General features: G+C 42.9%; 4 protein-coding genes and 1 pseudogene across 6 annotated transcripts; 1 reads left to right on the top strand and 4 right to left on the bottom strand.

The window, feature by feature from the left end:
• Positions 1-27,220: 27,220 nt before the first annotated feature.
• LOC119824630 (T-kininogen 2-like) lies at positions 27,221-51,046 on the bottom strand. The gene is made up of 10 exons (XM_038344923.2): positions 50,612-51,046; positions 48,445-48,555; positions 46,303-46,387; positions 43,424-43,596; positions 41,980-42,087; positions 39,617-39,701; positions 37,976-38,148; positions 29,022-29,129; positions 28,840-28,926; positions 27,221-27,429 (listed from the first exon to the last, which is right to left on the bottom strand). Exons 1-9 carry the CDS (start codon positions 50,804-50,806, stop codon positions 28,870-28,872), a joined length of 1,095 nt encoding a protein of 364 aa, XP_038200851.1. The 5' UTR covers positions 50,807-51,046; the 3' UTR covers positions 27,221-27,429; positions 28,840-28,869.
• Positions 51,047-53,475: 2,429 nt separating this feature from the next.
• Positions 53,476-121,991, bottom strand: LOC119824902 (histidine-rich glycoprotein-like). 2 transcript variants are annotated; one of them, XM_042055896.1, is made up of 6 exons: positions 121,908-121,991; positions 116,226-116,336; positions 58,720-58,810; positions 56,985-57,151; positions 55,541-55,621; positions 53,476-53,680 (listed from the first exon to the last, which is right to left on the bottom strand). In XM_042055896.1, exons 1-6 carry the CDS (start codon positions 121,974-121,976, stop codon positions 53,513-53,515), a joined length of 687 nt encoding a protein of 228 aa, XP_041911830.1. In that variant the 5' UTR covers positions 121,977-121,991; the 3' UTR covers positions 53,476-53,512. The 2 variants fall into 2 exon arrangements, with proteins under 2 accessions (XP_041911830.1, XP_038201408.2); XM_038345480.2 differs by lacking the exons at positions 116,226-116,336; positions 121,908-121,991 and adding an exon at positions 59,581-59,658.
• LOC119824901 (traB domain-containing protein-like) lies at positions 81,002-82,597 on the top strand. The gene is given in 3 exon segments (XM_042055895.1): positions 81,002-81,190; positions 81,239-82,066; positions 82,069-82,597. Coding segments are annotated over 2 exon segments (1,119 nt in total). The 5' UTR covers positions 81,002-81,190; positions 81,239-81,273; the 3' UTR covers positions 82,395-82,597.
• LOC119824900 (T-kininogen 2-like) lies at positions 85,130-111,921 on the bottom strand. Of its 2 annotated transcripts, none has more exons than XM_038345476.2 (11): positions 111,555-111,921; positions 108,874-108,984; positions 107,438-107,522; positions 101,759-101,931; positions 100,204-100,311; positions 97,854-97,953; positions 96,226-96,386; positions 88,680-88,787; positions 88,499-88,585; positions 86,886-86,957; positions 85,130-85,341 (listed from the first exon to the last, which is right to left on the bottom strand). In XM_038345476.2, exons 1-11 carry the CDS (start codon positions 111,747-111,749, stop codon positions 85,243-85,245), a joined length of 1,299 nt encoding a protein of 432 aa, XP_038201404.1. In that variant the 5' UTR covers positions 111,750-111,921; the 3' UTR covers positions 85,130-85,242. The 2 variants fall into 2 exon arrangements, with proteins under 2 accessions (XP_038201404.1, XP_038201406.1); XM_038345478.2 differs by having other exon boundaries at positions 97,854-97,938; positions 111,555-111,920.
• A 4,111-nt stretch (positions 121,992-126,102) lies between the features above and the next one.
• On the bottom strand, positions 126,103-127,776 carry LOC119825194 (annotated as a pseudogene).
• Positions 127,777-136,729: the final 8,953 nt, after the last annotated feature.

Raw genomic sequence — 136,729 nt, 5'->3', positions numbered from 1 at the left:
GGGTGTTACCCAGCTAGAAAATAATCTATGTCAATTCGGTATCTACTAGCTTCTCATAATCATAAAATATCCAGTGACCATGATGGCATATACTTATAATACCAGCACTGGGGAGACTGGAAAGGGAGGATTGCTGAGAATTTGAGTTCAGCCTGTATTACATAGTGAGTTCAAGGTCAGCCTGGGATACATAGAGGAACATAGTCCTAACCCCCCCCCACACACACACACGTCCAAAGGGGAAAAAAAAAAACCTAAGCCCAGCTCTGTTTCTTGCCCATAATCCCAGAAACTGGGAGAGAGAGACAGGTGGATATCTGAGTTAAAAACTAGCCTGATCTACAGAGCTCTAGGACAGTCAAAGCTACACTAGAAACCCTACCTGTCATCTGAGGACCTACTTGAAGAAATCACTCTCTCCACAAATAGAGCACCCCACTTTCCCCATGCACCTGAACCCCACCCTTGCAGGACCTACCTGAAATACCTGTTCCTTCCACAGATAAAGCCCACACCACAGCTCCCTCTGATGCTTTAATCCAAGACCAGCACAGCAATAGCAAATGTCCCTTAAAACAAAAACCCTGTAGAGAGACAGACATGATAGTATATGCCTTTAATCTAGCACTCGGGGGCTCTCTCTGAGTTGAAGCCATCCTGGAAATTTGCAAAGCAAGTTCCAGGCCAGCCACATAGTGATCATAGTGAGATCCTGTCTCAAAAATCAAACAAAGAAAAGACAGCTCTGGAAAGAATATACCTCAATGCAATAAAGGTCACATATGACAAACCCAGGGCCAGGATCAAATTAAATGGAGATAAACTTGAAGCAATAATTCTTGCTTGGTAACTGTCCTGTATGTGTGATTTTACTATGTTAAAAGTTAAAATCTTTCTTTTTATGTAGTGAGGAGCAGCAGGCTATGTTCCTGCCGCTCTGCTCCCAGCTGCCTGGCTAGCTTATGCCCCAAAATAACAACACACAAATTGTATTCTTTTAAACACTGCCTGACCCATTAGTTTCAACCTCTTACTCACATCTTGATTAACCCATATCTAATCATCTCTGTAGCACCACGAAGTGGTGCCTTACCGGAAAGATTCTAGCGTACGTCCATCTTGGGCACAAGTTTCATCGCATCTCTCTCCCTGAGGAGAGGCAGGGCAGTCTGACCTGGTGGATGGCTTCATGGCGACTATCCCAGAGAGGAGAGGCAGGGCAATTTGACTGAGCCATCTACCTCACTTCCTTCTTCCTGTCCTGTCTACTCCGCCCACCTAAGGGCAGGCCCATTAAATGAGCCAGGCAGTTTCTTTATTAATTAACCAATGAAATAATAAGATAGATAGAAGACACACAAACATCATTTTTATTTAGGTAGACAAGGGGAGGTGATGTAGGTTGCCCTCTGTAAATGCTGTAAATATGTTTTGTTATCATTGGTTAATAAAGAATCTGATTTAGGCCTATTGTAATGCAGAATAGAAGAAGGCAGGAACTCCAAGTAGAGATAGACGAAAAAATAAGGTGGAGTCAAATGGACGCCATGTAGCTGCCAAAGGGAACAGAAGCACCCCAGAACCATGCCAGTTAACCATGAGCCTCATGGTAATACACAGAATACTAGAAATAGGTTAACTTAAGATATAAGAGCTATGTAGAAATACTCCTAAGCTACTGGCCAAACACTATTATAATTAATATAGTTCCTATGTGATTATTTTGGGTCTGGGAAGCCAGGAACAAATGAGCAGCCCTGCCTACATACAGCCATTTGATTTTTATTTTTAAAGATGCCAAAGTTACACACTGGAGAAAAGATATTGTTGTCAACAAATGGTGTGGAGAAACTGAACATCTACACACACACACACACACACACACACAAAAGACTAAAGTAATATTTCTACCTTTCACTCTACACAAAAGTCAGCTCCAGATGCCTCAAGAGTCTCAGTATAAATCCTGAAACTTCAAGAAGAACAAGAAGGACATACACAACAAGACACAGGCATGTGGAAGGGCTCTCTGAGTAGGACCCATGGTGCTCAGAAAAGAAGGCAAATGGGACAAAGGGGACTTCAGCTTCTGTAAACAAAGGAAACAGTCAAGTGAAGAAGCGGCCTTCAGGATGAGAAGTTACACTTCTAACAGAGGGTAAACATGGTGGCATCCAGGCAGACATGATGTTGGAGAGATAGCTGACAGTTCTATGCATTACACAGGCAACAGGAAGTAAACTGTATATTGGACATGGCTTGTGCTTATATGAGACTTCAAAGCCAGCCTCCACAGTGACACACACAAGGTCACACCTACTGCAAAAAAGAACCTCCTAATAATGACAATTCCTTCGGGAGCCATTTGCTTTCAAACCTTCACATACCCTATCACCCAGGTATATCTATCACTTCCGGCATACCGTCAAAGGACCTTGTATCCTAGATAGATATCTGCATAACCAACCAAGTTCATCACCGCCCTGTTGACAATACCTAGGAAAAGGAACCGGCCTTGATGTCATCCAACAGATGAATGGATGATGAAAATATGGCATAATTACACAAGGGAATTCTATTCAGCACTAAAAAAAGAAATTTGCAGGAAAGTGAGTGACACTGGAAAATACTCTACCAAGTACAGTAACCAAGGCCTGGAAAGACATGCTGTAGGACTTTTCTCGTATGTGAGTCCTAGATTCAAAGTTTCAACTTCTGTGTTTAAATTGGAGTGAATATTATAGAGGCCAGGAGTCAAGAAAGCAACCATTAGGTAGCGGTAGTAGTAGTGTAGGAAGAAAACTAAAATACGGGAAGAGTAAAATGTGTGTCACAAAGAAATAGAGGGGAAACAATGTGGTGGCCCTTGGGAAGCAGAGGCAAGATAATCTCTGTGAGTTCAAGGCCAGCCTGGTCTGCAGGGCAAGTTTCGGGACAGCCAGGGTTGCTGCACAGAGAAACTTTCTCTCAAAAAACAAAGAGGAAGAGAGAGAGACAGAGACAGAGACAGAGACAGAGACAGAGGAGAATGCTGAGGTGGTGATTAGAAAAGAAACTCTTAAGTGAGCTCCATCAGGTTGGCCTGTGGCCATATCTGTAGGCATTGTATTGATTCAAGATTGATGTGGAAGGAACCAGGCCCCTCTGGGTGGGGCCAGTCCTGAGCTGGTGGTTCTAGGTTATAGAACAAAGCAGATTGGCAAGCTATGGAATGCAAGCCAGTATAGAACATCCCTGCATTGTCTCTGATTCAGTTTCTCCCTCCAGGTTCTTGCCTTGATTTCTTGTCCTGGCTTCTCTCAATGACAGACCATAACCTGTAAGCTAAAATGAACCTTTTTCTCACCAAACTGCTTTCCATCAATGTGTTATCACAGCAACAAAAACCTAACTCATGTATATAATAAGACAGACTGTTGAAGAGAGCACACTTTGTATCAGAACACAGAGAAATTCAGTTAGAAGTGGGCTGGACGCTTCCTCCCTGGTGGCCAGTGTTCATGGTGCTCATAAATGCTATGCAAGATAATTGGAAGAGAAGTCATCAACCATATAACACAGATATGGACCACTGACTTGCCAGCCAAAATATGCTCATGGGTACAATAGTGTCATGTATGTTCCAGGGGTAACCAAATGCTTCCTGATGGAATCTGAGTCATGCTTCATGGGAGGGAATACATGCCTCATACTAGAAACATGGTCAAAATCTATGACTAGGGGTAAAGTCCTAAGGTGGAATATAGTACTGATGTTTTGCTAAATGGACCATTAGTCAGGTCTGGAAGCATATACCTTTAATCCCAGCACTTAGGAAGAAGAAGCTGTTGATTGCTATGATTTTGAGGCTAGCCTGGTCTATATAGTGAGTTCCAGGACAGCCAGTGCTATATAGAGAGACCCTGTAACAAAACTCAAACACTAAATGGGCAATTTAACTATCTTTTAAATGCTTACATTCATAGCTAGAGACTGGCACAACTATTAGAAAAGCCCCATGGGGATGTGAGCAACAGCTAAAGCAGGGACTCACAACTCACCAGAGTTCTAAGACTCTTGGGGCCTACACAATAACAGGGAAATCTCTAAAACTCCAAGACCCAGAGAGCATTGTGAATGAGGGAGGTGTAAAGACCATGAGGGCTGGAGTGTTGTGGAATACTATTTTAAGATGTGTGACATTTGTTTATGCTGTGGAGTATTTGTTTAATGATACAAATATGTGTTGCATTCTTTTATGTTGCATTTGTTTAACTCTATGAAGCTGTGTTACTTTGCCTGTCTAAAACACATGATTGGTCTAATAAAGAGTTGAATGTCCAATAATGAGGCAGAAGAACGATAGGTATGGCTGGCAAGCAGAAGGAATAAAGAGGAGGAGAAATCTAGGAAAGGAAGATCAATGAGTCAGAGAAGGAGAAGGACTCCAGGGACTAGCCATCCAGCTACACAACAAGCCACAGAGTAAGAATAAAAGACATACAGAAATAGAGAAAGATAAAAGCTGAGAGGCAAATGGCAGATAGGATAATTTAAATTAAGAAAGGCTGACTAGAAACAAGTCAAGCTAAAGTTGAGGCATTCATAAGAATAAGAATCTGTATGTATTTATTTGGGAACTGGGTGGCAGGCCCCTAAAAGAATCAAACGTAAAACAAACAAACAATCAGAAAAGTAAAAACAACTAACACTACTGGAGGATCGGCAGGGAGACTGTGAAGTGGTCATGCCGTCATGAACATACAGCAGGCGTGACCTGACCACCTGTGCCAAACAGCATACACAGAAAGACGTTGCAGCAAAATGGTGATCGGTATGGAAAAAGAAGGAGTCACCCGGAATGGGAGAAACATTAGATAAGGCAACGGGGATGTGACCAGGATACAATTTATGCAAGTAAGAAACTGAAAGTTCAAAACTATTAAAACCTTCCCACAGTTTAAGGAAAATCTGAACTCATCTTTTTGATCCAGGTGATGGAGAAAACAGAAAGTGAATGAAGTGAAATATGGTAGGAAATTTAAATTTTTAAAATTTTTAAAATTTTTTATTTATTATTTTTTATTAAAAATTTCCACCTCCTCCCCTCCTCCCACTTCCACCCCCTCCCTCCCACCCCTCCCCCTTCCTCTAGAGTCCAAAACCCAGTCAGGGTTCCCTGCCCTGTGGGATGTCCAAGGTCCTCCTCCCTCCATCCAGGTCTAGGAAGGTGAGCATCCAAACAGACTAGGCTCCCACAAAGCCAGTACATGCAGTAGGATCAAAACCCAGTGCCATTGTCCTTGGCTTCTCAGTCAGCCCTCATTGTCAGCCACGTTCAGATAGTCCGGTTTGATCACATGCTCCATCAGTCCCAGTCCAGCTGGTCTTGGTGAGCTCCCATTAGATCAGCTCCACCGTCTCAGTGGGTGGACGTGCCCCTCGCAGTCCTGACTTCCTTACTCATGTTCTTCCTCCTTCTGCTCCTCATTTGGACCTTGGGAGCTCAGTCCAGTGCTCCAATGTGGGTCTCTGTCTCTATCTCCATCCATTGCCAGATGAAGGTTCTATGGTGATAAGCAAGATATTCATCAGTATGGGTATAAGATAGGGCCAGTTCAGGCGCCCTCTCCTCAGCTGCCCAAGGAACAAGCTGGGGACATCTCCTTGGACACCTGGGAACCCCTCTAGAGTCAAATCTCTTGCCAACCCTCAAATGGCTCCCTTAATTAAGATATATGCTTCCCTGCTCCCATATCCACCCTTCCTCCATCCCAACTGTCCCATTCCCCCAAGCTATCCCCATCCTCCCCTTCTCACTTTTCTCTCCCCATCTCCCCTTACCCCCATCCTACCCCCACCCCCAAGCTCTTTCCAGTATCCAGGAGGATGACTATGTGTTTTTCTTTGGGTTCACCTTCTTATTTAGCTTCTCTAGGATCACAAATTATAGGCTCAATGTCATTTATTTATGGCTAGAATCCACTTATGAGTGAGTACATGCCATATTCATCTTTTAGGGTCTGGGTTACCTCACTCAGGATAGTGTTTTCTGTGGCGAACCCCCCTGGCCAGCAGGGAAGAGCGACCACTGAGTCGAGGATTTTTTCAAATCACGCTTTATTGGAGCCTCTTGGTTGAAGGGAGAGCGGACACGGGTCATGCCTAGATTGGCTACTCACTCGTCTTTCGATGCCCCCGGCCACAGGATTGGCCAAGATTACTGCGCACTACTGTGCATGTGAGAGGTTTCGTCTACAGCCTTGTCTAATATGGAGTTGTTTACTCGGTGGTGCAGGGGCTCGGCGCCATCTTGTAATGGCGGCCAGCAAATCGGCTCTCTGCAGTTCCCCCTTTTTTGTTTTATAGGCAACAAGGGGTCTTATTCCCGTTCTGGCTCCCACCTCATGATGTGGGGGCCGATCAAGGGAGGCCCAGGCTCGTGGTACTCCTTCTCCTGTGCAATGGGACAAACCCCTAGGAGGTGCAAAGGCAGTACCTCAAATGTTGTCTCAGCATACCTTCCCTGGTGCAATGGGAACAAGCCCTACAGGGGTGCAAAGGCTATGCAGGACAAATGCCTACTGGTTCTTAAGAACCGATACCCATATTTGGGGAGAGTCACCACACTCCAAAGCGGCTAGGGCCTGTAGGACAGCAACCTTATCTCTATTTGTTTGGGCTCGAATATGGCAAATCAGCCACAAGCAGACCATGCATCCTCCCAGACAGCATGCCAGAAATATCCCAACCCCCACCCATTCCTTAAAAAAGGAGAAAGCAGAATATAGCCAGTCAGAAAACTGTTCAAGGGTGATGGGCTGGACACGAGTGTTATTCAGGGTAGTGATCTGGAACAATTGATTTTGGAGAAACAGCTCCGCTTCCCGCGACCAGTTCCCCGCCAGATACTCCCCAATTCTTTGTGACTCATTCCTTCAGCTGTTGGTCTCAGGCTCCTTGTCAGCAGTGTTGGTACCCAATGAGGGACTTCTTGACTCTGTGGGAAAACACAAACAGCTCCCCTGGATCTCGCAATGACTGGATCCGGTCCATACCATTTGTTATCCAACACATCTTTTCACATAACAGATATTCCCTTATCTTCGGGGGTCATGTTAGCATGTCTATCAGCCGCTGTTTGGCCTTGACCATCAAAAATTAAGAAATTAAATGTAAAAAGTGCCAAGGGGGACGCTGTTTCTGCTATTCCCCCTTTTTGTTTTGTTAGAATATCTTTGAGGCTTTTGTTAGCCCTTTTAATGATCCCCTGGCCTTGGGGATTATATGGTAGGCCAAAAGTATGTTTAACTTGAAGCTGTGTGTAAAAGGAGCGAAAGCCGTGGGAGGAATATTTTGGGCCGTTGTCTGTTTTTAAACGCAGCGGTTTGTCCCAAGCTGTCCAAGCTTCCAGGCAATGAGTCTTTATATGGGTGACCTTTTTTCCCGCCAAAGGGGTGGCATGGATAATGTCTGAACAGGTATCAACAGACATGTGTAAATATTTCAGCCTCCCAATTTAGGGACGTGAGTCACGTCCATCTGTCATAAATCAGTCGGGCGCAGGCCCCGAGGGTTAACCCCTGTGTGGGGAGGGTGAAGAAAAGTCACACAAGAGGAACAGGCCTTTACAATATCTCTTGTATTGTTTTTGGACAGGGCAAATTTTTTACGAAGAGTATCAGCGGGTACATGATAGAGCCTGTGGAACGCTCGAGCAAGCTCCATTGGGTCCGCAGCAACCAAGGCCATAGCTCTGGTTGTCTGATCAGCCCTTGTATTAGCCTCAGATATAGAACCAGGCAGTAGGGTATGGGCTCTAATATGGCCAATATAGAATGGATTACTCCTTTGAAGTATATGTTGTTGAATCTGTATTAGAACATTGGAAACCAGACTTGACTGGCAAATGGAAGCGGCCACCTCGAGAGAGGACACCGCATTAACTACATATTGTGAGTCCGAAAACAAATTAAAGGGCTCAGGAAATTTTTTAAAAACTTTTAATACCATCAAGCATTCGGTAGTCTGAGGGGCATCGGGTTGAAAATTAAATACCACCGGTGGCTAATTATCCACCACCATAGCCCCTACTCCTATTTTTGAGTCATCAGTAAATATGGTTACAGCTTCCAATAAGGGCTTAGGGGAGGTAACTCGTGGAAAGTACACTAAATTTTTTTTTTTACAAAACTCAAAATTGGATGTTTAGGAAGATGATTATCAATAGTATTAGAAAAGGTGTAAAGCAAAATAGCCCAATTGTCCACAGTGGCGGCCAAGACCTCCATTTGTTCCTTAGTATAGGGTATAATCAGCTTATCAGGCATCTTTGTAAAACAAGTCAAGCAAAATTTTATTTCCATTAAGGCTTGATTAGCCACCAAGTCAGGATACTATCTAAGCGTTTTTGCCCCAACTGAATTACCATGTAGCCACCATAAAGGTCCCTCTTGCCATAAAACTCCTGTTGGAATATTTTTTGTTTTTAATATACAAAGAGAAATTAGCAAAATCGGGTCATGGCGGCATAGCTGTGCCTTGGATATAGCCCCCTCAATCTTGTGTAAAGATTGTATAGCGGCAGGTGTCAACGTCCGTAGGGAGGTAACATCAGGATCACCCTCTAAGATAGAAAATAGGGGCAGTAGCTCCGACCTTGGTACATGTAGATACCCTCGGATCCAATTAATATCTTCTAGTAACTGTTGGAAATCATTAAGGGTCCCTAAGTTTTGGGTACGAATAAGGACCTTTTGTGGTCTAATTGTATCTGGGGAGATAATAGAACCCAGAAACCGTGTGGGTGTAGAGCACTGTATCTTTTTAGGGGCTACAATTAGCCCTTGCTTTTTTAAGGTCTGAACAGTATTTTGAAAAGCTTCCCTAAGTACCTGTTGGGATGAAGCTGTCAACAGAATGTCATCCATGTAATGAATGACCTTTACAGTGGGAAACTGTCTCCTTACAGCCATCAGGGCAGAGTCTACAAATAGCTGGCACACAGTAGGACTGTTTGACATCCCCTGGGGGAGGGTTCTCCACTGATAATGGGCATCAGGCTGTTTATGATTTACAGAAGGCAAAGTGAAAGCGAACCTTTTCCTATCCTGGGAACACAGCGGAATGGAAAAGAAGCAATCTTTGATATCTAGTACTATAATTGGCCAATCCTTTGGCAGAGCAGAGAGTAATGGGAGACCCTTTTGGGCTGTCCCCATGACTTGTATCTGACTGTTTACAGCCCGCAAGTCATGTAATAACCTCCATTTTTTGATGCCTTTTTGATAACAAAGATCGGGGTATTCCATAGTGATACAGAAGGCTCAATGTGACCTAATTGTAATTGTTCCTCAATTAGTTGTTTAGCGGCTTCCAATTTCTCCTGGGAAAGGGGCCACTGGGGTATCCATACAGCCTTATTTGTTGTCCATGGTATGGGTATGGAGCCCATTGTGGAAGCCGATATGTCAGTGGCCCCTAAGAAAAACCCCAATCCTTTGCAGTCTGTCTTACTGACCGGTATTATCGGGTCGGGTATGTCTTGGAGATTTTTTTCAAGGCCTCGAGAAGGAACAAATCCTTGCAACCTCATCATATCTTTGTTTTTATCTGAAAATTTATTAGTCAATTTGAGCTGTAATTGCTGTTGAACATCCCTTCCCCAGAGGTTAATGGGGAGGTCTACTACAAAAGGTTGTATTTTTTCATGTTGATCTTCTATTTTCCAAGTCAATTTTTTAGAACTGATGCAAGGTGTACGTGCGTACCCTAGCCCCTGTAGGGACTGGCAGGATTGCTGTAAAGGCCATTGCTTAGGCCAGGATTGGGTTCTGATAATGCTTTGATCCGCGCCAGTGTCCACCAAGCCTGAAAAAAACTTTTTCTTTAATAGTCAATTCTAAGATCGGTCTATCATTAAGGGTCACGGACAAACAGGCAAGGTCAACTCCTGTGGACCCCAAGCCCTCATTCCCTCTTACTCTGTCTGTAGAGGGGAATGATTCATGCTTGGAGGGCAAAACTAACAATTGAGCAACCCGGTCACCGGGAGCAACAGAAATTACGCCATGAAAAGCGTGACAAAGAATCTTAATCTGCCCCGTATAATCAGGGTCAATAACACCTGGGTGAACTATCAGTCCTTTCATAGTAGATGAGGAGCGCCCCAAAACAATCCCCACATGTCCCTCCTGCAAGGGGCTAGACATGTCAGTCTCCATAATCTGAACTCCCATGTCTGGTGTTAATACCATTCCGGAGGTGGCACAGAGGTCCAACCCTGTGCAACCGATGGTGGCTCTCCGTACTGGTGGGTCTGCCTCTGGTGACTCAGAGGTGGGGCTGAAGCCTGAAGCACCCCGAATATTTTTGGGCCCTGGGGACTGGGGCCCCTCATCCCGTTTTTTGTCTCAGAACTAGAGACTTGTGGGATAGGCTGACCATTAATGTCCTTCACTGAGCGGCATTCATTGGCCCAATGCTTTCCCTTCTTACAGCGAGGGCAAGTGCCTGGCATACATGGACCAAGCCTTGTAGGCAGTTTGGATGGTCCGGTGCCATTAGGACAATTTTTTTAAGTGTCCCATCTGACCGCACCAAAAGCATCCTTTGTTTTTTGTATCCCGAGCCAATCTAGTGGCCGAAAGCACCGCCGTTGCTAAGCCTGCATTTGTTAAAGGACCTCCAATTTCCCTACAAGCCTTCAACCAAGCATCCAGTCCTTTATGCCTGACTGGTCCTATGGCTCGCTGACATTCTTTAGTGCTTTGTTCAAAAATTATCTGTTGCACAAATGGCAGGGTCATATCTGAATTTTTAAAGATCTTTTTAGAGACCTCAGTCATCCTGGCCACAAAGTCTGTGAATGGCTCTGTGGGTCCTTGGACGATCTTAGTCAAATTGCCTGCCACTTCCCCTTTATTGGGTAGGACCTTCCAAGCACGGAAGTAAATATCACTAATTTGTTGGTACACCTCAAGAGGATGATCAACTTGGTTTCCAGCAAACTCCCCTTGTCCCAAAAGCATCTTGGCAGTCCAATCTGGGTGGCCATTTTGTGCATTAAGCCGAGCCTGAACCTGTGCCTTGTCAGCAGCCAGGGATTTGAATTCCAGGAATTGTCCTCGGGACAGGCATGCCCTAGCAACCTCTATTCAGTCTGTGGGTGTTAAAACCTGGGTACAGAGTCTGCGCAACAATGCAATGGTATAGTCTGTGGTGGGCCCAAAGTCCCTAGCCGCAGTCACTATGTCTTTCAGCTGTTTATAGGGCACTGGCTCATACCACCTATGATGTGTATCAGCATCCTCAAACACTGGGAAGGCTGAGGCCAAATGAGCCCAAGTATTATTGCTGATGAAATGATAACCTCTGTCAGGCTTTGCTGCCTGTGCATAAGATGGCGGAGGCGCTGTGGGTGGAGACTCACCCAGCAGCTGCCTAGGCCCTCCTCTGGCCCCGCCTCCAACTGCAGAAACCTGCGGCAGGCGTCTCCGCCCACGCCGCTCCTCCTCACATCTAGCAACTTCCTCCTCTAAGTCCTCCTCTTCCTGAGGACTCAGCTCATCGTCTGACAAGTCTAGGTCAGCGAACTCCTCAAGAACCGGATAAAGCCGGTTCCTCTCCTCCATTTTTGTGCCCAAGGGCTCTCTTTGGCCCTTTTTTCTGGGCTTAACTTTTGGATCCTTTTCTTTTTCCTTTTCCTTTTTTCTTTTAGGCCTATCCAAGTCTCCCCCTTTTGATTCCGATTCTGATAAGCTGTCCTGGTGTGCTATTAATGCCTCTCTACCTTTCCTAACAAGATCTGCATTATCATCCCCTCGTAAGCAGTTCCTCACTAGTCGCCATAGCGGCATAGTGCCATGGCCTATTTGGTCTTCATGTTTAGCCTTTTCCAAGTCCCGTCCTAATTTTTCCCATGAAGGTAAGGTAAAATCCCCAGAGACCGCGAACCATGGTGCGTTCTGGGCAATGTCCTTCACGACCTTATCGATCGTGCTCCGAGAAACCTTCAGGCCACGCTGTTTAAGCAGCGCCTGCAGGGGATTAACCAGGTCGATGGTACCAGGACCAGCGCCATGAGTGTTGTCCATAATGCGGTCTTATGCACGGGCACCCTACTGGAGAGCCGCTTAAGCTACAGCGGTCTTACTTCCCCCTCAGAGAAAAGCCGTTTTATCTACAACGAACTTACTTTCGATTCTGACTAGGCGTGGTCACAACAGCAAAGGCACTCTTGACCAGGCTTATGGCAATGCAACCAAAAGCAACACAGGAGCACACATATCACCATCACCACAAAAACGAGGCAGTACACTCCAGGCCCAATTCCAGCAATCATCATATTTGGGAGACTTGCTTACCAACGTCGCCGCCCCGCGTGTCGAGTTCTGAATCCTCCTTGGCCCCTCGCCCGGTGACCGAAGGGTGTCCCGGAGTCCCGGGTTTTGGCACCAGTTGTGGCGAACCCCCTGGCCAGCAGGGAAGAGCAACCACAGAGTCGAGGATTTTTTTTCAAATCACGCTTTATTGGAGCCTCTTGGTTAAAGGGAGAGCAGAAAGCAAAGGGCCCAGAACACTAAACGACAGCCGCTTATATAGGGAGAGCAGACACAGGTCGTGCCTAGATTGGCTACTCGCTCATCTTTCGATGCCCCTGGCCATGGAATTGGCCAAGATTACTGCGCTCTACTGCGCATGCGAGAGGTTTCGTCTACAGCCTTGTCTAATATGGAGTTGTTTACTCGGTGGTGCAGGGGCTCGGCACCATCTTGTAATGGCGGCCAACAAATCGGCTCCCTACAGTTTTCTATTTCCATCCATTTGCATGCAAAATTCAAGATGTCATTGTTTTTTACTGCTAAGTAGTACTCTAATGTGTACATATTCCACACTTTCTTTATCCATTCGTCCATTGAGGAGCATCTAGGTTGTTTCCAGGTTCTGGCTATTACAAATAATGCTGATATGAACATAGTTGAACAAATGCTTTTGTAGCATGATAGGACATCTCTTAAGTATATTCCCAAGAGTGGTATTGCTGGATCCTGGGGTAGGTTGATCCCGAATTTCCTGAGAAACCACCACACTGATTTCCAAAGTGGTTGCACAAGTTTGCATTCCCACCAGCAATGGATGAGTGTTCCCCTTACTCCACATCCTCTCCAGCAAATGTGGGAGGGGCCTGAAATGTTTTCCAGGTTGGCTCTGTACACAATGCTCATAGCACCTACCAGGCCATTCTCTGCTTGGGCCATTGTGATGGTTGGATTTTGTTTGTTTGTTACTGTATTTGGTTGAGACAGTTTTTCTCTATGTAGTCCTGGTTGTCCTGTAACTCACTCTATAGACCAGGCTGGCTTTAAACTCACAGAGATTGACCTGCCTCAGCTTCCCAAGTGTTGAGATTAAAAGAATGAGCCACCACTGCCTAGCTTGACTTTTGTTTTTCAATTAGAATCAAGGCAGGAGCACCTGGGAAGAGGGAAGCTAGATTGTGTATGTGCATCATGTGTGTACAGTGCCTGATGAGGTCAGAAGAGACATCAAGTTCCCAGAGATCTGATTTACAGAAAGTTGTGAGGCACCATGTGGGTCCTGGGAATACAACGCAGGTTCTCTGGAAGTGCAGTTCCTGCTCTTTCCACCCCCACAGTGTGTCTTTTGTAATAGTAACCTTGAAGAAAGTCTCAAAGTGGATCAGTATTTTGAAATTTAAAGGTCTGAATTGGAGTACCAGCTCTGCCATTTATTAGCCTTTGGCATTGGATCCTTAACCTCTTCAACATCGTCTTTTATCCCATTGGTCAATGTACTGAGAATAAAAGTTTCCTCAATGTGAAAGAAACTGGAGCACAAGAACTCAGGGCATTTGTAAGAATTAAGTGACCAAATACGTGGTCGGGTACCCTAACTGGCTGTTACAGGAATTGGATGAAGATTTTGTTAAAGAAAATTTAAATTATCTGCTATGTTTGACTTTCCTCTATCACCTGAATCAAAAAAGATGAGTTCAGATTTTCCTTAAACTGTTGAAAAGTTACATTTTTGTCTTTTTCTTTTTAACTTCCAGCTTCTTACTTGCATACATTGTATCCTGGTCACATCCCCATTGCCTTATCTAATGTGTCGCCCATTCCTGGTGACTCCTTTTTCCATAATGATTACTGTTTTACTGCAACGTCTTTCTGTGTGTGCTGTTTGGCACAGGTGGTCACACCTGCTGTATGTTCATGACAGCGTGACCATTTCACACTCTTCCTCCAAATCCTCTAGTAGTGTTAGCTGTTTTTGCTTTTCTGCTTGGTTGTTTGTTTTACTTTTTACTCTTTTAGGTGCCTCCCACTGAGCTCCCAAAAAAATACACACAGATTCTTATTCTTACTTATGAATGCCTCGACTTAGCTTGACTTGTTTCTAGTCAGCTTTTCATAATTTAAATTATTCTATCTACCATTTTCCTCTCAGCATTTATCTTTCTCTATTTCTGTATTTCTTTTATTCTTACTCTGTGGCTTGTTGTGTAGCTGGATGGCTAGTCCCTAAAGTCCTCTCCTTCTCTGGCTCATTGATCTTCCCTTCCTAGATTTTTCCTCCTCTTTATTCTTTCTGCTTGCCAACCTTACCTATCATTTCTCCTGCATCACTATTGACCATTCAACTCTTTATTAGACCAATCAGGTGTCTTAGACAGTCAAAGAATCACAGCTTCACAGAGTTAAAGAACTGTAACATAAAAGAATGCAACACATCTTCGTATCATTAAACAAATATTCCACAGCATAAGAAAATGTAACGCATCTTAAAATAATATTCAACAACACTCCAGCCCTCATTGTCTTTACACCTCCCTCTTCAAAAATGCTCCCTGAGTCCTGGAGTTCTAGAGGTGCCACTGATAGTGTGTAGTTCACAAGAGTACTATAGTCTTAGAACTCTGGTGAGTTGTGAGTCCCCGCTTCAGCTATTGCTCACATCCCCACAGAGCTTTTCTGATAGTTGTGCCAGTCTTTAGCTATGAATGTAAGTATTTAGAAGATAATTTAATTGCCCATTTAGTGTTTGAGTTTTGTTACAGGGTCTCTCTATATAGCACTGGCTGTCCTGGAACTCACTATGTAGACGAGACTAGCCTCAAAATCATAGTGATCAACAGCTTCTTCTTTCCAAGTGCTGGGATTAAAGGTATATGCTTCCAGACCTGACTAATTGTCCATTTAGCAAAACATCATTACTATATTCCACATTAGGACTTTACCCATAATCAGAGATTTTGACCATGTTTCTAGTATGAGGCATGTATTCCCTCCCATGAAGCATGACTCAGATTCCATCAGGAAGCATTTGGTTACCCCTGGAACATACATGACACTATTGTACCCATGAGCATATTTTGGCTGGCAAGTCAATGGTCCATATCTGTGTTATATGGTTGATGACTTCTCTTCCAATTATCTTGCATAGCATTTATGAGCACCATGAACACTGGCCACCAGGGAGGAAGCGTCCAGCCCACTTCTAACTGAATTTCTCTGTGTTCTGATACAAAGTGTGCTCTCTTCAACAGTCTGTCTTATTATATACATGAGTTAGGTTTTTGTTGCTGTGATAACACATTGATGTAAGCAGCTTGATGAGAAAAAAGGTTCATTTTAGCTTACAGGTTATAGTCTGTCATTGAGAGAAACCAGGACAAGAAATCAAGGCAAGAACCTGGAGGGAGAAACTGAATCAGAAACAATGCAGGGATGTTCTATACTGGCTTGCGTTCCATGGCTTGCCAATCTGCTCTCTTCTATAACCTAGAACCACCAGCTCAGGACTGGCCCCACCCAGAGGGGCCTGGTCCCTCCCACATCAATCATGAATCAATACAATGCCCACAGACATGGCCACAGGCCATTCTAATGGAGCTCACTTAAGAGTTTCTTTTCTAATCACCACCTCAGTATTCCCCCCTCTCTCTTCCTTTTTGGTTTCTGAGACAAAGTTTCTCTGTGTAGCAACCCTGGCTGTCCTGAAACTTGCCTTGCAGACCAGGCTGGCCTTGAACTCACAGAGATTATCTTGCCTCTGCCTCCCAATTCCCACCACATCATTTGCCCTCTATTTCTTTGTGACACACATTTTACTCTTCCCGTATTTTAGTTTTCTTCCTACACTGCCATCACCTCTACCTTATGGTTGCTTCCTTGACTCCTGACCTCTATAATATTCACTCCAATTTAAACACAGAAGTTGAAACTTTGAATCTAGGACTCACATACGAGAAAAGTCCTACAGCATGTCTTTCCAGGCCTTGGTTACTGTACTTGGTAGAATATTTTCCAGTGTCACTCATTTTCCTGCAAATTTCTTTTTTTAGAGCTGAATAGAATTCCATTGTGTAATTATGCCATATTTTCATCATCCATTCATCTGTTGGATGACATCAAGGCCGGTTCCTTTTCCTAGGTATTGTCAACAGGGCAGTGATGAACTTGGTTGGTTATGCAGATATCTATCTAGGATACAAGGTCCTTTGACGGTATGCCGGAAGTGATAGATATACCTGGGTGATAGGGTATGTGAAGGTTTGAAAGCAAATGGCTCCCGAAGGAATTGTCACTATTAGGAGGTTCTTTTTTGCAGTAGGTGTGACCTTGTGTGTGTCACTGTGGAGGCTGGCTTTAAAGTCTGATATATGCACAAGCCATGTCCAATGATACAGTTTTCTTCCTGTTGCCTGTGTAATGCATAGAACTGTCAGCTATCTCTCCAAAATCATGTCTGCCTGTATGCCACCATGTTCACCCTCTGTTAGATGTGTAACTTCTCATCCTGAAGGCCGCTTCTTCACTTGACTGTTTCCTTTGTTTACAGAAGCTGAAGCCCCCTTTGTTCTGTTTGCCTTCTTTCATGAGCACCATGGGTCCTACTCAGAGAGCCCTTCCACATGCCTGTGTCTTGTTGTGTATGCCCTTCTTGTTCTTCTTTTTTTTTCTTTCTCATGGTTTATTATTTTTTATATTTAAAAATTTCCATCTCCTTCCCCCCTCCTCCCCCCTCCCTCCCCTCCTCCTCCCCCTTCCCTCCCCTCCTTCTCCCCCTTCCATCCCCTTCCCTCCACCCATACCTCCCCTCCCTCCCTCTCAAGGCCATGGAGCCATCAGGGTTCCCCACTCTATGCTAAGACCAAGGTCCTCCCAACTCCCCCCAGGTCCAGGAAGGTGATTGACCAAGCTGAGAAGGCTCCCACAGAGCCCGTCCATGCAGAAGAATCAGAGCCCAGCGCCATTGTCCTTTGCTTCTCAGTCAGCCCCCGCTGTTGGCCACATTCAGAGAGACGGGTTTGGTCGCATGATCCATCAGTCCCATTCCAACTGGAGTTGGTGATCTCCCTTTAGTTCTGTCCCACCGTCTCCATGAGTGAACGCACCCCTCACGTTCCTGACTTTCTCCCTCATGTTCTCGCTCCTTCTGCTCCTCATCAGGACCTTGGGAGCTCAGTCCAGTGCTCCAATGTGGGGCTCAGTCACCTTCCCCATCTGTCGCCAGCTGGAGGTTCCCTCACGGTCCTGACTTTCTTTCTCATGTTCTCTCTCCTTCTGCTCCTCATCAGGACCTTGGGAGCTCAGTCCGGTGCTCCAATGTGGGGCTCTGTCATTTTCTTCATCTATTGTCAGGTGAAGGATCTATGGTGATATGCAAGAAATTCATCAGTATGGCTATAGGAACTGGCCTTTTCAGGCTCCCTCTCCTCAGCTGCCCAAGGAACTAACTGGGGGCGTCTCCCTGGAAACCTGGGAACCCCTCTAGGGTCAGGTCTCTTGACAACCCTCAGGTAGCTCCTTAAATTAAGATATATGCTTCCCTGCTCCCATATCCACCCTTCCTGTATCCCAAGCACCCCATTCCTCCGAGCTCCCCCCATTCTCCCCTTCACATTTTTCTCTCCCCATCTTCCCTTGGCCCAGTCTCGCCCAACCCTCAAGTTCCCAATTTTGCCTGGCGATCGTGTCTACTTCCAATATCCAGGAGGATTACTATATCTTTTTTTGGGAGTTCACCTTCTTATTATCTTCTCAAGGATCCCAAATTTATAGGCTCCATGTCCTTTAATTATGGCTAGAAACCGATTATGAGTGAGTACATCCCATGTTCATCTTTTTGGGTCTGGGTTACCTCACTCAGAATAGTGTTTTCTATTTCCATCCATTTGCCTGCAAAATTCAAGATGTCATTGTTTTTTACCGCTGAGTAGTATTCTAGCATGTATATATTCCACAGTTTCTTCATCCATTCTTCCACTGAAGGGCATCTAGGTTGTTTCCAGGATCTGGCTATTACAAATAATGCTGCTATGAACATAGATGAGCATATGCTTTTGTTGTATGATTGGGCATCTCTTGGGTAGATTCCCAATAGTGGAATTGCTGGGTCCTGGGGTAGGTTGATCCCGAATTTCCTGAGAAACCGCCACACTGCTTTCCAAAGTGGTTGCACAAGTGTGCATTCCCACCAGCAATGGATGAGTGTACCCCTTACCCCACAACCTCTCCAGCAAAGGTTATTATTGGTGTTTTGGATTTTAGCCCATCTGACAGGTGTAAGATGATATCTCAAAGTTGTTTTGATTTGCATTTCCCTGATAGCTAGGGAGGTGGAGCATGACCTTAAGTGTCTTTTGGCCATTCAAACTTCTTCTGTTGAGAATTCTCTGTTCAGTTCAGCACCCCATTTTTTAATTGGGTTAATTGGCATTTTACCATCTAGTCTCTTTAGTTCCTTATATATTTTAGAGATCAGACCTTTGTCAGTTGCAGGGTTGGTGAAGATCTTTTCCCAGTCAGTAGGCTGCGTTTGTGTCTTAGTGACAATGTCCTTTGCTTTACAGAAGCTGCTCAACTTCAGGAGGTCCCATTTATTCAATGTTGCCCTTAATGTCTGTGCAGCTGGGGTTATGCGCAAGAAACGGTTCCCTGTGCCCATTTGTTGTAGAGTACTTCCCACTTTCTCCTCTATCAAGCTCAATGTGTTCAGATTAATATTGAGGTCTTTAATCCATTTGGACTTGAGTTTTGTGCATGGTGATAGATATGGATCTACTTTCATTCTTCTACAGGTTGACATCCAGTTATGCCAGCACCATTTGTTGAAGATGCCCTCTTTCTTCCATTGTGTACTTTTGGCTCCTTTATCAAAAATCAGGTGTTCGTAGGTTTGTGGTTTAAGATCCGGGTCTTCTATACGATTCCATTGGTCAACTTCTCTGTTTTTATGCCAATACCAAGCTGTTTTCAATACTGTAGCTTTGTAATAGAGTTTGAAGTCAGGGATGGTAATGCCTCCAGAAGTACCTTTATTGTATAAGATTTTTTTGGCTATCCTGGGTTTCTTGTTTTTCCATATAAAGTTGATTATTGTCCTCTCAATCTCTGTGAGGAATTTTAATGGGACCTTGATTGGGATTGCATTGAATCTATAGATTGCTTTTGGTAGAATTGCCATTTTTACTATGTTGATCCTCCCAATCCACGAGCATGGGAGATCCTTCCATTTTCTGGTATCCTCTTCAATTTCTTTCTTCAAAGACTTAAAGTTCTTGTCAAATAAATCCTTCACTTCCTTGGTTAGAGATACTCCCAGATATCTTATGCTATTTGTGGCTATTGTGAAAGGTGATACTTCTCTGATTTCCCTCTCTGCTTCCTTATCCTTTGTGTATAGGAGGGCGACTGATTTTTGGAGTTGATCTTGTAACCTGCCACGTTACTGAAGGAGTTTATCAGCTGTAGGAGTTCTTTGGTAGAGTTTTTGGGGTCGCTTATGTATACTATCATATCATCTGCAAATAATGAAAGTTTAACTTCTTCCTTTCCAAATTGAATCCCCTTGATTCCCTTATGTTGTCTTATTGCTATTGCTAGAACTTCAAGCACTATATTGAAGAGATAAGGAGAGAGTGGACAGCCTTGTCGTGTTCCTGAATTTAGTGGGATAGCCTTGAGTTTCTCTCCGTTTAATTTGATGTTAGCTGTCGGCTTGCTGTAAATAGCCTTTATTATATTTAGGAATGACCCTTGTATCCCTAATCTCTCCAAAACTTTTATCATAAAAGGGTGCTGAATTTTGTCAAATGCTTTTTCAGCATCTAATGAGATGACCATATGGTTTTTTTCCTTCAGTTTATTTATATGATGGATTACATTGATAGATTTTCGTATGTTGAACCAGCCCTGCATCTCTGGGATGAAGCCTACTTGATCGTAGTGGATAATTTTTCTAATGTGTTCTTGGATTCGGTTTGCCAGTATTTTATTGAGAATTTTTGCGTCAATGTTCATGAGTGAGATTGGCCTGTAATTCTCTTTCTTGGTTGAGTCTTTGTGTGGTTTAGGTATCAGGGTAACTGTAGCTTCATAGAAGGAATTTGGCAGTGACTCTTGTGTTTCTATATTATGAAATACCTTAAGGAGTATAGGTATTAGGTCTTCTTGGAAGTTCTGGTAGAATTCTCATTGAAACCATCTGGTCCTGGGCTCTTTTTGGTAGGGAGATTTCTGATAACAGTTTCTAATTCTTCGCGACTAACAGGATGATTTAGAGCATTTACCTGGTCCTGGTTTAACTTTGGTATATGGTATTTATCTAAAAAACTGTCCATTTCTTTTACATTTTCCAATTTTGTGGCATACAGGCTTTTGTAGTAAGATCTAATGATTCTCTGAATTTCCTCTGTGTCTGTGGTTATGTCCCCCTTTTCATTTCTGATCTTAATAATTTGCGTGTTCTCCCTCTGCCGTTTGATTAGTTTGGCTAAGGGTTTGTCAATCTTGTTGATTTTCTCCAAGAACCAGCTTCTTGTTTCAGTGATTCTTTGGATCGTTTTCTGTGTTTCTATTTTGTTGATTTCTGCCCTCAGTTTGATTATTTCCAGTCTTCTACTTCTCCTAGGTGAGTCTGCTTCTTTTTTTCCAGAGCTTTCAGGTGTGCTGTTAAGTCACCAATGAGTGCTTTCTCCGTTTTCTTTAAGTGGGCACTTAGTGCTATGAACTTTCCTCTTAGCACTGCTTTCATTGTGTCCCATAGGTTTGAGTATGTTGTGTCTTTGTTTTCATTAAATTCAAGAAAGACTTTAATTTCTTTCTTTATTTCTTCCTTGACCCAGGTGTGGGTCAGTAGTTGACTGTTCAGTTTCCATGAGTTTGTGGGCTTTCTGGGGGTAGCATTGTTGTTGAATTCTAATTTTGATCCATGGTGATCTGATAAGACACAGGTGGTTACTAATATTTTTTTGTAACTGTGGAAGTTTGCTTTGTTACCAAGTATATGGTCAATTTTCGAAAAGGTTCCATGAGCCGCAGAGAAGAAGGTATATTCTTTCCTATTTGGGTGGAATGTTCTATAGATGTCTGTTAAGTCCATTTGGTTCATTACCTCCATTAAGTCTTTCAATTCTCTGTTAGGTTTCTGTCTGATTGACCTGTCCATTGGTGAGAGAGGAGTGTTGAAGTCTCCAACTATTAGTGTGTGTGGTTTGATGGCTGCCTTGAGTTCTAGAAGTGTTTCTTTTATATAAGTGGGAGCTTTTATATTAGGGGCACAGATATTCAGGATTGAGACTTCATTCTGATGGATTTTTCCTGTTATGAGTATAAAGTGTCCCTTTCCATCTCTTCTGATTGATTTTAGTTTGAAGTCAACTTTGTTGGAAATTAGTATGGCCACACCCGCTTGTTTCTTAGGGCCATTTGCTTGATAAACCTTTTCCCAACCCTTTACTCTGAGTAGGTGTCTGTCTTTGTGGTTGAGGTGTGTTTCTTGTAAACAGCAAAATGTTGGATTCTGTTTTCATATCCAGTCTCTTAGCCTGTGCCTTTTTATAGGTGAATTGAGTCCATTGATATTAAGTGATATTAATGACCAGTGGTTGTTAACTTCAGTCATTTTTAGTAGTAGAGTTTGTGTGTTTCCCTTCTTCTAGTTGTGCTGGTGAAGGGTCGCTAGATGCCTGAGTTATTGTGGGCGTTGTTGGACTCCTTGGTTTGTGATTTTCCTTCTATTACTTTCTGCAAGGCTGGATTTGTGGCTGCATATTGTTTAAATCTGTTTTTGTCCTGGAATATCTTGTTTTCTCCATCAATGGTGAATGCAAGCTTTGCTGAGTATAGTAGTCTAGGCTTGCATCCATGTTCCCTTAGTGTCTGTAGCACATCTATCCAAGCTCTTCTGGCTTTCATGGTTTCCATTGAGAAATCAGGTGTAATTCTGATAGGTTTCCCTTTATATGTTATTTGACCTTTTTCCTTTGCAGCTCTTAATATCTGTTCTTTATTCTGTATGTTTTGTGTTTTGATTATTATATGGAGTGGGGATGCTTTCTTTTGATCCAGTCTATTTGGTGTTCTGTAGGCTTCTTGTACCTTCATAGGAACCTCCTTCTTTAGGTTGGGGAAGTTTTCTTCTATAATTTTGTTGAATATGTTTTCTGGGCCTTTGAGTTGTAATTCTTCTCCTTCTTCTACCCCAATTATTCTTAGGTTTGGTCTTTTCATGGTGTCCCAGATTTCCTGAATGGTTTGTGTTAAGAATTTGTTAGATCTGTTTAGTTCTTTAATCTGTGAGTTTATTTCCTCTATAGTATCTTCAGAGTCTGAGATTCTTTCTTCCATCTCTTGTATTCGGTTGGAAATACTTGTCTCTGAAGTTTCTGTTCATTTACTCAGAGTTTCCATTTCCAGTCGTCCCTCAGATTGTGTTTTCTTCAATACCTCCATTTCATTTATCAGGTCTTGTACTGTTTCCCTTACCTGTTTGATTGCTTTTTCTTGTTTTTCTTGGGTATCTTTGAGAGATTTATTTATTTCGTCTACCTTTTTGTTTGTCATCTCCATTTCTTTATGGCAGTTTTATACCTCCTGTTTAAGGTCCTCTATTATTTTCATAAAGTACTGTTTAAGGTCGGATTCTTCTATATCTTCTGGGGTAGGGTGTTCAATTCTTGTTGTTTCGGGATGTCTGGATTGTGGTGATGTCATGTTGCCTTTCATGTTGTTGGAGGAGCTCCTGCATTGGCGCCTGCCCATCTCTTCCTTCAAAAGGAGCCCGGAGGCGTTTGGTGTCCTAGACCAATCTTTGCTGTGACTGAAACTGGTTGGATCTCCCTAGTGCCAGAAGAGGACCTATTCCTTGGGTCACAATCTGAAGAAGCCTGCACTCCCTTGCAGGAATCCTCAGACCTGCCTGGAGGCCAGAGTCTGACTCCTCTGGGTGGATGGCCTTAGAACAGGAGCAGGACACCAGTTCAGGTGGAATTGAACTGGTGAAATACCACACAGCGAACCTGGCAGCACAATCTGAAGGAGCCCGCACCCCTCCGCAGGAATCCTCAGACCTGCCTGGAGGCCAGAGTCTGACCCCTTTGGGTGGATGGCCTTAGAACAGGAACAGGACACCTGAGAACACGAGGGAAAGCTTTGGGGACACAGGGATGGGAGAAACAGACACAAGCCTGCAGAGGGAAGTAGGGGTAGGGGGTCTGTGCTCTCTTCCAGGGCAGGTTGCCCCAGGGTCCGCATTCACTCACCAGTTCAGATGGAATGTCAGTGCACAGGATCAGGGATTCCAGGCAGCCCAGGGTCGCAGCCCAGACTAAAGGGCCAAGGTGGGGGCAGGGCGGGATGGAATACCACACATCGAACCTGGCAGCACAATCTGAAGGAGCCCGCACCCCTCCGCGGGAATCCTCAGACCTGCCTGGAGGCCAGAGTCTGACCCCTTTCCCTTCTTGTTCTTCTTGAAGTTTCAGGATTTACACTGAGGTCTTTGAGGCATTTGGAGCTGATTTTTTTTGTAGAGTGAGAGATAAGAATATCATTTTAGGTTTTTGGTGTGGAAATTCACTTTCTCCACACCATTTGTTGACGACAATATCTTTTCTCCAGTGTGTAACCTTGGCATCTTTAAAAATAAAAATCAAATGGCTGTATGTAGGCAGGGCTGCTCATTTGTTCCCAGCTGCCCAAACCCGAAATAATCACACAGAAACTATATTAATTATAATACTGTTTGGACAATAATTTAGGAATATTTCTAGCTAGCTCTTATATCTTAAGTTAACCCATTTCTAGTATTCTGTGTATCACCATGAGGCTCATGGTTTACTGACACGGTTCCGGGTACTTCTGTTCCCTTTGGCAGCTACATCGCGTCCATTTGACTCTGCCTTTTTTCTCCTTTATATCTGCTTGGAATTCCTGCCTTACTCTATTCTGCACTGCAATAGGCCCAAATCAGGTTCCTTATTAACCAATGGCAACAAAACATATTTATAGCATACAAAGGGGAATTCCACATTACCTCCCCTTGTCTGCCTAATAAAAAGGAAAATTTTAACTTTAACATAGTAGAATTACACATATAAGACAGTTACCAAGCAAGAATTACTGCTTCAAGTTTATCTCCATTTAATATGATCTTGGCCCAGGGTTTGTCATATGTGGCTTTTATTGCATTGAGATATATTCTTTCCAGAACTGATTTTTGTTGTTTGATTTTTGAGACAGGATCTCACTATGCAGCTGTGGCTGGCCTGGAACTTGCTTTGCAGACTTCCAGGATGGCTTCAACTCAGAGAGAGCCCCCGAGTGCTAGATTAAAGGCATGTACTATCATGTCTGTCTCTCTACAGGGAATTTTTTATTAAAAATTTCCATCTCCTCCCCTCCTTCTCCCCCTTCCCTCCCCTCCCTTCCACCCATACCCCCACTCTGCCCCTCTCCAAGCCAAAGAGCCATCGGGGTTCCCTTCACTATGTTAAGTCCAAGGTCCTCCCAGCTCCCCCTAAGTCCAGGAAGGTGAGCAACCAAACTGACAAGGCTCACAGTGAGCCCGTTCATGCTGTAGAGTTCATGCTCATAGCCATTGTCCTTGGTTTCTCAGTCCCCCTCCACCGTCAGCCACATTCAGAGAGTCCGGTTTGTTCCCCTGTTCCATCAGTCTCATTCCAACTGGACTTGGTGGTCTCCCGTTAGATCTGTCCCACCGTCTCAATGGGTAAACACACTCCTCACAGTCCTGACTTCCTTGCTCATGATCTCCCTCCTTTTGCTCCTCATCAGGACCTTGGGAGCTCAATCCAGTGCTTCTATGTGGGGCTCTGTCATTTTCTCCATCCAATGCCAGGTGAAGGTTCTATGGTGATATGCAAGAAATTCATGAGTATGGCAATAGGATCTGGACATTTCTGGCACCCTCTCCTCACCTGCCCAAGGAACTAGCTGGGGGCGTCTTCCTGGACACCTGGGAACCCCTCTAGAGTCAAGTCTCTGCCAACCCTAGAATGGCTCCCTTAATTAAGATATATAATTCCTTGTTCCCATATCCACCCTTCCTATATCCCAACCATCCTATTCCCCCAAGCTCTTCCCATCCTCCACTTCACACTTTTCTCTCCCCACCCCCCATCCCCCATCCCACCCCCCCCCCAAGTTCCCATTTTTTGTCCGGCAATCTTGTCTACTTCCAATATCCAGGAGGATAACTATATGTTTTTCTTTGGATTCACCTTCTTATATATCTTCTCTAGGATTTTTTTACGAATTATAGGCTCGATGTCCTTTATTTATGGCTAGAAACCAATTATGAGTGAGTACATCCCATGTTCATCTTTTTGGGCCTGGGTTACCTCACTCAGGATGGTGTTTTCTATTTCCATCCATTTGCATGCAAAATTCAAGATGTCATTGTTTTTTACCGCCGAGTAGTATTCTAATATGTATATATTCCACACTTTCTTCATCCATTCTTCCACTGAAGGGCATCTAGGTTGTTTCCAGGTTCTGGCTATTACAAATAATGCTGCTATAAACATAGTTGAACAAATGCTTTTGTAATATGATTGGGCATCTCTTGGGTAAATTCCCAACAGTGGGATTGCTGGGTCCTGGGGTAGGTTGATCCCAAATTTCCTGAGAAACCTCCAAAGGACAGTGTCACTAAGACAAAAAGGCAGCCTACTGACTGGGAAAAGATCTTCACCAACCCCACAACAGACAAAGGTCTGATCTCCAAAATATATAAGGAACTCAAGAGACTAGACTTTAAAATGCTAATTGACCCAATTAAAAAATGGGGCACTGAACTGAACAGAGAATTCTCAACAGAAGAAGTTCGAATGGCCAAAAGACACTTAAGGGCATGCTCAACCTCCTTAGCAATCAGGGAAATGCAAATCAAAACAACATTGAGATACCATCTTACACCTGTCAGATTGGCTAAAATCAAAAACACCAATGATAGCCTTTGCTGGAGAGGATGTGGAGTAAGGGGTACACTCATCCATTGCTGGTGGGAATGCAAACTTGTGCAACCGCTTTGGAATGCAGTGTGGAGGTTTCTCAGGGCTTTTGTTTTAAGGGACATTTGCTATTGCTGTGCTGGTCTCGGATTAAAGCATCAGATGGAGCTGTGGTGAGGGCTTTATCTGTGGAAGGAACAGGTATTTCAGGTAGGTCATGCAAGGGTGAGGTTCACGTGCAAAGGGAAAGTGGGGTGCTCTATTTGTGGAGAGAGTGATTTCTTCAAGTAGGTCCTCATATGGCAGGTAGGGTTTCTAGTGTAGCCCCACCTTTCCTCAAACTCTCTGTAGATCAGGCTAGCCTTGAACTCAGAGATCCACCTGCCTCTCTCTCACAGTTTCTGGGATTATGAGAAAGTCACACAACTGGGCTTAGGTTTTCTTCTTTGGGTGGAGGAGTGGCAGGACAATGTTCCTCTACATATCCCAGGCTGGTTTACACAATGTAACCCAGGCTTACCTCAAATTTTCAACAATTCTCTCCCAGTCTCCCCAGTGCTGGGATATTACAAGTATATGCCATCATGGTCACTGGATATTTTATGATTATGAGAAGCTAGTAGATACTGAATTGACATAGATTATTTTCTAGCTGGGTAACACCCAGATTTAGAAATATTACTGAGCAAGTCTAATCATCTCTAGCATGGGCTTGGTGAGCAGGAGCAGGGTGAAGAACAAAAAGCTACGCTTTGGATACTGGCAGAATGGCACTCCCTAACCCTTCCCTTAGCACGCATGGCGTCTCAGTGAGAAAGAAGTCCATCTAAGGATTGCTGTCTAATTTAGAGGGAATGTTCCGGAGTGGGGTTGTAAGCTTCTGTGGCCGGACTCAAGCTTTGGTGATGGCTTCAGTTTGCTACAGTACAGGTGTGGTTCAAAGGAGACCACTGTGAACTTATCAAGTCTGAATTTTATTTCACGCAGAGGCAGAGTGATGAAGGGACATTCTTCCATGTTACATGTATCCCATGAATCTTCTGTTCTGTCCACTTGGGGTCGTGCTGGGGCTATTGTGCCAAGTGTGAAGATTCTGCCTCACTCCCAGGCGCTGACTCTGCCCCTGCCCCTGAGCGTCTGCCCTTGTACTCGCAGGTGTTTGTAAGCCTCTGTAAGTATAGCAAAACTCTGTTAATTTGATGTTCATGATCAATATTTGCAAAACAATCAGCTGCTTGACAAGGTGAGAATGTTTCCTGGAGTCCCTGGTTCTTTATTTTAAAATGTAGACAATATTAAAATGAAAGAATCACTCGGAGCTCAATGCTTCCAGGAAACACCAGCAACAGCAATGAGTGCATTTGCAGCATGGCGTGGTTGTGAAAGCCACATCTTTACTTTCCGTCCCTACTCTTGACTCTATTCCTGTCTGTAGAAATTTTCATTTTCTTTTCTTTTTTTTTTTTTTTTTTTTTTTTTTTTGTTTTTCGAGATAGGGGTTCCCTATAGTTTCTAGAGCCTGGCCTGGAACTAGCTCTTGTAGACCAGGCTGGTCTCGAACTCACAGAGATCCGCCTGCCTCTGCCTCCCAAGTGCTGGCATTAAAGGCGTGTGCCACCACCGCCCAGCTGATATTTTGCATATTCTAAACCCAAGGTTTACAGCAGCTCTGCAGTACGGGAATCCCTTGATACCATTTGTTCAGTGGTGTGGGAATCCCTTCCTGTCTCTTTCACATTTCAGTGATTCCTTCTTTTAAAGAAGAGAGGTGGCAACTTGCACGAAAGCATGGTTTCGTGAATAAGATCCACACCCATTTTCACCACCTGTGAGAAGTGACAGATGAAGTCAGTGTTCAAGCCAAATCTTTTAGCTGTGAGGATCAGGATGGAAAGGGTTAGCTCTGATTTGACTTGCTCTCCATGCTGTAGAAACTACCTTCACTTTTCTGTAAAATCAAAATAGCAGCACTGCCTCCCAGGGCCCTAAGGACTGGTGAGAATGTGCTAGACATTTGCTTTGCAGAGCTTGGGACAAGGGATATAGTGATGTAATCACTTTGGAGCCTCACAGCTTTTCCAATCTTTTTCTTTGTCCTGTTTTTATTGTTGCTGTTGTTTTTGTTTTTTAGAGACAGGGTTTCTCTGTGTAACAGCTCTAGCTCTCCTGGAACTCACTTTGGAGACCAGGCTGGCCTCAAATTCACAGATATGTCTGCCTGTGCCTCTTGAGTGCTGGGATTTAAGGCATGAGCCACCATGGCCTGGCTGGCATTTCAAATCTTAGTGTCCCATCTTTGACAACTCACAAAGCAGTATTTGCATGGGGCACTCTGTAAAGACTTGAAAGAATGATGTAGAGTCATGCCTTACAGACATGAATCATGTGTGTGAGCCCCTCGAAGATCTATTAAAACACAGGGTAGATCAGCATAGATATGTATAACTTCTTACTATTTAAAAAAAGATACCCCCTCCCCCCAGTTTATTTTCAGTAATGATTCATTTTGAATTCCCAGATATGACTTTTTGGAATCATAGGCAGAATTGACCCCATGCTGACCGCAATTGAGCTCCTACCACTTGTATATTTTGGCACTTGACAGTCAGTTAGACTTTGTTCTCCCATGGTCTCATGTATACGTCAGCATTACAGCTGAGACTGTTCTGATAAGAAAAGCAGAAGTCAAGAGGAAAATCGTTAGTCATGAGGCCCGTGAGCAATGAATTTTAAAGCATCACCCAGGCCCCCTTCTACTCACACCAGGGGACTTGACAACACAATCTGGTCCCAGTTCCATGTTATTCGCCTTTGAACAGTTGGTTTCTCTGGCTATGAACTCAATAAAATACCTCATTCCAGCTACAACCTGTAAAGTTAATTAAAACAATGTTGACAGAGGTTTCTGTCCCACCCAGTCCCCCAGCCATTCAGTCCCAAAGAAATACACAGAGGTCTACATTAATCATAAACCAGTTGTCCTATTAGCTCAGGTTTCTTATTGCTTAATTCTTACATCTTAACCCACAATTCTTGTCTATGTTAGCCACGTGGCTTGGTACCTTTCATCAGCAAGGCATTCTCACCTGTGTCCTCTACGTCTGAGTGACGGCTACACTGAGCTGATTTCTTCTCAAATTTCTCCTGTTCCTGTTGCCCCGCCTCCTCTTCCTCCTGATCATTCTGCCTATACTTCCTTCTGCCTGGCTACTGGCCAATCAGCATTTTATTAAACGGGTACAAGAAACAAATCTTTGGAGGGTAAACCAAGATAAGTTTTCAGTAAGGATTAGTGTAACAAATTATACTTTTTAACTCTGATGAGTTAAAAGTTAGAACCTTGACATTTGTACTGACCATTTTAATAGTCATACTCCCCAAGCTACCAATATCTAATACAAACTTTAGGTTTGTATGCATATCTAGGATTTCTAGAATTTTGTTGGGTAGAGTCATTTACTATGTACTAGAAAGGCTGGCTATAGTGTTTACTTTCTTCCACACATATCAATTTTAAGGCTCAAGAGCTGCAAACTGCATTCACCAGGGATTCAGGACTTAATTTACAATACAATTCGAGGTATGAGAGAGCAACCTCAAAATATTTTCTTTGTTGTCTTGCTGCCAAATACTGAATCAGTAAATTCTTTTTTTTTCTTTTTTCTTTTTTTTTTTTTTGGTTTTTTGAGACAGGGTTTCTCTGTAGCTTTTTTAGAGCCTGTCCTGGAACTAGCTCTTGTAGATCAGGCTGGCCTCAAACTCACAGAGATCCGCCTGCCTCTGCCTCCCGAGTGCTGGGATTAAAGGCGTGCGCCACCACCGCCCAGCTGAATCAGTAAATTCTTATCTAGATTAATGTGCAATTAGGAAAATATTTAGATTATCTATTACTTCTCATTATTATTATTATTATTATTATTATTATTATTATTATTATTAATTTGTTTTTTTGAGTCGGGGTTTCTCCATGAAACTGTCCTGACTGTTCTGGAACTCGCTTTGTAGACCAGATTGGCCTCAAACTCACAGATATCCAACTGCCTTTGCCTCCACTAAGTGCTGGCATTAAAGGCATGTACTACTACCACTTGGCTGTATGGGTGTTCTTGCATGTACATCTGTGCAACACACAGGTGCAATTGTGTCCTCAGAGCTCAGAAGAGGACATCTGGAGCTACAGAAGGTAGAGGGACACCATGTTGATCTTGAGAATTGATCTTCAGTCCTCCGTAAGAGCAGCCAGTGCTCTAAACCACTGAGCCATCTCAGCAGCCTTTCCAGTTAAGTATTAAGTAACAGTTTTTTAAATTTTTTTATTGAGCTAAACATTTTCTCTGCTCCCCTCATTTCCTCCTTTGTCCCTTTCTAAGCTGTCCTGTGATCCCCACGCTCTTCATTTACTCAGGAGATCTTGTCTTTTCTCCTCCTGTGTAGATCCATGTTTGTCCCTCTTAGGATCCTCCTCATTGTCTTGGGTAACAGTTTTAAAGACTACACAATCTTGTCTATAATCAGTAGCCCAATTTTGTGATCCAATTATATATTAAAGGATTAAACCGTATATGTGCATGTTTGGAGTATTACATAGCTATTGCAAAGAATGCATCTGTACATATTGACCTGGAAGAACAGTTCTTACTGAAAAAAAGGAGAATTACACACTTACACCACAATCCCATTTTGGAAAAACCTTAGAAACGTTTTATAATTTTTTATGTTTTTTTATTTTCTACCTTTGTTGTACTAGGGATGGGTGCTAGTAGTCACCAGGTACCTACTATTGACCTATATTCTCAATGTTTTAAATTTTTATTTTTTTATTTGGGAAATAATCTCATTATAAACACAGAGTGGTCTGTAGCTAGTGGCTGTCAAATTCACAAACCTCCTGCCTCAACCTTCCAAGTACTAGAATTACAGGTGTGAGTTGCCATCGTGGCTTCCAGGTGCTGACAGCTCAACTTAATTCAGAGCTTGTGGGGGGGGAATGCAACACAGCTAGTAGGGGTTCAAGACTGCATCCACACTGCCACCACCCCTGGTGTTCTGATCAAGGTTTGCAGTTCATGAAGCCACTGTGCCAACTTTTGTTTATCTATCTATCTGTCTGTCTGTCTATCTATCTATCTATCTATCCATCCATCTATTATCTATCTATCTATCTATCATCTATCTATCTATCTATCTATCTATCTATCTATCTATCTATCATCTATTTTGTTTTCCTTGTAGAGAATGCTGTATGTCAATATGAATTCCAACTATACTTGAAAGTCAAAAAATGGAGGGGCATTTCTAGGAGAAACATAGTGGGGGCAAACCTAAAGTAAAAGGAAATTTTTACAGTGTTAGACAATGATGAAAATCATTTCTAAAACATCAGAGTGAGTTAGGGCAGTGGTGGCACATGCCTTTAATCCCAGCACTTGTGAGGCAGAGGCAGAGGCAGGAGGATATCTGTGAGTTTGAGGCTAGCCTGGCCTACAGAGCCAGCTCCAGGACAGCCAGGGCTGTTACACAGAGAAACCCTGTCTGGGGAAAACAGGAAATAAACAGATTTCTAAGGAATAAAAAGAAATAAAATATAATAAGATAAAACAAAACATAACACATTACAATGGGACAAAAATAAGAGTAAGTGACATAGCACAGCGGGCCATGCTTTAATCCCAGCACTTGGGAAGAGAACCTAGTAGATCTCTTTGAGTTTGAGGCCAATATGGTCTACACAGAAAGTTCCAGGACAGCCTGGACTATATAATGAGATCCTGTCTCAAAAATAAAATAAATATAAAAGTATTTAGGAAGATATCTATCCAAAGAAGTCAAAGACCTCCACAATGAAATTCTTAAGATATTGGAAAAGGAAATTGCAGAAGGTACTAGACAATGAAAAAATGTGCATATTCTTTGATAGGCACAATTAATATTGTGAAAATGTCTGCACTACCAAAATTAATATACAGAAGTGATACAATACATATAAAATATCATGTCATATTTCACAGGGTTAGAAAAAATAATACAAGAATTCATATGTAACCACAAAAGAGAGAACAGCCAAAGCAATCCTAAGGGGTAAGAACAATGCTGAAGATATTGTAATACTTGACCTCAAATCTGTAGAGTATATACCCATAGTGTTAGCGGCAGCCTACAACTGGCACAGAAGCAGACAGGGAGACCAACAGCTCAGGAACCAGCCCCAAGTCTCAACAGAAGAGAGTGGATGAGAATGGCCTGCACGGCTACAGAAACAACCAGCAGAGGACACACAGCCCACAGCATGGGGTGCTTTCCACCAGCTACACGTCAGACAAGGAGCTAATATCCAGAATTTACAAAGAACTGCAGACATTCAATGCCAAGGGAATAAAACTGTCACTCAACAAACAGGCTAATGCTTTTTAAAAAAAGAAACACAAATGACCAATAACTATTCTCTATAAAGTGTTCAGTATCCATATGCACTAAGGGAAATATAAGTTATAGCTACTTGGAGATAACGCCTCCTTCCACTCAGAATGGCTACCTTCATCCAATAAAAAGCTGGAGAGGATATGGAGAGAAATGAACGCTTATTCACTGGTGGTAGGGATGCAAATTAATACAGCCATTAAAAAATCATTTTGAATGTTCCTTTAAAAAAGTAGAACTATTATGTGACCTATGTATTTCACTCTGTGCATATGTCCAGAGAGCTCCACACCCTACCATAGATATTTATACCCCGTGTTTCTGTTTATTAATTATAGTAAAGAATTGACATCAGTCTAGTTGTCATTGAGAGATCAATGGATAATGAAAATTTAGTACATATATATGTACATTGGAATATTACTCAGCTCAGAAAAAAAGATGAAATTAAAAATTTCAGGAAAACACAACTTAGACTGTGTAATAAATATTAACTCGGTTCACATAATCTGAGAAAGAAATATGTCACGTGTTTTCAGATGAGAAACCTGGCCAATAATATACATAAATCAGTGTATACGTGGGTATAATATAAGATGAGGAAAAGAGAACAAGAAGATATAAAGCTAATTTTTAAATGCTAAATCTGTCATGGACTTTTTGATATGGAGGATGAGTAAGTACATAAAATACATTTGATACTGAAAATATAAAACAACACGAAGCTTCACAGCCTCTCTTTCTATGCTAATTATATTAGCATAAGTTCATTAAGGACTTTGGGTGTAGTTAATTATGTTGTATGATGTTTTATTGTTTATTCAAGTTTATTAAAAATGATAAGTAAGATAGCACAATAAGCAAAGTGAAAAGTCAAAGGGCTAAAACTGAGATGCAGGATAAAGTTTGTCATGAGCATAAAGCCTGATGTTGAAAATTGGACATTGGGCTGAGTATCTGAGAAAAGAAATTATGATGTGTACCAGTCATTAAAAAGGTTAAATGTTGCTAATATGCAAAGATGGATGCTTTGCGAAAGGAGAGCAACATCATTCTCAGTTTTCCAGACCAGCAAGGATTGAGGACATGCAGACACCTGATGTTGAGCAAGTGCACACTTGGTCCATGCTGGAGCTTTTTAGTGGTCTCCTGCCTCAAGGGCTAGATCCTAGGTCCCTTGTCATGAGGTCCTCTTTCCAAGCACATAGTTCATTCCTAAATAGCAATTTTTAAAAAACCTCTTCTCTCTCTCTCTCTCTCTCTCTCTCTCTCTCTCTCTCTCTCTCTCCCTCTCTCCTTTCCTTCTTCCCTCCCTCCTTCCCTCTTTCTACATCTCTCTCTCCCTTCCTCTCTCTTTCTCTCTGTCACTCTCCTTTTTTATTTCTCACTTCCTCTCTCTCTTCCTTTTTTCCTTTCTTCCTTGATTTTTTGAGACAGAGTTCCTCTTGATAGGCTTGACGGTCCTGGAACTCCTGCTGTAGACCAGGCCGGCCTCAAACTCCCAGAGATCCACCTGCATCTTGAGTGCTGGGATTGAGGATGTGTGCCACCACCACTCACCTCAGTTCTTTTCTTGAACATACCTACCTCACCATTTTGTTTCCATAACACTATGACGACAGTTTGCATCAAAAGTCACAGGTATATGCAAACTGAATTGAGGGTTTGGTTCAGTGCAGCAAGCCCTAGGCCTTGGGTTTGGTCTCTAGCACCACAAGTGAACACATAAACAAATCCCTCAAAATCAGATATCTATAATTTTTTTACGTTTCTTCTTAGGACTTCTGTTAAAAGAACATTCTCAAAACTCTGCACATAGATTTTCAGCATTTGTTCATCTGTGCAGAGATAGAGACAATATCCACAGCCCCAGGGGACACCATCCACAGCCCTAGAGAATCATCATCCACAGCCCCAGGGCCATCTGCAGTGGGGCAGGAACAATAGACAAGAAGCAACAGAAACCTCACTCATGGAAGATTTGGATTCAGAGCTTGGTGTCCCAACTATCAATCCAGTTTGGAGTGTATCCACAGTCTAATAAGACTAAACAGATAAAGCCAAGGCAAGGTTAAAATTATATAAAATATCTTTAGCAACTTAGCAAGATCTTGGTCAAGAGTCTGCATCAAAACAAGTTCCTGCCGGGCGGTGGTGGCGCACGCCTTTAATCCCAGCACTCGGGAGGCAGAGGCAGGTGGATCTCTGTGAGTTTGAGACCAGCCTGGTCTACAAGAGTTAGTTCCAGGACAGGCTCCAAAGCCACAGAGAAACCCTGTCTCGAAAAACCAAAAAAAAAAAAAAAAAAAAAAAAAAAAAAAAAACAAGTTCCTAACAGCTAATTGAGTCCCTGTAAGTTGCTACTTCAAAGGCTTCTTTGAGTGACCAATTTAAGGAGTCATACAGAGGCTTTCAAATGAAATTCATACTATATTCTAGTAGATTTGGCAGCTAACTAAAGGTTTGTCAGTAACACAAACTGCTTTTTTGGTTTCCAGCTGCATAATCACACAAAACTGTATTAATTACAACACTGTTTGGCCATGACTCAGGCATATTCCTAGCTAGCTCTTATATCTTAAATTAACCCATTCCTATTAATCTATGTATCACCATGAGGCTGTGGCTTACTGGTAAGTTTCCATTGTCTTTCTCCTTTGGCAGGTACACGGCATATGCTTGGCTCTGCCTTCTTTCTTTCAGCACTGAGTTTCGTTTTCCTGCCTAGCTCTATTCTGCACAGCCATAGGCCAGAGTTGCTTCTTTATTAACCAATGGTAATAAAACATATTTTACAGCATACAGAGGGGAATCAGTTGTCTGCTTCCTGCTCGCAGTAATATCTCATAGTGTTCTCTTGGCATTCTTAACACACATGCACACACACTCATACACACATGCACATACATACACGCATGCACATATGAATGTGAGGTAGAATAAGAGGGATGAATGAAGGGCTCCTAGACCCAAGCTTTGGATGTGCAGTACATGACACATAATTCTGACATTGCTAAGAATAAAGAAATTTCATCTGACAGCAGGACCATCAAACAAGAAGTAAAGAAAGCAGAAAGAAAAACAGTATAAAGCAGCAGCCCCTTTGAGGGAGCTGGCCTGTGACATCAGTGAGTCTCAGTGCTGTGAGCATCACACAGAGGTCAAATGTCAGTTGAGTTTTTTTTAATAAAGTTTGTCTACTTTTTTGGTGAAAAAAACTGAGGAAACTAGAAAGATGAGAATAAGTAGACCCTTGTGCCACATTCTAAACCCACCACTGTGGACAGTGGAGGCACCCAGCACCCCACCCACTCATCTCTTTTCAGTGTTGCTTTCTGTAGGCGCAGCTGTGGCATCAGTGCATTCTTTTCCTTCCTTCCTTCCTTCCTTCCTTCCTTCCTTCCTTCCTTCCTTTCTCCTTCCCTCCCTCCCTCCCTTCCTTTGTTTGTTTCATTCTTTCTTTTTTGCTTTCTTTCTTTCTTTTTAAGATGCAGGGTTTCTCTGTGTAACTGCCCTGGCTGTCCTGGAGCTCACTTTGTAGACCAGACTGGCCATGAACTCACAGAGATCCACCTGCTGCTGCCTTCTGAGTGCTGGGATTAAAGGCGAGCACCACTACTCCCCAACTCATGGATTTCTTTTTACAGTCTGCTTTTTGTTGGCTACTAATCACAAGACACTCCCCCACTGAACACTCCTTCCAGAGATGCCTTTAAGTCTCTGCCTAAGGTGGGCTTCATTTAATCATTCCCATATTGTTGGTCCTGTTATTATTATCAGTGCGGATGTGGTGGGGTGGAGTGGGTGTGTGTGTGTGCCATGGCATGTGTGTGGAAGTCAGAGGACAACTCCGTGAAATCGATTCTCTCCTTGCACCCATGTGAGTTCCAGAGATGGGATTAAGGCTGTCTGTCGGGCAGGGATAGAAAGTGCCTTTGTCATCTGAGCAACCACATTCACCCGGACAGTTTGACATTTTACCACATCTTTTCTCTTATAATGGAAATGAAAATGACTCTGGCTATGTATGAAGCCTCTTGTTTCAGATGCCTAGAAATCCAACTACTAAGCCAAACGGTAGGCATTTCCTTACTAGATTACAAAGGTCTCGTCAACCTAACAATTTGGCTCTACCTTGTATATAGGGAAGAAGGCTCAAGTCTCTAGAGTAGGAATCTGTTCTTGCACAGTATGATTATAGACTACCAGCGCTGTTAGAGGGTCTGACTTTTTTAATCCAGCTACTCATTTTAAGATGGTGCCACAAAGCCTGAGATATTCATAACCACACAGAGTCACCAAGGATAGACGCTGTTTTATAGCTGATCCCAAATATTAGGGTGTGAAATTGGAGCTGAGGCCCTAGAGATATAGACATGAGAGCATCCATGGCAAAGGGAGAGGAGGGAGAAAGAACAAGGCCATGTGAGAGTTATGGACTTTTAATGACTGACTATCGATGTGGCTGAGTCCAAGGGGTTTAGCATTTCTTCACCCACCTCATGCCTCCATCTCCCCTCTGTGTATGTGTATGTTCATGTGTACATGTGTGCATGTGTGTGGACATGTGTGCATGTGTGTGTGTATGTGTGTGTGTATTAAATCAGATCTTGCTATGTAGTCCAAGCTGACCTAGAACTTGTGAAAATCCTCCTGCTTCAGCTTCTGAGAGCTTGGATTATGGGTGTGCATCACAACACCTTACACAATTGTTCTTATGAGAGATGAGCCTGCAAAGGCTGAAAGCAAAAGCCTTGCTCTTCCTCCCCAGGACCTTGCTAACTGTACAGTGGTTTCCAGGGTTTGTACAGTAAAAGCCTTGCTCTTCCTCCCCAAGTCCTTGGTAACTCTACAGTAGTTTCTAGGCTTTGTACCATTTTCTGGAGTCTGAAAGTCATTTGTCACACTTTGCCTAATTTGAGCTTCACCCCAGATATTTTCAGGTAGAAAACAGAGCTTTTGCTTTGTTTTGTTTTGCTTTTTGTTTTTCAACACAACCCTCGCTGTCCTGGAATTAGCTCTGTAGACCAGGCTGGCCTCAAACTCAGAGATATTCCTACCTCTACCTCCTGAGTGCTGGGATTAAAGGCTTGTGATATCACCTTCTGGCAAACAGAGAACTTTAAAGATACTTGTCTGAAGACACTCAGCCACACAGCAGAGTTGGGAGTTGAAATTTAAACCACAAAATCCTATTACCAAGTACAGTTTCCCCAACCACAGTGAAGACCGGGAATCAAATTAGCAACCAATCTGCACACAGACTACACCCTCCCATCTTTGTGTCTGTTTACACACCTGGGATGTGGCTTTTGTCACTCTGTCGACCTTGAAATAGGAAATATGGTTAATCTCTGAGTTAAGCCTTTTGATGGCATGACCAAGAGGCTCTGTCAACTTTGGGCTATCTACAGGTATGGTACTGGGGCATCCAGGGCAGGTTGCAGGAAGTGGGTGTGTCAAAAACTTTCCTGAAAAAAACAAACAGATTTAAAGTCAGTAGGTATACCCAAAGAGTAGTCTACCCTGGCTCCCGTCACACAGAGGCCCAGCACCCTCATTTTCACAAGGTGAGAAGTGAGCAGAGCAGAATTAAGGGATGGTGGGCCATGAGACACTCACTTTCTTCCTCTCTTCTTAGTCCTCCTTGCAGTTCAGAAGATTAGGGAAGCATGCCTTTGACCATGTTGAGCCGTATGTTCTACTTGCTTTGATCCCCTCCCCAAGGCAGATTCTGATGTCTCCCAATGTTGTGAAATATTAATTTAAGCTGTGTTACATTTGTTTATGCTGTGACACAAAGATGTGTTGCAGTCCTTTACGTTGCATGTGTGTAACTCTATGAAGCTCTGATTCTTTGATCCTTTGCCTGTCTAAAACACGTGATGGCCAGTTGCAAGGCAGGAGGAAGCATAGGCAGGACTGGCAGGCAGATGAATAAAAGGGAAGAAAAATCTGGGAGGAGAGAAGACGGAGCAGGAGAGATCAAGAAGTGAGAAAAGAAAGGACCAGTCACCCAGCCAAACATGGAGGAAGAGTGAAAGTAAGATACAGAAGTAAGAAAAGAAAAAAAAAACCTAGCAGCAAAAGAGAGACGGGATACTTTAAGTTAAGGAAACCTGGCTAGAAACAAGCCAAGCTAAGGCCATGCATTTATAAGGAAGAATAAGACTCTGTGTATGATTTATTTGGGAGCTGGGTGGTAAGCCCTGCAAAGAGCCAAAAGAATCAAAGAGTAAGAAACAACCAGCTACCTTTGGTGCCCAACGTGAGGTTAGAGCGAAAGAAATTCATCATCCCAAACCAGCCTTGAAGTCTATATGGAACAAAAATGGGCCTAGAACTTCTGCTCCCCTGCTTCAGTTTCCCGAGTGATGTGATTACAGGGGTGTGCCGGGCATCCAGCTTAAAATTTTGCATCTTCAGTGTAAACTTGGGAGAAATGTGTAACTTAGAGGAAGGCAGTAGTGAATGTAAAAGAATGAATGCATGAGCCTCCAACGTGGCTGCAGTGGACAGCCATGTCTTGGTGCTTCTCGTCATGACCTGTGCACAGCGGTGCCTCCGGCATTGACATGTGCAGAACTGTTTGTAACTGTGAGAGAAGTCAGCTCTCTTTTGAGAAATGCCAATTTAGCCATAAGCTTTTCCCATACAACCCTCCATCCTAACATGCTGGGAAATCCATCTTTATCTGGAGGGATTCCATTATGTATGGCTTAAAATGAGTCCTCTCTAACTCAAAGACCCACATTTAAGAACAATTTGTAGAAAAGGAAAGGAAAGCCAGCTGGCATTGCCCCTGCAGATGGCTTTGGCCCAGAGAGCACACACTGTTCCTTCTGTCACTGGGTTGCCTTGGCCCTTTACAGACACGGTGCAGCTGGGTAAGAAGGCAGGCCCCATTGTTTCCCCATGGTCCCCTATGTGCTTTCTCACCTGAATAGATGTTACAGTTCTGGGAGAAGTCAGCAATTTTTTGATCGATATCCACAAAGGCGTTATCTCTACACTTCCAAACATCCTGGTGGTTCAAAGTCGGAAATTAAAATCAATTTTGAAAACAAACAACTAATAAAAATCAAAGACAGTATGCTTGCTTAAGAAATTTTGCATAGAGAAAAGGAGAGAAAAAGGAATAGAAGCTGAAAGCAGAAGAAAACCAGAAGCACATGAGAGTATCTATGGCTACAAATAAACACAGAGGGGCATGAAATAAGAATGTTCACTACATGGTGAATGTATAAGTGAGTGGGTTTCTCTCTCTCTGTCTCTCTCTCTCTCTGTTTGTGTGTGTGTGTATGTGTCTGTGTTTCTGTGTGTCTGTTTGTGTGTGTGTGTGTGTGTGTGTGTGTGTGTTCACAAGTGCGGGATGAAGAGTCTCTTGACACTGGAGTCAAAGAAGTTTGTAATCTTCCTGACGTGGGATGGGGGTGCTGGAAATCAAACTCAGGTCCTCTATAAGAGCAGGGCTTCCTTTTAATCATTGAGCCACCTCTCCAGACTCTGTACCTTAGCTTATGAGAAGGGTCTCTCGCTGAGCCCAGGGTAATAAATTGTGTGAATATGAAATAAGATATAAAGATGGAGAGGATGGCTAGATATAAAATGTAAATTTTTCCATTTAAAACATTGAAAGTTGTAGAATTAGCTGTTGTTAATTAAAATTCACCATGCTATACAACCTTCACTGCTGCATTGAAAAATAATTTTACCCCAACAGAAATTCTAAATCCAGTAAGCAATAGACAAGCATCCTACCCTTTTTTGGCCCCTCTGAATATTCATCTACTTCCTGTCTTTGTGAATTTGCTTACCTTATATATTACACATAAATGGCTTCATACAATATTATACTTTCGTGTCTGACTTAATTCATTCATCCCATGCTTCAGAGTTCACACATGTTGCAGGTGCATCATCCTTTGGTGTATGTATACAGTGTGCTATTCATCCATTCACCTGCTGTCCTGGTTAGTCTTTTATTAGCTAGATGCAAATGAGAATCACATGGGAAGAGAGAGCCTCAACTGGGAAATGCCTCCATCAGATTGTCTTGTTGTCAAGTCTGTGGAACATTTTCTTCTTTCTTTTTTTAAATTTTATTTTATATGTGCAAGTGTTTTGCCTACATGCATGTGTCCACCATGTGCCTGGTGCCAGTTGAGGCCTTGAGAGGGAATCAGAAACCCTGGAACTGAAGTTACAGAAGGCTTTGGCTCAGCCGAGAATGCAAACTGTGTCCTCTGGAAAACAATAAGCGCTCTTCAGTGCTGAGCCATTTTTCCAGCCCCAGCATTTTCTTGATTAATGATTGACATGACTGGTCCCAGCCCACTGTGGATGGTCCTACCCCCTGGGAAGGCGCTCCTCAGAGGAACAAGAATCAGCCTGCTCAACAAACCAGTAAGCAGCTCTGTGCTTCAGTTAATTCCTCCGGGCTACTGTTTGATTCTTGTCTTGGCTTCCTTCAGTGAGAGTCTGTGACTTGTGATAAAATAAAGCCTTCTCTTCCCAAGTTGTTTTGGGTCATTATTTTATCACAGCAACAGAACTGATTAGGACCCCTGTTGATGGACATGTGAGTCATTTATACTTTGGGTGCTCTGAGTGCTGCTTTGAACACAACTTTTTCTGTTTGAGCTTTCTTTTGAGTTTCTTTGGGGAGACATCTAGAAGTGTAGTGGCAAGAACATCTACTAATTTTCTGCCTAGTGTAGCTTGATTTGTTTGTATATTAGGTGTGCGTACCTTCATATGTGTGCATGCACGTGCACATGTTTACACACAAATTCAGATTCCAAAGGTTGATGTCAGAGGCCTTTCTTAGTTTCTCTCTACCTTATTGGTTGAGATGGAGTCTCTCACTGACCCTGGAGCTCTCCCATTCAGCTAGGGCCAGTGAGTGCCAGGATGTCGTCCCCAGAGGGCTAGAACCCCAGAATGCGTTAACTAACATGAAAGTAGAATTGAGAAGATGAAGAAACAGGAAGGGAAGAGCTGAAGTAAGGAGCCGGGGTCTAGAGCAGCCTGCTGGAACACTGAGCACACATGACATCAGAGGAGACAAGGAATGTATGGCAGCCCAAGCCCCAGGCCTCATCCCTGGCGAAGGTAAATACTCAGTGTGACGTGTGCAGAGTCTCTGCCCAGCAGCATGGTACCCAGAGATCTTCCGTGACCATGGATGCGAACTACCAAACCATATCTCAGTTTTAGGGACAGTCTTCCCACAGGGTTGGCAGTCCCGTCATGCTCTTAACAAAATGTTAAAGACGATCATTCAACTTTTGCCTACTTACTCCATCCAGAAGGGATTTGCACTCTGGAGATAAGAATAGAAATTGCCTCTTTGAACAATTAGTTTGCACAATTGAGTAGGTGATTTCATATTTCAGTCCAGCCACCACCTGAAATGATTTTAGGTTCAGTGAGAACTTGAAGTTTAGTATGAACATTAATCACAGTGAGCAAAAGTTATAAACATGTCTAAACATTGAATTAGATTGAGTAAGTGCTCAGGGAATACACACCATTATTGCTACCAGGTAAAGGGATCACTGAGTAAAAATTATGTATCTTTGCACACGTGTGCACACACACAACACACACACACTCCCATGTAACTGCAAATTACACACAAACACTCCATATATATGCACATACATATACATATATATATATATACATTATATTTCTTGAAATAAAATCCCCACAATTTTTCCTTTTCCAGGTTGCTAAGAGGGCATGTTTCCCCTGGATTTGTGAAATAATAGGATTGTCTGTCTATACAGGAGGAGTGAGAAATGAGAATGACCTTTCCTGGTGAGTCTACTGGTCTAAGGCCACCAGGGAGTGAAATTCTCCTGCCTTGTTCTTGACAGGCCCCACAATGACCACCAACTCCATGCTGAATACACACGATCCCCATGGTGAGCACCATCCCCATGCTGACCACCAACCCTCCCTATGCTGACCACAAACTCCATGCTGACCACCTTCTCAATACTGACCACCTACTGCCCTCATGCTGATCTCTGTCCATGGACACAGATGTGTAAACTACAAATCCCATGCAGTGGCAAGTTAAACTGAAGGTAGAGAATGATACATAGGCAGAGGTAGGCAGATCTCTGTGAGTTTGAGGCCAGCCCTGTTTTCATTGTGAGCTCCATGACAATCAGGACCTTACAGAGACACCCTGCCTCAAACAAACAAACAAACAAACAAAAACCCAAATACATACATAGATAGATAATCAGATGGCTATGGAATAGAGAGCTATTTCCACCTCACCACCATGAGCGAGTGTGAAGTCTAATCTAGGGTGTGCCCAGGAAGTCATGTCCACCTTTTTAGGACCAATATAATATCTTGAGACAGTATTTGATTAATGATAACAAGATAGTAGTAATACAGATTTTTAAAACCCTAAAACCAGAATGACAATTTCATGAAATAAAAATAAACTATTTGTTACAAACAAACCCAAGGGAAGAAGATGTGTGTCACCCTTCCCTCTGTATGGGTCACTCTGCTCACTTGGGCCCTAGAGAAAGCCCCTTGCTATAAGAACTATTCTCGTGAAAACACAGAGGGTCACTCCAGTACCATAAAGCATGAGGCCAAGCAGGTTCCTCCTGGCAGGGGGAACAGCAGGAAGCACACAGGTTTATTTTATGTGACAGGATGCTAATGTAACAAAATTTTAACCGTATCAAGTTGTGAAATAATGAAAAAACAAACCTGTCTCTGGGCTGCTTTTACTTCTTTAAGAGCGAAGAGGTGTGAGTGCTTGGGGTCAATGTTGAAATACCTCACTGCGTGTTTTAGGACAGGCTCCAGTTCAGGGCTATCAGGTGGTATGGGGTGTACACAACCCGGACAGGTGTATTGGGCTGTCAAGACAGGTCCATTTCCTTGATAAAGAGCATACAAAGAGACAGCATTAGCATGTGAAAACACCTCTCATATACCCTGTCCCCAACCCAAACCATTTAGAAACTCCTGATAACTGACTTTCCAGTGACTCCCATAGGAGTTAAACATGATGAGAGGCTAGGATTCCTGTGTAGTCAGAGGGAAATTGGAGACCAGAAAGAATAGTTCTTTATGTTATATTTTTTTATGTAACTTCTTAGACATGGGTCTCATATACCCCAGTCTTGGTCTGGAACTATCTGTGTAGCTAAGGATGGCCTGGGAAGTCTGATCCTCCTTCCTCTACTTTTCTCTGCAGGCCTCTGTGCCTGATTTATAAGGTGATGGGGATTGTACCCAGGCATTCAGGCATACATACTGGCTTATCAGAAAAAGGCTCAGGAATGGAGTCATGTGAGGAGAGTTCTGAGTGTCAATGAGAACACTGCAAGAAACAAGACAAGGGTCTTGTGACCTCAGTTGCTTCAAAACACACAATTGTTCTTGGAATGTGTTTTGGGCCCCTCCCAGGGGTAGCAAATATGATCAAATTTACTGCTTGTTCTTGTTAGCCAATTAAATATTGAAACTCTCCTTGGTAAGCCTCTATGGAGAAACACATGAGTGCCACAGTGCTTGTCCTTGTGACTGTAGACAGCACGTGCTCATGGGAACTTTACTGATGCGGCCTTTCTCTTTTCTATGGATTTTTTTTAAAAAAAAAATATTTACTTATTTTGCATGCAGTGTTCTGGCTGCATGTACGCCTGCATGCCAGAAGAGGGCACCAGATCTCATTTCAGATGACTGTGAGCTGAGGGTTGAACATAGGACCTCTGCAAGAACAGCCAGGGCTCTGAACATCTGAGCCATGTCTCAAGGCCCTCATGGTATAAGTGACCTTTCTTAACCCTCAGGGTATAAGTCGTCTGAGGCTCTGAATGAAGTTGGTTATTGCAGGAGACTTTAGTTGGCCTCACTTATCAACTCCATGCTCACAGGTCCAACTGCCCCCAGGAGGGTGACACTAGCTGAGCTACATCATTAGGCCTTTATTTTAATGATCACAATTATATATTAACTCACCATTTTATTAAAGGGAAAGGTTACAGATATATCATAATCTTTTGTGATAATTAAAATTCCTTTATGCCTCCTTCCATTTATTTCCTGTCATTAATCCTGACAAAGTCAACCTGATCTTTAACTCTTGGAGAAAAACCCTCCCCAAAAGATTTTTATTTCCATTTTTTTATGTCATACATCATCTAAAACAAATCATTGGCAGGTAGAAAGCATATGGCTGTGAGCTGGCAGGAAGGCACTCTTCTCTGTGTTCCTATGATTAGTGTGGTAGTTTGGATGTAAATGGTCCCCACAATCTCAGAGTGTGACAATAAGGAGTTTTGGCTCTGTAGGAGTAGGTGTGGCCTTGTTGGAGGAAGTGTATCACAGGCTTTGAGGTTTCCTAAGCTCATGAGCCCCTCCAGGCTCACAGTCCTTTTTCTGCTGCCTTCTGCTCAAGATGTAGCCGGCACCATGTCTGTCTGCACACTGCCATGCTCCGGCCATGATGATAATGGACTGAGCCTCTGACCTGTAAGTGAACCTGCACAGACTACATGCTTTCCTTTATAAGAATTGTCATGGTCATCCTGTCTCATCACAGCAACAGAAACTCTAACTAAGACAACCAGCATAAAAGACAAGAGGTTTTCTTGTTAGTCAACCCAAGAGGAGCCTTTCCCTGAAGTCCATCTGCCCCTGCTGTCACACGCCAGGTGCTGAACTAGGGTGTAGGGACACGTTAAGTGTCACTTCCATGAAAGAATGACAACCAGGTAGAACAGAAAGAGTGTAGACAGCATTTCATGGAGGTTGGCAGGAGCTAGAAAAACCAGGAGGCTAAAATGAGATTGGGGAGGATGTCTATGAAAATGTTGAAGATGCCTGAGCTGGAAGAAAGAAGCTGGCAAGAGGTGTCGGCATGCTGTGTGGGGGCGGGGAGCTGTACTGGTCGAATGAGGTAACACATGATCCATGTGAGGAAATTAATACATGTAAAGTGCCTAGATCCACAGCAGCACCTAAGTGCTTGGTGAGCGTGAGCTCTCGCTGGCATCTGGTGTCTACGTCTGATGATGCACAGGCACTGCGTCTTTCATCGTCTCAAATTCTAGCACACCAGTCCTGTGAAGTGTGCAGTCCTGCTCTCTCCCTTCCGAGACAAGGAAAACAGGAAGTGAAGACGATAAAAACCTGCACTGATTTCAGGTCAGAGACAACCTCAAAGCCCACTGTCTCTTCTCTGTAGGGGGCGCTGTGGGACTGGAGGGAAGTCCAAGTCTCCTTCCTGTAGGGGGCGCTGTGGGACTGGAGGTAAGTCCAAGTCTCCTCATCTTGTGCCAGCCTCCACCCACACCCTCCCTGCTGACACAACACAGGAGGAGTCAGAATAGGTCTGAGGGGATGATTGACACTGCCTGACCCAATCCAAAAACCTGGGTAGGGCTACTCTGGCCACACATCTGCCACAGTCCTAACACTGCAGATGGCATTGCCATTGTCACAGTCTGCAAAGGTAAAGTAGTCTGGTCTGGGTTGTGTTCCTCGTACATACGAATGATTAATGCCAGTTGCCTACCCTCCCTCCAGGCTCCTACCCACTGCCACCACTAGGGAAATCCCCCTGATGTATCACCCACCTGGAGTAATCTCGCAAGTCTGGGTAGCTACAGAGAATTTCTTAGTTTCACTCTTCCCCACTGTTGCTGTACATTCTCCAGTGGCCTGAAAGAAAAGAAAGAGGCCAATTGCTCAAATCTTTCTTTCTCATGGGTGCATCTAGCTAGTACTCTTTGTTGCTAATTGTGATTTAAAGGCTTTTTCTAATAGTTTTTTTCTTAAGGATTTGTTTGATTTTATGTACGTGAATGTTTTGCCTGTATGTATCCTGGTGCCTGTAGAGGCCAGAGGACAGCTCAGATCCCATGGAACTAGATTCTCAGACACTTATGGAATCCGTCTGAGCACTAGGATCCCAACCCAGGTCTTCTGCAAGAGCTCTTAACCACTGACCCACCTCTCCAGTCCTCTACCAAAGTTTAGAGACTGAGAATGAATATTCAGTGATTGCTCTCACAGGCCACTGATCTTCAAGGGTCAGGGAGAGGCAGAGTAAGGCTTCTGAACTTGAGCCTCGATGTGGAGTCCTAGAGAGGCTTCTCTGTCACCAAGACGGACGCTGTGCCTCAGGAAAACAGCCTAAGCCTCCTCCTTGATGTCCCTTTCAGTGTCAGTGGGTTCATGCTCTCTACATAATCTTCGGTTTAACCTCTCAGAATATCCCCCTTTGTTCTGCTGCATGCCAGCTCCCTCTGCCCTGGTGCCTCTCAATGACTCCGTTTTCCCACCTTGTAGAGATACACCACATGCACATAACAGGTCATTGCAAGGAGTAAACATGCTAACATGCAGAAAGAGCCCAGTGAAGCACCACACAGTCGGTCTTCCATGGTGGCTGTCATTGCATGGTGCTGAACTGTGCTTTTTGTCTTCTTCTTCAGCCTTATCCACTGTACTGAGTGTCAGGAACTATCATGCGGGGCTAGAACTCACCCTGATGCCTCCCTGCAGCTCTGAGAGATTCTGCAGGGCATAGCTGCCAGATAGGCTCAGTGAGGGGCAGAGCCAGCACGGCAATCCTGGTCTCCTAATCTGGAGTGCAGTGTGCTCTTTTACAACCGTGGAGGACCACAGTGTGAGGACACTCAGGAGGATGCTGACATCCCATCTAGGAGAGGAGTCTAAGCTTATGAGAATAATCTGCCTCTCAGGCAGATGACTGCCCGCCATCCCTTCTCACCCGTGCAAGGCATCCATCCGCTGCTAGATCTGGAGTTTCTTTAAGATGCCTACTGTCAACAGGATCCTTGGTTTAGTTTATCTCCTTTCAGCCTCCTCCAGCCAGGGAGACCAAGGTGTCTCATTTTAATAGGTTAGAGCACCTACTGAGGAAGGCCAAGTGGCTTCCTACCACTAGGAGGCAAAGTCAAGATTTGTACTTCGGCCCAGTATAGTTGGAGTACCCATATTTTTCTTCACTAGACATTGGACTCAGCCCAAATGCCTATCTATTGTCTCTGTGGGGTCTGACACACAAGCTTTGGTTGGTTATTAGGGCCATTTTCTTGTGAGAGGACAACAAGGCTGTTTAATGATTGGCATATTCCTGGTTTTTCTGTCCTCTCAAGAATTCAGACAGAATGAGGCTAAATTTTCTATATAGTAGGAGGTTTATGTGCATCCTTCATAAACAAACTCAATAATAGAAAGCATGCCCTTGTAATTAAGAAAATCTGTCGCTGTTGAATGGGCAGGGAAGTTGGTGTGTATACACAATGGAAGAATTCTAAAGAATTAAATCTTGTCACTTGCAACACAGAAGGCACTGGAAACAAGCAGGTTAGTGAAGGCATCAGGCACAGGCCAGCAAGGCCAGCGAAGGTGATGTCACAGAAGCTAGGAGCAGAACACTGGAGGCTGCGGACAGGACAGGGCTGGCAAGAATACTGAGTGAATACAGACAAGGACAAGGGTTTTATATTGTTCTTGCAGAACGGCTGGAAGGAGTTTGAATTTTGTCACCGTAAAGGACTGTAGGCTGCCTGAGGAGACAGGTACCCCGGCTTTAAACAAGCCCATGGGGGTCAAATCCTCAGACGTACCCCACCATGTGTACGAGTTTTATGTTTGATCTATCAGTTTGACACTCTCATTTAAATGTTACAGAGCCCCGAGGGTTCCACGCAGCAGGCTGGGGACTTTGGAATGAAGAGCAGACTCACGGCTTCCTCGGCGTCCTTGTAGTCACAGTCCTGCCAGGTGAGGCCACTCTGAACAGGGCAGTTGCCCTCCTTGATCTGGTACTTGAAGGAGTAAAATGTGTCAGAACCAACCTGAGGAAAGCAAAGGTAACACTTGGTGTTATTTATTGGACCCAGCAGCAAATATGTGGGAGTTGATGCATTAGGAATACCTGTCCTTCTTAGACTCAAGGAGCGGTGCATTTCTTAAAATCTAAACATTTACATTTGCATAAATACTTCTTGGATGAATGCTCATAATATACTTCTATTCTTAACGATTCCAAAGCAGCATCCATAATATTAGCCCAGCCTCTTCTTGTGAAACCTAGTTTACATGTACATATCTGGGTCTTTAAACATCTGGTTGAAGGTGGGCATAGTGCAAAGCCTGTAATCCGGGTACCACACTTGGGGAGCTGAGACAGGAGGGCCTTGGCTTCAAGGCCAGCAGAGCTACCTAAGGAGGCTCTGCCTCAAAAAAACCAAAGGCCAAGGTCCATCTTAGAGCTTGGGTGACATGTGCCCCGGGCTGGATCCCCAGTGTTCGTGAGGGGAAGGGGACTACAGGGACATGGTAGAACAGAACTCCCGTGTACCCATCCATCACCCAATGGAGACAGCAGTGCACAGTGGCCCAGAGCATCTGGGGGAAGGATGTGAGCTGTGCTGTAGTGAGAAACAAAAGGCTTCGTTTTACCTTTGGAAAACAAACAAGTCTACATCTATTAGGGTTTTTGTTTTATTCTCATGTCAAATCATTGGATTTTTCTCCTGCTGTAGTAACTTGACCAATCCAAAGAAAGTCATTAAAGGTAAAATTTATTATATTATATATTTTTAAAAACGTCTACATTTTAAAAAAGTTTTAAATGTGTGTGAGTATTTCCCTGAATATGTGTACATATACCACATGTGTTCCTGGTACCTATCGTGACCAAAAGAGGTACCAGATCCTGAGTTATAGATGGTTCTGAATGACCATGGGTGCTGGGAACTGAACCTAGGTCTTCTACTACAGTAGTCAGTGCCCTGAATCCCCGACCACCTCTCTAGTCTGTGAACTCTCTCTCTCTCTCTCTCTCTCTCTCTCTCTCTCTCTCTCTCTCTCTCTCTCTCTCTCTCTCTCTGTCTCCATCCTTCATCTATCATCTATCTACCTATTTATTTATCTATCCATCCATCTAGCATCTAGCATCTATTTTATATGTCTATCTATATTTATCAATTTCGATCTACCTACCTATCATCTATCTATCTATCTATCTATCTATCTATCATCTATGTATCCATCTATCATCTACATATCTATCTATCTATCTTGCTTTTTTTCTATTTGTAACAGCCCTAACTGTCCTGAAACTTGCTCTATATACTAGGCTGTCCTCAAACTCACAGAGATCTACCTGCCTCTGCCTCCTGAGTGCTGGGATTAAAAACGTGCACACCCCTGCCCAGCTTTCACCCAGCTATCTTTAAAACTCTTAATGATTTTGTTTTTCTCTGATTTATGAAACCTGCCTGCATTTGCCTCCTGCCTGAGTGGACTAAGGCAGAAATGAAAGCATAGTCAAATCCAGTTCAACGGACTGCGGGAGGGGAATAGCTGGTGAAGCCCTTGCTTTCCGAGCATGTCCTGGGTTTGAATCTCTGGCACCACATAAACCTCGCACGGAGGCACACTCCTGTCATTAAAGCACTAGGGAGATGCAGGTGGGAAGATGAAAAGTTTGCATTTATCATCAGCACCATAGCAAGCTTGTGGTCAGACTAAGGCTGCCTCATACCCTGCTTCAATCTCCCTGCATCCACCAAACTGAAGAAAACTAATAAACACATTGTTTTCAACCGCGAAGAACAAGCTACACACACTTGGTGGTATTCACTTGGTCCAAGGCAAGGATGAAGACTAGAAGTTCACAGACACAGCACATTCTCCTGCTGCAAGCTAATTAAGTTGCTGGATTGTCCTGTGCCTTGTCCCTTTCAAACATCTCCACCTGCTGCTGTTCTGTCTTCCCGGGACACGGCTTTTAGGGTTACCCAGGAAGCCGTTCTTGCTTACCCAAGCACTGGCCGCCTCCTGTCCTCTACTCCCATGCCAGAGAGCACAAATTATAAGTGATCTCAGAGTTAAGCAGTAACTCACCATTTTAGTGCCCTCCGTCACTCGGTACAACACAAACTGGTTGCCAGTTTGGTTCCTAACATTGTACTTCTTCAGAGCAGCGTCCACAGCATGAAACACATCCTCATCATTGCAGTCGATTTCCTGGGTGGTTTCTTCCTGTGCTAAACTTGGGAGCAGCCTGGAGCAGAGGAACAGTATAGTAATTAGCTTCATGATTCAAGTTTCCCTCTAGAATTGGCGGGATGGTTTTGAAGCGAACTGGAAGCCAACTCAGCAGGTGTTTTTAGCAGCCTCTCTGTTCTGTCCAGTCCTCCTTTCTCCCTGCCTGACCACTGGGACCCTATTTGGATTCCTTCCGTCGTAGCTGTTTGCTCTCTTCCCAGAGAACAAATAGGACTCGGCTAGCTGTCCAAGCAGGTTTCAGGCTGGAACATTGCAACACAGGGGTTGTTGCCCTGCGTCTTTGGAAAGAATGTAGGAAGTCAGAGCCCATTTCCAAAACATTGCGCAACGTTGTGCAGTGAATTAGAGCAGAAACCAATAAAAGAGGAGCTAAAAGCAACATACAATTCCGTTAGACTTTTGCAATGTTTCTGGACCAATTACAAAGGTTTCTGCATGTGTGAACATGAGGACAATGTGTAAACCTCCCACACATCATTACTTATGGAATGCCAGTGTGTTCAGAAGCAGGTTAACGGGATGTCAGTGTGTACAGAAGATGGCTAACGGGAATTGATGTGTACAGAAGCATACTAACAGGATGTTGGCATGTTCAGAAGCAGGCTAAGCTGAGCGTGAAAGGAAAAAAGATTCTACAGTTAGAAGGTTTACGTGAATTATATGTATTGTGATTTTTGTGGACGTCAGAATGAGATGTTCTGCATAGAGCAGATAAGCCTAGTGTCATGTCATAATTGTACAAGGCCAGCAAAAGTCATGAATATTAATAACCAAAAGAAAAGTTCAGTTTTTTAGCTGTATGAGTAAAGAGTCCAGCATGGACCCTAATTAGTTCAAAAGTGTGAACTATTCTACAAAAGCAGCAGTTATGGGCAGATTGTGTAGGAAGACATGTGCTCCTGGTAGGTATGTTATCGACTTTCTAATATGGGAAAATTAATACAGGTATTGTAAAAGGTTACACAAATCCACTGCATGTCTACAAAAGCACAAAGGTGAACACAGTAGCCAGTGTGCATGTCCACCCATTCCTGTCTCCAACAAAGAGGACTGTCCTATGACTGCACACCTGAGGAAGAGCTAGCTTCAGCAAGGGCTGGGAAACACTGGAGTCGCAGAAGTCACAGTGGAGCCGGAAGATATCTCCTAGGTAAGAGGATCTTGTTAAAGCTAGAAAAGCAGGTTTAAGGCCATCAAATCTAAGCAGTTATTCAAATCTTTTGCAGCCTGTCTGCTCGTGTCTCAATCATGTGACTTGTCTTCCAACCTGTTGCCGAATCATCTGGCTTACAAAACCCTGAAGGAAAACACAGACATAATTAATTCATCAGAGGTCCTATTAAATAAGACTAGCATACAAAGCTGTGATTATGGTGAAGCAAAAAGTCTGAGCATTAGAGACGTAACACTTGCTTGTTCCTTGTTGGAGCCAGCCCTTCACCTGCTATGCAATAGGTACAATTACTGTTACATTAATTACATTGCTATTTCACGTCCTCTGTATCAGTGCATGGTTAAACTAGTCAAACCCTCTGCATGTGTAGGTTTCCCTACCACAGTAGCACACACTACCACCTCAATTATGGCACAAAATTTTCTTTAGTGTTTCTAACAAGTCTGGTCAGTACACTAACCTTGAGGTCGTATCAGAGGCAGCGCTCCTTCAACTCAATTCTACTTCCTGAAACTTAATATTTCCTGAAGAATGTTTATTCGTAAATGCTTTGTAGCATCAATCCTTCAAGCTTCTCCTACATCAAAATGACCCAGATAACTAACAACACATGCTATCAAGCAATATCCCTGTTACCTTCAACATTTATGCTTCAGACTCATTTTATTAAGCCCCCTTCAGCCTATTCGCTGTTTTCAGCAAATGATTATCATAACACACGTGCACACACACACATGTATTACATTGTATCAGGGGCATGGAAAAGTACATAATTAAGAATACAGTTTTGTGTTAGTTTAGGCTGTAAAATCTGACATGGGAAATCTAAGACAAGTAAGGTTGGTTGCTGACTGATCTCAAGAAGGCAAATCGAACAAACACACTGAGTGCACAGGAGGGCAACAGTCTTAGGTCTTAAGAGACTTCAAGGTGTATCATTAACTCTGGCTGTAAGGCCCCGCGAATGTTCCAGGTTCTTAGAGCATAAAGACGCCTTCGTATTTTTCACCATAGCTAAGTTTCCAGGTTGAGCGGAAGGAAAAGAGGAGCCAGCAGATGGGAGGGTGAGGAAGTGAGTAAGGTGCACTGTCGTGAAGGACTCGGATCACTGTGGACGTTTTCAGTGGAGACTCACAACCAGAACAGCCAGCAGGTAAAGGATATGGCTTTGGAGAAGGCCGCTCAGAGCTCCAACCTGAGTTTTAGAAGTTATTGACGTTGTGGTTTGAAAGAAAATTGCCTCCATAGGCCCACAGTAAGTAGCACTATTAGGAGGTGTGGCCTTTTTGAAGTAGATGTGGCCTTGTTGGAGTAGGTATGACCCTTTTGGAGAGGGTGTGGCCTTGTTGGAGTGGTGAGGTCCTGTTGGAGTAGGTGTGGCCTTGTTGGAGTGGTTGTGGCCCTTTTGGAGTGGGTGTGGCCTTGTTGGAGTAGGTGAGGCCCTATTGGAGTAGGTGTGGAACTTTTGGAGTAGGTGTGGCCTTATTGGAGAGGGTGTGGCCCTGTTGGAGTAGGTGTAGCCATGTTGGAGTGGGTGTGGCCCTGTTAGAGTGGGTGTGGTCTTATTGGAGTGGGTGTGGCCTTGTTGGAGTGGGTGTGGCCTTGTTGGAGTAGGTGTGGCCCTGTTGAGTGTAAAGACACTCCTTACATATTATGTCAATGTTTTCTGGGGTTTCCAAGTCGGTGGCATCTACGTTGTAGGACAAAACTGCTCTGCAGAATCCAAAGACCTGTGAAAGAAGATGCCTGTTAGTCTATGTCAGTGCCTGTACCATGAATGTGTACATATGTATGTGAGCGTGTCTGAGTACAGGGGAGTGAAGATTTATAATCGAGGAAAGGGGCCAGGTCTGTGACTTCCTTTTGGAGTCACTGCCTTGCACACAGGACACTTAAACCAACAAGGGAAACTGAGGTCAATACCACCACACACCCCATGAGTTATTTATCGGTGTTATCTAGTCAACACTTCCGTACAAGGCCCCCAGGTTTTTGTTCAGGTTTCCGTGGTTTTCTGCCCTGAGTAGGCATGCGGACTGTAATTCCCTCGGCAGTGTTAGGAAGGACCCCACTTCTGCTCTTAGGGCACTGTTTCTGCACTAAAGATCCGGGTTGTGTGTACCTGGAAGAATGAGGAAGGCTTAGAAGATAGGTTTGTGTAACTTGAAAGTGGTAGAGAGGGCAGGGCCACTGCAAAGTTGGGTTTGCTCGGGCCTTGTGAACTTGTCCTCTGTCCCTAATGGTTGGCATTCCTGTGCTCTGAAAGTCCCTAAACCGATTTGGCAAAGGACAAGAAGACAAATCGTTTCTAGTAAAAGCTATGAATTGAATATGCCTATTCAGTTTTGAAGTCAAACAAATCTATATGAACGTGGCTTTAAGGTTTACCAGCAGTGGGAGACAAAATGTATAAAACTTCTGAAATTCAATGTCTGTTAAATGAGTTTAATACTATCTGCCCACAGGTTACAAGCAGCTTTGGTTAAGGAAGGAGAGGCTATTAGTGCCCCCTTCTCCAGCCCTCAGCATTCTGACCTGGGTTTTTAACACCACACAGATACGGTAAGGAGTTTGTTAGGTATGTGTTTAGGAGAGAAAATGTCTTGTCTTTTGTGGCTTCTGAGTAGGAATCTAGAATTGGTCAACCTGGGAAATTTGAGCAGTTGGAACATGAAACAGTGGATGCTTCCTCCCATCTGGCCAGAGAAAGTGAACATGCTATTAAACCCCAGACAAGCCCTGGAGTTGAGGTCGGAACAGAGTTCTTATTTCCTGACACTTCCTGGCTAAGAGTGCACAGGCAAATGGTTCAGATTCCAGGCCTCTCTAGGTGGGTGGTGGAGCACCCCTTCAATCCCGGCACTTCACTCTCTGAGTTCGAGGCCACACTGAACTAGAAAGTAAATTCCAGGACAGCCAGGGATACACAAGGAAACCTGTCTAGAAAACAAACAAACAAACCACCAAAACAAAAAGAGATTTCAGGCCTCCTTATTCTGGGGTAGCGGACCCAGACACTTTCCTGGCTTCGTGGAATTGTGCGAAGCTCAGTAGACAGTAGGTGGGAGGCGCTTGCTGTGAATGTGTCAGCTACTTCTCATCACTGGAACCGAATACCCGCTAAGCAATGCCTAAAGGGCAGGGACACCCAGTGCTTCTGGTAAGGTATTCCGGCAGATAATGGGTCAGTTTGACCAGGGATGAGGTTCTGCTGGACAGACCTGGATTCTAACCCAAGCTCGGCTGTGAACCGGGGCAGGAACCAGGGTCCCTTCTTCTCTTGTCATTTGCCATCCCGATGGGGGTTGATTCATGGTTGTTGATGGCCTTAGTACCTGCTGGTTATTAGTTCACTAAGCCTTTGGTCTTGATGAATTGAAAACGCAATTTCAGGTGGATGTATATATCATGTATATGCTAAAACTATTTTCCCATCTGCAAACCAGAGAAAACACGAGCGCTTACTTTCTGTGGTGGCGGTGCGAGTGTTGGCAAGGGAACTCGTGTGTGGAACATTTGACAGGAAAGAGCCCCTTCGAGTAGTGCGCACTGTCTAAACGACATGTTTCTCAGGTGTGTGCCATACTTACTGGAGGCCTTCTGTGGAAATGCTGTGTAGAGCAGTTCCGCATAGAGAAGTCCACATAGTAATTGGTTCTTTCCCCTCCTCTCTAGAACAGAGGAATCAGCAGTTTCAGGAGCAGAAAAGGTTAAGAGGAAAAGCAATAGATGCCTATTATGCAATATCTCGCAAAGCACTATGGGAATTAAAATGACAACTGCATGCTATTTTTCTATGGTTTCTGCTTTCAAAAAATATATGACGTCGGTGATAAGAGATCGCCATTTTGCAGAAACTCTAATATACAAGTGGAAGTACAGCAGGGAAAAAACACCCTCCCTGCGCCCAGACTCCCATTCTTGGGGGATGCCACTGCTACTGTTTTCTTTTCCATTTTATTTATGTTCTTATGTGTGGGGTGTTTTTCCTGCATGTGTGACTGTGCTCCGTGTACATGTAGTGTCCAAAGAATTCAAAAGAGGGCATCAGATCCTATGGAACAAGAGTTACAGATGGCGGTGAGCCACCATGTGGATTCTGGGAATCCAACCTAGGTCCTCTAGAAGAGCGGTCAATGCTCTCAACATGTGAACGATCTCCTCAACCCCATTGCCACTGCTTTGATGTGTTTCTTCTAGGCTTTTCCACATGTGTGGATATTTAGATATTTAAATATTTCATTTGCATGGGCTCGTATGCTCAGTAGCGGTCTGCAACCTGCTTTTTCTCTCTTGCCAATATACGTGAGTCCAGAACACTCTTCATAGCAAACCACATTATATGTATTCTGTTGCATAAACCACCATGACCTATTAAGTTTCCCTTTCCAAAACAGTTGGCAGGGCTAGAGAAATACTGTGGTTGTTAAGAGTACCTGCTGTTCTTTTAAAGGACATGAGTTCAATTCCCAGTACCCACAGCAGGAGATTCAGTGCTCTCTGCTGGCCTCTGGGGGCAGAGCACACGCAAAGTGCCCATACATATCCACAAGCAAACACTCACACATGCAAATAAAAAATTTTTTAAAAATGAAAAGCAAAGGCCAACCATCAGTTGGCTGTTCTACCACACAGTTCGGTGTGGGAGGCACTAGAATTCGTGGTCTGTGAGGCAGCATCAACGACAATGGTCATGGTGAGGATTTTGTTTTTGTTTTTGTTTTTGTTTTTTGAGCCTCAGTATTCTAACCATAATACAAGAAGGCTAAAATTAGATGGTTTTTTAATGCTCAAATAACCCCATCATGCTCTTGCCTTTCCTTTGGATTCTTTTCTTTTTCCTTTCAGATGTTCAGTATATACTTGTTCTACTCTCTCTCAAGCAAAAGAAGCTGTACAAAAGCTGTGCATTGGCCTTGCTGTTGGCCGAGCATCGAAGACTATGACTGTCAGAAAGGCGGCTGGCCAGGTGAGGCAGGTAGACTGTGTGTGCCCCTCAGCTCCCCCCACCAGGTCGGAGCAGGGAAAACTCACCGCTTTTATAACCCTCTCTACTTGGTCCACTCGGAAAGAGGCGAAGCCATCGTTCTCCTCTTTGTACTTGTCCAGGGCATTATGGGCTTGTTGTCTGTGAATCTCGGACTCTCCAAGGTAATCCAGGAGCACGGGGCTGTCTTTGGTGTTGCTCAGGGCTGAGGAGACTGAGGAAGAAGAAAGAGGGCGAGGCTGCAGGGTCAGAGGACCAGGTCTGAATACAGCACATGTAAGTGTGCTGTGCAGGGGACACTAGGTTCTGTATTACAGACAGAAGAACTGATGCTTAAAGTAACTTGTCAGGATCAGTCAGTCAAGCTGCACAGACACCAGGCCGTCCTTACCTGCTGGTACCTGTTGTGACCTCTACCCATGATGCCTCGCCCACTCCAGACTTCACAGCTTGTTATCTTTGTCAAGGAGCGAGCTTTAAGTTAAAGGTACAGAAAATGATTTAGCAGTCTAGCAGTCTCTCTCTCTCTCTCTCTCTATATATATATATATATATATATATATATATATATATGTGTGTGTGTGTGTGTGTGTGTGTGTGTGTGTGTGTGTATGTATACGTATATATACGTATATATATATATATATATATCCTCTTCTTTCTTTTTTTGATTTTGAGATAGGATTTCTCTGTGTAGCCCTGGCTGTCCTGGAACTCACTCTGTAGACCAGGCTGGCCTCAAACTCACTGCGATCCACCTGCCTCTGCCTCCCAAGTGCTAGAATTAAAGGTGTGCGCCACTACTGCCCAGCTCTCTCCTGTTTTTCCAACCGCAAGGAATCACTCTGTATCTGTCCTCAATCTCACACCTTGGCCTTCTGACTGCTGGGAGGGCAGGCCTGTACCACCATGCCTTGCTTCTTTCTTTCTTTAAACAACTTTCTGTAGAAGCTGCCGGGATGTTGCCTACATTCAATCATGCTGAAATCTGTCCATCTGAAACTAAGTCTTTCAGAAAAATAAATAGGAGTCTGGACTCTGGAACCAACGCTGTAGAGATGTAGCTACGGTCACTTCTATCATTTCTCCATTGCTTCTGAGAACACACATTGGGATCTTTGCCAGATCCAGTTATTTTTATCTCTAAAATAGAAAGTTTTATAATGATTACTTCATAGTCTTATGCGACATTAAACAAAATGATCAATGCATGACATAATACAATAGATAACTACTCTGTACACTGTGGAGTGATATAGAACTTCTAACTATCAAAGCCAGTTCTTACCAAGTGTTAAGGATTCTGTGAAGATGACACATTCTATTTGATTCCAACAGGAATCCTACATGAGAAAAACCTAAAGAGGTTACATAACCTGCTCCCCAAGCCACAATTATTTGGAGATAACATATCTAAGCTGGCAGAAGTTCATGACCTTGGAAGCAAAATTTTGGAAAAACACGATTCCATTCCAACAGTGTTGACTCCGAGTCAACTGGCAAATAAGGAACTTTGAACTTAAGCTCAGACTGGCCGAAACTCAGAGCTAAATCTCTTTAGTGGAGTGTGTTGCCTCTTTAAGTCTCTATGTGTACATAGTAAATCTCTTTAAATGACGTTTGCCGGGGTGGGGATGTCGTCTATTTCAGCAGAGTGAGTGTGAATGAGGAAGGTAAGGGCTGCGACCCTCTCTGATGGCTATCACGTGTTCCATTACCAACACCACCTTATGATCAAGTTCTATGTTAATCTGGAATGAGCAGTTCAGCAGACGACCTTACCAGAGCTCGTGGTACAGTTATAGTCGTTCACTCTAAAGTCTGGAGACTCGCTAGAGTATCTTGTAGCTATGACCTTACATTGTCCAGTCACCTGAAAAACAAGACGATTTTTCTGGGTTTTTTTGTGTTTTTTTTTCCGAGACAGGGTTTCTCTGTAGCTTTGGAGCCTGTCCTGGAACTAGCTCTTGTAGACCAGACTGACCTCGAACTCACAAAGATCCACCTGCCCCTGCCTCCCGAGTGCTGGGATTAAAGGCGTGCGCCACCACCACCCGGCTAAGATGATTTTTAAGCCCTTACAGAACCATGTGCACAGACGGCCTTATGTCAGAATACCAAGGCTGTGTTACACCGTCTCATGTAATGTGTATTTGGGGATTCGTCCATCGGTCTTATCCGTGAGAGGCCTTTTCAGCCTGCTCCCTGTGCAGCACACCATTGGCACATCACACCCCTGGTGAGAGCAACTGTTTAAATGGATCATGACCACTTTCCAAACATTTTCAAAGGAGACAGAACTAGGGTCCCTCGGTGTGCAAAACTCTCTCTTCTGGTCCTGACATCCCATGTCCGCTGATTCCCTTGTGCCTTTGCCTGTGGCAGGGAGAATGGCCTCAGTAACCAGGGCCAGCATGCACAGGAAGGCCGTGTTCCTCGCTGCAACCATGGCTGTCACTGCCAACAGGACAGAACCACTCTTCAAGGCACACAGTTCCCAGTTCATACATTCATAGACTGTGGGTCTGGATATGACATGGGAGTTCCAGTTGAGGAGACTGAAGTCTAAGATGATTGGGGATTTGCCCAAGGCTCATAGCTGCTGATGCTCTCCTGGGGAGGCCACAAACCCTAATAACTTACTTCAACGGGGTTCCCAAGAATAGTTCTTAAGAGAGTACTACTTAAGGTTGACATCATCTTCATGCATAAGCAGCTTTTTCTAGCTTCCATGCGGCTCCACTGAGTGAGCAGAGTGGATAGAAGAAAGAAGAGCAGCGGTCCTAGTTATTTACTATTTCAGATGGCCATAAAGCTTCAAGACAGTCATTCTCGGATTTTGTGGATAGGACCCTGCAGTCAGATTCTTTCACATCTAGGATGAAGTAGTAGACGGTGGTATTTCCCTGAGGATGACAAGGAAGGACTGGGTCAGTAGGATGTGGGAATCCAGAGATTTCTTGTTTTGCTTTGTTTCTGTTTTTATTTTTAATGATAGGAATTTCTTCCTTTCCCTTTCTTTCCTTTCTCTCCCTTTACCTTCTCACCGTTCCCCTCCTCTCCGTTCCCCTCCCCTCCATTCCCCCTTTCCCCTCCCCGCCCCTCCATTCCTCTCCTCTCCTTCCCTCAGTTCTCCTTCATTCCCCTCCCCTTTCCTTTTTCTGTCCCTTGCTCCTCTTTCCTTTTTAAAAACAGATCCTAGGATGTGAAAACCCAGGCTGGCTTCACATCCCCAAGTGCTGAGGTCACAGGCATGCAGCACTATGCCCGGCAGCAATCACCCTTTCTTAAATAAAACTTCTTGGCATACCCAAATTTATGCAGATATCCTTTCTGTGGATTAGGTATCAGGGTAATTGTAGCCTCATAAAAAGAGTTTGGCAATGTTCCCTCTGTCTCTATTGTGTGGGATAATTTGAGGAGTATTGGTATTAGTTCTTTGAAAATCTTGTAGAAGTCTGAGCTGAAACCATCTGGTCCTGGGCTTTTCTTTGGTTGGGAGACTTTTAATGACTGTTTCTATTTCTTTAGCAGTTATAGGTCTGCTTAATTTGCTTATCTGGTCTTGATTTAATTTTGGTAAGTGATATTTATCTATAAAGTTGTCCATTTCCTTTGAGTTTTCCAATTTTGTGAAGTACAGGTTTTCAAAATATGACCTGATGATCCTCTGTATTTCCTCTGTGTCTGTTGTTATGTCCCCCTTTTCATTTCTGATTTTGTTAATTTGCATATTCTCTCTCTGCCTTTTGGTTAGTTTGGATAAAGGTTTGTCTATTTTGTTGATTTTCTCAAAGAACCAACTCTTTTGTCTCATTGATACTTTGTATTTTTTGTTTCTATTTTGTTGATTTCAGCTCTCAGTTTGATTATTACCTGCAATCTAGTTCTCTTAGGAGAGTTTGCTTCTTTTTGTCCTAAAGTGTTCAAATGTTCTGTTAATTTACTAGTGTGGGATTTTTCCAGCTTCTTTATGTAGGCGTCTAGTGCTATGAACTTGCCTCTTAACACTGCTTTCATTGTGTCCCATAAATTTGGGTATGTTGTGTGGTCATTTTCATTGAATTTTAGAAAGTCTTTAATTTCCCCCTTTATTTCTTTTTTTATCCACTGATGATTCAGGTGAGCATTGTTTAATTTCCATGTGTTTGTGGGTTTTCTGGAATTAGTATTGCTGTTGACTTCTAGTTTTAAAGCATGGTGATCTGATAAGGTACATTGGGTTATCCCAATTTTTTTGTATTTGTTGAGGTTTGTTTTGTTGAGTATGTGGTCAATTTTTGAGAAGGTTCCGTGAGGTGCTGAGAAGAAGGTATATTTTTTTCTGTTTGGATGGAATATTCTATAGATGTCTGTTAAGTCCACTTGAGTCATAACATCTGTTAGTTCATTTTTTGTCTGATTGACCTGTCCAGTGGTGAGAGGGGAGTGTTGACATCTCCCACTATTAGTGTGTGGGGTTTAATATATGACTTAAGCTTTAGAAGTGTTTCTTTGACATAAGAGGGTGCCCTTGTATTTGGGGCATAGATATTCAGTATTGAAATTTCCTCTTGATGGATTTTTCATGTGACTAATATGAAATGACCTTCTTTGTTTCTTTTGACTGATTTCAGCTTGAAGTCTATTTTGTTAGATATTAGGATAGCTACACGTCCATGTTTCTTAGGTCCATTTGATTGGTATATTTTTCCCAACTCTTTACTCTGAGACAATGTCTGTCTTTGAGGTTGAGATGTGTTTTTTGCATGCAGAAGAAGGATGGATTCTGTTTTCATATCCAATCTGTTAGCCTATACCTTTTTTATAGGTGATTTGAGTCCATTTACATTAAGGGATATTAATGACCAGTGGTTGCTATCTCCTGTTAATTTAGTTTTCATCATTGGTGATGTTAATTTGTACATTTTTTCTTCTTCAGGATTTGCTGTAATGAGATTATCAATTGTCTGTATTTTTGTTGGTGTAGCCAACTTCCTTGGGTTGGAGTTTTCCTTCTAGTATTTTGTGTAGGGCTGGGTTTGTGTCTAGATTCGCCATGGACTATCTTGTTTTGTCCTTCTATGGTGATTGACAGTTTTTCTGGGTATAGTAGTCTGGACTGGCATCCGTGGTCTCTTACTGTCTGCATAATGCTTGACCATGACCTTCTGGCCTTTATTGTCTCCAATGAGAAGTCAGGTGTAATTCTGATAGGTCTACCTTTAAATGTTACTTGACCTTCTTCCTTTGCAGCTCTTAATATTCTTTCTTTACTCTCTATGTTTAGTATTTTAATTATTATGTGGCGAGAGGACTTTTTTGGATCTAGTCTATTTGGTGTTCTGTAAGCTTCTTGTATCTTTATAGGCATATCTTTCTGTAGGTAGGGAAAGTTTTCTTCTAGGATTTTGTTGAATATATTTTCTGTGCCTTTGAGTTGAACTTCTTCTCCTTGTCATTGGTTAATAAAGAAGCTGCTTTCAGCCAATGGCTTAACACAGTAAAACCAGGCTGAAAGAGATATATAGAGAGAGTAGGCGGAGTCAGGGAGAAGTCATGTAGCTACGGGAACCTTGCCAGTAAGCCACAGCCATGTGGTGATACACAAAATAATGGAAATGGGTTAATTTAAGATGTAAGTGCTAGTCAGTAAGAAGGTAGAGCTAATAGGTCAAACAGTGATTTAATTAATACGGTTTCTGTGTGATTGTTTCTAGTCAGGGTAGCCAGGAAACAAACAAGCAGCTTCCCCCAACAAATTGGCATGCCGACGTGGTTAACTATATCCATGTAAAACCTTAAAAAGCTTTGAAAGGAATTCTAGACACAAAAGAACACAGTTAAGCATGGCATTTTGGTAGCAGCATGTTTTAGGGTAGGCTCCATTTGCTAGAAGGAAGCAGAGGGAGGCATGGTTCTTTTAAGAGAAGATTTCTTGACAAAACGGTAGCAGCAAACACTGTGCAGCTCCTTTAAGAAGGTTTTGTGGTTTGTGCTCATAGCACAAACAGCTCTGATTCTTTTTGGAGATCCAGCTATGGAGCACTTAAATGGGTTTTGTGAGCAGCATGGTACAAACTGCTTAATTGCTTGAGATAGACCCACTGTATACCTGGAACTGGGGCAGTGTGCATGGCTCACAGAGGTGGTAAACAGACCTCTACCATGTTGGACTGGGCAGAGCCGAAAGACAAAGCAGCCTTAGTCCTAGCCACGCCCAGTTAGCATTTTTTTTCAGAAAAGCATTTCTAATCAAAAAAATAATTACAGATACACGTATAAAGATAAATCCAGATGGAAAAGACCTCTAAATGGGTCACAGTGTTGGATAAATGTAGGTACGCCTAAGAGATAAAAGAATACAGATAGTCAAAGACTAAAGTAGTAAAGATAGTAAAATAAATATTAAATTTGTAGAAAAAGTAATAGAGTAAGAAAAATAAGTCTTGCAAAGATGAAATATACACAGAGAGTCTGGGATATATATATATATATATATATATATATATATATATATATAATTGTGTTTCTTTGAATTTTGTTTTACTACAGAGAGACATTTGATTCTGGGGACTACTAAGCTAAACCAACATATATATTTTAAAGCTATATTAGCTTCAAAATTTGTGTCTAAAGATCTGTTGCTTTGGAAAAGAAGTTCTTTTATTTCCACAGAAGATGAGAACCTTTGGATTTCTTCCAGACTAACGTGATTTGATGAACCAAGACCACCCTGAAGAGTCACCGTGAACACCCCCAAAAATTAATTTGCCCAACAAAAAGCAGGAAGCAGTTTGGAGAGAGCTATGCACAAATTCCCAAATATTGTTTATAAATGTTTGTTTATATTTAAATGGAGATATGTTATAAATATGAATACTTTGCATTGATATAGGTCTTAGTCTATTGATATAAATTTTAGGTCAGTTTTGTTTTATGTATATTTCTGCCCTTGATTAATGTATTCTTTGTGTAGATTATTAACAATGCATTCTCTCTGGATGCATACCTTCATAAGCCTGGATGTAGGGGGGGAACCTTGGACTTTCCACAGAGCAGGGTGCCTTGGCCTCTCTTAGGACTTTAGGGGGTGAAGGGAGAGTGTGGGGGGGACCAGGAGGGAAGTGGGAGGAGGGGAGGAAGTGGGAATTTTGATTGATAATATTTATAAAGTAATAAAAAGAAATAAAAATGTAATGTATAATTAAGAAATACAGGTTAGTGCACTGACATTCCATCTGAACTGGTGAGTGAATGCGGACCCTGGGGCAACCTGCCCTGGAAGAGAGCACAGACCCCCATCCCCCAGCTCCCTCTGCAGGCTTATCTCTGTTTCTCCCGTCCCTGCCTCTCCCAAGCCTTCCCTAGCGTTCTCATGTGTCCTGCTCCTGTTCTAAGGCCATCCACCCAAAAGAGTCAGACTCTGGCCTCCAGGCAGGTCTGAGGATTCCTGCGGAGGGGTGCGGGCTACTTCAGATTGTGCTGCCAGGTTCGCTGTGTGATATTCCATCCCGCCCTGCCCCCACCTGGGCCCTTTTGTCTGGGCTGCAACCCTGGGCTGCCTGGAATCCCTGATCCTGTGCACTGACATTCCATCTGAACTGGTGAGTGAATGCGGACCCTGGGGCAACCTGCCCTGGAAGAGAGCGCAGACCCCCTCCCCCCAGCTCCCTCTGCAGGCTTGTCTCTGTTTCTCCCGTCCCTGTCTCTCCCAAGCTTTCCCTAGTGTTCTCAGGTGTCCTGCTCCTGTTCTAAGGCCATCCACCCAAAGGGGTCAGACTCTGGCCTCCAGGAAGGTCTGAGGATTCCTGCAAAGGAGTGCGGGCTTCTTCAGATTGTGCTACAAGGAATAGCTCCTGCTCTGGCACTGAGGAGATCCAACCAGATTCAGTCACAGCAAAGATTGATCTAAGACACCAAGTATCTCCCGGCTCCATTTGAAGGAAGAGATGGGAAGGCGCCAATGCAAGAACTCCTCCAACAACATGAAAGGCAACATGACATCACCAGAATCCAGACATCCTGAAACAACAAGAATTGAACACCCTACCCCAGAAGATATAGAAGAATCCGACCTTAAACAGTACTTTATGAAAATAATAGAGGACCTTAAATAGGAGGTAAAAAACTGCCATAAAGAAATGGAGATGACAAACAAAAAGGTAGATGAAATAAATAAATCTCTCAAAGATACCCAAGAAAAACAAGAAAAAGCAATCAAACAGGTAAGGGAAACAGTACAAGATCTGATAAATGAAATGGAGGTATTGAAGAAAACACAATCTGAGGGACGACTGGAAATGGAAACTCTGAGTAAACGAACAGAAACTTCAGAGACAAGTATTTCCAACCGAATACAAGAGATGGAAGAAAGAATCTCGGACTCTGAAGATACTATAGAGGAAATAAACTCACAGATTAAAGAACTAAACAAATCTAACAAATTCTTAACACAAAATATTCAGGAAATCTGGGACACCATGAAAAGACCAAACCTAAGAATAATTGGGGTAGAAGAAGGAGAAGAATTACAACTCAAAGGCCCAGAAAACATATTCAACAAAATTATAGAAGAAAACTTCCCCAACCTAAAGAAGGATGTTCCTATGAAGGTACAAGAAGCCTACAGAACACCAAATAGACTGGATCAAAAGAAAGCATCCCCACGCCATATAATAATCAAAACACAAAACATACAGAATAAAGAACAGATATTAAGAGCTGCAAAGGAAAAAGGTCAAGTAACATATAAAGGGAAACCTATCAGAATTACACCTGATTTCTCAATGGAAACCATGAAAGCCAGAAGAGCTTGGATAGATGTGCTACAGACACTTAGGGAACATGGATGCAAGCCTAGACTATTATACCCAGCAAAGCTTGCATTCACCATTGATGGAGAAAACAAGATATTCCAGGACAAAAACAGATTTAAACAATACGCAGCCACAAATCCAGCCTTGCAGAAAGTAATAGAAGGAAAATCACAAACCAAGGAGTCCAACAACGCCGACAATAACTCAGGCATCTAGCGACCCTTCACCAGCACAACTAGAAGAAGGGAAACACACAAACTCTACTACTAAAAATGACTGAAGTTAACAACCACTGGTCATTAATATCACTTAATATCAACGGACTCAATTCACCTATAAAAAGGCACAGGCTAAGAGACTGGATACGAAAACAGAATCCAACATTTTGCTGTTTACAAGAAACACACCTCAACCACAAAGACAGGCACCTACTCAGAGTAAAGGGTTGGGAAAAGGTTTATCAAGCAAATGGCCCTAAGAAACAAGCGGGTGTGGCCATACTAATTTCCAACAAAGTTGACTTCAAACTAAAATCAATCAGAAGAGATGGAAAGGGACACTTTATACTCATAACAGGAAAAATCCTTCAGAATGAAGTCTCAATCCTGAATATCTATGCCCCTAATATAAAAGCTCCCACTTATGTAAAAGAAACACTTCTAGAACTCAAGGCAGCCATCAAACCACACACACTAATAGTTGGATACTTCAACACTCCTCTCTCACCAATGGACAGGTCAATCAGACAGAAACCTAACAGAGAATTGAAAGACTTAATGGAGGTAATGAACCAAATGGACTTAACAGACATCTATAGAACATTCCACCCAAATAGGAAAGAATATACCTTCTTCTCTGCGGCTCATGGAACCTTTTCGAAAATTGACCATATACTTGGTAACAAAGCAAACTTCCACAGTTACAAAAAAATATTAGTAACCACCTGTGTCTTATCGGATCACCATGGATTAAAATTAGAATTCAACAACAATGCTACCCCCAGAAGGCCCACAAACTCATGGAAACTGAACAGTCAACTACTGACCCACACCTGGGTCAAGGAAGAAATAAAGAAAGAAATTAAAGTCTTTCTTGAATTAATGAAAACAAAGACACAACATACTCAACCTATGGGACACAATGAAAGCAGTGCTAAGAGGAAAGTTCATAGCACTAAGTGCCCACTTAAAGAAAACGGAGAAAGCACTCATTGGTGACTTAACAGCACACCTGAAAGCTCTGGAAAAAAAAGAAGCAGACTCACCTAGGAGAAGTAGAAGACTGGAAATAATCAAACTGAGGGCAGAAATCAACAAAATAGAAACACAGAAAACAATCCAAAGAATCAATGAAACAAGAAGCTGGTTCTTGGAGAAAATCAACAAGATTGACAAACCCTTAGCCAAACTAATCAAACGGCAGAGGGAGAACACGCAAATTAACAAGATCAGAAATGAAAAGGGGGACATAACCACAGACACAGAGGAAATTCAGAAAATCATTAGATCTTACTACAAAAGCCTGTATGCCACAAAATTGGAAAATGTAAAAGAAATGGACAGTTTTTTAGATAAATACCATATACCAAAGTTAAACCAGGACCAGGTAAATGCTCTAAATCGTCCTGTTAGTCGCGAAGAATTAGAAACTGTTATCAGAAACCTCCCTACCAAAAAGAGCCCAGGACCAGATGGTTTCAATGCGGAATTCTACCAGAACTTCCAAGAAGACCTAATACCTATACTCCTTAAGGTATTTCATAATATAGAAACACAAGAGTCACTGCCAAATTCCTTCTATGAAGCTACAGTTACCCTGATACCTAAACCACACAAAGACTCAACCAAGAAAGAGAATTACAGGCCAATCTCACTCATGAACATGGACGCAAAAATTCTCAATAAAATACTGGCAAACCGAATCCAAGAACACATTAGAAAAATTATCCATTACGATCAAGTAGGCTTCATCCCAGAGATGCAGGGCTGGTTCAACATACGAAAATCTATTAATGTAATCCATCATATAAACAAACTGAAGGAAAAAAACCATATGGTCATCTCATTAGATGCTGAAAAAGCATTTGACAAAATTCAGCACCCTTTTATGATAAAGGTCTTGGAGAGATTAGGGATACAAGGGTCATTCCTAAAAATAATAAAAGCTATTTACAGCAAGCCGACAGCTAACATCAAATTAAACGGAGAGAAACTCAAGGCTATCCCACTAAATTCAGGAACACGACAAGGCTGTCCACTCTCTCCTTATCTCTTCAATATAGTGCTTGAAGTTCTAGCAATAGCAATAAGACAACATAAGGGAATCAAGGGGATTCAATTTGGAAAGGAAGAAGTTAAACTTTCATTATTTGCAGATGATATGATAGTATACATAAGCGACCCCAAAAACTCCACCAAAGAACTCCTACAGCTGATAAACTCCTTCAGTAACGTGGCAGGATACAAGATCAACTCCAAAAAATCAGTCGCCCTCCTATACACAAAGGATAAGGAAGCAGAGAGGGAAATCAGAGAAGTATCACCTTTCACAATAGCCACAAATAGCATAAGATATCTGGGAGTATCGCTAACCAAGGAAGTGAAGGATTTATTTGACAAGAACTTTAAGTCTTTGAAGAAAGAAATTGAAGAGGATACCAGAAAATGGGAGGATCTCCCCTGCTCGTGGATTGGGAGGATCAACATAGTAAAAATGGCAATTCTACCAAAAGCAATCTATAGATTCAATGCAATCCCAATCAAGGTCCCATTAAAATTCTTCACAGAGATTGAGAGGACAATAATCAACTTTATATGGAAAAACAAGAAACCCAGGATAGCCAAAAAAATCTTATACAATAAAGGTACTTCTGGAGGCATTACCATCCCTGACTTCAAACTCTATTACAGAGCTACAGTATTGAAAACGGCTTGGTATTGGCATAAGAACAGAGAAGTTGACCAATGGAATCGTATAGAAGACCCGGATCTTAAACCACAAACCTATGAACACCTGATTTTTGATAAAGGAGCCAAAAGTACACAATGGAAAAAAGAGGGCATCTTCAACAAATGGTGCTGGCATAACTGGATGTCAACCTGTAGAAGAATGAAAGTAGATCCATATCTATCACCATGCACAAAACTCAAGTCCAAATGGATTAAAGACCTCAATATTAATTTGAACACATTGAGATTGATAGAGGAGAAAGTGGGAAGTACTCTACAACAAATGGGCACAGGGAACCGTTTCCTATGCATAACCCCAGCTGCACAGACTTTAAGGGCAACATTGAATAAATGGGACCTCCTGAAGTTGAGCAGCTTCTGTAAAGCAAAGGACATTGTCACTAAGACACAAAGGCAGCCTACTGACTGGGAAAAGATCTTCACCAACCCTGCAACTGACAAAGGTCTGATCTCTAAAATATATAAGGAACTCAAGAGACTAGACGGTAAAATGCCAATTAACCCAATTAAAAAATGGGGCGATGAACTGAACAGAGAATTCTCAACAGAAGAAGTTCGAATGGCCAAAAGACACTTAAGGTCATGCTCAACCTCCCTAGCTATCAGGGAAATGCAAATCAAAACAACTTTGAGATATCATCTTACACCTGTCAGATTGGCTAAAATCCAAAACACCAATAATAACCTTTGCTGGAGAGGTTGTGGGGGTAAGGGGCACACTCATCCATTGCTGGTGGGAATGCAAACTTGTGCAACCACTTTGGAAAGCAGTGTGGCGGTTTCTCAGGAAATTCGGGATCAACCTACCCCAGGACCCAGCAATTCCACTATTGGGAATCTACCCAAGAGATGCCCAATCATACAACAAAAGCATATGCTCATCTATGTTCATAGCAGCATTATTTGTAATAGCCAGATCCTGGAGACAGCCTAGATGCCCTTCAGTGGAAGAATGGATGAAGAAACTGTGGAATATATACATGCTAGAATACTACTCAGCGGTAAAAAACAATGACATCTTGAATTTTGCAGGCAAATGGATGGAAATAGAAAACACTATTCTGAGTGAGGTAACCCAGACCCATAAAGATGAACATGGGATGTACTCACTCATATTCGGTTTCTAGCCATGATTAAAGGACATCGAGCCTATAAGTTTGGGATCCTTGAGAAGATAATAAGAAGGTGAACTCCCAAAAAAGATACAGTAATCCTCCTGGATATTGGAAGTAGACACGATCGCCAGGCAAAATTGGGAACTTGAGGGTTGGGCAAGACTGGGCCAAGGGAAGATGGGGAGAGAAAAGTGTGAAGGGGAGAGCGGGGGGAGCTCGGAGGAATGGGGTGCTTGGGATATAGGAAGGGTGGATATGAGAGCAGGGAAGCATATATCTGAATTTAAGGAGCTACCTGAGGGTTGTCAAGAGACTTGACCCTAGAGGGGTTCCCAGGTTTCCAGGGAGACGCCCCCAGTTAGTTCCTTGGGCAGCTGAGGAGAGGGAGCCTGAAAAGGCCAGTTCCTATAGCCATACTGATGAATTTCTTGCACATCACCATAGAACCTCCACCTGACGATAGATGAAGAAAATGACAGAGCCCCACCTTGGAGCACCGGACTGAGCTCCCAAGGTCCTGATGAGGAGCAGAAGGAGAGAGAACATGAGAAAGAAAGTCAGGACTGTAAGGGAACCTCCATCTGGCGATAGATGAAGAAAATGACTGAGCCCCACATTGGAGCACTGGACTGAGCTCCCAAGGTCCTGATGAGGAGCAGAAGGAGAGAGAACATGAGAAAGAAAGTCAGGAATGTGAGGGGTGCGTTCACTCATGGAGACGGTGGGACAGAACTAATGGGAGATCACCAACTCCAGTTGGAATGGGACTGATGGATCATGCGACCAAACCCATCTCTTTGAATGTGGCCAACAGCGGGAGCTGACTGAGAAGCAAAGGACAATGGCGCTGGGCTCTGATTCTTCTGCATGGACGGGCTCTGTGGGAGCCTTCTCAGCTTGGTCGATCACCTTCCTGGACCTGGGGGGAGTTGGGAGGACCTTGGTCTTAGCATAGAGTAGGGAACCCTGATGGCTCCTTGGCCTTGAGAGGGAGGGAGGGGAGGTATGGGTGGAGGGGAGGGGAGGGAAGGGGGAGAAGGAGGGGAGGGAAGGGGAGGAGGAGGGGAGGGAAGGGGGAGGAGAAGGGGAGGAGATGGAAATTTTTAAATATAAAAAAATAAACCATGAGAAAAAAAACAAACAAATAATAACAAAAAAAAAACAAAAAAAGAAATACAGGTTAATAGATAGTCATCTATTATAGTCAAGCTTCTAGTCATGTTAGTTAGATTTTCTAGATATACAGAGAAAGATAGGTTTACATCAGATCTTCAAAGACTATAGAATGTGGCATTTAAAATGTTTTAAAAACTTAGGACTTTTCATGACAATGAGATACATCTGTTCTTGGAAGCACCAATTGCCTCAAGAGAATGATGGGCATTGAAGAGGCTGCTTGTAGAAGTTGCTAGCCATTTGGGAAAGAAATTGCTCTTGCCTGGACTGCTTGATGTCATAGTGTATGAACTGGACATGCAAGACCCACAGAGAAATGACTGCTGAACTTATCTAAAGGTGAGGTGGTACTTCTTGGTTCTTGCTTCATGAAAGAGTCTACCAGACATTCTGCAAGATACAGAAGAAAGAAATGGACAAACTGCCAATATAGGTGAAACAGTCTTTGAAATTTCCTGCTTCGTGGAAAAGTCTGCAGGATACTATGGGTCTGTAGGCTGAAGACAGGTGCTCCAATGTTACACAGGATCTTTGCGTGAGTGTCCAGGCCACGAGATGTCTACATCAATTCTACAGTTATACCTTAAGAAAAGCTACCAAAGGGTCAATATAAAACCAAAGGATTATGAGATTAGTAGCAATAAGATAGTCTTTAATTTTTTGTTTTTTTTTCCTGTCCCATATCATATGGCTCTTCTGACATGAGACAGAGATTTTAAATTTCACTTTAATAAGCATGTTTGGGTTTAGAGAAGGAGAGAGCCACACCCCAGTTCCAAAGCCAGCTTTAATCTTTGATTGGACTGGAACTATAAAAAGACCATTTGCATTATGTCCGTAAAGAACAGCAGAAACAAACATTTGGAAGATTTATGAAATTTTACTCTGTTAAAAAGGTGATATACCAATGAACCAATTTACTATTTTTCTGAATGATTTGTCCCTTTTCTTCAGATGTTTTATTTGTCCAGTAATCTTAAAATTCCTTAGATGGATACCTTTATTCTCCTGAAAAGACAGGAACAAACCCTTGCCCAACTCTAATTTTGGGGAGATTCTCTTTTCATAAGTTCTTTCTGATCAAATGAAAAGCATTTGTTAGTTTTTTAGATTAGTTCAGATTAAAAGGCCATGAGGTTAAATGAACCTTCATTTCTTCTAATTAAGAGGTATCTCTTGGCCGGGCGGTGGTGGCGCACGCCTTTAATCCCAGAACTCGGGAGGCAGAGGCAGGCAGATCTCTGAGTTCGAGGCCAGCCTGGTCTACAAGAGCTAGTTCCAGGACAGGCTCTAGAAACTACAGGGAAACCCTGTCTCGAAAAACCAAAAAAAAAAAAAAAAAAAAAAGAGGTATCTCTTGTTCAAATTGAATCTTTATTAATTTTGATGGTACCCAAAGCTTTTCTTCTGTGGAGACAAAAGGAAAACCTCTTCCCCAACATAACACCTGTCCTGGTTTCCATTATGAGGCTTGTACATCTTTAAAGTATGTCGGCTGATTTAATTCCATAGTTTTTCTACTTTCCAATGTCTCTCTGCAGCTATTGTTCCTTTCTCATTAGCATTTAGAACATTCAAAGTTAATAAAATGTTATGCAATATACTTCTGGTGTTATAATCCCTTTCTATTTATTTAACATACCCTTTAGAGTTCAATTTGATCTTTAATAACTGTGTGGCCTGTAGGATTTGTGGTATAACTGTAATGTGTTTTTTATTATAATAAGCAAAAAGCTGCTTCACTTTCTTAGAGACATATGCTGGATCATTGTCTGTGTTTATTTGGCAGGTATACCCATGACGGCCATAACTTCCAGCAAATGTGTGATTACCGAATCAGCCTTTTCTGAACTCAAGGTAGTTGCCCATTGAAAATGTGAATAGGTATTAATGGTGTGGTGTACATATTTTAGTTTTCCAAACTAAATGGAACACATCCATCTGCCAAATTTTATTCCTTTGAGTATCCTTTGGGTTGCTTCCTTAAAGTAGTGGTATTTGGTTGTATAAAGAACAAGTAGGACACTTCCTTACAAACTTCTTGACTTATTGCCATGTAATGAAAAGGTCCTTTTTTACATCATTGCTACTGATATGTTTTTAAAATGAAATACTGAGGCCTTCAGCATATTTCCATTCAGTAGTTGATCAATTTCTGCATTACCTTGTGCTAGAGGACCTGGCAGACCCCTACAGGATCAGATGTGTGTTATGTATATGGAATGATGCCTATTTCTAATTATATCTTGTGCTTGTATAATAATGAAGTAAATTCTTTATCATCTGTTATAAATTCAATAGTTTCAATATGCAAAACAACTCTTTCTGCATATTGTGAATTGGTATCAATGTTCAGAGGTTCTTTAAGATTCCTTAGTAACATGAGAACAGCACCTAATTCTGATTTTTACACAGAATCATAAATGCTTTTTTTCTACTTTACTTATTTTTTCTGATTTTAAACCTGCTTTCTTGATTTATTGTAGGGGGCTGCAAACCCCTTGTCCTTTGGCTTTCTTTGCCTGACTCAGACCCTTTGCCTGCTGGAGTGAACAGGGAAAAAGCTTGTTTTCCTGTGCCTGCAGCTGTTCTAAGCCTGAGACCCTCATGAGTTCCTGATGGCAGGAGAGTGAACCCTGGTGGGTTTATAGCTGAAAATCCCAAGAACTGGGGCATGGCTATCAGTCAAGGATCCCCTGTATAAGCTTCCCTGGAGCACAATAAAAGTTGGCATTCTTGTTTCAAGAATGACCTGTGTACCCATGTCTCTGTCTGTGTGCATATGTGTTTCAATCTCCAGACCCTTTCCCGGCTCACATCCAGTCCTGTAGTACAGGCACTACAATTTATTTGCATCAGTAGGTGGGGACTCCAGTTATTGGTTTGTCCTGTAGAATATGAGGAAGGATCAATTAGTTCTCTTTATAAGTCAAATTCTCTTGCTTTTGGGATAGTTGGTAATCTCTCCCAAAAAATTACTACAAGCCCTTTGCCAAGGTTTACTTTCTTCACATATTCTTTAAATTTCATCATTATTAAAAGGGACTATAACTTCTGCTGTGTCTGCAGAATTGATGAAGTCTCATTTTTCCTCTTATAAAATTAACTCAGTGACCTTTTCCACTTAAGTTTTTAATTTTTTAACTTGGTTTTTGTTCTAAAAAGATCCATTTTCTTGGATCTTCCGTCTGCATTAGGATTCCTGTAGGAAATTATTTGGAGGATATGACCAGAAAGCATTTAAGATTCAGATCCACACAATTCACATAGTACTCTGTAATTTCTCTTCAATCGAAATCAATTCTTTCTCAGTTTCTACTGATATTTCCCTGAGACTATTTAAGTTTTTTTTGCCATCTAAGGTTTTAAATGAATCAGTTCATCAAATTTTATCCCAGTAGTGTGCCGTAGCTGGGAAATGTCTCCTAGCAATCTTTGGAAGTCTGCAATCAATCTCTCTTAATTTGCACCTTTCAGGGCATAATTTTCTGTAACCATATTTTATAAACTAAATAATTAATAGAAGTTCCTTTTTGTATTTTTCAGGAGCAATTTGTTTTTTGTTTGTTTGATTGCATGAAGATGTGAGGCTGACCACTGATACACAGAACAGTAGAAGCCTGAATGAATTTCAAGGCAGCTACCTAGTTTGGCAGCAGCCTGAAAGAGGGGGTTCAGAGAGAGCCCATAACCTATGGTCAAGGGGTTGGAGAGAGAGAGAGAGAGGAGAGAGAGAGAGAGAGGGAGGGAGAGAGAGAGAGAGAGAGAGAGAGAGAGAGAGAGAGAGAGAGAGAGGAAGACGAAAGCCTAGTTGGGAAGTGTTGAAGCCCTACGTGAAGCCCTGGTCTGTGTTGGTGCCTAAAATGCCTCAGGAAAATGGCTTTTTCATGAATTTGTACCACAAAAGTTGGGCATCAAATGGAGCATGAATAATAAAAAAAACAGAGACAGATTTTGGGGTTCAATCTAAAAGGCAGAAAGGCAAAGCAGCCAAGTCACTAGAGAAGTCTCACCTCTACTAATTCTGGGCAGCCACAGACTAAACAGACTAAGCAGCCTAATCTTCTCTCTCCCCCTCATTTTATATTTCCTCCAGTGCTGGGATTAAGGCATGACTCCCTAGTACTGGGATTAAAGGTATGAGCCACCACCACCAGGATTTGGTCCAGCATTGATCTTGTGTGGCTCAAGGTGGTCTTGAAATCACAACGATCCATCTGCCTCTGTCTTGAAATCACAAAGATCCATCTTCCAAATCCTGGAATTAAAGGTGTGTGCTACTGCTGTGGGACAATGGCCTTGTGCCCTGTAAAGATTTTTTACTTGTATTTTAAAAACTGCTGATTGACCAGTATCTAGGCAAGAATTATAGGTGGGAACACCAGGCAGGAAGAATAGGAAAATTCTGGGAGGAGGAAAGGCTCAGTCTGCAGTTGTCACCCAGACACAGAGGAACAAAGTTGAGAATGCCTCTCTGATAAAAGGTACCAAGCCACGTGGCTAACACAGACAAGAATTATGGGCTAATTTAAGATGTAAGAAAGAGTTAATAAGAATACTGAGCTAATAGGCCAACCAGTATATAATTAATGTAGGTCTCTGTGTATTTCTTTCAGACTGAATGGCTGAGGGACTAGACAGGACAGAAACCTCCCTTGACAAGCCACCACTGCCTGACCTCTAGTGTCTTAGCTTTGCCCTTCTGATTGTTAGGCAAGCTTTATTTATGAAAACATAAGTAAAATATCATTACACACACATACACACAAAAAAAGTGGGAGAAAAGTGTGTGCTTGATGGACAGTGGCAAAAATATTTAGGCTCTCTAACAAAGCCTGGACATAGAAATACGATACTTCCTGTTGTTGAGTGAAGCACTGAGGGGTCATCCTGTTAAAACCTAACAGTTTGGAGACACTCCCTATCTCCAGGCCTTTGTCACTCACTTTCATGTGTCCCTCCCCACCCCCCTGTCAGCCATCATAATAATCAGTCTTAAGCACTTGGGCACACCAAGATTTGTAACAGGTACCTCCTGCCTACCGTCTTCAGTTCATATCCTGGCCTTCTATCTCCCACATTGGTTCCCAGCCTTCTCCAACATCTGTCTACTTTATTGATAAGGTCTGTTCACTGATGAACAATGACCATAGATTGATTAAGTCTCTGTTCCATATGCTTTAAAGCAATTAATTTTTTATTTGTTTGTTTATTTTGTATAGGTGTGCACATGCCATAGTCATGTATGGAGGTCAGAGAATAACATGGGAATATGAAGACAGGACAATGCTTCCATGAAATTGCAGCTATAAAACAATCCCACACCGGTTTGGAATTATGATTAATAAAATGGTTATTTATTTAAAGGAAAAATTTACAGATCACCATCCTAGAGAACAGCCATCTGTGCGACCACAAAAGGAGTCTAGAAGCCGGAAACAGAGTCCAAGGCAAGAGAACAAGCACATGGACACCACTGCTTTTTAACGCAAAAGAGGCCACGCCCAAGTGGGCTGGTATCTTAAAGGCTATTGGCTGAAGGAACAGAAGGAGCTCCCACAGCACTCCACAAAGTTTCTAGGGCTTGACCTCAGGATCTTGGTTTGACCACAGGTATCTTTCCATACAGCACCATTTCACTAGCCACCCCCATGCCTTTGTCTTGACTTTTCGGTGAAATTGAAGCCCTTCTGGGAAAGATTTATGTCTTCTAAAATTCATCTTATAGGACCTAACCTACTCAATTACAGTTTGCCCTAGTACTGAGAATAGAGTCAGTCAGGGATATTTAACAGTTTTTGACTGAAATAATGATCATCTCAGAGTCATAAATTATGTTGGTATGTCTTTTAAAAACATTATTTGTTTTATGCGTATAGGTTTTTTGGTGCACATGTGTATGTGCATCATGTGTGCACAGTGCCTGATGAGGCCAGAAGAGACATCAGGTTCCCCGAGACCTGATTTACAGAAAGTTGTGAGGTGACATGTGGGTCCTGGGAATACAATGTGGGTACTCTGGAAGAGCAGTCCCTATTCTTTCCAACCCCATAGTATGTCTTTTGTAATAATAACCTTGTAGAAAGTATCAAGGTGGATCAGTATTTTGGAATTTAAAGGTCTGAATTGGAGTACCAGCTCTGTCATTTATTAGCCTTTGGCATTGGTCCCTTGACCTCTTTTATCCCATTGGTCAAGGTACTAAGAATAAAAGTTTCCTCAATGTAAAAGAAACTGGAGCACGAGAACTCAGGGCATTTGTAATAATTAAGTGATCAAATACATGGTCTGGTACCCTAAGTGGCTGTTACAGGAATTGGATGAAGATTTTGTTAAAGAAAATTTAAATCATCTACTATGTTTGACTTCATTAGGTTTCTGTTTCCTCTATCACCTGAATCAAAAAAATGAGTTCAGATTTTCCTTAAACTGTTGAAAAGTTACATTTTTTTTCTTTTTCTTTTTAACTTCCAGCTTCTTACTTGCACACATTGTATCCTGGTCACATCCCCATTGCCTTATCTAATGTGTCGCCCATTCCTGGTGACTCCTTTTTCCATAACGATCACCATTTTGCTGCAATGTCTTTCTGTGTGTGCTGTTTGGCACAGGTGGTCACACCTGCTGTATGTTCATGACAGTGTGACCATTTCACACTCTTCCTCCAAATCCTCTAGTAGTGTTAGCTGTTTTTGCTTTTCTGTTTGGTTGTTTGTTTTACTTTTTACTCTTTTAGGTGCCTGCCACTGAGCTCCCAAATAAATACACACAGATTCTTATTCTTACTTATGAATGCCTCGACTTAGCTTGACTTGTTTCTAGTAAGATTTTCTTTTCTTTTCTTTTCTTTTTTTTTTTTTTTTGGTTTTTCGAGACAGGGTTTCTTTCTCTGTAGCTTTTTTAGAGCCTGTCCTGGAACTAGCTCTTGTAGACCAGGCTGGCCTCGAATCACAGAGATCCACCTGCCTCTGCCTCCCGAGTGCTGGGATTAAAGGCATGCGCCACCACCGCCCAGCTCTAGTAAGCTTTTCATAATTTAAATTATTCTATCTACCATTTTCCTCTCAGCATTTATCTTTCTCTATTTCTGTATTTCTTTTATTCTTACTCTGTGACTTGTTGTGTAGCTGGATGGCTAGTCCCTGAAGTCCTCTCCTTCTCTGGCTCATTGATCTTCCCTTCCTAGATTTCTCCTCCTCTTTATTCTTTCTGCTTGCCAATCCCAACTATCATTTCTCCTGCATCACTATTGGCCATTCAACTTTTTATTAGACCAATCAGGTGTCTTAGACAGTCAAAGAATCATAGCTTCACAGAGTTAAAGAACTGTAACATAAAAGAATGCAACACATCTTCGTATCATTAAACAAATATTCCACAGCATAAGAAAATGTAACGCATCTTAAAATAAATTTCTACAACACTCCAGCCCTCATGGTCTTTACACCGCGCTCTTCTACAATGCTTCCTGAGTCCTGGAGTTCTAGAGGTGCCACTGTTAGTGTGTAGTTCACAAGAGTACTATAGTCTTAGAACTCTGGTGAGTTGTGAGTCCCTGCTTCAGCTATTGCTCACATCCCCACAGAGCTTTTCTGATAGTTGTGCCAGTCTTTAGCTATGTATGTATTTAGAAGATAATTTAATTGCCCATTTAGTGTTTGAGTTTTGTTACAGGGTCTCTCTATATAGCACTGGCTTTCCTGGAACTCACTATGTAGACGAGACTAGCCTCAAAATCATAGTGATCAACAGCTTCTTCTTTCCAAGTGCTGGGATTAAAGGTATAGGCTACCAGACCTGACTAACTGTCCATTTGACCAAACATCAGTACTAGATTCCACATTAGAACTTTACCCCTAGTCATAAAGTTATGACCTTGTTTATAGTATGAGGCATGTATTCCCTCCCATGAAGCATGACTCAGATCCCATCAGGAAGCAGTTGTTTACCCCTGGAAAGTACATGACACTATTGTACCCATGAGCATATTTTGGCTGGCAAGTCAATGGTCCATATCTGTGTTAGATGGTTGATGACTTCTCTTCCAATTATCTTGCATAGCATTTATGAGCACCATGAACATTGGCCACCAGGGAGGAAGCATCCAGCCCACCTCTAACTTAATTTCTCTGTTCTGATACAAAGTGTGCTCTCTTCAACAGTCGATATTATACATATAATTGAGTTAGGTTTTTGTTGCTGTGATAACACATTGATGGAAACCTGCTTCATGAGAAAAAGGTTCATTTAGCTTACAGGTTATAGTCTGTCATTGAGAGAAGCCAGGACAAGAACTCAAGGCAAGAACCTGGAGATAGGAACTGAATCAGAGATAATGCAGGGATGCTCTATACGGACTGCATTCCATGGCTTGCCAGTCTGCTTTGTTCTATAACCTAGGACCACCAACTCAGGAATCGCCCTACCCAGAGGGGCCTGGTCCCTCCCACATCAATCATGAATCAAGACAATGCCTACAGATATGGCCACAGGCCAATCTGATGGAGCTCACTTAAAAGTTCTTTTTCTAATTACCACCTCAGTATTCCCCCCCTCTCTTCCTTTTGGGTTTCTGAGACAAAGTTTCTCTGTGTAGCAACCCTGGCTGTCCTGACACTTGCCTTGCAGACTAGGCTGGCCTTGAATTCACAGAGATTATCTTGCCTCTGCCTCCCAAGGGCCACCACACTGTTTCCCCTCTATTTCTTTGTGACACACATTTTACTCTTCCCGTATTTTAGTTTTCTTCCTACACTACTACCACCGCTACCTAATGGTTGCTTTCTTGACTCCTGGCCTCTATAATATTCACTCCAATTTAAACACAGAAGTTGAAACTTTGAATCTAGGACTCACATATGAAAAAAGTCCTACAGCATGTCTTTCCAGGCCTTGGTTACTGTACTTGGTAGAGTATTTTCCAGTGTCACTCATTTTCCTGCAGATTTTTTTTCTTTTTTAGTGCTGAATAGAATTCCCTTGTGTAATTATGCCATATTTTCATCATCCATTCATCTGTTGGATGACATCAAGGCCGGTTCCTTTTCTTAGGTATTGTCAACAGGGCAGCAATGAACATGGTTGGATATACAGATATCTATCTAGGATACAGGGTCCTTTGACTGTATGCCAGGAGTGGTGATATAACTGGGTGATAGGATATGTGAAGGATTAAAAGCAAATGGCTCCCGAAGGAATTGTCACTATTAGGAGGTTCTTTTTTGCAGTAGGTATGACCTTGTGTGTGTCACTGTGGAGGCTGGCTTTGAAGTCTCATATATGCACAAGCCATGTCCAATGATACAGTTTGCTTCCTGTTGCCTGTGCAATGCATAGAACTGTCAGCTATCTCTCCAACATCATGTCTGCCTGCATGCCACCATGTTTACCCTCTGTTAGATGTGTTACTTCTCATCCTGAAGGCCGCTTCTTCACTTGACTGTTTCCTTTGTTTACAGAAGCTGAAGTCCCCTTTGTCCCATTCACCTTCTTTCCTGAGCATCATTAGTCCTACTCAGAGAGCCCTTCCACATGCCTGTGTCTTGTTGTGTATGCCCTTCTTGTTCTTCTTGAAGTTTCAGGTTTTACACTGAGATCTTTGAGGCATCTGGATTTGATTTTTGTGTAGAATGAGAGATAAGAATATCATTTTAGTTTTTTCGTGTGGAAATTCAGTTTCTCCACACCATTTTTGAAGACAATATCTTTTCTTCAGTGTGTAACCTTGGCATCTTTAAAAATACAAAACTATGGCTTTATGTAGGCGGAGGCTGCTCATTTGTTCCCAGCTGCCCAGACCCGAAATAATCACACAGAAACTGTATTAATTACATACTGTTTGACCAATAGCTTAAGAGTATTTCTAGGTCCGGCTCGTCCTGCCGCCCCGCCCCGGCCCACCCCGTCTGCCCGGCGGCGCAGGCATGGAGGCCGGCTGAGGAGCGCCGCCGCCTCGCTCGGTACGCCGTGGCCTGGCCGGGCGGGCGGGCGGGCGGGGACTCGTCGCGCCTGGAAGGCGCGTGCGGGAGGGCGCGAGCTGCAGGTGGGGACTACGGAGACCGACCAGGGGCACGCATCCCACCGGGTCAGGCTGACGCTGGACGGTGTAGATTTTCTTGGGATCGCGAGTCCCAGAAACAACCAGGACGCTCAGAAGCGCACTGCTGGCTTTGGGACGTCAAGAGCTTCTTTAGAAGTGAGCTCGTCTCCAAGCTCCCGTGCTCCTCCAGGGGAGGAGCTGCAGGCATCCTGCATCAATCCGGAAGCTGCTGTCCTGTCATGGAGGGAGAGGAGAAGCCAGCTCAAGAGGCTGATATGGAACCCGTGGTAACATCAGGGGCCTCGGAATCAGTGCCAAGGGTGCTTTCCGGAGACCCTCAAAACATCTCTGACGTGGACGCCTTCAACTTGCTCCTGGAGATGAAACTGAAGCGGCGGCGTGAGCGGCCCAACCTTCCACGTACTGTGACCCAGCTGGTGGCCGAGGATGGGAGCAGGGTGTACGTGGTGGGCACTGCTCACTTCAGTGATGACAGCAAGCGGGATGTAGTGAAGACTATCCGGGAGGTGCAGCCTGATGTGGTAGTTGTGGAACTCTGTCAGTACCGTGTGTCCATGCTGAAGATGGATGAGAAAACACTGCTACGAGAGGCCAAGGAGGTCAGCCTGGAGAAGCTGCAACAGGCTGTCAGGCAGAATGGGCTCATGTCTGGACTCATGCAGATGCTGCTGCTGAAGGTGTCGGCCCACATCACTGAGCAGTTAGGCATGGCCCCTGGTGGCGAGTTCAGGGAAGCCTTCAAGGAGGCCAGCAAGGTACCATTCTGCAAATTCCACTTGGGTGACCGGCCCATCCCAGTCACCTTTAAGAGGGCCATTGCTGCACTCTCCTTCTGGCAGAAGGTCAAACTGGCCTGGGGCCTGTGCTTCCTGTCGGACCCAATCAGCAAAGATGACGTAGAGCGCTGCAAGCAGAAGGACCTGTTGGAGCAGATGATGGCAGAGATGATTGGGGAGTTTCCTGACTTGCACCGAACCATTGTCTCAGAGCGTGATATCTATTTGACTTATATGCTGCACAGCGCCTTGAGCTTCCCCGCGCCTCTGATGCTGAGCCCAGGAAGTGCGTCCCATCTGTGGTTGTGGGTGTCGTTGGCATGGGTCATGTGCCTGGCATTGAGAAGAACTGGAGTACTGACCTCAACATCCAGGAGATCATGACAGTTCCCCCTCCGTCCATCTCTGGCAGAGTGTCCCGGGTGGCTGTGAAGGCTGCCTTCTTTGGCCTGCTGGGCTACAGTCTTTACTGGATGGGCCGTCGAACCATGAACGTGGTCCTATCACTGCCTGCTGCGCAGTTCTGCCTTCAGAGGGTGAGCGAGACCTGGCCAGGCCGGTAGGAGGACCATACAAAGAAGAGACCACACCCCGGGGCTCTACTCCTCTGCATCACATCTGGTGCTCCCAAGGAGCTGGCACCACCTGTCCGGGGATGTCCCTGGGTGCAGATGCATCCAAGCCACCCCCTATGGGGGCTTAGGCCAGGCTTACCCTACCTTCCCTATGCCTAGCCCTCCCAAATAAAGAATATTTAATTGTCTGAGCTCAGGCTTCCCAGCAGCCCCACATACACAATGTAGGGGCCACCCATGGGTGTCAGGGCTGTCCACAGTGTCAGGACCCAGTGCCCTAACTCCAAAAGGGCCAGAAGCTGAGGGGAGGCACTGAGGTGCCCCACACCTAACCCCAGGGTGGGCCTGGCAAGCAGTTGCTCTACCTACCTCACTGTGCCTTGTGCTCTGGCCGGCAGGAGCATCTGGCCCCGAGTGCATCTCACTGTGGGTTTGGGGCTGGCCAATTTGGGGAGCTGGGTGTCCATGCAGCTCCTTCCTATGGGTGTGTAAGGCCTTTGGCTGGCCTGGACATGCATGTGGCATTGCCAGCTGCATCTCTGCCTGCAGAGAGTCTGTGGTTTGGTTTTTGATTTTTAATATCAAAAAAGCTTTTACTCAGGTAATTTTGACGTCAAAGAAAAAACAAACTGAAGCAAATATCAGGAAATACAAGCCTTAAATCCAGCGAGGACAAAGAAGTCTTTTTATTTGTATTTGTGTGCCCCAAGTGGGGAGTGTATGTCAGAGAGTCAGCTTGGGTGTCCAGGTCAGCCTCTGCTAGACTCCAGTACAGCTCAGTGTGGCATGGGGCTGCCTCAGGTATCAGCCTGCTTCTCTGGCTGCCCTTGGTGCTAGGAGGGGCTTGACCTGATTCCTGTGCATTAGGTGGGATGCCCAAACTGCACTGTGGACAGTAGTGGACCCACTATGGGCCACAAACCTAGGACCATGGTTGGCTTGTGCACACCCAGCCATTCATGTATACAGGTGTGGCTCCTGGCATACTGCACAGCCTAGCAAGACCAAGACCACTCTGATTATCCTTGTGCTGACTGCCAAATAATATGAAACACTGAGCTGGGCAGGGGATACAGGGCTGGTTGGGCTGTGTACTTCTGTCTCACACTTGTGGATTCATTCCCTAGAAAGAGAAATAAATTTTAATTTTGGAAAAAAAAAAGAGTATTTCTAGCTAGCTCTTATATCTTAAATTAACCCATTTCTAGTATTCTGTGTATCACCATGAGGCTCATAGTTTACTGACATGGTTCAGGGTTGCTTCTGTTCCTTTTGGCATCTACATGGCATCTATCTGACTCTGCCTTCTTTTCTCCTTTATCTCTGCTTAGAATTCCCACACTGCAATAGGCTCAAATCGGATTCCTTATTAACCAATGGTAACGAAACATATTTACAACATGCAAAGCGGAATCCCAAGTCACCTTCCCTTGTCTGCCTAAATAAAAAGGAAGATTTTAACTTTAACATAGTAAAATTATATATATATATATATATATATATATATATATATATATATATATATATACATATACACACACACACACACACACACACACACACACACATATATATATATATATATATATATATATATATATGTTACCAAGCAAGAATTACTACTTCAAGTTTATCTCCATTTAATATGATCCTGGCCCAGGGTTTGTCATATGTAGCCTTTATTGTATTGAGATATATTCTTTCCAGAGCTGTTTTTTGTTTGTTTGATTTTTGAGACAGGATCTCACTATGCATCTCTGGCTGGCCTGGAACTTGCTTTGCAGACTTCCAGGATGGCTTTAACTCAGAGACAGCCCCCTGAGTGCTAGATTAAAGGCATGTACTATCATGTCTGTCTCTCTACAGGGCTTTTGTTTTAAGGGATTTTGGCTATTGCTGTGCTGGGCTTGGGTTGAAACACCAGATGGAGCTGGGGTGAAGGTTTTATCTGTGGAAGGAACAGGTATTTCAGGTATGTCCTGAAATGGTGGGGTTCGGGTGCAAGGGGAAATTGGGGGGGGCGCTATTTGTGGAGAGAGTGGTTTCTTCAAGTAAGTCCTCAGATGGCAGGTAAGGTTTCTAGTGTAGCACCAGCTTTCCTCGAACTCTCTGTAGATCAGGCTAGCCTTGAACTCAGAGATCCACCTGCCTCTCTCTCACAGTTTCTGGGATTATGGGAAAGTCACACAACTGGGCTTAGGTTTTTTTCCTTTGGGTGGAGGAGTGGCAGGACAATGTTCCTCTACATATCCCAGGCTGGTTTACACAATGTAACCCAGGCTGACCTCAAATTTTCAACAATTCTCTTTCCAGTCTCCCCAGTGCTGGGATATTACAAGTATATGCCATCATGGTCACTGGACACTTTATGATTATGAGAAGCTAGTAGATACTGAATTGACATAGATTATTTTCTAGCTGGGTAACACCCAGATTTAGAAATATTACTGAGCAAGTCTAATCATCTCTAGCATGGGCTTGGTGAGCAGGAGCAGGGTGAAGAACAAAGAGCTACGCTTTGGATACTGGCAGAATGGCACTCCCTAACCCTTCCCTTAGCATGCATGGCATTTCAGTGAGAAAGAAGTCCATCTAAGGATTGCTGTCTAATTTAGAGGGAATGTTCCAGAGTGGGGTTGTAAGCTTCTGTGGCCGGACTCAAGCTTTGGTGATGGCTTCAGTTTGCTACAGTACAGGTGTGGCTTAAAGGAGACCACTGTGAATTCATCAAGTCTGAATTTTATTTCACGCAGAGGCAGAGTGATGAAGGTACATTCTTCCATATTACATGTATCCCATGAATCTTCTGTTCTGTCCACTTGGGGTCATGCTGGGGCTATTGTGCCAAGTGTGAAGATTCTGCCTCACTCCCAGGTGCTGACTCTGCCCCTGCCCCTGAGCTTCTGCCCTTGTACTCACAGGCGTTTGCAAGCCTCTGAAAGTATAGCAAAACTCTATTAATTTGATGTTCATGATCAATATTTGCAAAAATGATCAGCTGGTTGAGAAGGTGAGAATGTTTCCTGGTGTCACTGGTTCTTTATTTTAAAATGTAGACAATATTAAAATGAAAGAATCACTCGGAGCTCAATGCTTCCAGTAAACACCAGCAGCAGCAATGAGTGCATTTGCAGCATGGCGTGGTTGTGAAAGCCACATCTTTACTTTCCCTTCCTGCTCTTGACTCTATTCCTGTCTGTAGATATTTTGCTTTTTTTAAATCCAAGGTTTACAGCAGCTCTGCAGTACGGGAATCCCTTGATACCATTTGTTCAGTGGTGTGGAAATCCCTTCCTGTCTCGTTCACATTTCGGGGATTCTTTCTTTTAAAGATTTATTTATAATGTATATGAGTGCTGTTTCTGCATGTATAACTTTATGTCAGAGGAGGGCACCAGATCTCTTTACCACCATGAGTCACCATGTGGTTGCTGGTAACTGAGCTCAGGATCTCTGGAAGAGCAGCCGGTGAGTGCTCGTAACTGCTGAGCCATCTCTTCAGTCCCATTAATCCTTATAGTATTGTCAAACTTTTCATTTTTATATATGTTTTGGTTGTTTATTGTCAATAATATTTTTAGAAAACTAAATTTTTCTTTGACAATTTCACATATATTCATTTATGTATACATACATATTTATATGTGCACACACATATGTTGTTCTTTGACAGTTTCACATATATATATTTCTGATTATGTTTTTACTTTGGTTTTTCAAGACAGCGTTTCTCTGTGTAGCTTTTAGAGCTATACTGGAACTTTCTCTGCAGACAAGGCTGGCTTCGAACTCACGGAGATCTGCCTGCCTCTGCCTACCTAGTACAGGCATTAATGTATGCACCCCCACCACCTGGCGAGTTCTAATTATTTTTAACCCCACTATCTCTTTTCTCCCTCCCATACCTGTTAGTGTCTCCTTCTCCCTACAGGTCCATTTATCTTAGTGTCCATGGGTATGTAATTGTCCAATGAGCCTGGGGGGACTCACCAATAGGTACAAAAAGATGTAGTTTTGCAGTCAGAAGTGGTAACCGTGACACTGGGCTGAGCTAGGGGAGGGTTAAGGGTGGTTTTCCCCTGTGTCTGTGTAGAGGATGTAAAGCTGCCTTCAGAAGTGCTTGCCAAAGGCTCTGCTCTCTCCTCAGTGTGCTTGCCACTGTTTCTTGATGATTTTTGTGTTTACGATGGCCATGACCATGCTTATGAACACGTTCTGTTTTATGTTCATGATCAAAACTGTCTTCCCTTTGGGGTTTAATATAATCCAATTTAAGCTGATGTCCATGGCCAAGGCCATGTTGCTTCTGATGAACATGGCCAAGGCCACATGTCTTTGGGAGCCAATGGCCTTGGTCATGCCCATGCTTATGACTGTGGTAAATCTATGCTTTTTCTGTTTCTCATGCTCATCAGCGGGTCTATGCTCATGCTCTGCATCCTGCTCTTCTTGCACCATGGCAGTATAGCGTGGACTTACAGTTGTTCCTTCTTTTGCTTCTTGGACTTGGACTGACCGGAAAGGTGAAAAGCCTGGAGGTCTCCTCGTCATCTAGAGAGGAATATTAAGATGAGCATTGTTAGAATCAGGTTGTCAATGAGGGAAGCAGAGATTAAGATCCTGGTGATGCCATTTTGGCTTACAATGGGGTGATTTTTGCCAGATTTTAAATACAATATTAATTTTCTACAAAAATGAATTAACAATATTTCTTCTCTTTTAATTGTTCTTAAGATTTATGGACTTTGTGATACTGGAGACTGAAGTCCAGACCTTATACCTGTTGGACTAGTACTCAACCACTGATACATCCCCAACCTTGCTTGCCTATTGCTCTTAATGATACTCCAAGGCTAAGAGTTTTTCTTCATTTAGAAAAACTGGGTGGTTGAACTATGTAATAGTACACTGTTTGTAGCTGTTTTAATTTCTTTCTTGTTTTTGTTTGTTGTTTGTTTGTTTTTTGAGACAGATTTTCTCTGTAGCTTTGGAGTCTTCTTTGGCCCTCGCTCTGTAAACCAGGCTGGCCTCAAACTCACAGAGATCTGCCTGTCCCTGATTCCCAAATGCTGCGATTAAAGGCATGTGCCACCACAGCCCCGCCTGATATCATTTCTGCAGCAATTATTACTGCTTTTATGCTTAAAGGCCTGAGCAGCGTCACAATTTCTCTTTTTCGGCTGAACCACCCTGGAGCTTACTCGCAAGCTTGATCACAGGGCTTTTTACAATGATTTAGAGACAGTATACAAACGACAAGGACCTAAACTAGAGAGAGAGAGGCGGCAACTTGCACGAAAGCATGGTTTCGTGAATATGATCCACCTCCACTTTCACCACCTGTGAGAAGAGACAGGTGAAGCCAATGTTCAAGCCAGATCTTCTAGCCGTGAGGATCAGGATGGAAAGGGTTAGCTCTGATTTGACCTGCTCTCCATGCTGTAGAAACTACCTTCACTTTTCTGTAAAATCAAAATAGCAGCACTGCCTCCCAGGGCCCTAAGGACTGGTGAGAATGTGCTAGACATTTGCTTTGCAGAGCCTGGGACAAGGGATATAGTGATGTAATCACTTTGGAGCCTCACAGCTTTTCCAATCTTTTTCTTTGTCCTGTTTTTATTGTTGCTGTTGTTTTTGTTTTTAGAGACAGGGTTTCTCTGTGTAACAGCTCTAGCTCTCCTGGAACTCACTTTGGAGACCAGGCTGGCCTCAAATTCACAGATATGTCTGCCTGTGCCTCTTGAGTGCTGGGATTTAAGGCGTGAGCCACCATGGCCTGGCTGGCATTTCAAATCTTAGTGTCCCATCTTTGACAACTCACAAAGCAGTATTTGCATGGGGTACTCTGTAAAGACTTGAAAGGATGATGTAGAGTCATGCCTTACAGACATGAATCATGTGTGTGAGCCCCTCGAAGATCTATTAAAACACAGGGTAGATCAGCATAGAAATGTATAACTTCTTACTATTTTAAGAAAGATACCCCCTCCCCCCAGTTTATTTTCAGTAATGATTCATTTTGAATTCCCAGATATGATTTGTAGGAATCATAGGCAGAATTGACCCCAAGCTGACCGCAATTGAGCTCCTACCACTTGTATATCTTGGCACTTGACAGTCAGTTCAACTTTGTTCTCCCATGGTCTCATGTATATGTCAGCATTACAGCTGAGACCGTTCTGATAAGAAAAGCAGAAGTCAAGAGGAAAATTGTTAGTCATGAGGCCCGTGAGCAATGAATTTTAAAGCATCACCCAGCCCCCTGCTACTCACACCAGGGGACTTGACAACACAATCTGGTCCCAGTTCCATGTTATTCGCCTTTGAACAGTTGGTTTCTCTGGCTATGAACTCAATAAAATACCTCACTCCAGCTACCACCTGTAAAGTTAATTAGAACAATGTTGACAGAGGTTTCTGTCCCACACAGTCGACCCCCAGCCATTCAGTCCCAAAGAAATACACAGAGGTCTACATAAACCGGTTGTCCTATTAGCTCAGGTTTCTTATTGCTTAATTCTTACATCTTAACCCACAATTCTTGTCTATGTTAGCCACGTGTCTTGGTACCTTTCATCAGCAAGGCATTCTCACCTGTGTCCTCTATGTCTGGGTGACGGCTACAGACTGAGCTGATTTCTTCTCAAATTTCTCCTGTTCCTGTTGCCCAGCCTCCTCTTCCTCCTGATCATTCTGCCTATACTTCCTTCTGCCTGGCTACTGGCCAATCAGCATTTTATTAAGCAGGTACAAGAAACAATCTTTACAGGTTAAAACCAAGATAAGTTTTTAATAAGGATTAGTGTAACAAATTAAACTTTTTTACTCAATGAGTTAAAGGTAAGAACCTTGACATTTTAATTATGCACTGATAATTTTAATAGTCATACACCCCAAGCTATCAATAGTTGATACAGACTTTAGGTTTGTATGCATAGCTAGGATTTCTTGATATTAGTTGGGTAGAGTCCAAGAAAAGCTGGCTACAATGTTTACTTTCTTCCACACATACCAATTTTAAGGCTCAAGAGCTGCAAACTGCGTTCACCAGGGATTCAAGACTTAAGTTACAATACAATCCGAGGTATGGAAGTGCAATCTCAAAATATTTTCTTTAAACAATTTTTGTTGTCTTGCTGCCAAATACTGAATCAGTAAATTCTTACCTAGATTAATGTGCAATTAGGAAAATTTTAGAATATCTATTGTTTCTTCTTATTATTATTTTATATTATTATTATTATTATTATTATTATTTGAGTCAGGGTTTCTTCATGAAACTGTCCTGCTGTTCTGTAACTCGCTTTGTAGACCAGATTTGCCTCAAACTCACAGATATCCAACTGCCTTTGCCTCCACTAAGTGCTGGCATTAAAGGCATGTCCTACTACCACTTGGCTGTGTGGGTGTTCTTGCATGTACATCTGTGCAACACACAGGTGCAATTGTGTCCTCAGAGCTCAGAAGAGGACATCTGGAGTTACAAGGGTTGAGGGATATCATGTTGGTCATGAGAACTGAACTTCAGTCCTACATAAGAGGAGGCAGTCCTCTAAACCACTGAGCCATCTGAGCAGCCTTTCCAGTTAAGTATTTAGTAACAGTTTTTTAAATTTTTTATTGAGCTAAACATTTTCTCTGCTCCCCTCATTTCCTCCTCTCTCCCTTTCTACCCTATCCTGTGATCCACACGCTCTTAATTTATTCAGGAGATCTTGTCTTTTTCTCCTCCTGGGTAGATCCATGTTTGTCCCTCTTAGGGTCCTCCTCATTGTCTTTGGTAACAGTTTTAAACACTACACAATCTTGTCTATAATCAGTAGCCTAATTTTGTGATCCAATTATATATTAAAGGATTGAACCGTATTTGTGCATCTTTGGAGTATTACATAGCTATTGCAAAGAATGCATCTGTACATGTTGACCTGGAAGAACAGTTCTTACTGAAAAAAAAGGAGAATTACACACTTACACCACAATCCCATTTTGTAAAAAACATCTGAAACCTTTTATAGTTTTTTATGATTTTATGTTTTTACCTTTGTTGTACTAGGGATGGGTGCTAGTAGTCACCAGGTACCTACTATTGACCTATATTCTCAATGTTTTAAATTTTATTTTTTTATTTGGGAAATAATCTCATTATAAACACAGAGTGGTCTGTAGCTAGTGGCTGTCAAATTCACAAACCTCCTGCCTCAACCTTCCAAGTACTAGAATTACAGGTGTGAGTTGCCATCGTGGCTTCCAGGTGCTGACAGCTCAACTTAATTCAGAGCTTGTGGGGGGGAATGCAACACAGCTAGTAGGGGTTCAAGACTGCATCCACACTGCCACCACCCCTGGTGTTCTGATCAAGGTTTGCAGTTCATGAAGCCACTGTGCCAACTTTTGTTTATCTATCTATCTGTCTATCTATCTATCTATCTATCTATCTATCTATCTATCTATCTATCCATCTATTATCTATCTATCTATCATCTATATATCTATCTATCATCTATCTATCTGTCTGTCTATCTATCTATCTATCTATCTATCTATCTATCTATCTATCTATCTATCTGTTTTATCTTCCTTGTAAAGAATGCTGTGTGTCAATATAAGTTCCAACTGTACTTGAAACTCAAAAAATGGAGGGGCATTTCTAGGAGAAACATAGTGGGAGCAAGCCTAAAGTAAAAGAAATCTGTATAGTGCTAGACAATGATGAAAATCATTTCTCAAAAATCAGAGCAAGGTAAGGCAGTGGTGGCACATGATTTTAATCCCAGTAATCGGGAGGCAGTGACAGGAGGACGTCTGTGATTCTGAGGACAGCCTGACCTGCAGGCCCAGTTCCAGGACAGCCAGGGCTATTACGCAGAGAAACCCTGTCTTGGGAAAACAGGAAACAAAGACTTCTAAGGAATAAAATAAATAAAATATAATATAATAAGATAAAACAAAACATAACACATTACAATGGAACAAAAATAAGGGTAAATGACATAGCACAGTGGGCCATGCTTTAATCCCAGCACTTGGGAAGAGAACCTAGTAGATCTCTGTGAGTTTGAGGCCAGTATGGTCTACACAGCAAGTTCCAGGACAGCCTGGACTATATAATGAGATCCTGTTTCAAAAATAAAAGAAATATAAAAGTACTTAGGAACATATCTAGCAAAAGATGTCAAAGACCTCCACAGTGAAATTCTCAAGATATTGGAAAATGAAATTGCAGAAGGTACTAGACAATAGAAAAGATCCATATTCTTGGATAGGCACAATTAATATTGTAAAAATGTCTACACTACCAAAAAATATACAGAAGTGATACAATACATATAAAAATATCATGTCATATTTCACAGGCTTAGATAAAATAATACAAGAATTTATATGTAACCACAAAAGAGAGAATGTCCAAAGCAATCCTAAGGGGTAAGAACAATGCTGAAGGTATTGTAATACTTGACCTCAAATCTGTATAATATATACCCATAGTGTTAGCAGCAGCCTACAACTGGCACAGAAGCAGACAGGGAGACCAACAGCTCAGGAATCAGCCCCAAGTCTCAACAGAAGAGAGTAGATGAGAATGGCCTGCACGGCTACAGAAACAACCAGCAGAGGACACACAGCCCACAGCATGGGGTGCTCTCCACCAGCTACATGTCAGACAAGGAGCTAATATCCAGAATTTACGAAGAACTGCAGGCATTCAATGCCAAGGGAATAAAACTGTCACTCGACAAACAGGCAGCTTTTTAAAAAAGAAACACAAATGACCAATAACTATTCTAAAAAGTGTTCGGTATCCACATGCACTAAGGGAAACACAAGTTACAACTACTTGGAGATAATGCCTTCTCCCACTCAGAATGGCTACCATTCATCCAACAAAAAGCTGGAGAGGATATGGAGAGAAATGAACCCTTATTCACTGCTGGTGGAGATGCAAAATACAGCCATTAAGAAATCATTCTGATCGTTCCTTTAAAAAAAAGTAGAACTATTATATGACCTATGTATTTCACTCTGTGCATATGTCCAGAGAGCTCCACACCCTACCATAGATATTTATACCCCGTGTTTATGACTGTTTATTAATTATAGTAAAGAATTGACATAAGTCTGGTTGCTCATTGACAAACAAATGAATAATGAAAATTTAGTACATATGTATGTTCATTGGAGTATTACTCAGCTCATTAGAAAAAATGGAATTAAAAAATTTCAAAAAATGTGACTTAGACTGTGTAATAAATATTAACTCGGGTCACATAATCTCAGAAAGAAATATGTCACATATTTTCAGATGAGAAACCTCACCAATAATATATATAAATCAATGTATATTTCTGTATAGTATAAGATGAGGAAAAGAGAACAAGAAGATATAAAACTAATTTTTTAGTGCTAATTCTGTCATGGATTTTTTTGATTTTGGGGAAGAATAAGTACATAAAATAAATTTGATGCTGAAAACATAAAACAACATGAAGCTCCACAGCTTCTGTTTTGATGCCAATTATATTAGTATAAGTTCATTAAGGACTTTGGGTGTTGTTAATTTTGTTGTGTGATGTTTTTATTGCTTATTCAAGTTTATTAAAAAGATAAATAAGATAGCACAATAAGCAAAGTGAAAAGTCAAAGGATTAAAACTGATGCAGGATAAAGTTTGCCATGAGCATAAAGCTGAAATTTGAAAATTGGATATTGGGCTGAGTATCTGAGAAAAGAAATTATGATGTGTACCAGTCATTAAAATGGTTTAATGTTGCTAATAAGCAAAGAGGGATGCTTTGACAAAGGAGAACAACATCATTCTCAGTTTTCCAGACCACCAAGGATTGAGGACATGCAGACACCTGCTGTTGAGCAAGTGCACACTTGGTCCATGCTGGGAGGAGGAGAATCAAGACTACATCCTTTTTAGTGGTCTCCTGCCTCAAGGGCTGGATCCTAGGGCCCTTGTCATGAGGTCCTCTCTCCAAGCACATAGTTCATTCCTAAATGGCAATTTTTTAAAAAAAAACCTCTTCTCTCTCTCTCTCTCTCTCTCTCTCTCTCTTTCTCTCTCTCTCTCTCTCTCCCTCCCTCCCTCCCTCTCTCCCTCTCTCTCCCTCCCATACTCTCTCTCTCACTTCCTCTCTCCCTCTCTCTCCCTCCCAATCTCTCTCTCACTTCCTCTCTCTCCCTCTCCCTTCCTCTCTATCTCCATCTCTCTCTCCCCTTCTTCTCTCTCTCTCTCTCTCACTCTCCTTTTTTGTCTTTCTCACTTCAAAGTGTTCCCTTGGCATTCTTCACACACACACATGCGCACACACACTTGTACACACAAGCACATACATACACACACACATACGAGGGTGAAGTAGAATAAGGGGAATGAATGAAGGGCTCCTAGACCCAAGCCTTGGATGTGCAGTACATGACCACCCATAATTCTGACATCGCTAAGAATAAAGAAATTTCATCGGACAGCAGGACCATCAAACAAGAAGTAAAGAAAGCACAAAGCACAACAGTATAAAGCACCAGCCCCTTTGAGGGAGCTGGCCTGTGACATCAGTAAGTCTCAGTGCTGTGAGCATCACACAGAGTTCAAATGTCAGTTGAGATTTATTTTAATAAAGTTTGTCTACTCTTTTTGGTGAAAAAACGGAGGAAACTAGAAAGATGAGAATAAGTAGACCCTTGTGCCACATTCTAAACCCACCACTGTGGAGAGTGGAGGCACCCAGCACCCCACCCACTCATCTCTTTTCAGTGTTGCTTTCTGTAGGCGCAGCTGTGGCATCAGTGCATTCTTTTCCTTCCTTCCTTCCTTCCTTCCTTCCTTCCTTCCTTCCTTCCTTCCTTCCTCCCTCCCTCCCTCCCTCCCTCCCCCTTCCATCTCTCTCCCTCCTCCCTTTCCTCCCTCCCTCCTTGTCCCACCCTCCCTCCCTCTCTTCCTTCCTTTGTTTGTTTCATTCTTTCTTTTTTGCTTTCTTTCTTTCGTTTTAAGATGCAGAAGATGCAGGGTTTCTCTCTGTAACTGCCCTGGCTGTCCTGGAACTCACTTTGTAGACCAGACTGGCCATGAACTCACAGAGATCCACCTGCTGCTGCCTTCTGAGTGCTGGGATTAATGGCGAGCACCACCACTGCCCAACTCATGGATTTCTTTTTACAGTCTGCTTTTTGTTGGCTACTAATCACAAGACACTCCCCCACCGAACACTCCTTACAGAGATGCCTTGAAGTCTCTGCCTAAGGTAGGCTTCATTTAATCATTCCCATATTGTTGGTCCTGTTATTATTATCAGTGCGGATGTGGTGGGGTGGAGTGGGTGTGTGTGTGTGCCATGGCATGTGTGTGGAAGTCAGAGAACAACTCCGTGAAATCGATTCTCTCCTTGCACCCATATGAGTTCCAGGGATGGGATTAAGGCTGTCTGTCGGGCAGGGATAGAAAGTGCCTTTGTCATCTGAGCAACCACATTCACCCAGACAGTGTGACATTTTACCACATCTTTTCTCTTTAATGGAAATGAAAATGACTATGGCTATGTATGAAGCCTCTTGTTTCAGATGCCTAGAAATCCAACTAGTAAGCCAAATGATGGGCATTTTCTTACTAGATTACAAAGGTCTCGTCGGTTTCTTTAACAGTTTGGCTCTAGCTTGATTACCTTGTATCTAGGGAAGGAGGCTCAAGTCTCTAGAGGAGGAATCTGTCCTTGCACAGTAAGATTATAGATAACCAGCGCTGTTAGAGGGTCTGACTTTTTAATCCAGGTATTCATTTTACAGATGGTGCCACAAAGGCTGAGATTTTCATAACCACACAGAGTCACCAAGGATAGAGTCTGTTTTATAGCTGATCCACTGATCACAGATGGAGGTAACTAGCTTTTATGATAGGGTGTGAAAGTGGAGCTGAGGCCCTAGAGATATAGACATGAGGGCATCCATGGCAAAGGGAGAGGAGGGAGAAAGAACAAGGCCATGTGAGAGTGATGGGCTCTTACTGACTGACTATCGATGTGGCTGAGTCCAAGGCGTTTAGCATTTCTTCCCCCCAAGTCCTCATCCCCCCTCTGTGTGTGTGTGTGTGTGTGTGTGTGCGTGTATTAAATCAGATCTTGCTATATAATCCAAGCTGACCTAGAACTTGTAGCTCAATCCTCCTGCTTCAGCTTCTGAGAGCTTGGATTATGGGTGTACATCACAACTCCTTACACTAATGTTCTTATGAGAAAAGAGCCTGCAAAGACTGAAAGTAAAAGCCTTGCTCTTCCTCCACAGGACCTTGCTAACTGTACAGTGGTTTCCAGGGTTTGTACAGTAAAAGCCTTGCTCTTCCTCCCCAGGACCTTGCTAACTCTACAGTGGTTTCCAGGCTTTGTACAGGTTTCTGGAGTCGAAAAGTCATTTGTCACACATTGCCTAATTTGAGGTTCGCCCCAGACATTTTCAGGTAGAAAACAGAGCTTTTGATTTGTTTGTTTTGCTTTTTGTTTTTCAACACAGGGTTTCTTTGTGTAGCCCTCGCTGTCCTGGAATTAGCTCTGTAGACCAGGCTGGCCTCAAACTCAGAGATATGACTACCTCTACCTCCTGAGTGCTGGGATTAAAGGCTTGTGATATCACCTTCCGGCAAACAGAGAACTTTAAAGATACTTGTCTGAAGACACTCAGGCACAAAGCAGAGTTGGGAGTTGAAATTTAAACCACGAAATCCAATTACAAAGTACAGTTTCGTCAACCACAGTAAAGACCCGGAATCAAATTAGCAACCAATCTGCACATAGACTATATCCTCCCATCTTTGTGTCTGTTTACATACCTGGGATGTGGCTTTTTTCACTCTATCGATCTTGAAATAGGAAATATGGTTAATCTCTGAGTTAATCTTTTTGATGGCATGACCGAGAGGCTCTTTCAACTCCGGGCTATCTACAGCAACACTCTCAAGGCATCCAAGGCAGCTCTTGGTCAAATCCTCTCCTGAAAAAACAAACAAATTTAAAGTCAGTAGGTATACCCAAAGAGTAGTCTAGCCTGGCTCCCGTCACACAGAGGCCCAGCACCCTCATTTTCATAGGTGAGAAGTGAGCAGAGCAGTGTTAAGGGATGGTGGGCCATGAGACACTCACTTTCTTCCTCTCTTGTCTTCCTTGCAGCTCAGATGCTTAGGGAAGCATGCCTTTGACCATGTTGAGCCGTATGTTCTACTTGTTTTAATCCCCTCCCCAAGGCAGATTCTGATGTGAAATATTAATTTAAGCTGTGTTACATTTGTTTATGCTGTGACGCAACGCTGTGTTGCAGTCTTTTACGTTGTATGTAACTCTGCGAAGCTCTGATTCTTTGATCCTTTGATCCTTTGCCTGTCTAAAACATGTGATGGTCACATAAAGAGCTGAATGGCCAGTTGCAAGGCAGGAGGAAGCATAGGCAGGACTGGCAGGCAGATGAATAAAAGGGAAGAAAAATCTGGGAGGAGAGAAGAAAGAGCAGGAGAGATCAAGAAGTGAGAAAAGAAAGGACCAGTCACCCAGCCAGCCATGGAGGAAGAGTGAAAGTAAGATATAGAAGTAAGAAAAGAAAAAAACCCAGCAGCAAAAGAGAGACGGGATACTTTAAGTTAAGGAAACCTGGCTAGAAGCAAGCCAAGCTAAGGCCATGCATTTATAAGGAAGAATAAGACTCTGTGTATGATTTATTTGGGAGCTGGGTGGTAAGCCCTGCAAGAGCCAAAAGAATCAAAGAGTAAGAAACAACCAGCTACCTTTGGTGCCCAACGTGAGGTTAGAGCGAAAGAAATTCATCATCCCAAACCAGCCTTGAAGTCTACATGGAACAAAAATTGGCCTAGAACTTCTGCTCCCCTGCTTCAGTTTCCCGAGTGATGTGATTACAAGGGTGTGCTGGGCATCCAGCTTAAAATTTTGCATCTTCAGTGTAAACTTGGGAGAAATGTGTAACTTAGAGGAAGGCAGTGGTGAATGTAAAGGAATGAATGCATGAGCCTCCAACGCGGCTGCAGTGGACAGCGGTGTCTTGGTGCTTCTCGTCATGACCTGTGCACAGCAGTGCCTCCGGCCATGACATGTGCAGAACTGTTTGTAACTGTGGGAGAAGTCATCTCTCTTGAGAAATGCCAATTTAGCCATAAGCTTTTCCCAGACAACCTCCTATCCTAACATGCTGGGAAATCCATCTTTATCTGGAGGGATTCCATTATGTATGGTTTAAAATGAGACCTCTCCAACTCAAAGACCCACATTTAAGAACAATTTGTAGAAAAGGAAAGGAAAGCCAGCTGGCATTGCCCCTGCAGATGGCCTTGACCCAGATAGCACACACTGTTCCTTCTGTCACTGGGTTGCCTTGGCCCTTTACAGACACGGTGCAACTGGGTAAGAAGGCAGGTCCCATTACTTCCCCATGACCCCTTATGTGCTTTCTCACCTGAAGAGATGTTACAGTTCTGAAAGAAGTCAGCAATTTTTTGATTGATGTCCACAAAGGCGTTATCTCTACAGTTCCAAACTTCCTGGTCATTCAAAATCAGTAATTAAAATAGATTTTGAAAACAAACAACTAATAAAAAATCAAAGACAGTATGCTTGCTTAAGAAATTCTTGCATAGGGAAAAGGGGAGAAAAGGGAATAGAAGCTGAAAACAAAAGAAAACCAGAAGCACATGAGAGTATCTATGGCTACAAATAAACACAGAGGGGCATGAAATAAGAATGTTCACTACATGGTGAACATGTAAGTGAGTGGGTTTCTCTCTCTCTGTCTCTCTCTCTCTCTGTTTGTGTGTGTGTGTGTGTGTGTGTCTGTGTTTCTGTGTGTCTGTGTGTATTCACAAGTGCGGGATGATGAGTCTCTTGACACTGGAGTCAAAGAAGTTTGTAATCTTCCTGATGTGAGATGGGGGTGCTGGAAATCAAACTCAGGTCCTCTATAAGAGCAGGGCTTCCTTTTAATCATTGAGCCACCTCTCCAGACTCTGCACCTTAGCTTATGAGAAGGGTCTCTCGCTGAGCCAGGGGTAATAAATTGTGTGAATATGAAATAAGATATAAAGATGGAGAGGATGTCTAGATATAAAATGTAAATTTTTCCATTTAAAACATTGAAAGTTGTAGAATTAGCTGTTGTTAATTAAAATTCACCATGCTATACAACCTTTACTGCTGCATTGAAAAATAATTTTACCCCAACAGAAATTCTAAATCCAGTAAGCAATAGACAAGCATCCTACCCTTTTGTGGCCCCTCTGAATGTTCATCTCCTTCCTGTCTTTATGAATTTGCTTACCTTATATATTACATATAAATGGCTTCATACAATATTTATACTTCTGTGTCTGACTTACTTCATTCATCCCATGCTTCAGGGTTCACACATGTTGCAGGTGCATCATCCTTTGGTGTATGTATACAGTGTGCTATTCATCCATTCACCTGCTGTCCTCCTTAGTCTTTTATTAGCTAGACACAAATGAGAATCACGTGGAGAGGGAGCCTCAACTGGGAAACGCCTCCATCAGATTGTCTTGTTGTCAAGTCTGTGCAACATCTTTTTCTTTCTTTTTTTAAATTTTATTTTATATGTGCAAGTGTTTTGCCTACATGCATGTGTCCACCATGTGCCTGGTGCCCGCTGAGGCCTTGAGAGGGAATCAGAAACCCTGGAACTGAAGTTCCAGAAGGTTTTGGCTCAGCCGAGAATGCAAACTGTGTCCTCTGGAAAACAATAAGCGCTCTTCAGTGCTGAGCCATTTTTCCAGCCCCAGCATTTTCTTGATTAATGATTGACATAACTGGTCCCAGCCCACTGTGGATGGTCCTACCCCCTGGGAAGGCGCTCCTCAGAGGAACAAGAATCAGCCTGCTCAGCAAACCAGTAAGCAGCTCTGGGCTTCAGTTCATTCCTCTGGGCTGCTGTTTGATTCTTGTCTTGGCTTCCTTCAGTGAGAGTCTGTGACTTGTGATAAAATAAAGCCTTCCCTTCCCAAGTTGTTTTGGGTCATTATTTTATCACAGCAACAGAACTGAGAAGGACCCCTGTTGCTGGGCACGTGGGTCGTTTATACTTTTGGGTCCTCTGAGTAGTGCTGCTGGGAACATGACTTTCTCTGTTTGAGCTTTCTTTTGAGTTCCTTTGGGGAGACATCTAGAAGTGTAGTTGCAAGGACATCTTCTAATTTTCAGCTTAGTGTAGCTTGATTTATTTGTTTGTATATTAGGTGTGCGTACCTTCATCTGTGTGCATGCACGTGCACATGTTTACACACAAATTCAGATTCCAAAGGTTAATGTCAGAGGCCTTTCTTAGTTTCTCTCTACCTTATTGGTTGAGATGGAGTCTCTCACTGACCCTGGAGCTCTCCCATTCAGCTAGGGCCAGTGAGTGCCAGGATGTCATCCCCAGAGGGCTAGAACCCCAGAATGCGTTAACTAACATGAAAGTAGAATTGAGAAGATGAAGAAACAGGAAGGGAAGAGCTGAAGTAAGGAGCCGGGGTCTAGAGCAGCCTGCTGGAACACTGAGCACACATAACATCGGAGGAGACAAGGAGAGGATTGCAGCCCAAGCCCCAGGCCTCATCCCTGGCGAAGGTAAATACTCAGTGTGACGTGTGCAGAGTCTCTGCCCAGCAGCATGGTACCCAGAGATCTTCCATGACCATGGATGCGAACTACCAAACCATATCTCAGTTTTAGGAACAGTCTTCCCACAGAGTTGACAGTCCCGTCATGCTCTTAACAAAATGTTAAAGACGATCATTCAACTTTTGCCTACTTACTACTTCTGCAAGGAATTTGCACTCTGGAGATAAGAATGGAAACTGCTCCTTTGAACAATTAGTTTGCACAATTGAGTAGGTGATTTCATATTTCATTCCAGCCACCACCTGAAATGATTTTAGGTTGAGTGAGTACTTGAAGTTCAGCTTGAATATTAATCACGTGAGCAAAAGTTATAAACATCTTTAAACATTGAATTGGATTGAGTAAGTGCTCAGAAAATACACACCATCATTGCTACCAGGCAAAGGGATCACTGAGTAAAAATTTAGTATATTCGCACACGTGTGCATGCACACACACACACACACTTCCATGTAACTGCAAATTACACACAAACACTCCAATGTAATTGTAAATTATATATATATATATACATATATATAAACACACACCTATATATACATATATACATTATATTTCTTGAAATAAAATCCCCACAGTCCTTTTCCAGGTTGCCAAGAGGGCACGTTTCTCCAGCTTTGTGAAACAATAGGATTGTCTATACAGGAGGAGTGAGAAATGGGAATGACCTTTCCTGGTGAGTCTACTGGTCTAAGGTCACCAGGGAGTGAAATTCTCCTTCTTTGTTCTTGACAGGCCCCACACTGACTGCCAACTCCATGCTGGATATATACGATCCCCATGGAGAGCACCGTCCCCATCTGACCATCCCTCTTCCCCATGCTGACCAACCATTTCCCTATCATGGCCACCCCCCTTCCCCATGCTGACCAACTACTTCCCTATCCTGGCCACCCCCTTCCCTATCCTGACCACCCACCCTCCCTATGCTGACCACCTTCTCAATACTGACCACATACCACCCTCATGCTGACCTCTGAACATGGACACAGATGGGTAAAATACAAATCTTCCACAGTGGCAAGTTAAACTGAAGGTAGAGTATGATACATAGGCAGAGGTAGGCAGATCTCTGTGATTGTGAGGGCAGCCCTGTTTACATAATGAGCTCCATGACAATCAGGGCTTTACAGAGACACCCTGCCTCAAACAAACAAACAAACAAACAAACAAAAACCCAAATACATAGATAGGTAGATAATCAGATGGCTATGGAATAGAGAGCTATTTCCACCTCACCACCATGAGCGAGTGTCAAATATAATTTAGGGTGTGCCCATGAAGTCATGTCCACCTTTTTAGGACCAATTTAATATTTTGAGACAGTATTTGATTAATGATAACAAGATAGTAGTAATACAGATTTTTAAAACCCTAAAACCAGAATGACAATTTCATGAAATAAAAATAAACTATTTCTTACAAACAAACCCAAGGGAAGAAGATGTGTGTCACCCTTCCCTTTGTATGGGTCACTCTGCTCACTTGGGCCCTAGAGAAAGCCCCTTGCTATAAGAACTATTCTCGTGAAAACACAGAGGGTCACTCCAGTACCATAAAGCATGAGGCAAAGCAGGTTCCTCTTGGCAGGGGAAACTGCAGGAACCACAGAGGTTTATTTTATGTGACAAGATGCTAATCTAACAAATTTTTAACCATATCATGCTGTGAAAAACTGAAAAAACAAACCTGTCTCTGGGCTGCTTCTACTTTTCTAAGAGCAAAGAGGTGGGAATGCTTTGTGTGGTTGTTGAAATGCTCGACTGCGTGTTTCAGGACAGGCTCCAGTTCAGGGCTACCAGGTGGTATGGGGTGTACACAACCCAGACAGGTGTACTGGGATGTCAATATGGGTCCATTACCTTGACAAAGAGCAGACAAAGAGACAGCATTAACAACTGAAAACATCTTTCATATACCCTGTCCCCAACCCAAACCATTTAGAAACTCCCAATAACTTACTTTCCAATAACTCCCATAGGAGTTAAACATGATGAGAGTCTAAGATTCCTGTGTGGTCAGAAGGAAAGTGGAGACTAGAAAGAGCAATTTTTATGTTATATTTTTTTATGTAACTTCTTAGACATGGGTCTCATATACCCCAGTGTTGGTCTGGAACTATGTGTAGCTAAGGATGGCCTGGGAAGTCTAATCCTCCTTCCTCTACTTTTCTCTGCAGGCCTCTGTGTTGTCTGAGTTTTCTGTCCTGCCCAGTTCCTGCAATTGTTAAGACCCAAAGAAATAACTCAGAGTTTTACATTAGTTAAAAACTGATTGGCCCATTAGCTCAGGCTTCTTATTAACTCTTATAACTTATATTAGCCCATTATTCTTATCTGTGTTAGCCACATGGCTTGGTACCTTTCACAGCGAGCAGTCATATCTTGCTTCTTCTGTGGCAGGCTCACAACTACAGAAAAAGCTTTCTTCTTCCCAGACTACTCCTGTTCTCATTGACATGCCTCTACTTCTTGTGTGGTTGTCCCGCCTCTACTTCCTGCCTGGCTATGGACCAATTAGCATTTATTTAAAATATATTGACTGAATAAGATTGTCCCTTACTACTTCCCACTCTTTTTTAAATAAAGCAAAATATCCATAGTCCAATTTTTGGGAATATGGGCATATTTTTCCAGGCTACTTTCTGTTGTTTGGGGGCACTGATAATCTTATGGGGACCTAAAGAAAATTTAGAATTATTATCAAGTCCTGACTGGAGTATCCTTTGAGGCTTGATCATCTCAGGCAACATCTTGTATCTGTTCTGGATTTAGAACTCTGAAATCTGGGTCATCTATTCCTATCAGAAATTTCTCAGGTGCTCTTCCTTGATCAAACCTGATTTTTCTTAACTCAGAATGAATCCACAGCCTCTCATTTCCTGTGGAAACAAAAGCAAATCCTCTTCTCCAAGGCAACATACCTTTTGACTTCAATTTTGAAGTCAAGGTATTTTCAAAATTAGCATTATAAACAAATATCTTTTAGCAGTAGTTTTTCCTTCCTCAGCATTTAAACAATTCAAATTGAACATAATAACATACAGTATCCAGACTCTATGTGTATTTTTCATCTTACGTGGCTTTATTTTAACCTCTATTTCTTTTATTTTGATTTTTAATTTTTGGCTATTTGAGACAGAATTTCTCTTTGTCAAAATTTGTCCTGGAGTTTACTCTGTCAAACAGGCTGTCCTTAAATGCACACAGATCTGTCTGCCTCTGCCTTCCAAGTGCTGGGATTAAAGGTGTGTGCTACCACACCTTCAATTCACAGAGATCAGTCTGCCTCTGCCTCCCAAGTGTTGGGGATTAAAGGCGTGTGCCACTACTCCTTGAACTCACAGAGGTCTGCCTGCCTCTGTCTTCCAAGTGTTGGGTTTAAAGTGTGTGCCACCACACCCAACTACTCCCTTTTTTATTTTAAGGACTTTAACCTTTTTCTTTACTCTTCCAAGCTTGCAAATATTTTTTAATGCACTGTAAACCATTTAGAGGTTTTCTTTGACTTTGAATCTCTCTTTACTGTCTCTCTCTCTCTCTCTCTCTCTCTCTCTCTCTCTCTCTCTCTCTCTCTCTCTCTCTCTCTCTCTCTTTCTGACCACATGAGTCTTTAATTTGCTAAGCAGTATGGAGAGGATTAAAGCCATGGCTTTGACAGCTGGATCCAGCCCATTCCTTAGGTTTCTGACATTCCAGACTTATGGCGGAGGTACTGGCTGTTTGAAATGCCCAAATCTATGGTGTTTCAAAGTCCCTGCCACCAGGAAAGCTGCAGCAGTCTGCTCACAAACCACACTTAAATGCTCTGTAGCCAGACCTCCTGCCTGAAAAAGTCAGACTTTGCACAGGCAGAATGGACCAGAAAGCAGCATTTTAAAATGGCACGGCTTTTTTCCTGCTACAGCTGAAAATCAAATAGCATGCAGTCAGCTTTTCATCAACACCATTTAAGTGTTTATGGCTTCTTTTATTTTCCTTTTTTTTTTTTTTTTTTTTTTTTTGGTTTTTCGAGACAGGGTTTCTCTGCAGCTTTTTTAGAGCCTGTCCTGGAACTAGCTCTTGTAGACCAGGCTGGCCTCGAACTCACAGAGATCCGCCTGCCTCTGCCTCCCGAGTGCTGGGATTAAAGGCGTGTGCCACCACCGCCCGGCGTGTTTATGGCTTCTTAAAAGAGCTGCAAGGTTTTGTAACTAAAGCTGAGTCAGGAAGCTTCTCTTAAATGAAAGCACTTGCTTCTAGCGAGCAGAGCCCCCCTGGGAAAATGCTGCTATCAATGAGCCATGCTTAACTCTATTCTTTGCTGTCCAGAATTACTTCCCAAGCTCTGTCAGGCTTTATGTGGATACAGTTGCCCCCATGTTGGGTGCCATTTGTTATCTGAGTTTCCTGTCCTGCCCAGTTCCCGCAGCCGATAAGTCCCAAAGAAATCACACAGAGTTCTACATTAGTTAAAAATTGATTAGCATATTAGCTCAGGCTTCTTATTACGTCTTACAACTTATATTAGCCCATTATTTTTATATTCTTATCTATGTTAGCCACATGACTCAATACCTTTTTCAGCAAGGCAGTCATATCTTGCTTCTTCTGTGGTAGGCTCACAACTGCAGAAAAAGCTTCCTTCTTCCCAGATTACTCCTGTTCTCATTGACACGCCTTTACTTCCTGTGTGGTTGTACGGCTTATATTTCCTGACTAGCTACTGACCAATGAGCATTTATTTAAAATATAATTGACAGAATACAATGGTTCCATCTCTCATATACACCATCCCAAACATAAAACATTTAGAAGCTCTTGATAAATGACTTTCCAATTACTCCCACATGAGTTAAACATGATGAAAGTGTAGGACTCCTGTGTAGTCAGAGGGAAAGTGGAGAATATTAAGAATAGTTCTTTATGTTATATTTTTTATTTAACTTCTTATACATGGGTCTAATATACCTCAGTCTTGGTGTGGAACTATCTGTGTAGCTAAGGATGGCCTGGGAAGTCTGATCCACCTTCTTCTACTTTTCTCTGCAGGCCTCTGTGCCTGATTTATGAGGTGATGGGGATTGAACCCAGGCATTCAGGCATACATACTGGCTTATCAGAAAAAGGCTCAGGAATGGAGCCATGCGAGGAGAATTCTGAGTGTCAATGAGAACACTCCAAGAAACAAGGCAAGAGTCTTGTGACCTCAGTTGCTTCAAAACACAGAATTGTTCTTGGAATGTGTTTTGGGCCCCTCCCAAGGGTAGCAAATATGAGCAAATTTACTGCTTGTTCTTCTTAGTCAATTAAATATCAAAACTCTCCTTGGTAAGCCTCTATGGAGAAACACATGAGTGCCACAGAACTTGTCCTTGTGACTGTATACAGCATGTGCTCATGGGAACTTCACTGATGCGGCCTTTCTCTTTTCCATGGATTTTTTTTTAAAGATTTACTTATTTATTATGCATGCAGTGTTCTGGCTGCATGTACGCCTGCATGCCAGAAGAGGGCACCAGATCTCATTGCAGATGACTGTGAGCTGAGGGTTGAACATAGGACCTCTGCAAGAACAGCCAGGGCTCTGAACATCTGAGCCATGTCTCAAGGCCCTCATGGTATAAGTGACCTTTCTTAACCCTCAGGGTATAAGTCCTCTGAGGCTCTGAATGAAGTTGGTTATTGCAGGAGACTTTAGTCGGCCTCACTTATCAACTCCATGCTCAGAGGTCCAACCGCCTCCAGGACGGTGACACTAGCTGAGCTACATCATTAGGCCTTTGTGTTTTTTAATGATCACAATATATTAACTCACCATTTTATAAAAGGGAAATATTACAGATATATCACAATTTTTGTGCTAATTAAAGTTCCTTTATGCATCCCTATATTTATTTCCTGTCATTAATCCTGACAAAGTCAACCTGATCTTTAACTCTTGGAGAAAAACCCTCCCAAAAAGATTTTTATTTCTATTTTTTATGTCATACATCATCTAAAACAAATCATTGGCAGGTAGAAAGCATATGGCTGTGAGCTGGCAGGAAGGCACTCTTCTCTGTGTTCCTATGATTAGTGTGGTAGCTTGGATGTAAATGGTCCCCACAATCTCAGAGTGTGACAATATTAGGAGTTTTGGCTCTGTAGGAGTAGGTGTGGCCTTGTCGAGGAAGTGCGTCACGGGCTTTGAGGTTTCCTAAGCTCATGAGCCCCTCCAGGCTCACAGTCCTTTTTCTGCTGCCTTCTGCTCAAGATGTAGCCAGCACCATGTCTGTCTGCACACTGCCATGCTCCGGCCATAATGATAATGGACTGAGCCTCTGACCTGTAAGTGAACCTGCACAGACTACATGCTTTCCTTTGTAAGAATTGTCATGGTCATCCTGTCTCATCACAGCAACAGAAACTCTAACTAAGACAACCAGCATAAAAGACAAGAGGTTTTCTTGTTAGTCAACCCAGAGGGGCCTTTCCCTGAAGTCCATCTGCCCCTGATGTCACACACCAGGTGCTGAACTAAGGTGTAGGGACACGTTAAGTGTCACTTCCATGAAAGAATGACAACCAGGTAGAACAGAAAGAGTGTAGACAGCATTTCATGGAGGTTGGCAGGAGCTAGAAAAACCAGGAGGCTAAAATGAGATTGGGGAGGATGTCTATGAAAATGTTGAAGATGCCTGAGCTGGAAGAAAGAAGCTGGCAAGAGGTGTTGGCATGCTGTGTGGGGGCGGGAAGCTGTAATGGTGGAATGAGGTAACACATGATCCATGTGAGGAAATTAATACATGTAAAGTGCCTAGATCCACGGCAGCACCTAAGTGCTTGGTGAGCGTGAGCTCTCGCTGGCATCTGGTGTCTACGTCTGATGATGCACAGGCATTGCGTCTTTCATCGTCTCAAATTCTAGCACACCAGTCCTGTGAAGTGTGCAGTCCTGCTCTCTCCCTTCCGAGACAAGGAAAATAGGAAGTGAAGACGATAAAAACCTGCACTGATTTCAGGTCAGAGACAACCTCAAAGCCCACTGTCTCTTCTCTGTAGGGGGCGCTGTGGGACTGGAGGGAAGTCCAAGTCTCCTCATCTTGTGCCAGCCTCCACCCACACCCTCCCTGCTGACACAACACAGGAGGAGTCAGAATAGGTCTGAGGGGATGATTGACACTGCCTGACCCAATCCAAAAACCTGGGTAGGGCTACTCTGGCCACACATCTGCCACAGTCCTAACACTGCAGATGGCATTGCCATTGTCACAGTCTGCAAAGGTAAGGTAGTCTGGTCTGGGTTGTGTTCCTGGTACATATGAATAATTAATGTCAATTGCTTACTCTCCCTCCAGGCTCCTACCCACTGCCACCACTAGGGAAATCCCCCTGATGTATCACCCACCTGGAGTAATCTTGCAAGTCTGGGTAGCTACAGAGAATTTCTTAGTTTCACTCTTCCCCACTGTTGCTGTACATTCTCCAGTGGCCTGAAAGAAAAGAAAGAGGCCAATTGCTCAAATCTTTCTTTCTCATGGGTGTGTCTAGCTAGTTCTGTTTGTTGCTAATTGTGATTCAAAGGTTTTTTTCTAATCGTATTTTCTTAAATATTTATTTAATTTTATGTACGTGAATGTTTTGCCTGTATGTATCCTGGTGCCTGTAGAGGCCAGAGGACAGCATCAGATCCCATGGAACTAGAGTCACAGATGTTTGTGGAACCTGTCTGGGCACTAGGATCCCAACCCAGATCTTCTGCAAGAGCTCTTAACCACTGACCCACCTCTCCAGTCCTCTACCAAAGTTTGGAGACATGAGAATGAATATCTGCTTCTCAGGCAGATGACTGCCCGCCATCCCTTCTCACCAGTGCAAGGCATCCATCCGCTGCTAGATCTGGAGTTTCCTTAAGATGCCTACTGTCAACAGGATCCTTTGTTTAGTGTATCTCCTTTCAGCCTCCTCCAGCCAGGGAGACCAAGATTGTCTCATTTTAATAGGTTAGAGCACCTACTGAGGAAAGCCAAGTGGCTTCTTACCACTAGGAGGCAAAGTCAAGATTTGTACTTCGGCCCAGTATAGTTGGAGTTCCCATATTTTTCTTCACTAGACCTTGAACTCAACCCAAATGCCTATCTGTTGTCTCTATGGGGTTTGACACACAAGCTTTGGTTGGTTTATTAAGGCCATCTTCTCATGAGAAGACAAGACTGTTTAATGATTGGCATATTCCTGGTTTTTCTGTCCTCTCAAGAATTCAGACAGAATGAGGCTAAATTTTCTATATAGTAGAAGGTTTATGTTCATCCTTCATAAACAAACTCAATAATAGAAAGCATGCCCTTGTAATTAAGAAAATCTGTCGCTGTTGAATGAGCAGGGAAGTTGGTGTGTATACACAATGGAAGAATTCTAAAGAATTAAATCTTGTCACTTGCAACACAGAAGGCACTGGAAACAAGCAGGTTAGTGAAGGCATAAGGCACAGGCCAGCAAGGCCAGCGAAGGTGATGTCACAGAAGCTAGGAGCAGAACACTGGAGGCTGCGGACAGGACAGGGCTGGCAAGAAATACTGAGTGAATACAGACAAGGGTTTTATATTGTTCTTGCAGAACGGCTGGAAGGAGTTTGAATTTTGTCACCGTAAAGGACTGTAGGCTGCCTGAGGAGACAGGTACCCCGGCTTTAAACAAGCCCATGGGGGTTAAATCCTCAGACGTACCCCACCATGTGTACAAGTTTTATGTTTGATCTATCAGTTTGACACTCTCATTTAAATGTTACAGAGCCCAAGGTTCCACGCAGCAGGCTGGGGACTTTGGAATGAAGAGCAGACTCACAGCTTCCTCGGCGTCCTTGTAGTCACAGTCCTGCCAGGTGAGGCCACTCTGAACAGGGCAGTTGCCCTCCTTGATCTGGTACTTGAAGGAGTAAAATGTGTCAGAACCAACCTGAGGAAAGCAAAGGTAACACTTGGTGTTATTTATTGGACCCAGCAGCAAATATGTGGGAGTTGATGCATTACGAATACCTGTCCTTCTTAGACTCAAGAAGCGGTGCATTTCTTAAAATCTAAACATTTACATTTGCATAAATACTTCTTGGAAGAATGCTCATAATATACTTATATTCTTAACAATCCCAAAGCAGCACCCAGTTTTAGCCCTGCCTCTTTTTGTGAAACCTAGCTTACATGTACATATCTGGGTCTTTAAACGTCTGGTTGAAGGTGGGCATAGTACGAAGCCTGTAATCAGGGTACCACACTTGGGGAGCTGAGACAGGAGGGCCTTGTGTTCAAGGCCAGCAGATCTACATAAGGAGGCCCTGCCTCAAAAAACCCAAAGGCTAGGGTCCATCTTAGAGCTTGGGTGACATGTGCCCTGTGTTGGATCCCCAGTGTCCAGGAGGGGAGGCCAACTACAGGGACATCGTAGAACAGAACTCCCGTGTACCCATCCATCACCCAATGGAGACAACAGTGCACAGTGGCCCAGAGTGTCTGGGGGGAGAATGTGAGCTATGCTGTAGCAAGAAACAAAAGCCTCGTTTTAACTTTGGAAAACAAACCAGTCTATATCTATTAGGGTTTTTGTTTTATTCTCATGTCATATCATCAGATTTTTCTCCTGCTGTAGTAACTTGACCAATCCAAAGAAAGAGTCTTTAAAAGTGGAATTTATTATACTGTTTATTTTTTAAAACTTCTACATTTTTAAAAAGTTTTAAATGTGTGTGAGCATTTCCCTGAATATATGTACATATACCACATGTATCCTGGTACCTATCATGGCCAAAAAAGGTACCAGATCCTGAGTTATGTATGGTTTTGTTTAGCATGAGGACCTGCTCATATGGGTTTCTGTCCTGCCCAGTTCCCACAGCTGGCAAGTCCCAAAGAAAATCACACAGAGGTCTCCATAAGTTATAAACTGAATGGCCCATTAGCTCAGGCTTCATATTAGCTCTTATAATGTATATTGACCCATATCCTTATCTATGTTAGCCACATGGTTCAGTACCTTTTTCAGCGGGGTAGGTTACATCCTTCTTCTTCCATGGTCTAGGCAGGACTGTGGCGGAATAGGCTTCCTCCTTCCCAGCATTCTCATGTTCTCATTGCCCCACCTTTTCTTCCTGTTTGGTTGTCCTACCTATACTTCCTGCCTGGCCAATCAAGATTTATTTAAAACATGATTGACAGAATACAGACAATTCTCCCACACCAGTTCTGAATGACCATTGGTGCTGGGAACTGAACCCAGGTCTTCTACTACAGTCATCAGTGCCCTGAACCACCGACCACCTCTCTAATCTGTGATCTCTCTCTCTCTCTCTCTCTCTCTCTCTCTCTCTCTCTCTCTCTCTCTCTCTCTCTCTCTCTCTCTCTCTCTCTCTCTCTCTCTGTGTGTGTGTATATATATATGTGTGTGTGTATATGTATATATATATAAACTATCAATCTCTATCTATCTACCTACCTATCATCTATATCTAATCTATAAATCTCTGTCTACCTACCTATCTATCATCTATCTATCCATCCATCATCTATCTATCTATCTATCTATCTAAACTATCAATCTCTATCTATCATCTATCTATCTATCTATCTATCTATCTATCTATCTATCTTGCTGTTTTCGAGACAGGTTTTCTTTTTGTAACAGCCCTAACTGTCCTGAAACTTGCTCTATAGACTAGGCTGGTCTCAAACTCACAGAGATCCACCTGCCTCTGCCTCCTGAGTGCTGGGATTCAAGACATACACACCACTGCCCAGCTTTCACCCAGCTATTTTTAAAACTCTTAATGATTTTGTTTTTCTCTGTTTTATGAATCCTTCCTGCATTTACCTCCTGCCTGAGTGGACTGAGGCAGAAATGAAAGCATAGTCAAATCCAGCTGAGCGGGACTAGAGGCGGGGGGAGAAGCTGGTGAAGCCCTTGCCTACCTAGCATGTCCTTGGTTTGAATCTCTGGCACCACATAAACCTCGCTTGGAGGCACATGTAATCAAAGCACTAGGGAGATGCAGGCAGGAAGATGAAAAGTTCACATTTATCATCAGCACCATTGCAAGCTCATGGTCAGTCTAAGGCTGTCTGACACCCTGCCTCAACCTCCCTACACCCCCAAACTGAAGAAAACTAATGGACACATTGTTATCAACCTCAAAGAATCAGCTACACACACTCGATGGTATTCACTTGGTCCAAGGCAAGGATGACAACTCTCTTCTTACTCCCTTTATTCAGCCCATGCAGAATTCTCACTTAAAACTGGGAGTTCACAGACACAGCTCATTCTCCTGCCGCAAGCTGATTAAGTTGCTGGATTTCCCTGTGCCTTGTTCCTTTCAAACATCTCCACCTGCTGCTGTTCTGTCTTCCAGGGACGCTGCTTGAAGGGTCACCCACGAAGCCGCTATTGCTTACCCCAGGACTGGCCACCTCCCGTCCTTTACTCCCATGCCAGAGAGCACAAATTACAAGTGATCTCAGGGTTAAGCAGTCACTCACCATTTTAGTGCCCTCCGTCACTCGGTACAACACAAACTGGTTGCCAGTTTGGTTCCTAGCATTGTACTTTTTCAGAGCAGCGTCTACAGCCTGAAACACATCCTCATCATTGCAGTCGATTTCCTGGGTGGTTTCTTCCTGTGCTAAACTTGGGAGCAGCCTGGAGGAGAGGAACAGTATAGTAATTAGCTTCATGATTCAAGTTTCCCTCTAGAATTGGCGGGATGGTTTTGAAGAGAATTGGAAGCCAACTCAGCAGCTGCTCTTAGCAGCCTCTCTGTTCTGTCCAGTCCTCCTTTCTCCCTGCCTGACCACTGGGGCCCTTTTTAGATTCCTGCCGTCACAAGCTGTTTGCCCTCTTTCCAGAGAGCAAATAGGACTTGGCTAGCTGTCCAAGCAGGTTTCAGGCTGGAACATTGCAACACAGGGGTTGTTGACCTGCGTCTTTGACTTTGGAAAGAATGTGGGAAGTCAGAGCCCATATCCAAAACATTGTGCAACGTTGTGCAGTGAATTAGAACAGAAACCAATAAAAGAGGAGCTAAAAGCAACAACCAATTCCGTTAGCCTCTTGCAACGTTACTGGGCCAATTACAACAGTTTCTATGTGTGAGAACATGAGAACAATGTGCAAACTTCCCACACAGCATTACTTATGAAATGCTGGTGGGATCAGAAGCAGGCTAACGGGATGTTGATGTGTTCAGAAGCAGGCAAATGGGATGTCGGTGTGTTCAGAAGCAGGCAAATGGGATGTCGGTGTGTTCAGAAGCAGGCTAACGGGAATTGATGTGTACAGAAGCAGGCTAACGGGAATTGACATGTACAGAAGCAGGGAAAAGAAAGGAAGGACAGAGGGAGGGAAGAAAGGAAGAAGAAAGAGAGGACGAAGAAATAAAAGCCCCAAATATTGAACTCTGTGTGTTCCACGGGAATCTCTAGCTTATGATGGAGCCTGCCTGAGAAGCCCGAGGCCAGGTGCTGTCATGGATGTGGGGTGAATGCTGACTTTACAGGAGCATGACAGGTACAGGCACTTGGGTCGAGGTCCTAGATGGATGTCAGTCTGGCTCTTCTCCTGAACGTCTATGTACAGGCAAATGCATGCATGTCAATGAGTGCTTGTGCGTGTGCGTGTGCGTGTGTTTCATGCTTGTCTGGGTATGTGTCTAGGTGTGAATGAGTGTGAGTTTTCATGTATGCCCATGTGTGTGTTTGTGAGTCAGAATCTCATAACCTTCCCATATCAGTTTCTTCACCTGAAGATTGTGGAACTCATAGTATCTTTTTTGTTTATTTGTTTTGTTTTTTGAGATGGTTTCTCTGTGTAGCCTTGGCTGTCTTGGAACTCAATCTGTAGACCAGGCTAGCCTCAAACTCACAGCAATCTGCCTGCTGGACTAGTTTCTTCTGGGACTAATGGCATGTATCACCAGTGCTTGACTGAAAATCATAATATCTTTATCTTTTCTTTTTTTAAGAGTTATTTATTTATTATGAATACTTTGTTCTCCCTGTATGTATGCCTGGTTGCCAGAAGAGGGCACTAGACCTCATTATAGATGGTTGTGAGCCACCGTGTGGTTGCTGGTAATTGAACTCAGGACCTCTGGAAGAGCAAACAGTGTTGTTAACCTCTGAGCCATCTCTCTCTTTTACTTTTAAGTCTGTCTTTGGCACTGGAGAGCTGGCTAAGAATTTTTTTAAAGAAATCTTTAGTTTACTACAGTGTTCTGCCTCCAGGCCAGAAGAGGACACCAGATCTCAATATCTTATTACAGATGAAAGCTTGATCCACCATATGGTTGTGGAGAACTGAACTCAGGAAGAGCAGCCAGTGTTCTTAACCTCTGAGCCATCTCTCCAGCCCCCCCCCCCCACAAATATCTTAATGGAGTTGTTTTTGGTTTTCCCCTGGAAATTCTTTTATTTAAACAAATTTCATCTGGCGATGGATGGAGATGGAGACAGTCCCACATTGGAGCACTGGACTGAGCTCTCAAGGTCCAACTGAGGAGCAAAAGGAGGGAGATCATGAGCAAGGAAGTCAGGACCACGAGGGGTGCACCCACCCACCGAGATGATGGGGCTGATCTAATCGGAGCTCACCAAGGCCAGCTGGACTGGGACTGAAAAAGTACGGGATAAAACCAGACTCCCTGAACATGGTGGACTTTGAGGGCAGCTGAGAAGCCAAGGACAATGGCACTGGATTTTTGATCCTACTACATATACTGGCTTTGGGGAGGCCTAGCCTGATTGGATGCTCACCTTCCTAGACCTGGATGGAGGGGGGAGGACCTTGGACTTCCCACAGGGCAAGGAACCCTTACTGCTCTTCGGACAGGAGGGGGAGGGGGAGTGAAGGGGGAGGGGAAGGTAAGTGGGAGGTGGGGAGGAGGCAGAAATTTTCAAAAAATAAAAAAAAAGAAAGTAAAAACAGAGACACATAACTTTTCATGTAAATGAAACAGCCCAGCACCACAGGTTAAAGAAAAGAGAAGGTGGAAGTTGAGAAAAACTAAGGCAGAGAGTGTAAGTCTTTGACTTTAGTTTCCCCAAAGTTGAGCGTGGAAGCAAAAAGTTTCTACAGGTAGAAGGTTTATATAAATTATATATATTTTAATTTTTGTGGACGTCAGAATGAGATGGTCTGCACAAAACTAAAGATAAGCCTAAGTGTCATATAATTGTACAAGACTGCCAAAAGTCATGAATATTAATAACCAAAAGAAAAGTTCAGTTCTTTAGCTGCATGAGTAAAGAGTCCAGCATGGACCAGAATTAGTTCAAGAATGTAAACTATTAGGCAGAGGCAGGCGGATCTCTGTGAGTTCGAGACCAGCCTGGTCTACAAGAGCTAGCTCCAGGACAGGCTCTACAAACTGCAGGGAAACCCTGTCTCGAAAAACAAAAAAACAAAAAAACAAAAAAAAAAAAAAAAAGAATGTAAACTATTCTACGAAAGCAGCAATTATGTGCTCCTGGTTGGTATGTTATCGACTTTCTAATATGGGAAAATTAATACAGGTATTGTAAAAGGTTACACAAATCCACTGCACGTCTACAAAAGCACAAAGGGGAATGCAGTAGCCAGTGCGCATGTCCACCTATTCATGTTGCCAACAAAGAGGACTGTCCTATGACTGCACACCTGAGGAAGAGCTAGCTTCAGCAAGGGCTGGGAAACGCTGGAGTCGCAGGAGTCACAGTGGAGCCGGAGGATATCGTCTTGGTAAGAGGATATTGTTAAAGCTAGGACAGCAGGTTTAAGGCCATCAAGTCTAAGCAGTTATTCAAATCTTTTTGCAGCCTGTGTACTCGTGTCTCAATTATGTGATTTGTCTTCCAACCTGTGTCCAAATCATCTGGCTTACAAAATCCCGAAGGAAAGCACAGATGTCAGCAGAGGTCCTATTAAATAAGACTAGCATACAAAGCTGTGATTGTGAGAAAGCAAAGAAAGTCTGAGCATTAGAGACATAACGCTTGCTTGCTCCTTGTTGGAGCCAGCCCTTCACCAGCTGTGCAATAGGTATAATTACTGTTACATTAATTACATTGCTATTTCACGTCCTCTGTATCAGTGCATGGTTAAACTAGTCAAACCCTCTGCATGTGTAGGTTTCCCTACCACAGTAGCACACACTACCACCTCAATTATGGCACAAGAATTTCTTTAGTGTTTCTAACAAGTCTGGTCAGTACACTAACCTTGAGTTCGTATCACAGGCAGCGCTCCCTCAACTCAATTCTACTTCCTGGAACTTAATATTTCCTGAAGAATTTTTTTTGTAAATCCTTTATAGCATCAATGCTTCTCCTTCAAGCTTCTCCTACATCAAAATGACCCAGATAACAAACAGCACACGCTACTGAGCAATATCCGTGTTACCTTCAACATTTATGCTTGAGACTCATTTTATTAAGCCCCCTTCAGCCTATTCACTGATTTCAGCAAATGATTATCATAACACAGGCACACACATATGCATTACATTGTATCAGGGGCATGGAAAAGTACATAATTTAAGATTACAGTTTTGCATTAGCTTAGGTTGTAAAATCTGACATGGGAAATCTAAGACAAGTAAGATTGGTTGCTGACTGTTCTTCAAGAAGGCAAATCGAACAAACACGCTAGTGCACAGGAGGACAGCAGTCTTAGGTCTTAAGAGACTTCAAGGTGTATTATTAACTCTGGTTGTGAGGCCCTGCAAATGTCCCAGGCTCTTAGAGCATAAAGATGCCTTCGTATTTTTCACCATAGCTAAGTTTCCAGGTTGAGCGGAAGGAAAAGAGGAGCCAGCAGATGGGAGGGAGAGGAAGTGAGTAAGGTGCACTGTCGTGAAGGACTCGGATCACTGTGGACGTTTTCAGTGGAGACTCACAACTGTGTGGTCTGGAATGACAGGGCCGTTCCAGTTAAGGAGACTGAAGTCTAAGATGATTGGGGATTTGCCCAAGGCTCATAGCTGCTGATGCTCTCCTGGGGAGGCCACAAACCCTAATAACTTACTTCAGCGGGGTTCCCAAGAATGGTTCTTAAGAGAGTACTACTTAAGGCTGACATCATCTTCTTGCATAAGCAGCTTTTTCTAGCTTCCATGCGGCTCCACTGAGTGAGCGGAGTGGATAGAAGAAAGAAGAGCAGCGGTCCTAGTTACTTACGATTTCAGATGGCCGCGAAGCTTCAAGACAGTCATTCTCGGATTTTGTGGATAGGACCCTGCAGTCAGATTCTTTCACATCTAGGATGAAGTAGTAGACGGTGGTGTCTCCCTGAGGATGACAAGGAAGGACTGGGTCAGTAGGATGTGGGAATCCAGAGATTTCTTGTTTTGGTTTGTTTCTGTTTTTATTTTTAATGATAGGAATTTCTTCCTTTCCCTTTCCTTCCTTTCTCTCCCTTTACCTCCCCTCTGGTGCAGGAGGTCCTTCTGTATTTGTGTTGATTTCATTGGTTGAATAAAGAAGCTGCCTTGGCCTTTTGATAGGGTAGCCCTTAGGTGGGTGGAGTAGACAGAAAAGAATGCTGGGAATTGGGGAAGTGTGGCAGATGCCATGTTTCTCCTGCCAGAGGTGGACACTGGTTAGACTCATCCTGGTAAGCCACAGTCAAGTGGTGATACAGATTATTAAAAATGGGTTGAATCAAGATGTGATAGTTCGCCAATAAGAGGCTAAAACTAATGGTGTTAAACTAATTAAACTAAACAGTGTTTAATTAATACAATCCATGTGGTTATTTTGGGGGTTAAGCTAGCCTGGTGGCAGACGTAGCCCGCTCCTCCTCCTTAGTTTTACACCCCTCTGTTCTCCTCCCCTTCAGTCCCCTCCTCTCCCTCCCCTTTCCTTTTTCTGTCCCTTGCTCCTTCTCTTTTCTTTTTAAGAACAGATCCTAGGATATGAAAACCCAGGCTGGCTTGGAATTGAGCTTCCTGCTTCACACTCTAAGTGCTGAGGTCACGGACATGCATCACTATGCCCGGCAGCAATCACCTTTCTTAAACAAAATTTCTTGGCATACCCAGATTTATGCAGATATTTTTATGTGGTTTGGGTATCAGGATAATTGTAGCCTCATAAAAAGAGTTTTGCAATGTTCCCTCTGTTTCTATTGTGTGGAATAATTTGAGGAGTATTGGTATTGGTTCTTCTTTGAAAGTTTTGTAGAATTCTGAGCTGAAACCATCTGGTCCTGGGCTTTTTTTGGTTGGGAGACTTTTGATGACTGTTTCTATTTCTTTAGCAGTTATAGGTCTGCTTAATTTGCTTATCTGGTTTTGATTTAATTTTGGTGAGTGATATTTATCCAAAAAGTTGTCCATTTCCCTTAAGTTTTCCAATTTTGTGGAGTACAAGTTTTCAAAATATGACTTGATGATCCTCTGTATTTCTTCTGTGTCTGTTGTTACATCCCCCTTTGCACTTCTGATTTTGTTAATTTGCATATTCTCTCTGCCTTTTGGTTAGTTTGGATAAAAGTTTGTCTATTTTGTTGATTTTCTCAAAGAACCAACTCTTTGTCTCATTGATTCTTTGTATTGTTTTCTTTGTTTCTATTTTGTTGATTTCAGCTCTCAATTTGATTATTTCCTACAGTCTAGTTCTATTAGGTAAGTTTGCTTCTTTTTGTTCTAAAGTTTTCAAATGTTCTGTTAATTTACTAGTGTGGGATTTTTACAGCTTCTTTATGTAGGCATTTAGTGCTATAAACTTGCCTCTTAACACTGCTTTCATTGTGTCCCATAAATTTGGGTATGTTGTGTGGTCATTTTCATTGAATTTTAGGAAGTCTTTAATTTTCCCCTTTATTTCTTCCTTGACCCATTGATGATTTGGGTGAGCATTGTTTAATTTCCATGTGTTTGTGGGTTTTCTGGAATTAGTATTGCTGTTGACTTCCAGTTTTAAAGCATGGTGATCTGATAAGGTACATTGGGTTATCCCAATTTTTTTTTTTGTATTTGTTGAGGTTTGTTTTGTTGAGTATGTGGTCAATTTTTGAGAAGGTTCCATGAGGTACTGAGAAAAAGGTATATTCTTTTCTGTTTGGATGGAATATTCTATAGATGTCTGTTAAGTCCACTTGAGTCATAACATCTGTTAGTTCTCTTATTTCTCTGTTCATTTTTTGTCTGATTGACCTGTCCAGTGGTGAGAGGGGAGTGTTGAAGTCTCCCACTATTAGTGTGTGGGGTTTAATATATAATTTAAGCTTTAGAAGTATTTCTTTGACAGATGAGGGTGCCCTTGTATTGGGGGCATCGATGTTCAGTATTGAAATTTCCTCTTGATGGATTTTTCCTGTGACTAATATGGAATGACCTTCTTTGTTTCTTTTGAATGATTTTAGCTTGAAATCTATTTTGTTAGATATTAGGATAGCTACACGTGTTTGTTTCTTAGGTCCATTTGATTGGTATATTTTTTCCCAACCTTTTACTCTGAGATGATGTCTGTCTTTGAGGCTGAGATGTGTTTCTTGTATGCAGAAGAAGGATGGATTCTTTTTTCATATCCAGTCTGTTAGCCTGTGCCTTTTTATAGGTGATTTGAGTCCATTTATATTAAGGGATATTAATGACCAGTTGTTGCTATCTCCTGTTAATTTAGTTTTCATTGTTGGTGATGTTAATTTGTACATTTTTTTTCATCTTTGGGATTTGCTGTAATGAGATCATGGAATGTCTGTGTTTTTGTTGGTGTAGTCAACTTCCTTGGGTTGGAGTTTTCCTTCTAGTATTTTGTGTAGGGCTGAGTTTGTGGCTAGGTATTGGTGAAATCTAGATTCGTCATAGACTATCTTGTTTTGTCTTTCTATAGTTATTGACACTTTTGTTGGGTATCATAGTCTTGGCTGGTATCTGTGGTCTCTTAATGTCTGCATAATGCTTGACCATGACCTTCTGGCTTTCATTGTCTCCAATGAGAAGTCAGGTGTAATTCTGATAGGTCTATCTTTATATGTTACTTGGCCTTTTTCCTTTGCAGCTCTTAATATTCTGTCTTTACTCTCTATGTTTAGTGTTTTGATTATTCTGTGGCAAGAGGACTTTTTTTGATCCAGTCTATTTGGTGTTCTGTAAGCTTCTTGTATTTTCATAGGCATATCTTTCTTTAGGTAGGGAAAGTTTTCTTCTATGATTTTGATAAATAAATTTTCTGTGCCTTTTCATTGAACTTCTCCTTCCTCTATACCTATTACTCTAAGATTTGGCCTTTTCATAGTGTCCCATATTTCCTGGATATTTTGTGTTAAGCTTTTGTTAGATTTAATGTTTTCTTTAACTGATGAGTCTATTTCCTCTATTGTATTTTCAGTGCTTGACATTCTCTCTTCCATTTCTAGTATTCTGCTGTTCATGCTTGCATTTGTGGTTCCTGATCTTTTTCTCATGATTTCTGTTTCTTTAATTCCTTTGGCTTGTGTTTTCTTTATTGTTTCTATTTCAGTTTTCAAGTCCTGGATAGTTTCTATTATATGTTTAATTTCTTTTTCTTGTTTTTTTTTAAAGTGATTTGCTGTTATCTTCTAATTTTTTGTTTGTTTTTTCTTCCATTTCTTTAAGGGAATTTCTCATTTCATCTTAAAGAATTTCAAACATTCTCTTGAGATTATTTTTTAGATCATTTTCTTCTGATTCATCCATATTTGGTTGTTCAAGTCTTGCTGTTGTAGGGTCTTTAGGTTTTACTGGTATTGTGTTGCTCTTTGTGGTATAGTGTGTTATCTTACCTTTTCTACTCATCTTTTCCTCTAATAGGTGTGGTTGGGGCCGTCTGAGATTCTGTTGAATAATCTTCTAGTTGTCAGTGAATTCAAATCTCAGATGGTTGTTCCTTGTGGTACAGTCAGTGTCACAGTTCTAGTTATTCCGTTGGTTACTCCTGTTCCTAGAGATAGTTCAGTGCTCCTGTGCTTTGCTCTGTTCCCTAGGAGTTTGCTATCTCAGGATTACTTTTGCCTAGGCTGCGGGCTTTGATCTGTTTCTGTAAATCCTGGTATGGATCTCCTCCTGCAGAAGTCCCTGGCTTGGAGTTGAAACTCTTCTGGTGGAGATAGCTGACTCTGGATCTGGTCACTGGCTCAGTCCTGATCTGCCAGTGTTCTGGGACTGGGTTGGCTCCCAGGACTGGATTTGTTCCTGACTTCTACTCCCAGTGGAGCTTGTTTCCTCAGGCCCTCCCAGTCCTAGGTATCTAATTCTGTTCCATTCCTGTGGAATTTGTTGCCCAAGGTGGAGTTCCTTGCCTCAGGGCAACTTTGACTTGTATCTGTAAATCCTGGTCTGGATTCCCTCATGCAGAAGTCCCTGGATTGTAGTTGGACCTGGAAAGGTTTCTGGTTCTGGTCTACTGCCTCAGAGGTCCCAGGCTTGGGTGTGCCCAAACTGCAGAGGATCTGCTTACTTCCTCAGAGGTCCCAGACTCACACTCAGACTGCAGGAGTTCCAGTTCCTGCCTATTCCCTTTGATGTCCCAGACCAATGTCCAGACCCAGAGGTCCTGGCTCAGGCCTACTCTTTCTGAGGTCCCAGACTCATGCCTGGTCCTGCTGAGATCTCTGGTTCCTGACTATTCCCTCGGAGGACCCAGGTTCACTTACGCCCAGACTGGCAGAGGTCCTGGCTCAGATCTAATTCCTGGGAGGTCCCAGACTCTCGCCCAGACCCACCTGGGTGTTGGCTTAGGTTGAAAGACTCTAAATGCGTTCGTAAGTCCCCTCAACCCTAAGACATTTTTCTAAAACCTTACACTCACTCTCTCTTGGAAATGGGACAGTCGCCCACACACACACACATGCTGGACTGCTTATCCTTCTGTGTCCTTGTGAATAATCTTCAAACATAACTCCATTCTGGGAACTGAGGCAAAAACAACCCACAGATGTTGACTCAGTTCCTGATGTGGTCCATCCTGACCTTTGTCCAGTGACTAAATCAATACATCATAATAATAAGCGGTTACTCCCCTGTACCAGTTCTGGTGGAGATTGTTGACTCTTAATCTTGTCGCTGTCTCAATCCTGATCTGCTCATGTCCTGGGACTGGGTTTGCTCCTGGCTTCTGGTCCTAATGGAGCTTGTTCTCTCTGTGTCCTAGGTAGCTGATTAGGTCCCACTCCAGTTCTGGTGGAGATTGCAGACTCTTGCATGTAGGCAATGTTTCCCAGAGTCATTTAGAAAGGAGCCTCCACTGGCATGTTCTTCGCAATAGCTTCTAAAAATTTGTGTGCCAACTAAATGGCCCGATGGGTAAAGGGGCTTGTGCCAAACCTGATGACCTGAATTTGATCTCCCTATGCAGCACAGGGTGAATCTGAACTACTGATCATCATGATTCAGCCTCCTGTGTACCAGTATTACAGGTTTTTACCATTATAACCCATACATCCTTAAAACAATATTGCATGTGAGCAGTGCATAGGACAGATGTATTTCAGAGGTTGAAGCTGTAATTATCCCCTCCCCTTTTTAATGGTAAAAAAAATTACTCATTTGTTATTCTCCATTCTCTTACTGCCCATCCCTAAAATAACTAACCACCTTTTGAATTTTATGTTTATAACCGCTCTCTTGTTAAAGTTTCTATTGTCCAAAGAGACATCATGATCATGGCAACTCTTACAAAGGAAAACATTTAATTGGGGCTGGCTTACAGTTCAGAGGTTTAGTCCATTATCATCATGGTAGCCACTCTGCTACCCAGCCAGCTGTGGAGTAAAAGTGAAAGTAAGGTATACAGAAGTAAGAAAAGGAAAAAGTCCAGAGGCAGAAAGTAATTGGGATAACTTAAGTTAAGAAAAGCTGACAAGTAACAAGGCAAGTTAAGGCCAATTCCTGATACCTGAGCCCAATGTCCAGGGCGCACATGGTAGGAAAGAACCGACTCTTGCAAGTTGTTCTCTGTCTCCATATGCACGGATCCATACTGCTCTGGGGAACAGGGAGGAATGTTAGGTGCCCACCACAGCCAGCTGCATGGTTTCTCTCATCTACAGACCATATTTACAATAAGAAATGCATTCAATCACTTAAATTCTAGATAAACTTTAAAGTTTTATTTTTCTTACCAGTACGGGTGTTTTGCATGCCTGTCTGTGTCTCAGATCCCTGGGAACTGGAGATACAGTTGTGAGCTGTCACGTGGGAACTCAGAACCGAGTCTGGGTCCTTTGAAAGAACAGCCAACACTCTTAAAAACTGAGTCAGCTCTCCTGCCCTCTAGATAAACTTCCTTAGATTTGATTTTAAATGGCCTAGCTCAGCCGGGCATGGTGGTGTATGCTTTTAGTCCCAGGACTCAGGAGGCAGAGAAGGTGGATCTCTTTGTGTAAAAAGCAAGTTACAGGAGACCCAGGGTTACTCAGAGAAACCCTATCTTGAAAACCAAAACCAAAGCCAGTAAAGGCATATGCCTTTAATCCCAACACTCAGGAGGCAGAGATATGCAGATCTCTGTGAGTTAGAGGCCAGCTTGGTCTACAAGAGCTAGTTCCAGGACAGGCTCCAAAGCTACAGAGCAAACCCTGTCGTCTCGAAAAAACAAAACAAATAAACCCAAAAAACAAAAGAAAAAAATTTAAAAAATAAACACACCCATGAAAACAAAACAAAAACTTAACTCTTGATTCACCGTACTTTGTTGTTGCTATTTTTCAACACGGCGCTTCTTTGTGTAGTTCTGGCTATACTCTGTGTACCAGGCTGACCCCAAACTCACAGAGCTCTTCCTGCCTCTGCCTCCCAAGTGCTAGGATTAAAGGTGTGTGTCACCACTACCCTGTTTCCCAACTTTTATTATTTACTTTTATTGTGTGTATGTGTGTAGTTGGTACCTTTTTTTCAGCATAGCATGTTCATCTCCCACTTCCTCTATATCTGGCTGGTGAGTGACTCTGCCCCCTTTCTTCCCAGAGTTCTCAGTCAGGCTCTTTCGCCTAACCTCTTTTTGCCTACCTATTGGCCAGTTGGCTCTTTATTAAACCAATGAGAACAATGCATCTTCACAGTGTACAAAAGGATTATTCCACAGCAGGTAAGTAACTTCAACTAGATGTGGAAGTGAGGAGCCTCTCCCTTCTCTTTCATGCTCCCCTCCCCCAACTTTTGTCCTTCTCCATCCTGGTGGCTGAACTGGAATTTGAGGCAGATCTTCAAGGGTCTATGAAACCTTTCACATACACAGCTTCTAGGCAGCTGTGTTCAGTGAGTTGTTATGGAAAAGGAGAAGAAAGATAGCAAGAAACCATCACATCCTGTGAGGGTAGAGGGATGTGTGGGGGTGGGAGACAGCTCAACAGATAAAAGCACTTGTCAGGCCTGTGTTCCATCCAAGAGGCCACATCATGTTCCAAGGAGAAAGCCAAGTTCACAAACTTATTCTCTGATCTGCACACATATTTCATGGCACACGAAAACTCACACTCACCCATACAATAACAAATGAAGTGTATTGATTTAGCATTAAAAAAAAAGCAGACCGGGGCTGGAGAGATGGCTCAGAGGTTAAGAGCATTGCCTGCTCTTCCAAAGGTCCTGAGTTCAATTCCCAGCAACCACATGTGGCTCACAACCATCTGTAATGGGGTCTGGTGCCCTTTTCTGGCCTGCAGGCATACACACAGACAGAATATTATATACATAGTAAATAAATAAATAAATATTTAAAATAAATAAATAAATAAATAAATAAATAAATAAATAAAGCAGACCACAAACCAGTGCCCTTAAATATCTCTGGCAGACCTGGTTGTCAAGAATGAGTTTCTTTTTCATTTTCTCATCCACTGGGCTTTGGACAAGGCAGTGTTGTGACAAACTCAGTAGGTGAACTCCCTGCAGGAGATGGAAACGTGAAGTCTCAGCAACCACACAGGGGATGCTGGAAGCTCTCAGGCCAGCTGCTGTAAAGTACAGCATGGCTACAGACTAGAGATGTCAGACTCACCAAGTCAGAAAGCTAGGCGCGATGCCTGCCTAGAGTGAGGAGCTGCGGGCAGGCCTGCTTTTCGTCCCGCCCGGGTCCCACACGGCTAGCTTTACACCAGAAATAACAACACACAAACTGTATTCATTGAAACACTGCATGGCCCATTAGTTTCAGCCTCTTACTCACATCTTGATTAACCCATATCTAATCTGTGTAGCACCACAAACTGGTGCCTTACCGGGAAGATTCTAGCGTAGGTCCATCTTGGGCCGGAGCTTCATCACGTCTGTCCCAGAGAGCAGAGGCAGGGTGACTGTCTGAGCCATCTACCTCACTTCCTTCTTCCTGTTCTGTCTACTCCACCCACCTAAGGGCTGGCCTATTAAATGAGCCAGGCAGTTTCTTTATTAACCAATGAAATCAACTCAAACAGAAGACCCTCCCACATCACCTGACCATTGTCCTCTGATCTCCACACACATGATGTGATTTTGTCTGTGTCTCTCTCCTCTCCTTCCTCTCTCTTTCTTATCCCCCCCACATAAAAATACATAAGTGAACACATATAAACACAGTGCTATCCTGACTTTTAGCAGATGACAAATCTCCTAGGATCTGCTGTGGCAGCTTCTTCCACTTATTCAGCCAAAGCCTTTAAGATACCAGCCCACTTGGGCATGGTCTCTCTTGCAAAAAGCAGCATTATCCCTGCTTTCTCTCTTTCTCTTGCTTCCAGCTCCCACTTCCAGCTGCTAGACTCTGTTCCTGGTCACGCTGAGGGCTGTTTTCTAGAACAGTGATCTGTACATTTTTACCCTTAAATAAATAACCCTTTTATTAATCATAAATCCAAACTGGTGTGGGATTGTTTTGTAACTTATGCCTTCATTCTGGCACCCAATGTTTGGTTTTAAAAAACCCCAGCTCAGCCGCCTGCCACCAGCTTGGACTGCGCCCAGCTTGGCACTGAGCCCTCCCTCAGTGGCCACGGCCTGTGGGTGGAGCCAACAGTTCAATATGGAATCTTAAGCAGTGGATTTTCTTGCTAAGGATCAGCCACAATTCTTTATATTTTCTCTTTACACGCCTTGGATTGGCTTCAAGTCCCCATGCATCTTATTGTTTGCCTCCCACCAGGGTGCACCACAGAAGTCTGAGTGAGACGCTGGCTCTCCTGGTCTGAGCCAGCTGTCCCACGGCTTTCTAATGATTTGTTTGTGTTCGCCTATTCCACTGCTCTAAAGACATCCACAGAGCACACAGTCCATGATTTATCTTTCTGCATTTTGCTCTGAAATCAGATTTCAGACTGGTCACATGAACTCACGTGCACCACTACACCCCCCTGGGTTAGTTATATAAGTGGCCTGTGACACCTACTGGCAGGTAAACAGTTACTGCACCTAATCCAGCGAATTAAACCACAGGTAAGATTTAATATCCTAAATATAGATTATAAGTTACTAATTTAAAAGGGCAATATGGTAGACAACCTAATCTCCAAGGTTTAATTAGCCTCTTTACCTACAGCATCTGTGAGGTTTTATAAGACTTATATGATGTTCCTTCTACATCATTCATCTTAATTTTGGAGATTACTTTTTTCCTCGATATTTTTTCTTTTTTATTTTATTTATTTATTTATTTATTTATTTGCTTCAGCTGCTGTTTATTGACACTCAGGTGGGCACTATAGCAACAGGCCTGGAGATGCTGCACAGTAGAATGGGAGGTAGAGGGTGTGACTGTAGTGACCGCTGAGAAGTGCGCAAGGAGCAGTGGGGGAGGCAAGTCCGGCCCGGGGCCAGAGGTTATTATCTACACAGGAACCTGGGCCCCATGCCTTAAACCCCTACTCTTGCTGTCTCCTGACTCCAGGCCAGGCCTGGGAGTTCTCTGGGCAACTTTCTACAGGAGCAAAGTACACAGAGATGTTGCTGCCCCTTTGTGATAAAGCCAGAGGGTTTCCAATTCTGCATTCCTCTGTCACCCCTGGCTTGGGTAGGGCCATATGATAGACAGACAGCTGGGCTCTATTCCATGTTTCAGCGACAGTAATTTCCCCGGTGTCCCAGCCCACCAGCGCCACACTCTGGCCCAGGGTGAGCACTACAAGCGTTGCTGGCCTAATGGATGGGATGGGGAAGGGGATGGGACAGGGGCTAGAAGAGGGGCTCCAGAGGGCCATCAAGGCACAGGCACTACACGCATGGTGTTGGTGAAGCCAGAGCCAGGGCGCCACCCAGTCAGCACAATGACCACATCTCCCTTCTTGAAGAAGCCTCGGGCCTTGCCAACATTCATGGCCAAATTCACACGGAGGTCTACATCCTCAGCCCAGGCGTCCGGCACTGCATCCTTACACAGCACAGGGAAGATGCCACGGTACAAATGGGCCTGGCGAGCTGTCTGGGGATTGCGGGTCATGGCAATGATGGGCGCACGCGGGCGGTACCTGGCCACCTGGTGAGCACTCCTGCCAGACTTGGTGAGCACGATAATGGCCCCACTGCAGCACTTGAAAGAGGCCTCCACAGCGCCCACGGCAGCAGCTTCTTGTGGGGTCGCTGGTGATAGGCGCCAGACGGCGGAGTTCCTCGAATCACTGCAGGTGGTAGATGGCGGCCTCCGCCTCACAGGCAATCAGGTGCTGCATGCAAACGGCCTCCAGAGGGTAGTCTCCTTTGGCGGTCTCTCCTGACAGCATGATGCAGTCTGCTCCATCTAGGACCGCATTGGCCACATCACTGCCCTCAGCACGGGTGGGGCGGGGCTTCTTGATCATGCTCTCCAGCATCTGTGTGGCACAGATGACTGGCTTCCCAGCTTGGTTGCATCGTCCAATCATCATCTTCTGAGCCAGGAAGACTTTTTCTGCGGGAATCTCAATGCCCAAGTCACCACGAGCCACCATGATCCCATCACTGGCCTCCAAAATCTCATCAAACCTGCGGACGCCTTCGTGGTTCTCGATTTTGCTGATGATCTTGATGTTCTTGCCCTTCTCTCCCAGGACCTTCCTAACCTCGTGCACATCGGCTGCCTTGCGGATGAAAGACGCAAACACCATGTCTACATCCTGCTCCACCGCAAACTTCAGGTCCTGGATGTCCTTTTCTGACACAGCAGGGAGGTCCACAGCAGCTCCAGGGAGGTTCACCCCCTTCTTGCTGCCCAAGGAACCACCATTCTCCACCTCTGTCACCAGGAAGTCAGCGCCTTTCTCCTTCACCTGCAGTGAAATGAGCCCATCATCTACGTAGATCTTGCTGCCCACTTCCACCACTTTACAGATGTTCTTATAGTCCAGCCACAGCGTGTTCTCATCACACTTTTCCATGTAGGCGTTGTCCAGGGTGATCTTCAGGGTAGCTCCCTTCTTTAGCTCCACTTCTGCAGTGCCGCTGCCTTTGATGAGTCCAGTCCGGATCTCAGGCCCCTTTATGTCCAGAGCCACAGCAACAGGCCGGTAAAGAATGGGATCAGAGGCGAAGCTTTCTGTGGCTGCACGCACGTTCTTGATAGTTTCTGCATGGTACTCATGAGTTCCATGAGAGAAATTGAGACGAGCCACGTTCATTCCCGACTTGATCATCTCCTTCAGCATCTCCATAGACCGGGAAGCAGGACCAATGGTACAAATGATGCCAGTGTTACGGGCCGTGATGGGTGCAGAGTCAATGTCCAGGCGGCACATATGTTCTAAGAAGGTGTCAGCCATGGCTGCATGCAGCTGCTGGGTTTGAATGAAGGCAGTCCCTGCTTCGCTGTGTGGTTTCGGCATGGTTCCTGAGGTCCTACACGCACCGGACCACGAGGGCTCTCTTTTTTATTTTTTTATTTTATTTTATGGTTTATTATTAAAAATTTCCGCCTCCTCCCCCCTCCCATCTCCCTCCCTCTCCACTCCAAAGAGCAGTCAGGGTTCCCTGCCCTGTGGGAAGTCCAAGGTCCTTCCCTCTCCATCCAGGTCCAGGAAGGTGCGCATCTAAACAGATTAGGCTCCCCCAAAGCCAGTACATGTAGTAGGATCAAAACCCAGTGCTATTGTCCTTGGCTTCTCAGTCCACCCTCATTGTCAGCCATGTTCAGAGAGTCTGGTTTGATCACATGCTTTTTCAGTCCCAGTTGAGCTGGCATTGGTGAGCTCCCATTAGACCAGCCCCACTGTCTCAGTGGGTGGGCGCACCCCTCGCAGTCCTGATTCCCTTGCTCATGTTCTCCCTCCTTCAGCTCCTCATTTGGGCCTTGGGAGCTCAGTCCAGTGCTCCAGTGTGGTTCTCTGTCTTTATCTCCATCCGTCGCCAGATGAAGCTTCTATGGTGATCTACAAGATATTCATCAGTATGGCTATAGGAAAGGGCCATTTCAGGCTCCCTCTCCTCAGCTGCCCAAGGAACTAGCTGGGGACATCTCCATGGATACCTGGGAACCCCTCTAGAGTAAAGTCTCTTGCCAACTCTAAAATGGCTCCATTAATTAAGATATCTTCTTCCTGTTCCCCTATCCACCCTTTCTCCATCCCAACCATCCCATTTCCCCAGGGTCTCCCCATCCTCCCCTCCTCACTTTTCTCTCCCCATCTCCCCAACTCCCCTTATCCCCACCCCATCCCCCAGTTTCCAATTTTTGCCTGGCAATCTTGTCTCCTTCCAATATCCAGGAGGATTACTATATGTTTTTCTTTGTGTTCACCTTCTTATTTAGCTTCTTTAGGATCGCAAATTATAGGCTCACTGATCTTTATTTATGTCTAGAATCCACTTATGAGTGGGTACATACCAAATTCATCTTTTTGGGTCTGGGTTGCCTCAGAATAGTGTTTTCTATTTCCATCCATTTGCATGCAAAGTTCAAGATGTCATTGTTCTTCACCACTGAGTAGTACTCTAATGTGTATATATTCCACACTTTCTTTATCCATTCTTCCATTGAAGGGCATCTAGGTTGTTTCCAGGTTCTGGCTATTACAAATAATGCTGCTATGAACATAGTTGAACAAATGCTTTTGAAGTATGATAGGACATCTCTTGGGTATATTCCCAAGAGTGGTATTGCTGGATCCTGGGGTAGGTTGATCCAGAATTTCCTGAGAAACCACCACACTGCTTTCCAAAGTGGTTGCACAATTTTGCATTCCCACCAGCAATGGATGAGTGTACCCCTTACTCCACATCCTCTCCAGCAAAGGCTATCATTAGTGTTTTTTGATTTTAGCTATTCTGACAGGTGTAAGATGGTATCTCAAAGTTGTTTTGATTTGCATTTCCCTGATTGCTAAGGAGGTTGAGCATGACCTTAAGTGTCTTTTGGCCATTTGTACTTCTTCTGTTGAGAATTCTTTGTTCAATTCAGTGCCCCATTTTTTAATTGGGTTCATTAGCATTTTAGAGTCTAGTTCCTTGAGTCCTTTATATATTTTGGAGATCAGACCTTTGTCTGTTGCAGGGTTGGTGAAGACCTTCTTCCAGTCAGTTGGTAGCCTTTTTGTCTTACTGACAGTGTCCTTTGCTTTACAGAAGCTTCTCAGTTTCAGGAGGTCCCATTTATTCAATGTTGCCCTTAATGCCTATGCTGCTGGGGTTGTACATAGGAAGTGGACTCCTGTGCCCATGTGTTGTAGAGTACTTCCCACTTTCTCTTCTATCAGGTTCAGTGTGTTCAGATTGATATTGAGGTCTTTAATCCATTTGGACTTGAGTTTTGTGCATGGTGATAGATATGGATCTATTTTCATTTTTCTACAGGTTGACATCCAGTTATGCCAGCACCATTTGTTGAAGATGCTTTCTTTCTTCCATTGTATACTTTTAGCTCCTTTGTCGAAAATCAGGTGTTCATAGGTTTGTGGGTTAATATCCGGGTCTTCTATTCGATTCCATAGGTCGACTTCTCTGTTTTTATGCCAATACCAAGCTGTTTTCAATACTGTAGCTCTGCAATAGAGTTTGAAGTCAGGGATGGTAATGCCTCCAGAAGTTCCTTTATTGTATAAGATTGTTTTGGCTCAGGGAGAAGCCCCCAGCTAGTTCCATTGGCAGCTGAGGAGAGGGAGCCGGAAAAGGCCAGATTCTATAGGCATACTGATGAATATCTTGCATATCACCATAGAACCTTCACCTGGCGATGGATGGAGATAGAGACAGAGCCCCACACTGGTGCACTGGACTGAGCTCCCAAGGTCCTGACGAGGAGCAGGAGGGAGAACATGAGAAAGAAAGCCAGGACCATGAGGGAACCTTCATCTGGCGATGGATGGAGATAGAGACAGCCACACATTGGTGCACTGCACTGAGCTCCCAAGGTCCAAATGAGGAGCAGGAGGAAAAACATGAGCAAGGAAGTCTGGACTGCGAGGGGTGCTCCCATCCACTGAGATGGTGGGGCTGATCTATTCGGAGCTTACCAAGCCCAGCTGGACTGGGACTGAAAAAGCATGGGATAAAACCGGACTCCCTGAACATGGAGGACAATGAGGGCTGTTGAGAAGCCAAGGACATTGACACTGGATTTGGATCCTACTACACATACTGACTTTGGAGGAGGGGGGGCTGGCCTGTTTGGATGCTCACCTTCCTGAACCTGGAGGGAGGGGGGAGGAACTTGGACTTCCCACAGGGCAGGGAACCATTACTGCTCTCTGGATAGGAGAGGAAGGGGGAGTGGAGAGGGAGGGGGGTAAATGGGAGGCAGGGAGGAGGCGGAAATTTTTAATAAAAAAAAGATTGTTTTGGCTATGCTGGATTTTTTGTTTTTCCATATAAAGTTGATTATTGTTCTCTCAAGGTCTGTGAAGAATTTTGATGGGATTTTGATGGGGATTACATTGAATCTATAGATTGCTTTTGGTAAAATTGCCATTTTTACTATATTGATCCTCCCAATCCAAGAGCAAGGGAGATCCTTCCATTTTCTGGTATCCTCTTCAATTTCTTTCTTCAAAGACTTAAAGTTCTTGTCAAATAGATCTTTCACTCTTTGGGTAGAGTTACCTCAAGATAATTTATGCTATTTGTGGCTATCGTGAAAGGTGATGCTTCTCTGATTTCCTTCTCTGCTTCCTCATCCTTTGTGTATAGGAGGGCAACTGATTTTTTGGAGTTGATCTTGTATCCTGCCACATTACTAAATGTGTTTATCAGCTGTAGGAGTTCTTTGGTAGAGTTTTTGGAGTTGCTTATGTACACTATCATATCATCTGCAAATAATGAAAGTTTAACTTCTTCCTTTTCAATTCGAATCCCCTTGATATCCTTATGCTGTCTTATTGCTATTGCAAGAACTTTAAGCACTATGTTGAAGAGATATGGAGAGAGTGGACAGCCTTGTCGTGTTCCTGATTTTAGTGGAATGGCTTTGAGTTTCTCTCCATTTAATTTGATGTTATCTGTCAACTTGCTTAAATAGCTTTTATATTTAGGTATGAACCTTGTATCCTTAATCTCTCCAAGACCTTTATCATAAAGGGGTATTGAATTTTGTCAAATGCTTTTTCAGCATCTAATGAAATGATCATACGGTTTTTTCTTTCAGTTTATTTATATAATGGATTACATTGATAGATTTGCGTATATTGAACCAGCCCTGCATTTCTAGGATGAAGCCTACTTGATCATAATGAATAATTTTTTCTAATGTGTTCTTGGATTCGGTTTGCAAGTATTTTATTGAGAATTTTTGCATCAATGTTCATGAGTAAGACTGGCCTGTAATTCTCTTTCTTAGTTGGGTCTTTGTGTGGTTTTGGTATCAGGGTAACTGTGGCTTCATAAAAGGAATTTGGCAATGACTCTTCTGTTTCTATATTGTGAAATACCTTAAGGAGTATAGGTATTAGCTCTTCTTCGAAGTTCTGGTAGAATTCTGCATTGAAGCCATCTGGTTCTTGGCTTTTTCTGGTAGGGAGGTTTTTGATAACAGCTTCTAATTCTTCGCGACTAACAGGTCTATTCAGATTGTTCACCTGGTCTTGGTTCAACTTTTCAGGCATTTGTAGGTGCTTCAGCAGGCTAACATGCAAACATACATATATATACACACACACAAGTAAACATAAATGTACATCTTTAAAATAGTAACTCTATGGCAATGCTCACAGAAAAAATTACTTTCTAACTCATTAAAAAAGTTGTGTCATCTTGATAACAGAGAACAAAAAATGCTACAAAATATGCTGCAGATTAAGGGCCTGCATGATCAAACATGAAGGTTCTTAAGAAAGCTAGGAACTCAAACCAGGCATGGTAGAGTTCCCCTTTAGTCACAGCTTTTGAAGGGACTGTGAAGTGGACCCTGTATCAGAAACAAACAAAAAGGCAAATATAAAAACAGCAAACAAACAAACCCAAACATAGCAATTCATATTTAGCAATTAATGTAAAGGATAACACATAGATGTGGTAACTATTCATACACAAATGGTTGCCTTAATAGAAAAAATTGCATTCTTCATATTAAAGAGTAAGAAAGAAAACTGCGCTCTGTTTTCAGTATGTGCACACATACTCAGGAAGAGTATGTAGAGATAATACCATGCCAACATTAATGAGTATATTGCTAGTAAATTCTTAAAACTAAAAAGAGAATATTTCCCTGCTATCGTCAGTAGCAATGAGACCCCTATTCAATATTTGATGGTCATGTTCAGGTCAGAGCAAACAAAAGGAAAGAAAACAAATAGACATCTCAGAAATGAGAAGAAAAGAGATGCACTCATCCTGAGGGAGATAAACATGCACAAGCCTTCCCAAAAAACTCTGAGATCCATGGGAACTAAGAATTACATTTCTCAGATTTGCAGAGATGAAATTAAAATACTAAAGACACATTTCTGTATACTTAACTAAATTGAAAATTATTTCTTTCAATACCATTCATAACATCACCAAAATATTTAGAGAAAAGTTGAGCAAATTGAGTTCAATATATGTGTGCTTTGAACTACAAAAATGATAAAATTAATTTCATAACACATAAATAAATGGATTCAATAATAATCTCATTCCCACACACTTAGCTAAAGACTCAAAACAATCTCAAATTAAGTTTTAGTATGTCATTTGAAGAAACTTACCAGCTAATTTTAAATTTGTGGAGAAGTGCGTAGGACCTAGAGTAGTCAAAACAACTTTGTAAAGAAGCACAAAATTGGGAAACACATATGCCTGGTTTCAATGTTATTATAAAGCACGGGAATCAAGGTAGTGTCATATTTTCATAAATATAGATACACAGGTGAACACAGAAGAGAACACACAGTTGAGAAGTGAGCAAGCACATGCATACCTACTTTATTTTTAGTTAATGTTCCAAGCCACTTCACTGGGAAAAGATAGTGTTTTCAAAAAAATGACGGTGAAGCAAATGAATGGCCCTACAGAATAACTAACAGTGTATGTTGTGGCACTTATTTTATGCTATGCGTGGGATGTTTCTTGAAATCAATTAAAACTTAAAAGTAAAAGATAAAATGTTAGAGGAAAATGACTTACAGTAGACAGATGAACAGAAAAGAATGACAAATAATTCTTATTGGAATGAGTCATCTTCATGAAAACACAATAATAGCTAAGAAAATAAAATATTTATCAACTTACCTCTTGTTAAAGACATAACATAATTGGTAAAATTTCCTAAAGCTAAATAATAATATGAAAAAAATCAAATAAAAATTGACAAACCTTTCTAACAGATATTTTGTAAATCAAATGTGATATGCAGATAAATACATCAATTGCGTCACACTGAGGAAAGAGCCCCAGGCACTATGGCATTTCCGCTGTGACATCTCACAATAAGAATCCTAGTTCTAGGGCCTGAAAAGACATTGGACAACTTGATTATCCACATCGCCATTTCAAACATAAAGTAATAAGTCTAGCTATGTTGAAAAGCATTTAGTAACTTCATATAAACATACTTCCTCAATACTTGTTGATCCAACTCAAGACATTAATCTAAAAGGACTGAAAATGCCCATCTAAATCAGAATTTACTCACAACTATTCACACGAGCTTCAGTTGTAGCCAAAGACTGGAAATAACACAGACATTGAAGTGAAGCAATAAGTGCATTGCTCTCCATCCACGTTGTATTGTGCCTTGCATCCATTATTGGGTCCTTATTAGGCAAAAGAAATTGCCAGCAAAAACTGTCAGAAAACTTTTTTTTTATGATGGACATGCCCTATTTTTTTTTTTTGGTTTTTCGAGACAGGGTTTCTCTGTGGCTTTGGAGCCTGTCCTGGAACTTGCTCTGTAGACCAGGCTGGTCTCGAACTCACAGAGATCCGCCTGCCTCTGCCTCCCGAGTGCTGGGATTAAAGGCGTGCGCCACCACCGCCCGGCCGACATGCCCCATTTTGTGATTGCAGTAATGTTTTGTGATTATACACCTTTCATAACCTCGTGAAACTATATGCTGCATGTGGTACACTTTTATGTAAATTGTTCCTCAATACAACAGCTTGGGGAAACTATGGATATGAATATCTTTCCACACATGCTCTTCTTACCTGCACCAATTAACAGTACTAGGAGGAAGACCAGCACTGGCTGTAAAGCAGATGTGGATCACACACTCTTTCCTAGAAGGAAGCTTTAATGTTGACTGGAGTCAGTTTTCTTTTGTAGTATTTAACTAAATTACAGCTTCATTTTTAAAGAGGAAATCAAGACAAAATAAAGCCAGTTCTTAAGCGTCTCCTGCAGCCTGCCCAGTGGCCATTCCTTCTGCAGTCACCAAGCCTTGCCTCTGCAGGTGCCTGCTCACTCAAGCTGTCTCTCTTCTGTATGCAAGGATACCTCTCCTGCTATTATTTTTTTTTTCTGTTTTGCTTTGTTAAAACAAAGCACCTCCATCTAGACGTTCATCAGAGACTCTTTTCTGCCTCTTGCTGATCCAAGCCTCCAATTTACAACAACAAAAATTCTGCCGAGAACTCAAGGGGAACAAAGTTGTGGATAGGGAAAACTCTGAGCCATTCTTCAGGACTGTGCCACTGCTTTCCCTTTTGCCTTTCTCCCCGAAATGACTGCACTCCATTCAGTGCTCTCCCGACTGAGTCCTGTGTCAGCAACTTCCTGCAGCTGCCGGAGCAGCTGCCTGTCTACCTCCCTCTCGCTGGTGGCTCTCATCACAAACTTCTCTCCAGTCTCTGCCCTTGACTCAACGTGGTGTCTTTCTAGAGAGCCTCCACACGACTTCCCAGGTCTTCAAGGAAGACGGCTCCACAGGGATACCTCTCGATAAGGATGATTTTCTAACAATCTATGCTAGAAAAAGGTTTTTACTTGGAATAGTTTAGCTTCAAATATGAGAATGTGCAAGTACACTAATAAGGTTCATTAACATCCAGTCAACAGTTCAACAAGGACTGGGTGCCGATCTGCTCTGTTCTACCAATAGGCTGCTTTGCCTCTTTCCACGGTTAATATCACCCAGCTCCATTTAGACGTGTGATCAAAAGTCTAACTGATACTCTGATGTTCTCCTTCCTCAAACAGTTGACTCTACTTAGGTTTCTGTTTCAGGACAAAAACACCAGGTCACAGCAGGATGTGCTTTCTAAGGGATTCTGAGCCGTGTGAAAAGGTCACTCCGTCTCCTCCCTCTCATGCCATCCTGAGTGACTGTAATTTTTGCTTTGTTCTTTGAATGGCTTTCCCAAACTGCTCTACTCAGCTTTTAAGTTTCCACATCCTACTAATTTGGGGAAAAATCATAAACCATGTTGCTTAGACCAAAACGACCTCCAGGTTAGAGTCTTTTTCCCTGTCAAACCAAGACTAAATCCCTTCCTTGTATAACTCAGAAAGCCGTGTTATATAGTTAAGGACATTTAACCTCCTTGAATTATAAAGTATAGAATGTTAATAATATGAGTACCAATAAGAAATCTAGACTCCTGATCGCAAAGCTAGAGTCTGAGTGCCATTTGAGCTGTTTATAAATTGTGGCATCAGCACATAAAATAAACAAGTATTTCGACCTCTCTCTAGTTTCTTTCCCTATAAGGTAGGTTTGTCGATACTTGTGATTCTCACAGAGGTAAAATTTATTTAAGCTATTTTTTAGAAGGTAAATAGAAATCCATTAAACACTATGCAAGCTAAGAGGTATTATTAGTAATGGCAAAATCCTGAAGAACCTACTCTTTGTTAGTTTATCTATATTCATTCACAGTCTCTCTTTGCATAAGACAGAGTAATACAAAATGGTGAGTTCATTATCCGAAATGTGCTCGTTTACATCTCATTGGTAGTTGCTCAAGCTATTCTCATTTTCTCTCATTGTGTCTACGCTGTGCTAAGACCATTCTGCCTTTCTAGTCTGTAGTGTGATGCGGCGGGGCTGCGTCCGGCCACCCGGCCACCGGCTAGCTTTACACCCGAAATAATTACACGGAAACTGTATTCTTTTAAATACTGCCTGGCCCATAGTTTCAGCCTCTTATTGGCTAATTCTCACATCTTCCTTTAACCCATATTTAGTAATCTGGGTAGCACCACGAGGTGTGGCTTACCAGGAGAGATCTTAACCTGCGTCCATCTCGGAGAGGAGCAGCATGGAGACTCCCTATGGAGACTGCCTGAAGCGTCTCCCCAACTCTGCTTCCTTGTTCCCACAATTCTGTTCTGTCTACTCCGCCTACCTAATTTTCTGTTCTCTTAAAGGGCCAAGGCAGTTTTCTTTATTAGTAATGAAAGTAAGACATAGACACTCCTCCATCACTAGT

This window comes from Arvicola amphibius, chromosome 10 (assembly GCF_903992535.2).
Source record: "Arvicola amphibius chromosome 10, mArvAmp1.2, whole genome shotgun sequence".
Classification (NCBI taxonomy): Eukaryota; Metazoa; Chordata; class Mammalia; order Rodentia; family Cricetidae; genus Arvicola; species Arvicola amphibius.
This window is presented reverse-complemented; position numbering and strand designations above follow the sequence as displayed.

Coding starts and splice junctions, on each gene's coding strand:
- LOC119824900 (XM_038345476.2), bottom strand. CDS start 111,749: ATGAAGCTAATTACTATACTGTTCCTCTCCTCCAGGCTGCTCCCAAGT. Junction 108,985..111,554: donor TGACGGAGGGCACTAAAATG/GTGAGTGACTGC, acceptor TGCTTTCCTCAG/GTTGGTTCTGACACATTTTA. Junction 86,958..88,498: donor AGTGCCAAGATATACAAGTG/GTAGGAGCTCAA, acceptor ATTCCTCTCTAG/ATGACGAGGAGACCTCCAGG.
- LOC119824630 (XM_038344923.2), bottom strand. CDS start 50,806: ATGAAGCTAATTACTATACTGTTCCTCTGCTCCAGGCTGCTCCCAAGT. Junction 46,388..48,444: donor ACAAGGACGCCGAGGAAGCC/GTGAGTCTGCTC, acceptor CTTTTCTTTCAG/GCCACTGGAGAATGTACAGC. Junction 28,927..29,021: donor GTGTTGTCAAGTCCCCTGGT/GTGAGTAGAAGG, acceptor TTTTCTTATCAG/AACAGTCTCAGCTGTAATGC.
- LOC119824902 (XM_042055896.1), bottom strand. CDS start 121,976: ATGGAGACAGAGAACAACTTGCAAGAGTCGGTTCTTTCCTACCATGTG. Junction 116,337..121,907: donor GCCCTGGACATTGGGCTCAG/GTATCAGGAATT, acceptor TGTCATCCTCAG/GGAGACACCACCGTCTACTA. Junction 53,681..55,540: donor ATTTCCACAGAAGGCCTCCA/GTAAGTATGGCA, acceptor CTTCTTTCACAG/GTCTTTGGATTCTGCAGAGC.